Below are 143,042 nucleotides of genomic sequence, written 5' to 3'. Positions count from 1 at the left end.
TTCCGTCGAACATAAAAGGGCTGTCGTAAAAAACCTATTACACCGGTCCGAACGCATTTCTTCTAATCCTCAATTGCGCGCTTCTGAGAAAAAAGTCAAATTTGGGGGATTTACGTGCTAAACCAACGACGGGCATCTGGCACGCCCCAGCGGAGGACTGAGGATTAATTTGGACTACCTGGGGATCTTTTGACGTGCAACTGAAAGCTCGGTTACACGGCGCCTGCTCCGCAATAAGCCTCTGCCACATGGGGATCCGTAGGCCAGCGCTCTCGCCTCGGAGCCACCGAGGCGGCTTGCGCGCTTCTGAGGATGCTGTTATTGTTGACCTGCTGATGAAGCGGAATTATCCGAAACGTTTTATTGATAACACGCACAAACAGATGGGACAAAGAAGTCAGGATAATGGACAACTTAGGACAGGGCAGGCAACAATACCCTATTTGAGAGGTGCTTTTGAGTCCATTCGCAGGGCCCTCGCCCCTTTGAATATCCGCGCAGCTTTCAAACCCCACCATAAACTATGTGACTTCATTTCTAAACCTAAAGATTACACCCCCCCAGAGTCCCAGTGCGGTGTTGTGTATAAAGGGAACTGTCTAGACTGTGACACATCCTACATTGGGGAGACAGGCTGGAAGCGCTGCACTCGCCTAAACAAACACAGCGAAGACGGAACTCGTAGACCATTGTTGGAATACGGGTCACAGTTTCGACTTTGAGAATGCGTCCACTCTGGCGTGTGAACAAAGGTGGGGTCCACGAAGGTTGGTGGAATCATGGTTCATCTGAAGTGACTCATCAGCTTGCAACTCCAACCGCGGCCCCCTCCCCCGATGTTTATGCGGACTTGCTTAAATAAGATTGTTGAAGTTTTTTCGCTCATTCCTGCTTGAAGGTTTCACTGATGATGTTCCCCGCATGGGAGACGAAACGCTTGATTAAACTGTTAATCTTGTTGAGTAAAGTCGGCGCAGTTTTTTTATCATTAAATTTGCTACTAATATTTATACCTGCTCTTATTGAGGCACTTCCGACATTTAAACTGAGGAATTTTGACGTCTTTATCTCAATATGGCGATTGGATTAAAGATTATACCACTGAGCACGGGCTTGGGCTTACCCGAAAGCCCAGGCCTGGGATGGGCTCGGACTTTTGACTGTGGGCCCGGGCCGGGCTCGGGCCAGCACGTTGATTGGCCTGGTTCAGGCCAGCACGTTGATTGGCCTGGTTTGGGCCAGCTGTAATTGACCATGATGCTGACAGAGGCCATCGTAGAAATCGGCGTCTCGGTTATCTCAGCAACATCAACTCCAGAACCACTAGACAAGTACCCATGAACGTAGGCCCACCTTAAGACAGTGGACAGCAGCGTCGTTAATCATGAGGTGAGCTTCGGGTTAATCCCAGTGGCGTGATGTTTTTGCTTGTGGTGATAAATAGCGGCAAACCAAAAATAAACCGACATTGAAGCGCTCTGTCAGGAATTAAGAATGGGGGACTCAAAAGCATTAACGCTAAACAATCTCAACCTAATTGATCGTGAGAAACACTTATCTCTCTCGAATAATAGCTGGGAAGCGTTAACATAACGGCAATGATGTAGTGCGGAAGCTTACAGGCCTAGTAAACAATTATACACATACTGGGGAATGCCTGGCACATATTCAGGTATGAATACATGCTCAGATCTAAAAAATATTTTAGGAGAAGATACAAACTGCAAATTAGTAGTCTTTCTTAGAAAACACATTGACGTATCTTAATCACAGTGCTAAAACCCATAAAAACACTTGATTACAATTATTTTAATAAAAAAAAGTTCTGAATATGTACATGACACCAGCAGTCATAACTTTGATTTAGTTCATCGCAAGCTATATTTCTCTGGCAGCAAACGAAGACAATTCTTTCAACTGTGCAGTGAACCAGAATTAATACAATACGACAAAGTTTCCGTATACCACTTTAAAATAACCACAAACAACGCTTTTCAGATCAGTATGTTTTGCTATAAAAGGCTTATTATAAAGACATAGTCCTTACAGTATATTATAAAGCTTTTAGTCTTGCTGCATCCAGTTGTGGCTTTGCTTAGCCTTTGTGCGGTTTGAAGGTCTGCCGGTTACAATTCGCCAAGGAGGCCATCTGTGGCGGAGATAATTACCAAACCTTACCGGATGAACATTGATTCCCTCTTCTATTTGAGAACTTTCGTGTGTGAAGTCTTGTTGAGCCACATGCCATTGCCAATGCACACATAAAGACATAAACTTCAGTTCATCTTTGAAGCAGCACTATGTACAGGAAATTTGCCAGCGCAATATTCGTGACTCCAGCGAAATCGACGCCGCGTAGCGGCAGCGCCGAGAAGCTCAGGAGAGGAGGTTGTCCCGACTCTGTCGTCTGCTATCGCTGCTTGGTTCTCGTAGGCAGCATAGAAACAAACATTGTTTCCAGTAATTATTTTAATGATTCCACCGGGTCCTTCCTACGCACTGAGTAGACGAACGTTTCTAGGGTCGAAAAATCGCTTTGCATTCAAATGTAACACCGATTTTATGCTGCAGTGCAGGAATTTGTGATGGTCCGCATACTGAACAACGAAAACGACCTTCTTTCGTCCCAATTTTGCCTGAGCAGCGCGCCATCTATAGTTCGCTGGAGTCGCGAATAACCTGGACTGGGATTGAAAACAGGGGTCCTATTTGTCAATGGCATGCCTCAAAATTAATTTTGTTGATGAAAAAAAAATTGTAGCAATATTTACGCGGCAAAACGCAATTTGAGTTTGGCACAAAACCGAACCGGTGTAACTAGCAGGTATCCTTCTTACCTCATTACTGTCGGAGTTAACAATTTGAATGATTCGACGTGATCCCTCACCCTCCTCCTCTTCTTCATCTCCTCTCTCTACCCCAACGAACTAACAAACAAACAAACATGCACGCACGCATGCACACAGATACCTCTTCTCCAAATAGACACAGACTGCGCCACGCCTTGACAGATATAATTCATTCTAACCTTAAGCCTATCAGCACAGAAAAAATGTTAGAACACATTAACGAGAAAAGAGTCAAAGTACAGGCTAGCTGGTGGAAGTCAACCATTTCGTCGTTTACCCTGAGACTGGGGGGTTTTTGAAGAGCAGAAGTAACAGAAAAAACAGACAGGTCTTGAGACCTGTATGTTTTTTCTGTTACTTCTGCTCTTCAAAAACCCCCCAGTCTCAGAGTAAACGACGAAATGGTTAAAACACATAACCTTTACCTAGTTTCTGGGCATATGAAAACAAACACACGGCACCCCTATCAATGAAATTCCTTGTACTTGTGACGGCATAACTAAAGAAAATCTCAAATTTAAAATACGTCTTATTAATTGCTTCGCAAGCGCGAAAATGAAATTACAATTACCTGTCTCACACAAGCTTCCTCCAGCCCTCCCGGGCAGTCACTCATCTCGTCGGAGGTACTAGCACCCGCTTACTGTCACTGGGTTTCCGCGTCACTCTGCGATCCTGAAACAACCGGCGCCGAGAGTTACTCCCACATATTGTGCTTAAAGAAGGAGATGGTCACTAGACTGGGCACAACGCGTGTGGAGACTAGAACTTACCAAACAACTTTAGGATCCGCGCCTTGAAGAAGTCCGATTCCGTTTCGTCACAAGGCTTGACGGGCAGAAATTTGAGATGATATGTGGCTCATGGTCGTCCTCAAGACGTACGCTTGCATAATCGTTCGTAAAATTCCGGCCGCTCAACTGGTCTCGACTCTGCAACGTGCTTCAAGCGGTTAGACTTCCCGCGAACGTTGCTTCGACAGCTTCGGTTCTTCTTCCACGCTTCCTTGTCCTCCGGCCGGACCGTTCGGTTTATCACGTCGGGCCACTTCCTGACGCAGGGGATGTATCACGTGACTATAATACTTCGTATCTTAACTCTTGTTTTTGTTTGATGAAGTAAACAAATACTTATAAAATTTACTTATTGACCTTAATTTAGCAAAAAAATTGCATAAATTGCACTTTGAAAACTTATTTTGGTTTTATATGTCATGCGGGCTATGCATGCGGGTGACCCCACTGTTCACTCTATTGACTCCAGCTCACTTTATATTGTCACGTGGTGTAACCCGCAAGCCCGCAAGTGTGACTGATGCACTTAAGAAAATAATAAACGTTTCTAAAAATTATAGTATTACTTAATTGTCAAATGTAAATACTGAATATATATTAAACTTATAACGGAGTAATTTTTATTTGTCATTTTAATTAGAAAATTGCATTTGCTGCGGGACGACGTCGGTGCGAATTTTAAAATTTGGATTTGAGACACGTAGGGTGTCGCGCTGTGCGACCATGAACCCAAACAAAAAAATATACTTGGAGCCACTAAGTATACCCAGCTTGCCAAGGACAACAGTCCTGAGACGAAGTTGTGTCCTGAAAAATGCTACAACAGGCCAGGGACCAGAACCGACGTCGCCGACAGCAGTTTCTGTAAGCTAGGTTGTCTCGGAACACGGCGAGACAAAAACTCCCCGTGAACTAAGTAGTACCAATGAAACCAGAAGCGGTCACAGTACTGGGCCAGTTAGTGAAGACACAAGTGATAAAATTGTGAAAGTGACGGGAGATTTGAAGACCGATTTCCTGTCCAAGTTTCCGAAAAGGCTACTGCCAAAGACGAATGTAACGAGTCTGACGTACCCTGTTTCGGCTGGCCTTCATTTTAATTGGACGCAAAATGAAGGGCTTCTGAATCTCGAAAACTTCATTGCTGGAGTGTACACTCTTCCCGGCATCAAGGAAAACTACAACATTGGGAAGCCAGAAGCCAAACTAAAGGCCCAAACTGCCAACAAGCGCGTAAAATGCCTTTCAAAAAGGAACTTCCTTGCTCAACTACAAAGTGGAAAGCGCTGCCTGACACTTACTGTGCGTGAAACAAGGTGCAATCATCATTTCGGGAAGGTCATCCTTATTTCGTGTGTGTGTGTGTGTGCGCGCATTTTATGTGCTTTTTTTAATGACTTCTATGGTGTTAATAATTATTGGATGTTATTCGGCACTACCGGCTTTTCTTTTCTGTTAATAAAAAGCATGCCCACGATAGAATGTGCACGTGATCTGCCGCCCCAGAACGAGCGCGTAGCCTCTGCTAGGGCTCAAACAGGATACGTTCACATGGCAAAATGGAAGCCTGAAGTATCGCACTTTTTCGCCAACTCCGCCAAAGTTTTAAAGTCCCGACGTCGGAAGTCTGAGAGCTTTGGATCAATCGTGAAAGATGATAATAGGATTTTTGAGTCAGTGTTATTCTGTTTTTGACCCGGTTTTACTCTGATTTGCTCGGTTCTGGAGCGAAATTTATACAAAAACGAGAACGTTCCACTCCGAAACCAGGTAAAACTGAATAAAACGGAGCAAAGTCTAATGTGAATACATAATCCAGTTGGTGCAATCGTTTACGCTATTACTGTTACTGAAACATCCTGGAAAACAAAAGGACAGAATACAGCTAAAACTGCAGAGTTCCGATGATACCTGAATTTCGTGGCTTGCCCATATATAATTATTCATGAATCTTGTGCATACTATGTGCACACACAATGTTCCCGTTCCCCATAGTCTTTTCTTTATGTTTTACTGGCAGCCGCATGTTTTATAATACGAAGGAGGACAGTACGTAATCAGGAAATTCTAAAACACGTGACAAAAAAGAGTTTATATTCACTTTATTAACTGAATGTTTTATTTAATTAGTGTCTACATGGCCCAACCCAAGTTATATAGCTAAAAAAAATGTTTATTTGACAGAGAGGAACCCATCGGGCACGCACGTATCTGCACGGGGGGGGGGGGGGGGGGGGGGGCACCATGGGGCCCCCCCTCCCTCCTCCCAAACCTTTCATTTGGTGGGGCCTCCTTTCCCCCGTCCCCCTCATACAGTATTTTGTCATGGGCGAATCAAAATCCTGGCTGCGTGCCTGTCATCGGGTATATTTGCGGCAAAAATTATTTTCCTGTGCTCAAAACATAAAACTTTAGTATATAACAACTCTAATTTCTCCACTAAGCATACTGTTTAACCTGATAGATGCCCACTTAATAGATTTTATGTTCTGTATTCCCAGTCGACCATTAAAAGTTCTCGATCCGAAATGCATTCCATTTCACCAATGAAGCTTTCAGTTTAACCAGTACAACTTGTTATTGATCCTATTGAAAGACCAATAGGCACTTGTATTCCGGACCAGAAAACATTCGTGTTGTTCCCATAGAAGTTTCTACTTGTCCCATAGAAGTTCCTGCTTGTCCCACAGAAGTTCCTAATGGTACAAGAGAAGTCTGTATTGGTACGATATAACTTGTTATCGGCCCAGTAGAAATGCCCATCGGTACGATGAAATCCTATTGATCGCATAAAAATCTCTATCGGTCCCATAGAAAATTTTTGCAAGGGTGTGCTAATTTGGCGATTGAGCATTGTCACTGCCATACTGCACCGAGTTCACTTCTCTGCAGTGCATGGCTCTTGGCTATCTCCCGTACAATGTCTCTGCCACATAGCGCCACTGGCTGCAATGAGCGGTAATGAGCAAACTGAGTGTCGTGCACATTGACACAATTGGCATCATGGCGCTTGCCCCCTAAAGTTGACTTTCCCTCAACCGATTCGTTGGCCTTCCCCCGTGCTGCGGCTTCTCTGCAGAATTTCCAGTTGCACCAATGTGCAAAACATCGGATTTTTTCATCGGCGCCAATTGCACATTCATGCTCATAGGCTTTGGCTATGCATTTCAAATGGAACAGGCCTGCCATTTCCAGCAGGGCGATGATACCTGAATTTCGTGGTTTGCCTATATATAATTATTCATAAATCTTGTGCGTACTATATGCCCACACAATGTTCCCGTTCTCCATAATGCGGATTCTTGGGCGAGTTGGTACTGAAACTTGGAGAACATAATAGCGCTTCACGACAGGGACGAAGGGTAGGAACGAGACAACACAATAGCGCATTGTGTTGTCTCGTTCCTACCCTTCGTCCCTGTCGTGAAGCGCTATTATGTTCTCCACGTTCTCCATAGTCTTTTTTTTTATGCTCCACTGGCAGCCGCATGTTTTATAATACGAAAGAGGACTATACGTAAGTAATCAGGAAATTCTAAAACACATGACAAAAAGATGTTCATTTTCACTTTATTAACTGAATGTTTTAATTAGTGTCTATATGGCCCAACCCAAGTTATATAGCTAAAAAGAAAAGGTTTGTTTGGCAGATAGGAACCCATCGGGCAGGTACGTATCTGCAGGGGGAAGGGGGGGGGGGGGGGGGGACCCATGGGGCCTGCCCTTCCTCCCCCCCCCCCCCCCCAAACCTTCCATTTGGTGGGACCTCCTCTCCCCTCTCTCCCTCATACAGCATTTTGTCATGGGCAAATCAAAATCCTGGCTGCGTGCCTGCCACCGGCCATGTTTGCGGTAAAAGTATTTTCCTGTGCTCAAAACATTTCTCCACTAAACATACTGCTTAACCTGATAGATGCCCACTTAATCGATTTCATGTTCGGTGTGATCCTCACCTCAAATGGTCCAATAAAAATTCCCAGTAGACCATTAAAAGTTCTCCATCTGAAATTCATTTTATTTGACCAATAAAGCTTTCAGTTTAACCAGTACAACTTGTTATTGCTCCTATAGAAGGACCAGTAGGCACTTGTATTGAACCAGAAGACATTCGTGTTGTTCCCATAGAAGTTTCTACTTGTCCAATAGAAGTTGCTAATGGTACAATAGAAGTCTGTATTGGTACGATATAACTTTTTATCGGCCGAGTAGAAATGCCCATAGGTACGATAAAATCCTATTGATCCCTTAAAATCTCTATGGGTCCCATAAAAAAGTTTTACTAGGGTGTGTTAATTTGGCAATTGAGCACTGTCACTGCCATACTGCACCGAGTTCGCGTCTCTGCAGTGCATGGCTCATTGCTATCCCCCGCGCAATGGCTCTGCCACGTAGCGCTACTGGCTGCAATGAACGGCAATGAGCAAACTGAGTGTCGTGCACATTGAAACAATTGGCATCATGGCGCTTGCCCCCTAAAGTTGACTTTCCCTCAACCTATTCTTGTGCCTTCCCCCGTGCCGCGGCTTCTCTGCAGCATTTCCAATTGCACCAATGTGCAAAACATCGGATTTTCTCATTGGCGCCAATCGCACATTCATGCTCATAGGTTTTGGCTATGCATTTCAATTGGAAAAGGCCTGCCATTTCCAGCAGGGTTGGCCCACAGCTTGAGAAGGTGGAGATCGGGTGTTGGAGTATCTTCACCGATGTCCTTTTTGATGGTTGCAGTCCGCAGGGCGCTGTTGAGGCGCGATTCAAAGTCAGCGTCTTCAAGTTCCTCGCTGTTAAGGGCTTCCCTAAATTTGTCCCAGTGTACAATGTTCGCTGTGCGTTTTTTAACCTTGTCCTTTACCCGTCTCGTTGGCGAGAACTCGAAGAGGATGGGGAAGTGGTCGCTACCCCACGTATCCAGTAGGCATTTCCACTTGTGGTGTTGAATGTATGGGTTCGTGGTCCAAGTGAGGTCGGGTGTGTTATCCGACTGCCCGGAACCTCCTAGTCTTGTTTTGACTCCTTTCTTGTTGACCAGGTTTAAGCGGAAGGTATGCATCTCGCCCACTAAGTCTTTCGCCCCCGGAGATTCATGGTTGTATCCCCACATAGGGTGGTGGAGACTAAAGTCTCCTCCGTACAGCTTTTGTTCTTTGGGGTAAAGATCGTGAATATGAGAGATCCATAGGTTGGTTCTTTGCTGTGTCGCGGACTTGAGCGGTCTATAGTAAATGGATGCTAGGACAATGTGGTGCTGCTGGACCTGTATCCGCACCGCCACGATTTCCTGCCCATCGTTGGAGTACGGGGTGAGGTCGACTTGGTGCTGAGGCCAGTCGTCTTTCACGTAGACGAGGGCCTTCCCTGGAGGAGAAGTCGTTTCTCCAGGGCGTTTGGTGGTTATGGAGGGACTGGAGTATACCAGGTATCCATAAAGATTGACGGCTGTGGTGTTCGTTTCCTGAAGTAACAGTACGTCAGGGCGTTCGTCAGGCTTATCCAGAAGGCGTACTCGGAGCTCCGCTGCCCGTTTGCGGAGCCCCTGACAGTTCCACTGGAGAACTCTGACCATTTTTCGTTGAGGATTTGGGCTGCTAGCGCCTTTTGCCGGTTAGCGGTTTCCCTGTATTGCTTGATTTCCTCTTGCTGGGACTGGACTGTGGCTTTAAGCCTGTCGAGTTCAGCTTTGAGGTAGCTGCACATGTTGCGAAGCTCTTGTGTTTCTGACCCTCCAGTGGGGGCCGGTGGGGGTGCTTGGATGTTCTGCTTCACCTTGTCAGCCCATAAAGTGCCGCTCTGTGTTTTAGTAGTATTTCTTACTCTTTCTGTGTTCTCCGACGGCTGTTGGAGTCGGTGTTGTTTTTTCAATTTCTGGATGTCCTCCCGCATCCGTTTGTTCGTTGCCGACCACGTTGGACATTTGCGATCGGTACCCAGGTGGCCTTTCTTCTTGCACCCCTGGCAGTAGGGGGTAGAGTCCGGACATCCAGGTCCCTTGGCGGGGTCAGTGTCGGCTAGGTGAGAAGTTCCACAGGTCGGGCACACCGCCTGATTCGGGCAAATGTCAGGTTTGTGGCCCAGCCTGTGGCAGTTACGGCATGTAACAGCCTTTGGCTTGTGTGGAAATACCCTCATGTAGCGCTTGCCGTAGAAGATCGACCTCGGTAGTCTCTCTCCGTCGAATATGATGACAGCCGTATTCGACTTGCCTAGCCGACGGGCGGCCACGATGTCGACCTTCACCGATTCGAGTTCGTGGTTGAGGACTTCGTCGCGCGGGTCCTTCTCTTTAGGGTCATAGATGATACCTTTGGTGTATGACGTGCCAAACGTGCGGAAGACTTGTACGGAAGTGCTTCGCGCCCCTGCACTTTGATTTCTGTTATCTCACTCAGCATTTTTGCCAGCTCCTCCGTGTCCGTACGGACCGAAATGGTGTTGGCTTGCTCAATCAGGTGCATCGAGAACGAGGCTGTAGTGCGCAGCATGGTGCATTCCGTCTTGAGTGGTTGAAGGTAATGTTTTATCGAGACTTGAGAGTTCGTAGGGCGAACCTTGTACCCGAACAGGCGCTGTTGGGGCCATACCGTTCCGTGGGCTTGGAGTGAGGGGTCTACTCGTACCCGCTTTCTTCTCTTGTAGGTGACTGGTGTCCATTTTTCGTCGTCTGAGGGCAATGGACCTTGCCACTCGGTTGCGGCCGCGCCATCTTGCGCACAGCCAGCTGTAAATATCATCAGCGCAGTTGTATCGGCGTCTTGACGCCGACTTGCCGCTGTGATCGGCGTTTCTTGGGCTGGCGTTGTTGCTTCGGGCATAGCAACGCTTGCTGAGTTCGGCGATAAATTCGCCGTCGGCGGGTTTGTCTTGTCCGATTTTTTCTTCTTGCCTTTGCTGGGTTTGTTTGGACTGGTCTCTTCGAAAAACTTCTTAAAGATGTCAATGAGGCGTTCTCTCGGAATCACCGCAAATAGAGCCTTCAGCGCGATTTCCGCCGAATCTTCGTTATTGGTAGTTGTGGAAGATTCACCAAGAAAAGGTTTCTCCTCCGCGGTGCGTTTTGCGGGTGCGATCAGCGAAGTGGGAAGCTGGTCCGTCGCGGCGGCGGCAGGACTTGCTTGGCTTGCTGGGCGCGTGTCCATCTCCTCAAGGTTCCCGTCCACGGATAAGGCCGCGGCGGGTGAGAAGCTGGAAGTCGGTGGGGTGTTTGAGGTCATCGGTATTAGGTACTAGGCCTAATAGCGGGAGCTCAAGAAAACGCGTCCGAACTCGTCGGTAGCTTCCTCTTTCTCATTACGAACCAGCGCAAGTAGACAGTTATTCAAAATCCAAACACGCAAAAAAATACACTCACACAGCGCTGAACTATCAACTGAATTGTATTTCAAACTTCCTCTTCTTCGACCCCAAGGAATAGGTTGCCAAGGAAGAAAAGGGGAAAGACAAGGCAAATGGGGGAAGGCAAAAGAAAAAGAAAAGGAAAACAGATGAATAGAAGACAAAGGAAAGGGAAATAAAGGAGAATAATATTAATGCACCAAAGTCCAAGAGTTACAAAAATTACAAAAATAATTACAAAATTGATCACGAACAGGTATAAACCAGGTGATATGCTGGCCTACTGTCGACTACGATCTCGGCGTAAATAGTTTGAGTGATGCAAAAAGTCCAAGAGTTACAGAAATTAGTTGTTAAATAATATCAGATGTAAACAAAAATCAGTGGTTATACTGGCTTACTGTCTTAAACACCTTCTGTCTAAATAATGTAGTTCTTTCTCCGATAAAGCTAAGGACGGAGTGCTAACGCACTGGGCTTCTCGTCTTGCAATGTTCTCCGCTTCTATAATTTCTCGAGTGAGCTGGTTTTTACTCCTGCCTAACACAGCACAGTTGTCCAGTCGCGCAAAACAGCCACAATCCCTACAGTGAATACCTAGGTGACCGGAGTTGGCATTGGCAATGTTGTTGTTGTGCTCTCGCAGGCGGTCGTTTAAACACCGCTTCGTCTGTCCAATGTACTCTTTTCCACAGGAAAGGGGAAACGAATAGACTACCCCTTCAACACATGGGACAAAGTTGGATCTGTGTTTCTTTGCGCAGCTGACGGTGTTGATTGAGGAGGTGTTTACTTTTTTGCAGAGGCTGTGAAGTTTGTGTGGTGCTGAAAACACTACATTCACATTTACTCTGTTCGCTATTTTCTTTAGACCATGGGATAGATTATGCATATATGGCACGACTACCGGTCTGGTTGTCCTGTCTCTGGGTATTTTTGCGGCGCTACCGAGCTTGATTTCTCTGAGGAGAACCTCGGTTACCGACGTCATTATGGGTAGAGGATATCCAGCGGACCTCAGCCTTGATACTTGAGCGTCGAAGCTCCCCTGCATTGAATGTAAGCATGACTTGCTAATAGAGTTCTTAAGGCATGACCTTACTGTACCTCTTTTTACAAGCTTGGAATGTGCAGAGTTGTATGGTAGAAGAGCTTTCTTTCCCCTGGGCTCATATAGGACCAACAGATGTGATATGGTAGCACATACAGTCGAAGATCCAGGAATCGTAATGATCTTTCGACCGGCAGTTCGTAGGTGAGCTCCAGAGGATTCATACAGTTCTTGAAATTGTAGAGGACCTCTTCCACCATGGCTGTGAAGTTTGTATCATCTGTAGCAAGGAAGATTAAAAAATCATTTACATATCTACATACTTTCACTGCTTTTGATGCATCCAATATTCGTTGTAGACTCCTGTCTTGATGTGCAAGGAAGATGTCACTAAGGACTGGAGCAATGCTGGATCCTATGCATACTCCCGTCTTTTGTATGTAGGCATTTCCATCCCAAGCCGCGAAGGTGGACTTCAAATAGATCTTCAGTAAGTCCAGAAACTGACTTTGGGACAGACCCGCCGCGTTCATAAAGGGTATGACGCCAAAGGCGTCAATGCTTTCTTCCACACATTTTAGGAGACGTTCTTGGGGTAAGGAATAATATAGGTCCTTGATATCGATGGAAAATATCTTCAGCTCTCCCTGACGATGTTCTTCTAGAAAGCTGAAAACCTCGTAGGAGCTTCGAACCAGGTAGGGATCGTCAATCTTTAGCAGATTTAGCCTCTCCTGAAGGAATATTGCCACCGATTTTTGCCAAGTTCCTCTTTCTGAGACAATGACTCTAAGGGGACATCCTGGCTTGTGGGTTTTGGCGCTGAAGAATAATTCAAGGTTTTGATTTCTGCTGCGATCAATAGAAGAGCAGAGCTTTTTCAATTCGAGTGACTGACAAAATTGTCTTGCCTCTCTTTTTATCTTGTTCAATGCGACCTCTTTGTGGCAGTTGAAGACTGAGGCGATGGATTCTAATGCCCTAGCACCGTACGTTTCTTTGTTCATGACCACAAAACCACCTTCTTTATTGGCTGGCATAAGAAAGAGCGAGTTTTTCCTTAAGTAAGTCTCCATTTTCTTGATGGAAAGGGGTGAGAATGACGGTCCGTATCGAACAAGTAAGTCCACTCCTTCTGAAGTGCATCTATCGACCTCAAACTCCGGAGCGCGTCTCGACACTTGTCTGACGATGGAAAGCTTCTCCGATGCTGACAGCTTAGGCTCTACTGCAAACTTTGGTCCAAGATTGAGGACATCCCTCACATCTTCTGGCAGATGGATGTTGCTGCCGATCGTGTGGACTGGGTTGCTCGAAGCACACTCTTTCTTTGGTGTACTTGCTCTGAGGTTCCTTAAGGCCACGGTCCCACTGAATGTGGCAGTTTAGGTACTTTTTGGCAGGTCATTACTCATCTCCTTTTGAATACTGTTTTGTGGGATATGTCATTCGAAAGGCAATGTAATCCTCTTTCATTTGATATTGTGCATCTGTTGGTTTTTACTGTTCATGCGCATTTGTAGCGTTGCGAATATGATGGCGCGGACCCTCACTTGCTCCGCTAGTTCATGTTTTATGAACGATCCATTAAAGATAACACGGTTCCAATATAGCAGTTTTGTTAAGATGATGTCGGAGCAGAATGTAACGATACACTTTTTTGGTATTTGCATTACTTTGTTTTTTTTTTCATCCCTCCAAATATTGCCCTAAAATTGACATTTTTCAGCTCAGATATGTTTTTAATGACACACACTAGGGCAATGAAATTAGCTACAGATGTAGTGCTTATAATTGGTAATATTCAGAAAAAAAATTAAATGTTGTGTAAAATTTCTTTGTTTAGATATTTTATATCAAACGTAGCACTTTTTTATGCTTCAAGTCATGGTACTTCAAATGCCGCTGAGGAAATAATTAAACTATGATAAAATCTTTTATAACATTTAGAGCTACAATGGTTGCCCAAGAGGTGGACGATGGCTTTTATTTATTTTCCAAGTCATAACGCTCCAGGAGCGTTTCAAACTTACCTGTTTTGACGCATATCTTTTTTAGACATCAAACAGATTTATTTACATCTAATAATATTTATTGTTTGGAATAGATATACATTGCGATGTATTAAATTTTCACAATGATATTGCTTTGGTTTCTTAATAGGTGTAGAGCTTAGCTAATTTTAAAAACAATTAAAAACTGTTTGGGTGTTTTGTTGCGCTACCTGACGGATGGCAGACAAACTGCTGATTTCTAATGTTCAAAAAATTTCCGAGGGCGGCGTTGGCGTCTGTATCATCATCAATCTCCGTGTCCTTTTACCCTCACATTTAAAAAATATATTGGAAGTTTTACTATCGATAACTGAATGGCTTAAGTACTGGGTCAGGCTAATAAATCTAAGACAAATAATTAGACAAGCGTAGCGTGATATAATGTGTCCATTATTCGATATGATTGAAATCAATAAATAATGAAGACGAAGAGGAAAAGAATACACCCGAGTTCACTTCATGCCTAGAGTCACTAAATGAGCTTTAAAGTATCGGCACTCCGTTCCCCAAAATTGTTTTGGGCGCCGCCATTTTGGGTCTTGCTCAGAGCAAACGCAACTGCCGATCATCATGATCCAAAAGTACGACTTCCTCAGCATTAGATGCGGTGCTAGGAAGCTGATGCAATATTGCAATGCTCTATCGCGGGTTGTTTAAACATTTGTGAGGGACGGAAAAGCGTTTCCTGTGATTTTAGATAAAGCTTCATATAACTGGCAACCATGATTTTAAGCCACAATATGGCCAAGTGTCGTTACTCTGAACCGTAACTAATTTACTGGCACAAGCAGGAACAATGAAGACGCAGGTGTCAAAAGGTACGAGCTTGTGGAATCCACGAGGCTTACGTCATGGCCCCTTCAGGTATTACTAGGGTGCCTTCATGTGCGCTTTGCTTAGGGTGGAGCACGACATCTGGCCATTTTGTCCCACACTTTTATTTTTATTTTTTGTTCAGAATCGCGTGAAAGAGCGTGTCCCTGCACGCGCTCGTGGCGCTGATTGTGCTGTGGCGACATTTTGTTTTCGTCGATTTCTTTGTATTTTCCCCGTGAGAGCGTGCTGTCGGCATCGGGTACTCCAAAGGGTGGCATCACCCTAAACAGAAGGACATTGAGGCACCCTAGGTATTCCAAGCCTCTTGAACAAGTGCATGAATAGTGTCATTAAATAAGCTACGCTTCAGAGTAGCGACGCTTGGCCTTAGTGTGGCTTAAAATCATGGTTGCCAGTTATTTGAACCTTTATCTGAAATCACAAGAAACGCTTTTCCGTTTTCCACTTTAAACAGTTTGCGACAAAGCAAAGCAACATTACATGAGCTTCCTAACACCGAATCTAATGCTGAAGATGCCGCACTTTTGAATCATGACGATCGGCAGTTGCGCCTGCTCTGCACAAGCACCAAAATGGCGGCGTTCACAACACTGTCGGGGAAGAGAGTGCCGATACTCTAAGCGCAGCTCATTTATTGGCTTTAGTTCCCGCGAAACTCCTTTTCCCTGACTGAAACTGAAAGTAAATATGAATAATACACCATTATTATAGCTTATTTAATTATAACCAAATACACATAATGAGAGGAGGAAGCAGGCGGATAGGAGAAACGCGGGTTTTATACGCGACCGTTCTAACCGTCTCAAAAGAGAGAACGCACGAGCTTGCGCTGGTTTAAAAAAAAAAAAAAAAAGGCATCCACAGAAAAGAGGCGGCACGCTGTGTTCTTTGTTATTATGAGTCTAATTGCAAATTGTTGTATGTATGTTTATTCAGCCGGAAGTTAGTCTGCCTTAGTGGGCGTCTGGCGTCTCAGCTGTAGATGAGCAATTTAGCCAGTGCGGTACAACCGCAAACCTGGGGTCTTTAACGTGCACCACGCAGTAGTGATACACGACCGCACGCCGGTACGATGCTCTTCCAGATCGAAACGGGAAGGGGCGGGGTGGGTTCTGCAGCGCGAGCTTTCGCTCCAAGTGCTCCGAGCTGGTGTGCGCTAGACCATGCACTCCACCACCGACCCCCCCCCCCCCCCTCCCTTGTGCGTCTAATTTATATATAGGTATAAGTATTTGAAGATCGACGATGGACGTCGATCGACTTGAGGTAATGTAACGTAATAACATTATATAAATAATAAACTTGTTGAAGGACTGAACGACTAAATTTTTCAATTCTTGGATTGTAATATGGCGGTAGCCTATTGTACTTACTGTTGATGAAGAGCAATATGAGGTGACGAGGTAATGATTAAATGATGAGGCTCTACAAGGACGACGACATTATTGGGTGTCGAACCACAACGTACAGCGCCAGACTTGTTTCAAGTATCGTGTACCCAAAGACTTTCTTCACCCGCAACAGTATATGGTAGAATCAATGAGGATGCTGCTTTACAACTGTACGTGGAACAGGAAAACTGCACTGTGCAGAAGTGCGGCTTATTCGTTAATATGAGGGACGGATTTCTAGCAGCATTCCCTGATTGACTACTTGGAACGAATGGCCTCGTTGACGTAAAAATTCCCCGTTCCAAAAGATTCTTGAAGCATACTTAAACCGCAAAGGAGTATGAGGCGAAAAATAAGAAAAAGGAGCCTGGTGTGAAAGGTGCAAATCACCACCATAGCTTCTACTATCAAATACAAGCGCAGTTACACAATACACAAAGAAAGTTTTGTGATTTAGTTATATTTACATCTAAGGGCATTGATATCCAAGTATTCAGAGAGATGACACCTCCTGTTCAACCAACATAGAGCCTTTTCTACTCAAGTTTTACATGGAAGGCCAGACATCCGCTGATATTCTTCACGTAGACGAGTTGTCCGACCGAATAAACCCATTACTCCAGATCTGGGAATCTCTCGATCTTTGTTCGTAAGCCATAGTATCATGAGATCGAGAAGTGTGGCTCTTCGTCCGCCGAATATTGCTTCGGTGGGTTTTTTCCGTGTAAGATGAGACCGATGCGTGCTGCCGGAACAAGAACCTGGCGATTCTTCACTGAACTGCTTCTTCCGTAAGCTTCAAAAAGGGATTTTTTTTCGTTTCGCACACAATCTGTTCTGCTTGCCCGTTAGTTGCAGGATTGTATGGTGCACTAATGTGATGCCTGAAGCCGGTTTTTTTTTCTTCAAAAACTTGTTTATTTTATTTGAAGCAAGATTGGGCGCGTTATCAGAGAAAAGTATTTTCGGTAGGGCAAAAGTAGGTAAAAGAGACCATAGAACGTCAATGATGTGTTTGGACGTCGTGGCAGGCATCGTGTAAACTTCCAGCCACTTAGAGTACGCATCGCCCATGACTCCGCAGATGTGGATACGTTTCGCCACCCACCGACTGAATAGTGGATCGTTTTCAGTTAATGTTCATGATGGCGTTGGACTCAAGGAAGACTTCGAGTCTTTCCACAAAGTTAGCCCAGGTGCCAGGACTTTTGTCGAAAGCGGTAAGTGTTCGAAACTTCGACAAAGTCGGTAGCCACGTGTTGTGCTTGACACTGGACACTTACCATTCGCTAAGAAGAAACTTCCTTGTTCGTCTGCCATGAGTTGTCCGATATCAGGTCATCACCGCAACACCATCTCCCGACGAAACTGGTCTTCATTGTCCGCATATCCATAGTTAGCAATCACTTCAACTTATAAATTCCCGAACGCTCATAACTTGCCGTTGCTAAACGCCGTTCATTCATAGCGTCTTCATTGCAAATAAACGTCTTCCTATTTCTTCTGATGGTTTTCATCATATTCCTCCTAAGCTGTACTTACAACATTATGTGTGTCGGTACTTCCGAAAATATTGCAACGGCGTTTGTTTTCTGGGAACCCCCCCCCCCTCCCCCCCTTCCCCCCCCCTCCCCCCCCCCCCCCTATAATGTAACAACCTTTAAAACATCTTCCGGACCCCGTGAAACATAATATTTCGTGACCTTTTTTTTGTCGTCATTAAAATGGTGAGGTAAGTACCGTAAATCGTGAAGCAGTTTACTTGACGTCCGCTTCCACTGGTGTCTTGGAAGATTGAATCTACTGAGCGTGCATTCCTGCAGAGGAAATTTTCATTGATAGAATATTGACACGTCAATCAACATTTGATTCCTTCTTGGTAAGATTTATTGCGAAAGCCCGTTACAACCGCCGACCGCATCTCCCTATATCAGAGAACAATTTATACCCAGCCTGACATTCTCGCATACATCCGTTTGATGGGCCACGCTACTTGAGCTAGCTGAGCACAGCTGGCAGCGGCGCGAGCAAGGCCACGAGGGGAACGCGTGGTGCTCGAGCCATCCCACTGTGAACCAATGTTTCGGCCACCCCACTAAAGCCCCTCGATGTGTTTGTGTTTACACTTTACACCCCACGGGTGCGTGTCGCCATCTATTGGTTGAACTAACGCCTTGTTCAAGATGGCTGCCGTGGGACCGCAGCCTTAAAGGCCGACGACCAGACTCGAGATTCTGCAAGGCAGAAGATCCTCCTCACCATGGGAAAGGAGGAAACAGGCAACGGTGGACAGGGTAAAAGGAGGGAGAGGAGGAAGCGGGGGAGAAGTGGAGAGCGCGAGCTGGTTATCGGTCTTTAAGGTGAGCCTCTTTCTCCTTATTTCCGGAACAATTCTTGTTTCATATTTTTTTTTTTTTGTGGCAATGTTTTTTTTTCTTTTTTGCTCTGAAGGGAGCCCGTGAAAGAGCCCCCCGGCTATTTCACCTTTTTGTTGCTTTCAGCAATTGTTAGATTTTTTTAATTATTATTGCGTACTATTGGTAACAAACGGGCCCTAAAAGAAATAATGTACCCCCCCCCCCAAAAAAAAAAAAAAAGAAAAAAAAAGCAGCACTGAGGCACTTTGCATGAATCGTGGTGTGAGCTGAACCATCTAGGACATTCGCACCACAGGAAAGAAAAAAAAGTTGCAACGTTCCAAGGCTGCTGCGCATGTTCTAACAGCATCCTATGTCATCTTGGCATCTGCAAGACTTTCAACCACACACCCCCGCAATTTTTAAGTCAGTTCCTTTCAAGCGCAAGAGCCAGAACAACTGAGGCGACAAGTGCTACAAGTAAGCACCATCGGAGGGCAGATCTCTGCTTTAACGACGACACTCCACGACGTGTGCCATACCCACAGCGCATGGAAAGCATACTGCAGACAGGACAAACATTAGGCGAACATGTCCCAGTTCCAAACATTCATAATTTCCGCGGTCGCCGCACTCAAAATAGCGAACGAGACCCCCCTTTGTCCACGACCCGAATCTTGGCAATCTCGGCGTGCGCTTGCTGTCTGCTGTTCACGTTTCTGGCGTTTGCAGCCGCATTTCTTTTGCTTATTGTTCCCCTCCTTTCCTCAGAATACAGTGAAAAGGCAAATACCGAACATTCTTCCGAACAAAGCGTCACGGATCCGATGGACGATGGGGCAGCGAGCACAGTCACATCATTCATTACTTCGACTTTGAGCTTGACGCCATCTTTACCTTCCTCTTCGGCGACCGCAGTGAGTGTTACAACTGGCACTGTAAGCAGTTCCGGGAGTTCGGGAACACCGCAGTCATCAAGCGCGTCGCCGACTCCCTCGTCAACATCGACGTCATCAGTGACCATCACCACTACAAACCAGACCACGATGTCAAGTTCGACCTCTGACACAGTATCAACTGGAACTTCAGGATCAGAAAACAGTACGTCGTCAACTTCGATCTCCGATACAGTATCAACTGGAACTTCAGGATCCCAAAGCAGCACGTCGTCAACTTCGATCTCCGATACAGTATCAACTGGAACCTCAGGATCAGAAAGCAGTGTGTCGTCAACTTCTATGTCACCAAGCAGCGCGACACCGGCATTGTCAACCTCGGTATCACCAAGCAGCGCGACACCGGCATTGTCAACTTCGGTATCACCAAGCAACGCGACATCGACATTGTCAACTTCGGTATCACCAAGCAACGCGACATCGACATTGTCAACTTCGGTATCGCCAAGCAACGCGACATCGACATTGTCAACTTCGGTATCACCAAGCAGCGCGACACCGGCATTGTCAACTTCGGTATCGCCAAGCAGCGCGACACCGGCATTGTCAACTTCGGTATCGCCAAGCAGTGCGACACTCATATTGTCAACTTCAGAATCAACAGCCGATATCACTAGAACGCAGGCGTCAACGGGACCCAGCAATGGTAGTGCGGGAACGACCCTTCCGAGTGCAGCGATTACATCTGGGATGACCACAACATCGTAGTCACTCTCGGAGCATTTTCACTGCCAACTTCAGAATCACCAACAAACATCATCAACGATGCTGTCGTCATCCATTCATTGCAAGTTCTACATAGTATGGCACATCATAGTCACCGATCGAAGCGTCATTGTCATTAGCAACTTCGGGGACACCGACACGCACGGCACTATTGGTATCGTGGGATTTTAGATTTTCTGACATGATCGGGACGTCGGAATCACTAACGCCGTGACGTCGCCATAATTATCAAGGAGATTTCCGAAGGACAGTAACACTTCGCGCAAAAGGATAACGTTTTTTTTTTTTTTTTTTTTTTTTTTCCCCTTTTTGTTTTTGCATAGACACTACTTGCGATCAATAATATGTAAGGATCGGGCCATCCGGTTCGTATGGTGCAATATTCCGCAGAAGTGTACCCGACGTCTTAGAGGCGACATTTTCACTGAAAGGAGTATGATTATTATCCCTAAATGACGTCGTACAGTGAGTTTAAAAAAAAGACCGCGCGTTGTGAAGACTTTTTTATGCGCTGAACTGGTCACGACAGTGACAATTTCTTGCAGTATGTGTGACAATGAAAAAAAAAACAGGTAAAATTAGTGGCAGATTATGGCGAAAATTTACAATGAATTCGACGCCGGTTTTCATATAGCCGCAGGGGTGGGCAGAATAAATGACTTAATTTGGTACTCGGTAAAGATGACTTCACCGACGCCTTTTCTTTTCTCTCTCTTTTTTTTTAAGTGTGATTAGTTTTGGGAGGTTTATTGGTAATTTCAAAATATGTCTCGTCGACCTTGAAGGAAAAAACTTTATATCTTTAAGCGAATACTTTTATGCACCTCCGTTAACAATGTCGTGTGTAAAGTTTCACGTTGCGATAGTAGTAGATTAAAAAGTTTTCGACGGAGTATTGGATGTCATTGTATATAATACGTGATGACCGTGCCACTGTGTGCGGCGTTGGTTTGGGCGAAATGACTAGGGGTGTCGCGAACTTTTGTCGAACCAGATTTTTTGGTCGAACTTTCGGGGTTCGACTTGGTCGAACCGGTTCGACGAACCTTCGACCTTTTCACCAGATTCGACCGGTTCGACTTTGTGGACAGTGTGGCCAGACCTTGATACAAGCATGTCTAGGTTTGGAGATTTTTTTTTTTTATGCAAAGGGTTATTTTATTTTGTGAACAGCTGCAATTAAAAGAGACTAATTCTAATCACTGAAGAAGTTAATAACTTAAATTTGAGTACTTTATTGGCTGAAATAGCGAATCAGCACTGCACTTAATTCATCTCTTAGCCATCACAATCCAATCCGAAGCCAACTGGCTAGCCTGTCGCGCATGCGCACACGAGTCGAACCTCAATACAAGGTTCGTCGAACTTTCGACTAAAAGTTCGAAAAAGTCGAACCAGGTCGAACTCGAACCGCGGCCGGTTCGCGACACCCCTAGAAATGACCACTGATCTCCCCTAAATAGACCCTGGATGGATGGATGGATGAACACGGCTGAGCCCTTTGGATCGGGCGGTAGCTTACGCCACCTAGCCATTTTGCTTTACCATTTAAGCTTAGAATATTTAAATTTTAAAATTTAAAATGGAGCGCGCCCTTTTTAAAAGAGCGCGCGCCATCTAGTAGTAACATCTAGTCGGTGTTCGTTTTTTATAGGTGTTCGTCTTTTATACACGAACATTAGAAGCGTTCAGTCAAAAAGCATTCCGTTGTCTTCCCTCGTTGATTCCTGTACACCAACAATTGTCGCATTAACTGAAACGTGGCTAAGCGATGTCATTCCTGATAGCGGTATTTTTCTCACGTGGGCAGATTACAATTTTTTTCGTTGTGACAGGAAACATAGAAGGGGAGGTGGCGTACTTCTGGCGATAAAAAATGATGTGCTTGCGGTACCTGTGCTAGTTAACTCTTTTTTGGAATGTGTATGGGCTTCCCTGAAGTGTGGTGGTCGTGTCATACTTATAGGTGTTTTTTACCGCCCACCAGAGGCAAATACTGACTTTTCTAGTGAATTTACCCGTGTCCTGACGCTACTGTGTTCTCGTTTTCCTAATTCTCTCTTAAAGGACACATGCAAAGGAAAAAATTTTTTTTTTTTTAGACAGCTTAGATGGAAAAAGGATGTCATAAAACGATTTTACAACGAAGAAACAAAATTTTTAGAGCTATATTTACGGCGCTATACGAATTTGTAGTTGGCGCTCGCGGGAGCCGCCGCTGGTCACGTGGTAGGCCCGCGCGCCGCCGCGCTGCGTCGCCGCCGCACGCTGAGCGTTGTGCGAAAGCCGCTTCAACGCGTTTCTCCACGCCGCCGTCGCCGCTGCCGCACAAGTTCGTCTGCTTCGGGGCGCCGCCGCCGTCGTCTGACCGGCGCACAAGTCTATCACGTCTGCTTGCGCTTTTTCAGGAGTTTCCTCTGGGCTCTAAAAGTTACTTATTCGTCTTGGTTTTTTTGTTATACTTCAAACAAAGATGAATAAGTTACTTTTAGAGGCCATAGGAAGCTTCCGAAAGAGCGCAAGCACCACGTGATAAATAAAGACCAGTCACGTGATGAATACAGACCACTTTTCCGCGGTGCCCGCGGGCGCCAACTACAAATTCGTTTTGCGCCGTAAATATAGCTCTAAACATTTTTTTTCTTCGTTGTAAAATCGTTTTATGGCGTCCTTTTTCCATCTAAGCCGTTTAAAAAAAATGTTTTTTTCCTTTGCATGTGTCCTTTAATAATTTTTGGCGATTTTAATTTTCCGAGCATTTGCTGGTCAACTCTATCCGTCAGGGATGGCCATAGTGAATCACATAATTTCGCCCACTCTTCTCTCGACTTTTCCCTGGTTCAGCTAATTACTCATTCCACACGGCGGTCGGCCACATCAGCTAATATTCTAGACCTAGTATTTACCAACAACCCTGATATATTTTCTGAAATTACTCATCTTGACGGGCTTTCTGACCACGACGTCCTGACTGGAAGCGTCCGGATTTTCCCTAACAAGCGCAAAACTACCAACAAGCAAAATAAGGTGCTATAATAGAGGTGATTACGATAGCATTAACAATGAATTCGTGTCATTCTCAAATAAATTTTTGGAAGGGTATTTATCCCGGTCCGTGGAAGATAATTGGCTCATGTTTAGAAATGTACTTACCAATTTAATCAACAGGTTCATTCCTCTTATCACCATCAAAACTGTAAACACCGCTCCGTGGTATAACCAACAGCTTCGACGCCTCAATAACAGAAAGAAGAGACTTTACCGCCACGCCAATAAAACAGACCCCCTTTCAGTTTCCTGGTTATGCTATAAAACATGTGATAAGGAATATCAGTCACTGCTTACAACAACTAGACGTCATTTCTTCAAACATGATTTATCATCTATGCTACTAAATAACCCTCGGAAATTTTGGCGTGTCATTAATCCTGTTGAGCATCCTGATATCGTCCTTACCGCCAGTAATAACGACGTCATTCCCATGTCTCAGTGCGCACAGGTTTTTAACGACGCATTCATATCAGTATTCACATGTGAAGACATCTCGTCATGCCCGAAAGTTAACCTCATTCCTGATATCAGCATGCCAGAAATAATAATAACTGAAGCGGGTATATACTCCTTACTAAATAAACTCAAAATTTCTACTGCTTCTGATCATGTCGGCTTTAATAATAAGATACTAAAGAATATATCAGCTAGCATCTGTCCCATACTGTCAGCCCTTTTTTCACAAATGTTATTGTTAGGTTGCATCCCACATGACTGGCGAATCGCAAAAGTAATTCCCATCTTCAAGTCAGGTGAACGCTCATCGCCATTAAACTATCGTCCCATCTCGTTAACCAGTACCATTTGTAAACTTCTTGAACATATAATACACACACAAGTAATTAACTACCTGGAAGATCATAACATCATACATAAATATCAGCATGGTTTTCGCCGAGGATACTCATGTGACACGCAGCTCGCTGGCTTCATTCATGACATACATTCAGCTCTTGACGGTGGATCCCAGGTTGATGCTGTTTTCCTCGACTTTTCTAAAGCTTTTGACCGTGTCCCTCATCACCGGCTTCTAACCAAACTGTCCAGGCTTAAGATTCACCCTAACATTTTGGCATGGGTAAAAGATTTCCTTTCGTCTAGAAAACAGTTCACGTCCGCTAACAATTGTAACTCTTCCTTCAAACCAGTAACCTCGGGAGTCCCACAGGGTAGCGTACTCGGTCCACTACTGTTTCTAGTCTACATTAATCACTTGCCATCCTGTGTCTCATCCCGAATTAGAATTTTTGCTGACGATTGTGTAATTTACCGAATAATTTCCACTGTCAATGACCAGAAAGCTTTGCAAACTGATCTAAATGCTATTAATGCATGGTGCTCTTCCTGGCTAATGACCCTAAATTGCTCTAAAACAAAGTTTATGTCTTTTACTAATCACGTACCCCGGATTCCTACCTCCTATGTGTTAAATAATAATACTGTTGACCTTGTCTCCACTTATAAATATCTTGGAATTCATTTGCAACCTGATCTGTCATGGCACTACCATATAAAGCTCACCCTGGCGGCTGCTAACCGCTCTTTCGGATTTCTCAAGCGTAACCTTAAACAGGCTCCTCCTAACATACGCAAACTTGCCTTTTCCACACTAATACGTCCAAAATTAGAATATGCATCAGCCATTTGGGATCCCGAACATGCGTACATCATAAACGACATTGAATCACTGCAAAATCGTGCCGCTCGCTTCATATTTTCAGATTATTCACGTCATTCCAGCGTCACAGCACTAAAACGCCGAGCAGAGCTACCCGAACTACTCCATCGTCGCAAACTTTCACGCCTATCTCTTTTCCATAAACTTTACCACCACGCGTCACTTCACGGTGATTTCTTCGAGTCACCTGCCGTTATTTTTCCACGCCGCGATCACCCCTACAAAGTTAAACGCATAACCTGTAAGTCATCTGCCTTTTCCCGGTCATTCATTCCACGTACCACAATCGATTGGAATAATCTACCATCGCACATTGCCTCAGAAAAAGACACCACGAAGTTTCAAGAACAAATTCAAAATACTGATGCCATCTAACTTTTGCTGTTTTATATTGTTGTTTCATCTTTTCCGGAACGTGCAGAGCAAATGTGTACTATTTTGTTTTTACCTTGACTCACCTTTATTGCAGTGTGATGAGTGAGTGTATGTTTTTTTATTCGTTTTTGAGTGCATCCTTTATTTTCTTTTTATTATTAAGTGTATTGATTGTTTTCTAGTATTCTCATATGTTGTTCAATGTGCACTAGTTCCTATTGGAACGATTTATGTACCCCCCTATGTAATACCCTCTCACGAGGGCCTTTAGGGGTAATATGAATAAAAAAAAAAAAACTGCTGCGTCAATTATACCCGAGTCCGCCAATGTATTTTGTGCACGTCCTCAGATTGGACACGAGCGCTACGATAGAGTTCGGGGATGACTCGGATCCAATCACGAGCTTCGTGGCCCAGAAATGGCGACCGCCAATGGTTGATTACATGACTCCATGTAACGAAAAAAGGTGACGAATTGTGCCCGGCGGCGTTCCTTCTGCGGCGTGGCGTAAGGACCACCAGTGGCCATTGGCCATTGACCCCGTAAGTGACTACGTCACAACATGGTGTCTGGGTCCAAACAAACTGTTGCTAGGGGCGTTGCTATGGACTAATGCATGGAGACTCCATATGAGGCTAGACTTTTTGCTTACAAGTAAGTAAATAATTTTTGTAAACAACCTAACTTCTTCATATCTAATTACGAAAATGTTCTTGTCGTTTCAGTGTCGTATTGCAACAATGAAAGCCATTTCTGAAGCATTACGCTTTGCTTTGGTAGCAGACAACACGATAGATTTGCTGGCCTCTGTTGCAGCGGGCGTCTTCAATTAATTGCGTCCGTAAACGAGAAACAAAAACAAGTGCATCGCCATGGCCGTAGAGGCCTCCGCAATGTGCGTTTCTTTCTTTTTTTTTTTTTTTCTGTGAAGAACTTGCAGCTTAGTTCAGAGGGGGTGAAAATGCCGTAAAATCAAACCCCGTCATGCAGATCAGTTATGACGACGACCTGAAGTGCATTCCCGGCGTAGTGCAGGCCAGCATGAGAAACAAATCGTATGCCGTCGAGGTAAGTCGTTTGTTATTATTATTATTCAGGTTGTCAGGTTATTAAAGAATGGTATGTCTATAGCAATTACGCAGTATGAATTGATGGGGATCCCAGGTTGTGGAAAGAAAGTCCTGGCCGCCTCCTCTTCGATGTCTTAAAGAGATTTGTTTTGCAGAAGTGTTACAGTTGGAACTACGTCGAACACCCTGGAGTGCCTTTTAAATGTTCCAGAGCTTGGCCAGCCCCGTCGTGCTGTGGAAGGAGGCGCAATGTTCTGTTCGGCGTGTTCTCGCGAGTGTCTTGAAATGTTGCCTTATCAGCGCGGTCTTGTGCCGAAGGTCGATAAGCTCTTTGTACATTCGGCCGTTGATGAGATATTTTATGTGCATTTGCTCTCGCGTATCCCAGAGATTAAGAATATATTTATCCGGTGGTGGGATATCTTCGGGCAGTTCCAATCCGTGCAGCGAACCTTTCGTTTCCATTTTTTCTGACCGGTGCCGAGTGTGATCCTAATGGGACAGTGATCGTTGTTCCATAGGTCTCCCTTACAGGCGCATGCAGTAGCAAGCCCAAGTGAACTTCAAGTGAGGTATGATGTGGCTCACTGTTGTCGAGAGTGTAGGGCCTCCCGGGTGGGAATCGCAAATAGTGTAGGAGAGTCAAATTTGCTCTGAAAAACAGTTTTACTTGTTTACTTTTCTGCAGCGCAGGTGAACAAATCAATCACTGCGATGTACGGAGCGCTTCGAAAAAGCGATGGGCTTGGCTCGGAAGAGCTCTGATTATTGGTACGGACATTGAGCACGACGTTCTGTTTGCTCATTCTCTCCATGCAGATCACGTTTTCGAATCAAATCTCTTTTTTTTTTTACGATTATTGTTTGCTGGGCGCGCTTAGTAGATATAGTGTGCTACCATACCATGAAGGAGGTTTAAATTCACGCTATCTAAACATCTAGCGCTTTGCACAATAGACCCATCTCACTAAGCGTTCGGTGCATGCGTGACGCCGCCGTAACTTTAGTTCACGGGAGGCAGACGGCCATGCATGCGAGGGTTCGTGCCGTCTGCACAAGCGCCCTCGTCGAGGTGGAATTCCAAGCATAAAAGTGGACCTTTTCTTTCAGTCTCTCATTCGCAAAGCATGGTGAAGGAGCTGTGGGTACAATGTCAACAATGCTATCCCCAGGAGCGCATCATCAAGCTATGCGATCCCCATTGTGACAATATTGAAATTCTGCCCATACAGTGGTCACGAAGACAGCGAGGCATTCCATTTTGGCTCGTGACAGATGCCTCGACATGCTTTCGGGTAGTGGCTCGTGCCCTGTCGCTGGGATTACGGGAATGGCTGGACCTTAACAATGCGTGGAATTCAGCGCGCGGCCTCTGCTCTGCCAACCCCGACGCGTGGCTATGATAAAAAAAAAAACAAAAAAAAACATTAACGAAAACCGTTTTTTTTTTTTTTTTTTTTGGGGGGGGGGGGGGGTGGCTGCGAGTTGAGGGGGTAAACGGTGTTTGTTTCTCTCGAATTTTTTTTTCTTTGTGACAACCATTGCGTAGTAAAAGAAAAAAAAACATTCTAAGCTGTATTTATTGAAAGTCGAGACATTGCTTCATCGCCCTTTTAAATCAACACCAAAAATCCGCGACTTTCGTCTTTTTTTTTTTTTTTTCTCTTCTTCTAATTTCGGGTCATAATTTCTCTGGAACCAACATTGGCTGGAACAACCGCGTAACAAAAACACGGCAACCGAAACATGGCCGAAGAAATACCCATTTACTTACAGTCCGTGCATTTTTCTTTGAAACACTAGGTTTTAGACGCGTATAGATACTTACCGTGTGCGATTATGAATAACTTCATTTTGGTCAGTATCCCTCGCGCGACCATGATTGTGACTTCCACGAGAAGAAACAAAGAAGAAAAAAGGAACCCTGACGCAAGATTTGCGCTGGCGTTAAAACCGTGGCTAAAACATCAATAGCAGGATTGCGTTCCTTTCTGCTACCAGAGACCACGCAACACGCAAGTACACAGGGACTGTTTTAGAGGGACGTGCCTCCGTCGGAGACGTGAGCAGTAAGCGGACATGCAAGCTCAAGAGCGACACGACCAGGCGCAAAGACAGTACCCGGGGCTTGTTCCTCCGGGGCCAAGGAGACCCAGCTACCTCGCCAGAATATGCACCTTCGCGCTGCTGGTGTCATCTCTAGTTTTGGCCGCCGCATTTCTCTATTTCATTGTACCCGTTCTGATGAGAGATTCACAGATCGGACAGGTCTACCCTCGTTCTCACACTCAGAGCATTACCGAGGAAACAACCGAGAAACTCGTAACCACAACAAATACATCGACCAGTCAACTCCCAAAGAATACTGCACGGGACTCTAGTGTTAAACGATCGAGCACCTTGCTTAGTCGTGAAGAATGGCCAACATCAGCTTCATCACGAATCACTTCCGTCGAGACCGCAAGGGCTGATTTATCACGTTCCAGTAAGATGACATCAGAAGCACTGATCAGTGTGTCAACACCATTGTCGACATTGATGTCAACACCGGATAATACTACGGGAGCCACAAGCACTCAGTTTTCAAGTACGAAGTCTGATTCCAGAACAAATCAGCTATCGAAGTCAACAACCAATGTGACAAGATTATTGCCAACATCGACATCAATAATAGACAATACCACCGGACCCGCAAGCACAAATTCATCAAGTGCAGTGTCCGACTTCATAACGGATGGGACGTCGGAGTCACAAAACGATCTAACAATACTATTACCAACCGTTACATTGTCAGTGGACAATGCCACACACGGATCCACAAGCACCAATTCGTCAAGCACGATGCCCGATTATGGTACTAAGGAAACATCAGGGACAACGAGCAACGTGGCAACACCATTACCAACACTTGCGTCATTGGTGGAAAACGACACAGAGACCACGAACGCTGGTTTGACAAATTCAACGCCAGATTCTGGAACAAATGAGACGTCAGAGTCACCGAGCAATGTGACGCCATTACCAGCATCGACGTCACAACCGGACAGTATCACCGGGGTGGCAAGCACTGATTTATCAAGTACGATGTCCGACTCCAGAAAGGACGGGACGTCGGAATCATCCAGCAATGCGACAGCACTTTTTTCAACATCGACGTCTCCAGTAGACAATACCATCGATATACTAAGCGCTGATTTATTACCTACATTGTCCGATTCCGGAACGGACGGGACATCGGAGTCATTGAGCAGTGCTTTAACACTATCGCCAGTATTTACGCCACCAATTGACGATACCACCGGAAAGGAAAGCATTGAATCGTCAAGTGCAACATTCGATTCCCGCACAAATAGGGAATCGGAATCACCGAGCAATGCGACAACATCACTTTTAACATTACCGTCACCATTTGAAGATAACCCCGGAAACGAAGGAATTGAATCGGCAAGTGCAATGTTCGATCCCGGAACGGATAGGACATCAGAATCACCCAGCAATGGCACAACACCACTCCCAAAATTCGCGTCACCAGTTGACAACACCACCGGAAACGAAAGCAGTGAATCGCCGATTACAATGTTCGATTCCGGGACAAATGCGACTTCGGAATTCACGAACAATGCGACAACACCATTTCCAAAACTTGCTTCATCAAATAACAATGGCACAAGAGCCAGCAATGGTTCTTCAAGTACGGTGCCTGATTCTGGAACAAATAAGGCGTCAGAGTCACCGAGCAATGTGACAACACCATTGGACAATACCACCGAAATGGCGGGTGCTGATTCACTAAGTACGATGTCTGATTCCGGATTAAGTGAGACGTCAGAGTCACCCAGCAATGTGACAACACTATTGGACAGTACCACCGAAATGGCGGGTGCCGATTCATCAAGTACGATGTCTGATTCCGGATTAAATGAGACGTCAGAGTCACCGAGCAATGTGACAACACCATTGGACAATACCACTGAGATGGCGGGTGCTGATTCATCAAGTACGATGTCTAATTCCGGATTAAATGAGACGTCAGAGTCACCGAGCAATGTGACAACGACATTGGACAATACCACCGATATGACGGGTGCTGATTCATCAAGTACGATGCCTGGTTCTGGATCATACGAGACGTCAGAGTCACCAAGCAATGTGACAACACCATTGGACAATACCACCAAAATGGCGGGAGCTGATTCATCAAGTACGATGTCTGATTCCGGATTAAATGAGACGTCAGAGTCACCGAGCAATGTGACAACACCATTGGACAATACCACCGAAATGGCTGGTGCTGATTCATCAAGTACGATGCCTGGTTTCGGATCATATGAGACGTCAGAGTCACCCAGCAATGTGACAACACCATTTGGCAATACCACCGAAATGACGGGTGCTGATTCATCAACTACGGTGTCTGATTCCGGATTAAATGAGACGTCAGAGTCACCGAGCAATGTGATAACACCATTGGACAATATCACCGAAATGGCGGGTGCTGTTTCATCAAGTACGATGTCTGATTCCGGATTAAATGAGACGTCAGAGTCACCGAGCAATGTGACAACGACATTGGACAATACCACTGAGATGGCGGGTGCTGATTCATCAAGTACGATGTCTAATTCCGGATTAAATGAGACGTCAGAGTCACCGAGCAATGTGACAACGACATTGGACAATACCACTGAGATGGCGGGTGCTGATTCATCAAGTACGATGCCTGGTTCTGGATCATACGAGACGTCAGAGTCACCAAGCAATGTGACAACACCATTGGACAATACCACCAAAATGGCGGGAGCTGATTCATCAAGTACGATGTCTGATTCCGGATTAAATGAGACGTCAGAGTCACCGAGCAATGTGACAACACCATTGGACAATACCACCGAAATGGCTGGTGCTGATTCATCAAGTACGATGCCTGGTTTCGGATCATATGAGACGTCAGAGTCACCCAGCAATGTGTCAACACCATTTGGCAATACCACCGAAATGACGGGTGCTGATTCATCAACTACGGTGTCTGATTCCGGATTAAATGAGACGTCAGAGTCACCGAGCAATGTGATAACACCATTGGACAATATCACCGAAATGGCGGGTGCTGTTTCATCAAGTACGATGTCTGATTCCGGATTAAATGAGACGTCAGAGTCACCGAGCAATGTGACAACACCAACCAACAATACCACTGAAATGACAGTCACTGATTCGTCAAGTACGATGCCTGGTTCCGGTTCAAATGAGACGTCAGATTTACCGAGCAGTGTGACAACACCATTGGACAATGCCACTAATATGACAGATGCTGATTCATCAAGTGCGTTGTCTAATTCCGGATCAAATGAAACGTCAGAGTCATCTAGCAAATCGACGTCATCAACCAATACCACTGAAATGGCAGGCGCTAATTCATCGAGTATCGTGACTGATTCCGAATCAAACGAGTCGTCAGAGTCACCGAGCAATGTCACAATACCATTGGACAATAATACCATTGAAACGGCGGATGCTGATTCATCAAGTACGATGTCTGATTCCGGATCAGATGAGACGTTAGATTTACCGAGAAGTGGGACAACAACATTGGGCAATACCACTGAAATGACAGACGCTGATTCATCCACTCCGATGCCCGATTCCAGATTAAATGAGACGTCAGAGTCACCGAGCAATGTGTCAACACCAATGGACAATACCACGGAAACGACAGTCGCTGATTCGTTACCGAGAAGTGGGACAACAACATTGGACAATACCACTGAAATGACAGACGCTGATTCATTCACTCCGATGCCCGATTCAGTATTAAATGAGACGTCAGAGTCACCGGGCAATGTGTCAACACCAATGAACAATGCCACGGAAACGACAGTCGCTGATTCGTTAAGTACGACGTCTGATTCCGGATCAGATGAGACGTCAGAGTCACCGAGCAATGTGACAACACCAACCAACAATACCACTGATATGACAGTTGCTGATTCGTCAAGTACGATGCCTGGTTCCAGTTCAAATGAGACGTCAGATTTACCGAGCAGTGTGACAACACCATTGGACAATGCCACTAATATGACAGATGCTGATTCATCAAGTACGTTGTCTGATTCCGGATCAAATGAAACGTCAGAGTCATTTAGCAAATCGGCATCATCAGACAATACCACTGAAATGGCAGGCGCTGATTCATCAAGTATCGTGTCAGATTCCGAATCAAATGAGACGTCAGAGTCACCGAGCAATGTGACAATACCATTGGACAATACCACCGAAACGGCGGGTGCTGATTCATCAAGTACGATGTCTGATTCTGGATCAAATGAGACGTCAGATTTACCGAGAAGTGTGACAACAACATTGGACAATACCACTGAAATGGCAGACGCTGATTCATCCACTCCGATGTCCGATTCATCCACTCCGATGCCCGATTCCGGATTATATGAAACGTCAGAGTCACCGAGCAATGTGACAACACCAATGGACAGTATTACTGAAATGACAGTCGCTGATTCGTCAAGTACGATGTCTGATTCCGGATCAGATGAGACGTCAGAGTCACCGAGCAATGTGACAACACCATTGGACAATACCACCGAGATTGCGGGTGGTAATTTAGCAAGTACAATGTCTGATTCCGGATCAGATGAGACGTCAGAGTCACCGAGCAATGTGACAACACCAACCAACAATACCACTGAAATGACAGTCACTGATTCGTCAAGTACGATGCCTGGTTCCGGTTCAAACGAGACGTCAGATTTACCGAGCAGTGTGACAACGCCATTGGACAATGCTACTAATATGACAGATGCTGATTCATCAAGTACGTTATTTAATTCCGTATCAAATGAGACGTCAGAGTCATTCAGCAAATCGACATCATCAGACAATACCACTGAAATGGCAGGCGCTGGTTCATCAAATATCGTGCCTGATCCTGGATCAAACGAGACGTCAGAGTCACTGAACAATCTGACAACACCATTGGACAATACCACCGAAACGGCGGATGCTGATTCATCAAATACAATGTCTGATTCAAGATCAAATAAGACGTCAGAGTTACCGAGCAGTGTCACAACACCAGTGGACAATACCACCGAAATGGCAGACGTTGATTCATCAAGTACGATACCCGATCCCGGAACAAAGCGGACATTATAATCATCAATCACGGGCTCAACACCGGGGGCAACATTTTTGTCATGGGTCAACAGCACCGCTAGAATCGCGGGCAGCACCTATTCGAGTCAGTTATCGTATCCTTATAGCACTTCGATACCGAGATCGCCGGGGTCCTAGGTGATGCCGCTTTGAATATTGGAATTATTAGTGACTATAGAATGTTCCGTTAATACCAGTTCCTGTTTTATAGATTACAACTTCGCATAGCTCGTGTTAAGATGCCGAGCCATTCTTTGTGGCTCCCATGAGACTGATAGTTATCAAATTAATTTTGAAAACGGCGTGTGAAACATCACCGTAATAACATATTTATCATGGCGCATATAGTTTACTCGTATTGTAGCGTGCTGATTTAGTTCGCCAGTATGAAAGACAGCGTGTTCTTCAAATATTCGTTACGTGCGCGCCCTAGCTTCTGGGATATGGGCTTTCGGCTCAGCAATACGAAATTAACATTAATCATAGTATTTTTATGAACACCAACTGCGCCGTATTCAATTGCGTTTTTTTTTTTCGTATTTTTTGGAAGAATGTTGATTGTGTTTTTGCTTGATTCAGTTTTCATAAGTGATTTTAGGGACAGAATGTAAAAAGTACAATTTCGGTTCCGTTAAATTTGAATAAAAATGGAACCGGAACGTGTTAGGATTCCATTAGATACGAGCAGGAGCACGGTTTGAAAGAGCATCTGAAACGCACTTTCTGCTGCCTTTCTTTTTTCTTTTTTTTTGTGCGGAAAAGGTGTTTTTTTTTTTCTTTGTTTGCTATTTTGTGTACCGAAACAGGCCTATACCACTGGCCTATACTTCGTTTCGGCTTAAAGGGGGCCCTGCAATCATATTTAAGCGTCTACTTTTTTTGCGGTTTCCACGTCTCTTGGGGTTCGGGCAAGTCAGCGGGCCCGGAGAGAGTAACTAAATATCAGTGCGTCATATTTTAACCGGACGACACGGAAACCTCCTCCACCGACGAGGGCGACCCGCGGTACCGAAAGCGCGCAAAATGTGACGTCTTTGGTCCTGGGCTTACTACTGGTCAGAGCCGCTAAAAGCTCCTTTTTAGTCGAAATACAAAATATAAGTGGCGCGAACCGTTTCGATTATTTATAAGTGTCGTTTTTGTTCAGTATTTTAGATCAGAAAAAAAAAAGGTTTATAGAGTACGGATACAAGAAATGACCCGTCGACATACCCGCCACCAAGCGGTGGAAAAGGCGGCGCATTGCTAAAGTGTACAATGAATTGAAGGGAGCTTAGAACAGAGATTCGCAAACTAAGAACTGATGTGAGGGAAGTGAAAAAAGGGAATGGATTTCACAAACAAGGCATTCGAAGATATAAAGGAAGAGTTTGAGGTGCTCTCAAAAGAAAACGTAGAGCTTAAGCGGGTAAATGCGAGTCTGTAAAAATCCCATGAAACGCTGCTGCAGGTGATCAAAGAAACAAAAATGCGTCTCGTTCACTGTGAACAGTACTCGAGGAACGCAAACCTAGAGATAAAAGGAATTCCGAAACAAGAAAATGAAAATGTGACAGATACTGTACAGAAGATCGGCGACCTTATCGGGTCGCCGATAGCAGTGAATGAGATAGAAGTGTGTCACCAGGTGTCACCGCGTGCCGACACGAAATAAGGAAAGCAACATCATCTTTCAATTCCGAAGCCGTCGCGACGAGACGCTGTTCTGGAAGCTGCAAAAAGGAAACGCATAACAAACAAAGATCTGGGGTCCACTATAGTACCGCACTGATCTACATAAACGAACACCTATGCCCCGTCTTGAAACGACTGCTTAGGATGACTGTGGCAAAAAAACATGAACATAAATGGAAGTTTGTGTGGGTCCGGAATGGCGGGATCTTTGCCAGGAAAACGGACAACGCCCCTGTACTGGAAGTCACGCACGCAGACGAACTTGAGAAGATTTAATAAGTGTTGAATCGTGTCTCGTTATTGAGTTTGTGTTAAAATGACAGACGAAAATTACTTACTGCCAGAACATGTCAACACAACTAAACATGATATATATAGTGTATTTCATCTTAACCTACAATCTGCACGTAATAAAGAGGATGAACTTAGTATTTTACTAAACAACTTTGGGTTTAGTTTTGACATTCAAATGTTCACGGAAACATGGTATTATGAACAAGGTGACGTTATACACTTGGAGAACTACGAAACATTTTATTTAAATCGCTCTGCTAGACGTGGTGGCGGTGTGTGTATCCAAGCAAAAAACAGTATCGAGTGCGAACTCATAGACCAGTTTCCTGTGACTAATGAGGACTATGAGATATTGACTTTAAAAAATAACGACTTTTTGTTTTCAGTTCTTTACCGTTTACTACATTTATTTAGTCCCCATTTTGTTTCGTAGGAGACAACGGCCTAAGAATAATTTTGGGGGGAGATTTCAACATTAATATGTTAAGTGATTCAAAACAAAAAAGAGAGTTTAGTATGTTGATTGAGCGCTTTGAATTCGCTAATAAAGTTAATTTTGCTACTCGTGTGACTTCAAACTCTAGCATACTTATAGATCTCTTTCTTACAAACGTTGATGCCTCACTGTTACAAAGTGGTGTTGTGGGCTGTTCAATCAGTGATCATCTACCCATATAAATTTTTGTACATCGGAATTTGCCCAAGGTAAGCATAAATGATGCTCCTTCATTTACATTTTGAAGACATGTCATTTACCGCCTCGGAGAGATTTAAGTATCAAATTGAACATGCGAACTGGGATGCGGTATTCTCTGCGGACTCTGTTGATGAAGCATATGACTGCTTTATAATGATATTCACTACCATTTACAAGAACAATTTTAAATATAAGACACATCGATCCCTAAAAGGCTCTCGCAAACCCTAAGTGACGGCCGAAATTCAAAAAAAAAATAATAAACAAGAGAAATAGGCTTTTTAAGCAATTTGTTCGTACAAAAAAAATCCAGAAATACTACATCTTTTTAAGGAATGTCGTAATGAGCTAACAAACTCAATTAGACGAGCAAAATCTACCTATTACTTCAACATGTTTAGCAACTTAAGTACCAGTGCCAGTATATGGAAGAAACTCAACTCGATTTTAGGAAAAACGTCAGCCTTTTTTAGAACTAAAACATTAAAAATTAACGGACAAGAACTCGGAGGAGTTGAACTAGCCAACAAATTTAATGATTATTTTATTAACTTAGTCAGTAATGACCGCAGTAGAGTGAATGAAGCACTGCTATATGTATCAAGATTTATAAATGAAAGTATCTTCTTTTATCCTACGGATTTTCACGAGGTCAGCTCTGTGTTTTGTAACCTTAACAATAGTAAAAGTTGCGATAATGATGGCATCCAAATAAAACCCGTTAAATATGTGATTGCGCATATTGCACCTATTTTAACTCATTTGTTTAATCTATCGTTATCACAGGGTAGTTTTCCTAAAAAAAATGCAAATAGCAAAAGTGGCGGTACTTTATAAATCTGGAGATAAAAATGATCTATCAAATTATAAACCGGTTTCTGTACTTCCGATATTTTCAAAGGGTTTAGAAAAACTGATACATTTTCGATTAAACCAGTTTTGTGAAAATTTTCAGTTGTTACAAATTCTCAATTTGGATTCAGAAAAGGGCGATCGACTGAACTTGCGCTGTTGAACATGAAATAAATAATTCTGAAAACTTTTGAAAATAAAATTCTAACGGTAGGGATTTTTATCGAGTTTTCAAAAGCCTTTGATCGGTTAAATCATGAGACATTAATGAGTAAACTTTACAATTATGGCATTCGTGGAAATGCGGCGGCGTTAATAAGAAGTTATTTGAGCTTTCGTTTTCAGTTCATTCACATCAATGGCCACTTCTCTGATCTAAAACAACTACAGGCAGGTGTACCACAAGGAAGTGTTTTGGGACCTATTTTATTCAAGCTATACATTAACGACATCATAAATATTTCACACGAAAGAGTCTGCAAGAAATATTTATTTACGTACTGATACGGACTACGTTACAAACCCTGAAAAAGTAGCTAATTTATTCCAAACTTACTTTCGTGAATCCTATTCCAAGGAAGAATTCAAAAGCAAGTCTTCAATCTGCGCTACTGGTTGGAACGATAATTTCACATTTAGTGAGGTCGACATAAATGAAATTTTAGAGGCAATTCAAAAATTAAAACCGAAGAAGTCAGCGGGAGATGATACAATACCTAACTTTATTATTAAAGGATGCGCTGATTTGTTTGCCCCTTTACTTATGCACATATTTAACCTATCGCTGACAAATGGTTTTTTCCCCATGTCTTTAAAAAAGGTCAGTGATAGTGCCAATACACAAAGCCGGTGACGCGTCTAGGGTAGATAACTACCGCCCCGTGTCTTTGTTGTGTTCGTTTTCAAAGGTTTTTGAGATAGATTTACATGCCCGTCTTTCTTTTTACTTTTGTCGAAAACTAAGCACCGTTCAGCATGGATTTATAAAAGGGCGTTCAGTAGAAACGAACCTTTGTTCTCTCCTTGAGTATACTGTCCCATTTGTTCTTACACGTGGGCAAGTTGATATTGTGTATTTTGACTTATCAAAAGCGTTCGATAAGGTTAATCATGACTTACTCTTGTATAAGCTCTCTTTATACGGCGTTTCGTCGTCTCTTTTAAACCTATTCCGTAGTTATCTGTCGGATAGAAAGAGTAGAATAAGAATCTTGAATAATTTCTCAGATGTATTTACTCCAACTTCGGGAGTCCCTCAGGGATCGAATTTGGGGCCGCTACTTTTTCTTATATTCATCAGTGATATAGAATTGTGCAATCAAAATTCGAAACTGCTCTTATTCGCGGACGATATTAAGCTTTATCTTAGTATCCAGTCGGAAGATGATTGTGCTCTTTTGCAAGAAGATGTATCACGTATCTCAAACTGGTGCTCATGTAACTTTTTGCCGGTCAATCCAGATAAAACAAAAGTGCTATCTATGTGCAGAAAACGCGAAAGAATTTTACATCAATATTTTATCGGCAATTCCACTATTGAACGTGTGGAACAAGTTCGTGACCTTGGTGTTTATTTCGATAGTAATCTTACCTTTTCATATCATGTTACACAAATTGTTACTTCTGCCTTTAGAACAATGGGGATGATATCACGTTTGACGCATGATTTTTCAAATATAATGAGCGTAGTTCGATTGTTTTGTTCCCTTGTACGAGTTAAACTTGAGTTTTGTAGTTCAGTGTGGAATTCGCTAACAATGACCGACGCTGCACGGATAGAAAGAGTTCAGAAGCGATTTATACGCCTTGTTTACGACAGATATTTTGATAGAAAATGTTATTTTGATTATGAATACCTTCTTAGAGAACTTTCACTCCAGAACCTTTCAAAACGAAGGATTGCTCGTGACATTATATTTTTGTACAAAGTGGTTCACGGCCAAATTGATAGCAATCTTGTGTCGTCTTTAAACTTTCATGTACCGGCCCGAGTCGTTAGAAACTCAAGCGTGCTTTATAGATCTATCCAAACGAGACCGTCCCCTTTGGCTAGAATGCAAATTTGTTTAAATGAATTTCCGACTTATGCAGACATATTCTTAAATTTTGCTGCGTTCAAACGACTACTTGATATGCATATTTTTGGTTTATGATTGTGAAATGTTTTAATTTCGAGAGCATATGTCGGGGGGGGGGGGGGGGGGGTTGAGATTTTGTACTGTTTTAGGTTTTTTTTTTCTATTTTTAAACTTTTTATGTGCCACCACACTGTAACCAATAGGTTGTTCTGGGGCATTATACAAATAAAGGATTATTATTATTATTATTATTATAATGCCCAGATAATAATGTATGCGGACGATACGAGCATATTTTTTCAAGGAACGGACATAAATATTATTTCATCTGAAGTGAATAGTTTTCTCAATGGTGCTTAGTTTGTGGGCAATGGCAAATTCGTTAAAAATCAATAGCAATAAAACAAAGGCCGTTCTATTTCGCCCTAAAAGTTCTCTCTGTCAAATATATATACCACTTAAGCTAGATAGATCAACCATACAAGTTGTTCCAGCGGTAAAAATACTAGGGGTGTTCTTTAACCAATACATGAGTTGGAACGAACACGTAGAACATGTTATGTCTAAAGTATCAAAAATAACAGGTATTATTTATAAACATCGTTTTTGTTTACCAGAAAGGGTCAAGATTATATTACATAACACATTGTTTGCTTCACATTTAAAGTACTGCCAGCTTGTATGGGGCAATACGACAAAATTAAAATAAAACAGATTATATATCGCACAAAAAAGATCTTACGTTTAGTAGCCAATGTACCATATAGTAGTCATGCTGATATTTTATTCTCAAAATTTAAGGTAACAAGTATTTTTGACTTATATACACAGACATTAATAAAGAAATATAAAGATAGTATTTATTATAATAACAAATCATTCCTTTACTTAGCTTCGCTGGAAGAAAACTCTTCGTTTAATCATACGCGTAGTCCAGACCACTGGAGAGTGCCGTATCCCAGAACCAATTACGGATTTCAAATGCTCCAGTATACTGTACCATCTACCATTAATGAACTCATAAAAAACAATATTCACATAGAAAATATGTCAAATAACCAAATTAGACAATTGTATTTTAACAACAATTTTTAAAAAGTGCTGTGCTGTTCATCATATCAAAAGCTGTATAATGTTCTGTATGAATCTTTTTTTGCAGGTGCCGACTAATCTGCCTGTAAGTCTGTATGGGAAGCAGGGACCTGTCAAGCGACGCAATGTAGCTTTTTTCCCTGTCTCCTCCAAACTGGAGTCAATAAAGTTGAATTGAATTGAATTGAATTGAATACTAGAAAGGTGTAGTGGGATCAGGCACCGACGAGCGGCGAGCGTAGAAAGGTCCTGGATATACGCGGTGGCGCTGCGGTCGTATACGGGCTCGAGGATCCGACCGGTTCCGAGCGTTCCGAAGGCCTTCGGCGAGCAGGTTTGGCTTGCGGTTTGGAGGTTTGGCGGCATGGCAGCGCGAAGTGGCTCCCGTTCTGAACTGATCTTTACCCCGTGTTTGCTGTCGTTTGTGGCCAATGAAGTGTATTAGTGTTTAATCGCGCAGCAAATGCAATGCGAGCCGTCCTGGCTGCCCACTTCATACACCCTATCCAGAACATGCTTTGGTGGCGCCCTCTCGAGCCGTACGACACGGAGTGCGGCAGCTGTGAGCGCTCGCTGAGTTCACTGCCCCTCCTTTCGTTCACGGTCACTCAAGCGACCTATGACGTCATGAAGGAGGTTATTTCTTTATTGTTTTTGTAATTTTATTTTGCCTATAACATTTAAAGTAAAGCGAAATTCGAGAAAACTGTCATTAAGTTTCTGTGTTCAGTGCACTCAGGTTCGGTGCAAATTAAAAACTAGTAAAAAAAAAGTCCTTGTAGGGCCCCTTTAAAGGGGCACTGACACACCAAAGGTCGTATATTTTGTTGCCTAAAACGATGCAAGTTGTAGTCACAAACACAAACAAAAACCACAATGCAAAAAAAGATTTTTCCACGCCCGCGCGCCCTTTTATTTTTGACGCTCTACTTTCCCTCTTTTCCCATCTTCGTTTTTTTTTTTTTTTGTCTTTTTTCAATTTGTGACGTCAAAAATTACGAAATTTAGAAGCTTAGTAAACGACGTTTTTATACTCAATAACGGCATACGTAAAACATGTTTTTTACTACAGCCCTTCTTTTTGAAATACCGAAAATCGGAGTTCAGAGTGATGTCGCCTCCTAGCTTTTTATCCTCCCTCGGAAAACATGGCGGCGCTCGGTACATGTAGCACTAAGGAGGTTGGAAGTACTAGGAGGGTGCACGTCACAATAATGGTGAAGCCTGGTCATAAAAAGTTCAAACGATGTTGTGGCCAACGTGACCGTAGATCTCCCTGGCAATTGGTGCGCGTGACATGTCACGTGTGAGATGGATGGCTGATTGTAGAAGGACTCCTTGCAGGCTTGCGCGTGCTCCGTCCGGTAGTTTTTATCAGATCGAAGGGTACACTGGTGGTGTATTCTAGTACCCCACAGCTAGACGAAGGCTAGCTACGGTCACGTGATTTGGTCACGTTGGCCGGATAAGTGAGAAGAGTAAGGAGGAAAATGAGAAAGAGGCGAGGCGTCAAGGGAGCATGGCTTGTGGAGGCTACGCGGCTGACGTCATGCCCTCTCCTACCCTTCTATCCTCTTTGTGTAGCACTGAGGATGATCGGCGAGTCGGGGAATCAAATAAAATTATTTTTTTTTTAGGTGCCCGACGACTTCTAATTTTGAAAAGGAAATCAACAAACTGTCAAAACTACTGGGTTTGGTGTTGTGTACTGTAGTTTCGGTTGTACTCCGCCGGGGCAGCCTTTTACGAAGAACCGGCGCGACGTGGCCCCTCACGTCGCTCACAAAAGTCCACTGCGCCTTCTCTTCGACCTCACACCTTTTAAAAGAATTTGAGATTGCCGAAATGACCCTAAAAGAACTTCAAACACGAAAGTGAAGCGTTTTCTGCTCACAGCGATAGGCAGCAGGCACGGAGAAGTGCGTGATCGCGGGACGCGGGCGAACACGACATTTCGGGTATGGACGGTTGGGAGGCGTGAGAAAAACTCGAGTGGCAGGACGACTCAATCTTTGACGTCACTGCACTGACGCGGATCACGCGGGAGCTTCAAATTCTGCTTTATTTTATTATTATTTTTTTTATCATCACAAATATAGAGTTTTCAAGTTTCGAGTCGCGTGGGTAATGTCCAGCCATCGTTTTCAATCATCATGGTGGATAACGATATGCTGGTGATATGCTCACTGACACGAGCTGCGTTTGATTTACCTGCACCGGTGCCGAAAAGTGTAGGCCAGTGTACTTCCGCACACACAGCGAAAAAGTACACCCCTGGACGTGTAAACCGTTGTCCCAGGGCGGACTCCCCAAATGGTGTTCGTTTTACACGCGAGGCTCGGTGTATTTCGTTTGCACCCGAGGTCTCGTGTAAAATGAACATCTTTGAACGTGTACTTCGTTCTGCGATCACACGTCTAGGGGTGTTTTTTTTACAATGGCGGCCGTTTGACGCAAGACGGGTTCGACGAGCGAGGCCAGCGCTTTACACGGCTTTTCGCCGCAGCGGAAGCGTAGTTTGCGCGTGTTCGTTCGTAATCGTCCATACGTGCTGAACTACCGCAAGCATTCACCCCCAAGCGCCGACGCCGTATCCATTACGGCGATTACGCGACAGTGGGAGCGACCATCGACTGCATCCAGCTGCGTGCTTCCCCATCGAGCAGGTCTCGTTCGCGTGGCGGTTCAGCCGATCGCCGAGGCCTCAAGCCGGTTGCATTGTCACCGACGCCGGGTAATTTCCACAGCAGTTATCTTTTCGCGACCACAGACATGAACTTTATTGAAAAAGCCCGTTTGCCGCGAGCGACGACGAATAGCTCCGACACCGACCCGACCCGACCCTACCCGACCGGCGTTACCGACGTCCCGCTCACCTCTTTACCGCGAGCAAAGTTGTACGCGACGTTTCGACGTATCCACTCATATCTCGTGTGTACGCAAATTTTGCGGCTTTCCGGGTACGAATCGGCTACCGAAACGGCCAGCGAACGAAGACGAACTGAACGCCGGCGCTATGCGCCATTTAAACCATAGAGATTTAAACACGCGGTTACTTTTCTACTAGACTGTAGCTATGTGGTGTGGTTCCTTACACATAAATGGACTATGTACAAACAAAGCTAAAATAAAATTGGGCGGCTGCTTGCGCCACCTAGTGAGTATGCGGAAAACTACAAAAATGGAGGATATTTTGGCATTTGCGGAAGTGACACGCACGAACAGGGACGGCAGAATACCAACACATACATCACAGCACATACCAGAAGATCAACATACAAGCATCTACATACACAAACAACGAACAGAGGCACTAACAACCCGACACTCCTTTTTTTTTTTTTTTTTTTTTTCTTTATTGCCGTTTTTACAAGTCACTCACTGCGTACATGTCTGAGGTAGTAAAACAGCAGAAATGACAGTGTTACTTTCTACCAGCCGGCCTTTGGGCTAGTAGAATAAATTAAAATGATTTCAAATGCCTAACGGTTTCCGCACATTGAATCCAATCTGGCACGCAGCTCTGTGCCTTGTGTACTTCTACAATCAAGGCAAGACTCTCGCCGAAATATTCCCGAGCCTCACGCGCGTCGATATCGGCATGGCGCGTAGCCATCCGAGACCGCCAAATACTATGCAGGCCCAGTAACATAATCATATCAAAGGGCACGCCGTCCTCGTTTTCAACTGGAAGGTATCTAATTCCCTGCATGTCTAACGGAAAATCCTTCTTCAGGGTGCGTTGGAGGACATCCCAGAAGAAGACGCCATCCCAGCACTCCAGGAATACATGCTCGATTGTCTCGGGCTTTTTACACAAAAAACAGTGGTCGCCCCACGGGACGAATAGTCCCTTTTCTTTCATCCATGTCTTTACAGTTAAGGTGCCGGTGTGTAATTTGAAAAAGAATGACTTAACACCAGGCGGGACGAGCATTCTCTTAACGCGCTTTAAGACATCCTGTCCCGGGCCCGCACAATACAAGCTTCTATACAAAGGTACGGGAAAGAAAACGCCACATAGATCTCTATACAACTTTTTTCTGGATACTTGGCTCAAATACTCAAAAGAAAACCTGGCTGCCAAAAATTTACTTGAAAAGACAACTTCCTTGAGATATCCGTGGATGCCGCCTGGCACCCATGCCGAGGAAACGATAAACTCAGGCATATGTCTGCACAGTCTCACCTGGTAGACTGTTCGTAGAAACGGGTCACTGACATCCCGAAAGTAAATAAAACGATTCACGACTTGGCGCAAAAATAAATGTGACAATCCTAGTCCACCATCGCGGACGCGCCGAAAGAGGTTCATACGACTCGTCCGTTCAAATGACGAGCCCCAAATAAAAACAGCAAAGACGCGGTGAATTTTTTGACACTCCTACTCAAATGCAATAGAAACCCGCTCGGTATATATAGCAGACTTTTTGTTTCAGACGAAGGTCCGGTGACACCCCCAGTATTTTATATGAACGTAACGATATTACACAATTATTACTTATATAGTACGGCGACATAAATATAATTTGGGAAGGTACACATTTCTCTTAGTCTAGATTATAGCTAAAAGACACCCTATATTTAAAAAAAAATGTTTCGAGCTAGCCAAAATGTAGCAAAATCTGGTTTCGTTTTCGGAAGTTCGAGCGCTCAAGGCTGGAATGCGCTAGCGAAGTGTGTGCTTGCTTCTGTCAAACTATAATCCATTGTATGACGCTCTCAAAGCTGCTGGCTGCAGCCCCCGTCTTGGTTTAGGGTTTGATTTACACGCGCTCCCGTGGAAATGAAATTATGCGCGCTCGAGTCGATATTATTGACAGCGTGAAGTATAAACCGAATGTAAACGATTTTGCGAGCGACGAGAACAGCGACGGCGACCCGCTTCGCTGACGCTCGGTCACTCGCGCGACGACGCAAGCCGCATGAAAGCGGAACGATGTTTTCTAGAAATCCAAAAACCGAGTGACGCGACGAGCGATAGTAAGAAATCTTCGTAATACGTCGCTGACTCGTCGCTGTCGCCGTCGCTCGCTAAATCGCTTTATGCAGTTCAGCCTTTATACTCACGCTAGTGCCGACCTGCATTACCCGCTGAGCCCAAGCAAGCGATAAGGATATTCAAATATGTCACAACAGTGGCGTGCATTCGCTAAGAAAACATATATATCAAATTCCTGCAGTTTGACGTCGGGATCCGTTACTTGTTCTGCGGCGAAACGGTCACCAAAGAAAAACTAGTCAGTTTGTTTTATCAGAAATTATAAAAACCTTATCTAGCCACTGTTATGCACAAAAGCACTCTGGAATTTCATATAAATAGTTTAGAATAAACTGAACACAATCGGTAACTTAATTTTCCAAGCATAATAATAAAAAAAAAAATCTTAGAAAACAATGTATTTTTAAGGTGTTTCAAATAAAAAAACGGAAAAAGGAGCCTTATTTCAGCTGCACTATCACGTAAATACTTTGGGGAAAAAATATCTATTGAGAAGTAGGTTTTGCAATCTCTAATTTGCTTCTTTCAACTTTCCAGTTACTTTATGCGTACTTGCAGATTGTATCCTGACAAATCTAGACAAAGTTGTATAAAAAGTAACAGTCTATATAAAATTTATAGCTTAATTAAATTCACATTTGTTTGATAATGTTCAATCTTAAATATGAGTTTTAAATTTCACATCTATTATTACAAATGATTGAATTACATGCTGCTTGATGCATGCTGTGCCCCCCCCCCCCCCCCCCCTTTTAAATATATATATCCTGTATATTTGCTAGTCAGTTGTTGTAAACCTCTTAATGTCGTGTTATTTGTTTGTTGTTGTAGGTGTGTGAATGCATATGTTGTACCCCACTCCTACTTGGGCCTTCAATGGTCAGTAGTATCCTCTAAATAAAATTAAAAAAACAAGTGAGCAGTAAAAATCTGGAAGACAAAAGTAAACACAGAATTGTGCAAAAAGGCATTCATTATATGAAACAGAGGCAGATATGGGCCTCTGGCGGTCCATCGGTTCAGCCTCCACACCGCCTAAAGACGGCAGTGTTGCAATATTACGAAACAGCGCACAGGTAGACAGTTACCAAAAATCCAAACACAAAAAACTCACATCAGCACTGTGCGAGTGTATATTTTTGTGTATTTGGATTTTGAGTAACTGGTCTACCTGTGCACTGGTTCGTAATTATGCCGTACCAACTCGCCCAATCTGCCGTATTAATAGTGTTGCCAAATACTTAGATCAACTATAATGCTAATGACTGCAGTGTATAAAAGCTAGCTACTCGTCGGAACGAGCTTGACGGTACGAGAATAAAGAGAATGTTTTCACAGTTAAACTCAGAGTCTGTTGCACCGTCTCTTCCGTCCTCAAGATCGAAAGTGCTACAGATTGGTGACCTGGACATGATGATTGACTCCGAGCACCTGCTATCCAGGGGAATGTTCTTCGTGGCCAAGGGCACGGCAATGGCTCTGCCTTTTCGGACGAAAATGCAGTAGGCACATATTCAACCTTCTCAGCCTCCACGTCTGCAGCGCCTCCGCAACCACCTCTGCTCTGTCGCATCTAGCATCGGCATCTCCCAGCAATGGGCTGCGACCACCTTACTTGCCCCACCGGCTTGGCAAGTGAATATTCATCGACATCTTCACACTGTTCACAAGGCATGTTGCTAGCCGACCAGGGTCTCCTCATTGTTGCCATGTCAGGCATTCGCTCTCAGTTCGGTTCCTCATCTTAGGGGATGTTGCATCGGCCCCGCAGTCGGCCGGCATCCCCCTTTCAGTCCGAGGCTGTACACTCCAAACTGATCGAGTCGGACTGAAAGCACGACAGGGTCGATTTCCCCCGTCTGCTGCCTCATTTCCTGACCTCGGCGTCAACTACCATGCACGGCTTCCAAACGCTCTCTTTCCTGCTCTCTAGTATGTCATCCTGCTTGCGGTACATGTCAACAGCAACGACACCTCTCTGGAGCCGCAATCACTTCAACAAAATCGTGCCATTCCTCACAGTGCAAGAGCTGAGGGCGATAGCTCTGCGGCAGTCTATCGGTTCAGCCTTGGCATCGCCAAAGATGACAGTGCTACTCATACTCGTCACCACGAGCTCAACGACATGAGAATAAATTGCTCGGAGTCGGTCGCAGCATCTTTTCCGTCCACAACATCGTATACTCTATAGGTAGTAAGCAAGAGACACACTTCAGATGAAAAGAACAAATGCTCAGATCACACATGCCGCAGGTGTCCAAAATTATCCATCATGTTGAATATTGTTTTGGTTTTTTTAATTTTAACAGAAGACAAACATCATTATCACGCAATCAAAATGAATACTTACGAAACACCTAAGTCGCAGTGTAAGTGCTCATCGCTGAGCTGCGGCTGTGGCATATATGTATTTATTTAAAAGTGCACCGATGATAAAACCTTCAGGTTTGGCAACAATACCGAGATTACAACGGTTGTTGTCCATTATAAAATACAAAAGAAATAAAAAATACCGGAAACAATGCAAGGTACAAATCTGCACAACAGGCTTCCGAATTCAACTACTTCGTCGTACTGGAGTTTGTTACAGTAATAACAGCTTTGGATGGGCTGTGAGGACAGCATTCACACTGAACTGGGTGCCTTGGTGACTATCACCAGTGTTGAGGAGTTGTCACTCCAGAGTTGGAACGATTCCGCACTTCCACAACCCTGGAATCGAATGCAAATAAAATGGTGGCAGCACTGGAATGGAATGGGAATGAAATTAGTAGTTACATTTTGCCCAGAATAGAGTAGGAATGGAATAGGCTTTGTTCTAATGCGAGCTGCTTAGATGCCGTCAAAGGGGCTTTCGAAACGGCATTATTGCACTTAGGTAACTGACGGTTTGGTTATCTGACTGCTTATGTTCCTTCGAGGATGAAAGTGGCAACCCCAGTGAAGCAACCCAAACTGTAGAGTTGTAGGCTGACATGGGCAATTTACTCGATCTTAATCCAGGGTAAGGGTTTTGTACCTCAGCGTTCCAAAAACTACCCGTGCCCAGCACTTTTCAATCTGTGTTGTCACGTGACACGACCCACCGGAGTAACTCGGATCTATTTGGGTAAGATTTGGAACACAGCCAAAGTGTCGTTCCTGGTGCTGCGAGATGCAACCATAAGGCTGTTGGGACCATGTGTGATTACAGCACCAGTTGCAGGCCACCAGGCAGGGACAATGTCACACCGCCCGCACTTTGTTGATACACGCGACTCCTCACTTATTATGTATCTCGTAAAAGTGGAGGACATATACGGTTCTTTTGTGGAGAAGATGGGCGACTTAGTTTTCCTCTCTGTTACGAGGCTTTTACACCTGGTGGTGCGATCAATATCTGCAGTGCCCCCATACCAATTGCCACTAGTGCTATGTGCGACCAAAGCTCAACTTAGTAAAATTAATGATTGCGGGTAGGGTTTTGAATTTTGCAGTTGTCTACGCATTTCACAACGCCAGCTTTACGCCGACATTATTTTCCGGTAACTTAGTACTAGCTGTCAAGTGCCATTTTCACAATTGGGAGGGATTGAGAAGAATGGAATGCAGCAGTTCAGCCATTCCAGGAGTGGGAATGGGCCCAGTTTTTCCTTTCCAGGAGTTCAAAGGAATGGAATTAGTATTAGAAAATTCCAATTCTCTGCAATGGAGTTGGGTGGAATGGGGAATCTTTTGTTTGTTTGCACGCCTAGAATGTTTGAGATGACTCGAGAATCTTGTTTGTTCGAGCTCGGAACCTTCTAGATACCTACGGACTTACAAAAAGAGCTTCGCATGGCTGTTCGAGTCAGTCGTCCTTTTGTCGCTGTCAAAGTATGTGCGGTCTTTGTTACTTTATGTTTCTCGGCACAAGTTCGCTGCATTTAACATTGATCTGAAGTTTTATTAATCAAGTTTGTTTTTGTTCATGACATATTGGTGGATGTGCAGGGTAACGCAGTCTATGCCCATAAAGCGTACCATCTGTGAACACGATAACTCTGAAGACGACGATCGTGAAGGCGACGTCCTTGAAATCATCCGAGGACGACTCCAACTCTGACACCAACGACGACCTCAACTATGGCCTCGGAAGCGACCCGGACAATGAACTTCACAAAGCCCCTGGCTACCACACTTAGACGAAAACATCATGACGACTTCTACGCTGATGACGAAACGGACGACAACTCCAAAGACCAAACCCGGCTACAATGTCAACAACCAACCTGACAACGGCCTCGATGACAAACAGTCTTCAACCGTGGTGGTGAGACTGATGACGACACTGATGATGACCCAGGCGAAGACTCAAACAATTTCATGGAAGACGATCCCGACTACAGCTTTGACAGTTATCCAAGGACAATCCGGACGATGACTTTAAAGGGCAACTCCGGCCAAAACTCAAAATTAAAGAAATTACTGGTATCGCTGTAGTGACACAAAATACGACCCCAGCCAAAATATTACGTCCGTGGGATGCCGCATTCTCAACTAATGCCGATAATAAAAATGTGACCCGCCGCGAGCCGCTGCACCTTAGCGGTCGGCTAGCGGGTTGCCGATCACTAAAGCAACATTGGGCCGTGACGTCAGTATCGTTCTTTTTTTCCTCCAAGCGTTACGCGGAGTGCGCTTCTTTGAGCCGCTACCACCGCTACTTGGACTTGTGATTGTCATGTTTCGCCATTGCTTTTATCTGTAGCCCGTGTAGCTTCGGTATAGACTTTTGTTTATTTGCTTGTGAGGACTCAAAGACTGGTTTTAGCGAGCAACTCGTAGCGCCCAAGACTGCCCAGCTGTTCCTCGAAGGATGCCGAGTAGAACTTGTAGTGCTGTGGGCTGCTCAAACAACCCACTGCACAACCCGGAGGTGCTTTTTCACAAGTTTCCAACGTACCAGAAATTGAAGAAGGTGTGGGTAAAGGCTGTTCGACGAGTGGACTTTGGCTTTTACGCGCCCAAGGAAAAAAGAATGCAAAAACAGACATGTACAGCCCTAACGCAGCAGCTCGCGCCGGAAAGCCTCAAAGCTTCGTGTCTGTTACTGACCCGCAGCGCGAAAGCGAGAGGGCCCCCAGTACTGTACTTCACTGGCAGCGCGTCGTAGAGCAACGCCGCTCCATCCACGGAGCCCCGATGACAATTTAGGCCTAGCGACAGAGTACGGAAGACTGCACACACGGCGACAGCCGCTGAGTACGGTACTGAACGAGTTCACTCGTTTTCCAGTCGCTACATTTTGGGTATACTAGCGACAAGTACGGCATGGCACACGCACGGCGGCAGCGGCCGCTGAGTACGGTGTACGAGTTTACGGGTTTTCCAGTCACTAGCTTCTGGGTATACGCACTAACTCTTCCTACATGTGCTGGATAACTACCACATATACAGAATTAAAATAAAATCAGCTTACCTCCTACCTTCAGACGGCTAGCGCAACAGAAGTAGCTGCTGATCAACCTGCGTACTCGTTGAACGAGAACGATCCTGACGTCACGTTCACATAGCGGCTGATTTCTAGTGCTGCCAGGGCCTCGAGCGGCTAGTTTCGGTTTTGTTGGCCGTGCCCCAAACAAAACTTTGAGGCGTCCATATCTTTAAAACTACGCACAATAACGAGGAAAAAATTACACCTTGCAATTCAGGGACGCTGACTGCACTAAAAACAGTCATAATCTCAAAATTGAAACTATGGTCCAAAGTTGCCCTTTAACGACAACCACGACTACAAACTTGACGGCGACCTGGATGATGAACCCGATGACAATACCTACGGCAAGTGTGGTATCTGTCACGAAGACGAACAGGACGACGACGCCTGGTATGTCACTCAACGAACGGAGGAAGTTTGCCAGCTTGGTCGCATTTTGATGCAAGCCACAACTTCCCGACGATGACTGCTACAATCTTTGTCACCACGACGCCCAGTTTCAGCCTGGCTACCCACTGTGAATCTAAACACCAATTCATCGTCGCAGCAAGGAACTGTTAAAGTGGTGCTTCGACCTCAAGGTTATTCGCTGCATGAGACCCAAGTTGTAAGTCGTTGGGCAATGGCACATCAACATTGTCACGCTGCCCTCTGCGACCCGTAGGCGATTCACGTCTTCCGACTCAACTAAACTAGGTATGCTCGGTAGGACTGTGAAAATCTGCTATTTACGAGACTCTGTATTTTGACCTAGTCTTGTTTAAGCTGTTAATTTAATTTTGTGTTGCATAAAGACGATGAGTCTTTCACAAGAGGGGAGTAATGCTATGTGCAAATAGCCGAGTCAGCAGCGTGATCGACTCACATGCCACTGACCCCGCCAGCGCATGTCCTTCTTTCTTTTGTCGCGTAACTGGAATGATGAGACGACTCTAAATTTTTTTTGTTCGAGCTCAGAAACTTCTAGATACCCACGCGCTTACAAAAGTACCTTCGCTTGGCTGCTTGAGGCAGTTGTCCTTTCGACACCATCAAAAGTCTTTGTTAATTTATGTTTCTCAGCACAAGTTCGGCGCATTACACACTGATTTTAAGTTTAATAAAGAAGTATGTTTTTATTCGTGACAATATTTAGATGAATTTTGATAATTCAATCTTCTGATATTTCAAACTAAAGTGTGTGGCTTCCAGGGCCCGTTTGCTCAAGCGCTAACCGCGGCTAAAGTTAACCGCAGTACCTAGGAGAGGGATTTTGAAATCACGTGACTGGCTCGGCAGGAATGCAGGGAAACATGGCGGTGCCCCGGTGAGTGAGCGCCGCTCGCTTTTAAACTAATATGTCGTTGTAGCTGCAATATTGGGCACGTTAGTCAGCAATGAATGGTGCCAGAGGCTTTCGCTTTGCCTTACCTCATTTAAATCGCAAAGCATGAGCATATGACCTCACCGCATTTTTTAGATAGTCTTTCGATTCTGGCCATTCCTAAGCCTAAATGAATGCGATAAATGTTAGCATGGCAATGTCTTTGGAAAGTAGATTGCCTCGACTCAATCGGCCGGGTATTAATAGCACACAAAAGCAGACAGCGTCCCAATAGACCATATTAGACCTTTCTCTAAATTTCCCAAGCACCGAGGTGCATGCTACAAGTGTAGTTACACGCGTTGCATGTGCTGGCGTCTGAAGTAGTAACTGTTCTAAAGCAAAAAGTCTAAAACAAATTTTGTCTTGCACGTGCGTTGGTCAAATATTTATTATGATTACTTACTTCGAATCTTTTATAAGAAGAAGGCCAGTGCGCGCGGACCGCAGAATTATACTTCCAGCGTTCTTCTCGATGCTTGGGTAATTTAGAAAAAGGTCTATAGGGATGCTGTTTGCTTTTGTGTGCAATCAATACCCGACCGATAGAGTCAAGACAATCCGCTTTCCAAAGATGTTGCTAAGCCGACAATTACCACATTCATTTAGGCTTAGGAATGGCCAGAGTCGAAAGACTATCTAAAAAATGCGGCAAGAGCCTTGCTCATGCTTTGTGATGAAGTGAGGTAAAGCAAAGCGAAAGCCTCCTGCACCATTCGTTGTTGACTAACGCACCCGGTATTGCAGCTACAACGACATATTAGTTCCAAAGCGTGCGGCGCTCACTCACCGGGGCACCGCCACGCTTCCCCACATCCCTACCGAGCCAGTCACGTGATTTGAAAATCCCTCTCCTAGGTACTGCGGCTAACTTCAGCCGCGGTTAGCGCTTCGAGCAAACGGGCCCTGGAGTTTGAAATAATGAGAGACAACTGTAAAACACCATTTTTGCTACCCCAAGTAGCAATTTATTTTAGTGTAATTTCTGGAATCTTTTATTCAGACCGAACACTTCTTTTTCAATAAGCTTGTCGGCATAAAACTTAGACTATTTTTTATAGCCTAAACGTAGCAAGCGTTCAAAACAAATACAACCTAGTGCATCAGATACACAGAAAACACAATATTAGCAAATGCTACTTTTATTGAACACATCTGGAGTTTCTGTTGGATACATACAGCGCTGTGAAGAAGTACACCATTCTTATATGAAAATAAGCTTCCCACCAGTGAAATTTCTCAAGTTGGACAGCCTTGTTGTAAGTCAGGCACGTTAAAGAGAACCCTGCCCAAGTTTTCACAGACACTCTTACAAAGTTGTTTCATCCGTACAATAGCGACTTCAAGGTATATGTGTAGAAACTTCCCAAAGTGCAAACATTATGTGAAGAAACTGCATTTCAAAGTTGACGTCCTCGCAACCCCCCCTATCGGTAGCTGCTCTACCGGCAACAATGAAAAGAACTATAGAAAGACCGCTGAGGCCACATAACGTAAGACATGGTGTCCAAGATTCGCCATGGACAGCATTGTTGGTAGTTGGACTTGTTTGTGCTCACTCTTTTACCCAGTCTGTCGATTGACAGCTATTTAGAGTGCATGATAGGAACTATTTGTGCTGTAGACATAAAAACATGTACATGTTGCCCCCCCCTTTGAATCTGGCAGGCGAGACCACTCGAAAATGTTTGAGAGTAGCTGTGTAGAACTGACATGTTCTAACATTCTGATGACACAATTATTCATATTAAAAGGTATGCTTAACCGAAATTCAAAGCTTGCAAAACAACACTGGGGCAGTAGGTGGGACGCTGCAAAACCCCCAAAACATCACACATACAGCATTATTTCTAACGGATGGCCGTATTTTTGGAAACATGAGGGGATTCAACAAGGCCGACGAGACATGTGATGTCGCGATTCTCATTCCCTCTCCTCTAGGCTTCATCCCCTTAAGCAGGTGAACCGAAGCGGGAATGAGAGAAGCGAGGCCGCTTCCCCTCATTCTAAAGTGTACCAGGAGAAGTATGATGTCACATTTCTTGTTTGATTGTGCCCTTTCCTTCCCAAGAATACGGCCATCCGTTTGAGATATTAATGTATGACTGATGTTTCGGAGTTTGAAGAGCTCCCATTCAAAGCTTCCGCAGCCTTATTTTATGAAATCCAAATTTTGGTCCAGCATCCTTTTAAACAAGCTTTTTCAAATATTAGCATAATGAACATACAATTGGACAACTTGCTAACTCACAACAGCATCCTCCCGATGATGCCGTACAAAGGTTCTGTCACACGCACCAACCGAGGGGATTGCTGCAAGTCCATCCACCCTCAACTTTTAGTCACCTTTGAGACTGAAGAACTGCTGTATGAGGCCCGTCCAGCCACTGCGCACACAAAGAGAAACACGGGAAGTAACACTCAGTGACGAGCAAAGTCTCTGGGCGGAAAGCCCTCCATGACAAATGAGCACTGTTGGGTTACGGCAACGGCGTAATACACAGGTTCTGCTTCTTGGATGCCTTCACCGCTGCGGTGGGTGGTCGTAGCTAGTCGTAGCAGATAGTGTCACGTTTGTTGCTCGCACCAAAACACCAAAGCCGTGTAGTATTCTTGTTGCCGAAGTTCATAAGCCTACGTTCCCGGTCTACACACACTACACAAAGCCAGCCACGAGCAAAGCTAGCGAACCCCGTTTCTGCTTTGGCGACAAGCCGCCAGGGCGGTGACACCGCCGCTGAAACTTCTGCCTCGGCTCTTCAAACCAGGGCCCCTCAGTGCACAAGCATGACACTTGCTAGGCTGCTCTGCCTGTACCAAGTGACACGCGCCCGCATGTTCCCTCTCATAATTCTTCTGACTGTACGTGCCCCGTATTGTACACGGCCATACTGTGCACATGGCGAAAGTTCCCTTTTGAAAGTGCTCCACGGTCGGCTTACAATGCTGCGAACACATAGCACATGACCACTATAGGTGACGACACTTGGGACACTTGCCATCCGTCGTTGTGGCGCAAAGTCGCTTTCTCAGTCGTCCTCACAAGGGGCAAGGAAAGGCAGGCACTGCATAAAAAATCAATACATATTATAACACTGGCTGTGGCAAACTAGTCTCAAAGATGATACAGTCATGTCTTCTTAATATGGACACCTCCGTACTATAAAAAGATTTTTTTTCTATAATGTAAGGTGTTTATATGAGAAAATTAAATTTAAAACAAAAATTGGATAACAAGCATAACCAAACAAACAGTTTATTCAGCTAAAAGATAATGAGATGTGAGTTTGCTCTATCGCTTTAGAGCCGTTTAACATGTAGCACTACTGTCGTTTACAAGAACAGATACCCAGGCTGTAAAGTGATGATCTGCTGAATAGCAAAAGATGTTGCACTGTATGCACAAGCCGGATGTAATTGACACTTAGCTGCGGCAGTTAGGATCCTATAATCTTATGATCGCAGACGGGAATTACATCTGGTGCCTACGGCTGGAATAATGTCTCGCTTCGTAATAGAAAAAGCACAAAAAAAACACAGGATGGAGAAACCGGGTGTCACAAATTCAGGCTTCTCTTCATTTTTTTAAATACTTTTATGATCTTTTTTTTGGACCACTTTAAGTGTTGGTACGGTCAAAAAGGGGGAGTGTGGTGCCACTTTTAATCTCAGTTCGTCCCGTCGTAGTTCCTTTCTAAGTCCCCAATGAATTTGCTCGTTTGCGGAATGGGTTTTTGTTAACGGACGACGTAGATCATCCCAGGTCACAGTTTGTGGCTTTGACCTCGCGGACGGAGGGGTGCGTATGCTGGCTCGCGTATGGTGCCGATTTGACATGCAGGGGCGCCGCCGGGATACAAAGATGTTTACGCTAGCTAGCGCGCTTTTTGAAGGCGGCGGCTTTGCTCAGTCTGCCGCCTGTCGTGTTTATGTATCAGCGATAATTGATGTTTTTGGACTCGTACGGGGGAATGGATGGGCACATATGTTTGGTTGTCTGAAAAATGTAATAGGTTCTGCCATTTGGGTCGTTGCTGTGTAGCTTTGTTTTTCTTGAAAGTTGACTGACCCGAAAGGCGGGGAAACGGGAGGTTGGTCGGTAGACGAGCCTATAAAAGGGGGTTCGGGAACAAAGAAGGTAGTCCAACCCCAGAGCTGGCCGGGTCGCTACTCAACGTGGTTACTCCCTGCAGATGAGTCTTGGAACGTGTAATTTTTGGCTTCTGCCCTGCCTGTCGGACAAGTATTTGAGTTTGTTGTGCTGAACCGTGTGTGGCTGTGTGGTGCGCGGTGTCGACCTCATCAAGCCTCTAATTGGACCGCTGGACTTCGAGACGCCGTTCTTCGGCCGACAACTCCAGACTACGGACTGCTCTGGACTCGGCACCTACCGGAAAGCTAAGCCTGGTTTTCTAGGACTTGTCTACTGCATTCTCTGGCTCTGAAGTATGAATTGTTGAATGTTGGGAAGATTTTTACACAGTGCTACTTTCTGTCGCGACTGTTTTGGGGGATTATCCCATGTGTGTAGCGGTAACGTTCAAACTCCATCTCGGTTAGCTCTCGTTGTTAGTGTCGGGTTTTCGTCACTGTTTTGTTGGCTTATTCCGGTTTTATGAGCGTCGAGTCTTTTTAGTATTAGTTTCTGGCTCGCAGGGCTCCATAGCTTTGAGCTGGAGTGTGGTTTGTGTTGAGTGCTCTATTGCAGTGTACAGCTTAGTTTTTCACTTTATTAAATCTAATCTTTTGTTTGCTTATCCTCCCTGTGTCATCATCTTTCTCTACTGATTATACACCAGGCGTAGACCTAGCGCTAGTCAATGGTCGAACTTAGCTCTCTTGTTCTTTTCCCGTAATTTCTCGTTTATTCTCAGAGTGGATCATTGAATTATTTTTATTAATTTGAACCCCACTCCGTGACACCGAAACAGATGGGAAAGCACCACAACGTATTAAACTCGTCGAACATAAAATGTTTTTGAATTATACCTCACCCATGCTTGCTACGTGATGAAGCCCAAAGGTTAGTTCAATGCCAATCAATATTAAATGTCTTTAGATGGGCACCTGCTGCCCGATCATGGCCTTTATTGCAAAGCACTGTTCACACATTTGCGAGTCCTGCAGTGCCTTGTGGAATGGTGGGCGATACTTGCCGTTCCGCAAGGCACTGCAAGACAGATCAGGCTCAACTTTTGAATGTCGACGTGCTTACGGAATGCTGCAGCAAACCAATCATTCGCCGAGGGAAAAAGAAAGGAAGCTGCATGCCTCCGTGTGCTCATTGCCAGTGTTTTCTGCTCTGCTATGCACCCTGCTTGTGTGCTGTGATTTGCAAGCCAGCGCGGGATATATTTCCTTGATTTGTTTGTCTGTTCAGCTGTGCGAGGTTGTGATTGAAACAACCAAGAAGTATAGACCGCCATTCTTTTCATCAAGCTAAGGCTTCGCTCATTCAAACCGGGGACGATGACTGCTGTTGTTTACACGATTTTCGACAGCTATGTGGAGTGGCTTTGTGTTTAAAATTGCAATCCTAAGTGCAAAAAGAAGTTACCGCATACTATATTGTTAAAGGTTGATTTCAATTGGCAGGCTCTGGCTACAACCACCTTAATATTCATTCAACATTGTTTGAATTTCTACTTACCCGTGATCGCTTCATTTGCCAAACACGTTAGTGGCCGGTCACCTTACCAATGAAATTAATGTGCTGGTGTCTCCGGCGAAGAATTCCCTCAGGGCTACATGCAATGCACAACCCAGTTTGTAGCCCGTTGTGACTGAAAGCTTTCACACTGGGGAAACGTTGTTGTCACAAACGCAGTCAAAGAATGCGATAGGATTGAGGGAACAGGGGGATTGTCCAAGTTGACTGACTGCATGAGCATATGTTTCTATCGCCACTGTGTTTCCTCCACGCAGGCGACGGAGAAAACGATATAGAGACTCCTCGCGCTTGCCAATGCCAAGTTTCTCTAAAACGTCGAAATACGAGACACCCAGCAGCGAAGTGTCGATATTGCCGGAGAGAGCGGCGGGACAACGATCAGCGCAGGATCGCGGCTTCGCCACTCTTATGCGACGGTGTCTTCGGTTTCCGCTCTCTGCAGCTTCCACCGGGACGCTAGCCGTGCCTAATTGTGCTAGCTTTGAGCACCACAGTTCATAGGGTTCACAGCGCCCGAGCGAAAGCTTGCGCAAAAGAACCGGCGAGCAGTCGAGTCGTTTCCAATCGACGGGGTGGCTAAACGCCGGTTGTGTGAATCGGGCTTAACGCCTGAGCCGGCTTGCTCAAAGCAAATCTAACGTTCTTGAATGTCATGTAATAAAAATCTGAGACGTGCTACATTCTATACAAACTTGACAAAAAAAAAGCAAACACTCACCTTCGGCTGCTACGTCCGCCGTACCGCTTCAAGGCAGAAGCAACATGGCGCTCGACGTTTTGGGGTGTTGGGCTGGGGTGTTTTCAGTGTTGCTTACACGCCTAGTCGTGTAAACCGAAACCGAAACACCAATTTTTACTACCCCAAGTAATTTTTTGACGATTTATCACTAGCAGAGCGTGTAAAAATATGCTAACGAGTGAAAATGGGGTGTAAACGGGCGAAATATTACATTTTCGCTAACAGTGCGGTATGTGTATTCAGACACCACCGGAAGTACACCGCCATAGTTTTCTGCACAGGTCCAGGTAAATCGAACGCAGGTACGATTAGAGCAGATTAGAGCGGCAAGGGGGTCATTCTGCTGCTCCGCCTCCAGCGCGAGCTTTCCTCGATAACGCTTCGACGTTGCGCGAGCCTCGAACGACAAGGAAGAGACGCCCTCTATGCCCATAAAACAAAACTCCTAAAATTGTTTTTCTTTTTTTGAGCAGATGCAGTTTTTATATCGTGAGAGCGTTTGATTCTGCGTGGATCACAATTTGTCCATCTGAGAAGGGTCCTGCCACAAAATAGTAGCAGAACACCAGGGCCGGTTTGCTGGTGTTCCCCGGCTCTCTCCCGACGGTTAAAGTAGCCGCAAGTGAAATTCCGAGGTGCTTCGGATACGTAGGAAAAATATGCCTCCTGCATGGAACCTCCCTTCCCCCCCCCCCCCCTTCCTTTTTCTCCCCGCTTTTTCTCTCCCCTCCGTCTATGGCCGTGTTCCAAAATTGATTTGATCTTACTCCAAAGTAAGGACTTTGTACCTTGGCGTGTCAAAGCCTACCCGCGTCCAGCGCTTTTCAATCTGTGATGTCACATGACACGACCCGCCGGAGTAACTCAGATCCATTTGGGTAAGATTTGGAACACAGCCTGCGTGTATGCAGTGCACGCATGAGGGGCGAGCCGTTGCGCTTTATATGGAGAAACACCGAGCAAAATACGAAACTCGGTAAATGTTTCGAAACAACGCTTTCCCCTCCCTGCCCGATATCTGCAAACTCGTCTTCTGCGTGGAATCTTGAAGCAGGCTCATCAAGCCGCCGCAACGGTATTCCCTTGAAAGCGCCTCCCGCACGCACTACAGTGTAATTGGGAGGGCAAGTTCGTCTGCTTCTTGCGCAGGGGGTAGCGGTGACGTCAGAACGCCGAGCCCTGATTGGCTGATCGCGACCCCCCTATCTGAGCGTCGTCTGCTCCTTTGCAACGTCGTCTGCTCGCAACGTCGTCTGCGTCTGTCTTACCTTTCCTGCGACTTTCGGAAGTGCAGAGGCCAGATGCACGAAACGATCTTACGCCAAAAATGTGCGTAAGACATAACTTAAGAACAAATTCGTATTCACGAAACGAAATTTTCGTAAGTTTTGCGCAGGTTACGACGAAATCCTACGACAGCTCCGAAGCTGTCTTACCACTTACGATCAAATCAGCATGGCCGACAGCGTCTCACGCTTCCCGACTTCAAGCAGCAAGAAAAAAGTAAAAAATACTTGAAACAGACGACGACGAACAAGAACGCTGGATCCACAAATACCCGGGAAAAGCTCCGACGGCCACGATTTCACCGAACGCGACCAAGCGACCACGGCAGTTAGGCCTAGCAGGCACTCCGCGACTCGGCGACCGTCTGCCCACGAACGGCTAGTGTGCTGAATAGAATATGCCCCCGCGACCCTTGTGAACCCTTCCCGTATTATACTTTGGTCGCTGACCTCAGTTTTAGATTAAGAGGTCAATTTTTTTCCTCTTGTTATCTCCTTGTTTCCCGAGGCAACGGTGACTCTCGCCGGTGAAAAAGCGGTGAACCTCCGACAGACGCAGAAAAGGTAAAGCAGCCATCGCTTTGACTAGCAGACATAAAGCAGACAACGTTAACTGCGCCAACCCGCCGACGCCGTTGAAGAATGAGGGGTCTCGCCGCACACGAAAGGAGGGAAAAAGTATTTGGGAGGGAACTTGCGGACGCTCACTCTCTGTTCTTAGCAGACAAACCTCGGCGCCTCGGGACACCTTGCCAGTGAGTCCTTTGACTTCCCTCCTTGATGCGAAAAACAACGTACCGCTCGAGTTATTTCGTCTGCCCTCTCTGAAAGGCGAAGTCGAGCACGTTCGTAGAGAGCTGCACTTCCGAAAGTCGCAAGAAAGGTAATACAGACGCAGACGACGTTGCGAGCAGACGACGTTGCAAAGGAGCAGACGACGCTGAGATAGGGGGTCGCGATCAGCCAATCAGGGCTCGGCGTTCTGACGTCACCGCTACTTCCTTTCTCATGCGCAGAAGACGAAAATGAACCCACTTGCGCAAAGAAGCCTTCATCCCAACGGCGTCTGGCCGCTAGATAGTCAAGGCGTTTTTTAGGCTGAATAGACCGATCTCACCAAGCGTTCGACGCATGCGCGAGGCAGCCATAACTTTAGTTCACAGGAGGCAATCCGCAGTGCACGAGACTGTTCGTGGCCTGCACGCGCAGAGCTCCAGCGAGGTTGTCGCACGCGCAGAAAGACTAAAGTTCCCTCGATGCTTTGCGGCAGCGGTGGCGCAGTCGAACTACAGTGTACTTGGGTAGTGTTGGGACTGAAGGGGCTCGCCTGAAGCGCGTGGTATTGATCGCGACAGGTGTCGCGTCCGGCGCCTTATCCGGAAGGTGTGCGCATGCGCGGCTGCACGCGCAAAAATATGAATCTTTGGTGCCGCTTTGGTGGAGCGCCCGTAGGATTTCTGATACAGCTACGACCTGCCAGCGGTCGTACCGCGGCATCAATTACGCTGCGGCACGATCGTTAGCAACATGATGCTTCAATGTATTGGACGGTACAAGCTACATTACCCTTCCTTTACATAAAAACAATTGCGACTTTAAAGAAGCGGTTTCGGTTTGTCGGATGGTGAGCATTTTAAATGAAATGCCCATTTCCTTGGTCGCAAATGCCGAACATTAGATATTTGAAAGGGATATCTAAAACTAGGAAGCGGTTTTTTTTTTTTTTTTTTTTTTTCCTATTTTATTTTATAACGGAACGAAACGGCACATACTAAAGTTCGAGATTGTTTTAGTATGTTTTTAATACCCCAGGTTAACTTCTCTGTCTTCTTTTCTGCCCGTCTTCTTTTTCTTGACATTAATCAGCTCGCTTCACTTGTCACTCATTCTTGTGTCCATTTATGCGACGAACCACCCAAGCGACGGTCGCAAAGGGGTGAGAATCTTCTATTTCTTCGTGGCTGCCACGACCATCCGAGAATCACCCGACGTTCACTTGTAAGAAATGGCTTATAAGCCGTGACAATATTTATCACGCGTTTTAACATTTAACTTAAGTCCAAAGACTGAGACAATGTGGGCTGAACAAGTAATGCTTTATAAGATTCAAAGAAAACAAGAAACTATTTCACATCATTTTGAGCAGAAAACATGAGCACACGTAGATCAGGCAAGGAAAAAGTTGTAATAGTTTACAGCACGGCATTGAAATAATGGCTACAATGTGCAGCGCATACATGGTTACAATATGCAGCGCATTATCCTCTTGAGGGTAAACCATCTGAAACCTACACGCTCACAAAAATACATTTAACCGACAGCTGCTTTCTGACAATCAGGTAAGTCTCGCCTGAGCTGGGTATTCGAAGGAAAACACCCATGGTTCCACAGGGGGCGTATCTGGTTCACGCAGACATTCAGGGGTTTTTTGTTTTATTCTTTACAGAACTTTACATATCTTACAAAAAAAAAAAAAAAAGGATGTGGCAGATATGTGGATGCTGTCTTTCGTTATATCTGTAGGGTTCGGTGGACAATGAATGGGCGAATAACCGTTGCAATGTTTAATAATGAACCAAGATCTGTTAGTTAACTTGTTTATTAACGGTTTAATTGGCCATGCTGCAATTGCAGTTTTAAAAGGAGTCATTATTAAAGGCAAATACAATTTCGACAATTCGCGAAAAGGCAACGAGGTTCGCAAAATAAATCGTAAAAGTTTGCCTTTCTTCGCTTGATTCAGAAACCGCGTTATGAAAATAATACGTAGAATAGTGACTTAGTCGTCTTGATGTGTGGCACCGGCGAGTCCACCGAAGAAACGCTGTCGAGTTAGTGACGAGGGGACAGAAATCAATATCAGCCCAACCTCATTCGCGCTTTCAGCGCGCAGTTTATTTAATTAAGTGAAGAAAGGCAAAATTTTAGCGATGAATATCTCAGGACAGAACGAGCGGGTTGGTAGAGATAATTAAGCTTGAGGAAGAAACGAAAATGGACGGACAAACACAACAAAAACGAACGCCTTGTTACTTTCACTCAAAGCTCGTTGTTTGTTCGCGAACTTTTTAAATTAAGTTGGCCTTTAATGATGGCTCCCTTTAAAGCTGCAATTGCAACATGGCCCATCAAACATTTCATTAACCCTTTGCCTACCGCAAAAATTAAAAAAAAAAAAAAGAAAAATTGAAAATACCAATTTTTTTTACGTGCCCTGTACTCTGTTTCACCTTGTGTTGAACCGCAAGAAAGGCTACAAGCGCGAGCTCCTTGCTCTAGGGCACATCTCGGCGGCACGAGCTCCTGTGCACCAAGGGCAGCTGCCAACGCTATGAGCTCGCGCTCCTAGCTTTCGCTACATGCACCGCTGAAAGAGAAAAAATAAAAAAAAAGGCGGGCTGCGCGAGCCGGGTAACTCGACTACAGCGCCGCCACGAACTGTCATTACACGCGTCCTCACGAGCTCCCGTTGCCGAGCCGCTCCGGTCCCAACACTACCCAAGTATTCTAGTACACTGTAGTCAAACTGGCTGGTGAGATCGGTCTATTGATTTTTACTAATTTCAAATTGGCGACGTTATCGGTTGCCGCAGACGTTAAACTACAACTATGAAAAGGCTTGTTACATTGGTAGCGTAAGACTACGAATGTAACGTAGTAGGTATTTAAAAAAAAGAGATTATCTTTGTATCGTGCGCTAGGTACAAGAGTGCAACAATTGGATAAAAATGCAGGAGCACATTTCTGCAACATCCCGAGATGTCAATAATGACCACAAGAGCTTGAGCTTAATAGCAGAAAGCCAACCGTGCATAAATCGCGGAAATCAACTTAATAGATAAGCATTTTGTTGAAGTCTATGTTTTGATACAAGTCGCCGATTTGCCTTCCTAGCAACCCAAATTGTAAGTCACAATTTTTTTTTTTCACAAAATTTTTGGTTTTAAATTTGGTCCGAGACGTCCAGTGGCAGGAAAGGGGGGTGGGTAAGGGGGTCGAACTCCCCCCCGCCCCCCCCCCCCCCCCCCGGTGCTCGTCTTGCACGGGGCACGGTGCTATTGCCCCCCCCGCCTCCCCCTCCTCCTCCTCCCCCCCCCCCCCCCCCCCCCCCCGAATAAAATCCTGGCTGCACCACTGGTGACGTCAGATGTAATATGGAGCAATATGGGAGCATTACTTGTTTTTGGCAGCATACAATTAGTTTGGCGGCGTAAAATGAATGCTGAATTAACTCGGAACAAAAACAAAAATTAAAAATGTATGCACAAATGTTTTTCTTACTGTCCGCTTGACTTGGGAAGTTATACATGCGACGTCGCACCACTGGAGAGTGCAGGAAAATTTAAACTCCGGTTATAGCATCACTTTTTTCGTTTTTTCGCAAGTGTTCTAAAAGCCGAGAGAGAATTCATGGTTAAAGATGTTTACTCCGACCTAACACAACAGACATCAACAAAAATATAGACGCTTCTCCATCTATGCAGTCAGTCAGTCAGAGTCTTGAGAGCAAGAAAATCAAAGGAAGTGTTGCTGAGCCGGGAGCTCAATATGTCACCTTTTCCATCTATGCAGGCGACATCTTCAGTATGAACATCCGCCAGTCACTACTTATCGCAAATGTCCTTGTAAATATCCGTTTGGGGACCAAGGTTGGTGTTGCGCACCGATGAGTCACGCGTGACGATCCACGACTCCAGAGGCATAGCCAGAATCTTCCTTGGGGCCCCAGTGCCGCTCTCCTGCCACATTGGTGCTTTAAATCCGAGACTACTTGCCAATGTTTACGCAATATAAAAGCAAACATAGAGGTTTCTAATAATTTACCCTTTCTGCCAAGCTGTGCCAGCCTCTTTTAACGTATGTGCAATTTTGACTAGGGATTAAAATTTAGAATACTAAGTCGAACATGGTTGTACTCGAACGTCAGTGGGTTGGCAACATCTCCAATTATGACAATCGTAATCATAAGTGCTCCCCACCCCCCAGGTGTTTGAAGTATTAAAAAAAACTAATTTATTTTATTACGAAAACGTGAATTGGACTGGAATGAAACAATTGTTGTTGGGAAACTTAAACAAGTAGTTCAACACTGCACCCTAATAATTCTTTAAAATGGAAATGTGAGGTGGCGTCTACTACCTTACAAGTATGTTGTTAAACGCTCGCATTTCACTTCAATCTCGACAGAGCGGTAGCAAAAAAATATTGCATCTGCCTTTTAATCCAGCTATATGGGGGAAAAAGAACTTTATTACTGGCAAATAATCACCTTTTTACAGCAAATTAGTTTCAGGGTTGCTGCAAGGTTCACTTTCATGGCATACAAGACAAACCAAAATGTTCAAAATTTACAGCCAAGACTACAAACAACGAAGTATGTATGTCATTCAGTTGCACAAGCTTATACCCGTGCCACACAGGCAACTCGAATGCCATTTACAACAAATGGCATTTGTGTGAACGGCGAATCAGCTCGCAACCTGTCGCACGTTGAATGCGCCACGCCCGGAGTGTCGCGCGCTGATTGGCCGTCCGCTCAAATGTCATTCGTTGTAAATGGCATTAGAGTTGCCCGTGAGGCACGGGTATGAGATAGATACTACACATTTCATTTCGGCCACAATCCGCAAATTCCTTTCGTAGAAACATGCTAGCAAATTGCCAAATGGTAAGCTTTAAAAAGAACAAAACAGCAGAATAGGGAAATTGCATTCAAGGTGAGCAAAACAAATCAGTGAATTCATATCACACACTACCTCAGTGCCATTTCCATCAACAGCAGTAGCGTTGAAATTAGTTTGTTTACACCCAACCACACTTCATGGTATCAACCCCAGAGGGAACAAGACATGCCACTTGGAAAAAGCAACGTATCACAAATTTACCCCTTACATCCATCACACCTTGAATGTGATCAACTGAAAAAAGCAATTTCGAACTATGCATACATTTAAAACGTCGCATTTGCATGTTGTTATTTATGTACTAATTTCAGTAAACACCTTAAAAGCACATAGTCCATTCTCCTTCCTCAAAGAGTTAGCACTGCTCCCCAAGAGTCGTTCTCTCCAGTCATGCAGACACGCCCAGTGCATATTTCTGAACCAAATACAAAGGAATAAATATGGTTTATTACCTTTAATTAGTTTGATTTAACAAACAACTGGGGAACAAAAAGAAGATAAATTTTGCTGGCAGAACACTTGGAACTTGAAGCCTTGATTGATTTGTTACAAATAACACTGCCGGTACAGTCTGATACGTTGACACCATCCAATGCGCCCACAGCGATGACTTAAATCTGGAATCAAGAGAAAAAAATTAATCAAAAACCAATCCTAATAGCATCAGAAAGAGTATTACGCAAAAAAAAAAAGAATAGAGTAATAAGAAATAAGAGGATAATCACGTAAAAGAAGTAAGTATGAAGTGAAGTTCAAATGTACCCATGAGAACTGGCCACTTTAGTTAGTGGTAACAAGAGTCACTGAATGGTCCCAGAATACCGAAACTCCCATGCTTCGTTTCAGAACCAAGTGGCAGCGCTTAAACCCACCCCAAATACGGCGCTGCCCAGTGTGGTTAAAGCGAAGAGCGTACAGTGTAGAGTTCGTTCTCGTGCGAGCTCTTTAATCCACTTTTCTGGTCCATGGCAACACTTTTATTTTTTTTAATCAAAAATTTTTTTTGTTTTTTTTTTTTTGTTTTGAGTGGTGCATGACTTGCTCCTCGCTGCCTCGTCTCTCTCTCTCTTGCCTCGAAACTTACCGAAGTTGAGTGTTAGGCTTAGCGTCTGAGGCATAGAGTTTGAAACACAGCACCATCGCAACTGAAGCGAGCAAACGACCCGGCAATCTTCTTTGGGGAACCAGATTAGCGGCTACTTTATATAAAAAAAAACTAGAGAAAATCCAGCGCACCTTCCATTCGGTCCTAACTTATCGAAACTTAGCGTTCCCATCCGTGCATACTCGCCGTACGCTCAGTGACACAGAAACGTTTTATGTATGTTTTGGGTCTATCCCCAAAATGACCAACCGACAACTTCCGCCGCAGGCTAAACCACCCAATCAGAACTGGATTCTAAAGGATTGACTCCCGGTAAGCGGACTAGATGGAGTTTGGTACTCAGGAACATTTAGTGACTTTAGCAGTAACCACAATGGTCCCATGCAAGAGTGTGAACAGATCAACATAACGTCAGAAGTCTATCCGAGTCCTGAAAGCCTTGTTTAAAAAAAAAGTTACTAGAACTCAATCGCAAATGTAGGCAAGAAATTATACAAAATCGGCATTGTGCAGCTCCAGAGGATCCATATGCATAATGAATTCAATTAAAAGTGTAAATAGACACACAAGAAATTGCTCACACACTCGCTACCCAATTTTTCAGACACCGGTAATTTGGACCTGTTGGATATTTCGGACATGAAGGAGGAACTGTAACCTACCCGATAGGAATAGCGCATATTCACGACCAGCGTTTGACAGCTTGAAGTCCGAAAGATTGATTTCTCTAAAATCATCGCGAGCAATCACCAGGAAACACCACAAAGAAGGCGCGATTTTAGATTCTACGTAAGCTGCACATGGATTGGCTTGGCACCGCTACATCAGTACTGCGAAGTCCTACCGCTAGGTGATGATATGCTACAGCTTTTTCTTTTTTCTCTAGCCGAGCGTCATTATCACTTTTACCATTTCGCTTTGTTCATTTGCCATTCTGCAGTCGTGGACTTGTAGATCGCATCTTGTCTCGGTGAATCATGTTTTCCGACTACGCTGGCCTAGACGTCATGGCCCCATCTGTTCTCAGGGGTGGAACTCATGAAATGTACTTTGGAGCAGCCACGGGAGCAGCTGAAACAGCTGTTTTGGAGCAGGTTGGGAGCAGCTAAAACTACGTTCTGGAGCAGGCTAGGAGCAGCTCAGATCAGTTTTCATTGCACTTCAGCTTGCGTCTTAGACAAGCACGGGAGCAATTTCAATCGTACTTAGCAGAACAGATGAACATGAATGGTTAGGGACCTAGGTAGATGGGACAACAGTGTAACAGATGCGAAAACTTGAAACTTGGTGAGCCTTAATGAGAATCAAAAAGCCAGTACCCTGTTTCTCAAGATAGCATCCTTGATATTTTCCGAGTGGCTTTTAGCTGCTCAAAATGCAAACCAGCACTGCTTATCGCACAACCCACATGTGCTCGACATAGTAATTATATGTGCGAACCCCGTGACGTGCGCAAGCAATGGACGTGCAGTTGCACGGAGGAACAGGGCAACGAATTTCGCGTTTATCCTATTGTGCAACTCGATTACGAAGCAGCAGACTACGATTAACGAAGTTATCGTATTTGAAGCGATAAGCAGGAGCAAGGTTAAAGTACGCCGAGCAGATCTATCACTCGCAAAAGAGCTGCTAGCCGGCAAGGTTTCGGATCGGACCGCGTTTCAGTTCAATCAAATCACGATTTATCTTGCGATAATGCGGTTCCAACTTCTAACGATGAAGTACTAAAAGGGATATCTTGCTCATTTGTTTTCAACTGGCTGACGTCCGGATCCCGGGCCGCAGAGCCTCAGGCAATTTGACGCTTAACGACTCGACCTCACCTCAGCCGACTTGCTTAACCGCTTATGGTTGAAGAATAACAATCCAGTCGCAGGTGGTGTGGCGCTTAGAATCCGAGTTTTTTCGCGCGCTTCCGACTTGGGATACACAGGGAGAATAAACAGAACAAAGGATTGCAAGGCCGACCAGGCTGAACGCGCTCATTGTTGCGAATCGAGTCAATAAAACCGAAACCAAGACAAAATAAAAAGTTTCTTGGCGCACGTTTTGCGATCTGGCGCATAATGGCGCGAGGTATTGGCTGTGGCGCAGTTTCTGCAACATGGCGCAGGATGGCGCAGACATATGCGTCTGGCGCAAAATGGCGCAAATGGCGCAGCCGTTCCACCCCTGGTTCTACCGCCACCGTGAAGCGTTGCTAAGGGGCGCGGAAAGTACTAGACCATAACGCTAGAAAAGAAGTACGGAGGTGTAACCTGAAGGAAGGCACTATTGACGACTTTTTTAAGCCCGCAGACGTAATAAAGGCAAGTTTTTTAATCTACTATTATAATTGGACGTTTTTTCGGTCCCTGCAAAGTTTGAAAAATCGATCGGCCACTGTATGTCTACAAGCAATAGACCTTAATCATTATTAGCGTCATCTCTCGGCGGCCACGTGAAGTACCGAGCCACCGCCCTCTGAGGCTTTTCCACCGCCCCGCTCTTGCTGCATAACATTCTCCAACTAGATAATACAGTGTTGTCTTTCTGGGATGTGGTGGAGGCGTTAGGTACTTCAGAATGAATTACCTTAGCATGCCTGATTCAGAAAGTTGCATTGGTTTTGTTCACAATGACCTAAACAACACCAAGAATTTAGTCACCGGGAAAACTGTTTGCCGCACACAACGTGACAAGCAATGCAAGAAGTAGCCCCATCAAAGAACTGGCCACAGTTGCCCCGGTGTCTTTATTGTTACCGTCGTTTTGGTTGCTGTGAATGCAACCGGCACAAATCTGGGAAGCAGCCTTAACCAGCCATTAATGCAGCAATGGTGAGCTTCATATATCAAGATAATTTAACAAGGGCCGCAGTAGAAGCAGGCGGCACGGGCCCTGCCATTTTGCCACTCGGATAGTGTTAATTAAAACGCTTCAATTATTCTATGATTCACTGTAAAAACTTCAGTTGAAAAGAAAAACTAACATAATCCGTATATTTACTTTAGCTGGCTTCTTATTTCTTTGTTGATTGCGCAGTGAGACACAGCAGCAGTGTGGCATTGCATTCCCATAGCGGCGCTCTGTCAGTCACCTCAAACATAGGTCGCCATATTTAAGGCTACAGAAGAAAATTGGCACAACGTTCGACAGGTGGTGAGCATATCTGAATAAGGTCTATAGAGACCAAGTCTCCTACTCATAGAAAGAGTAGATTTTAGTTAAGGCAAGCATGTCAATGCCTATGAAGCTACGACAGACATTACATCAAACATTAATTATGTCAGTGGATGTTCTGAAAAAGAAAAATTCCAACATATTTTGCTGGGCCAGTTGTGCCTACTAGTATTTATATATAAAATTTTATCTGCCTTAATACTTATTGCGTGATATAATAATAGTAAGAAATCAGTTGTTGGAGGGTTGCGTGCATGTGTCCCTCTAACTTCATGGTGTAATACGCCAAAACAAGGACGGAAACGAAGGGAGAACTGGACAGGACGCGGCGTATTACCCCATGATGCAAAACCAACTAGCCCAACTAGCCATTTTTGTCCCTCTTACTGTTTTCTGTTCTCTCTTCCATAGACTTACAAGTTGTCAGGGATGGAGGGTTTCAACATTTAACTGGTGTCAGAACTATTTTGGTCATGTGGTCAGCCGCAACGCCACCAGCGTAAAACCTCAAAAGTGTACACACCCTCAAAAGATTGCTCAACTAGCATCTTTTCCCTTACTATTTTTTCACCGTGGGTGGGTGCTTGTTTAGAGATTTTATGGTAATATCTGCCTTACACAAATAACTAGGGAACGAGCAGAAACTGAAATGACTGTTTAACGATCGCCAACATACCCCTTCGATGTCTTCGTCCCCGCTGACTTCGTCGAACTCAATGTTGTCGTCCTCTTCTTCCTCGCCAAAGTTGACAGTGTCGTTGATTTTGGCTGAAGGAAAAGAAAACAGGAACACTGAAGCACGGTCCCAACCCCGGAACGACAATGCCGAACCAAATGCCACAAGGCCCCTACAAAAGCTTGTGACATCAGCATGAAAGCATTTGCACCATCTCCTTCGACAGGAGCATCAGTTGTTTGTAAATACCCATGCCCATTTCGTTGTGCAACAAGGATCGCAAGAGCCTTCCCTCGATCAAAAAAAAATTCGCCGTCCTTACCGTGCTCGGGAAGCTCGCCGTAGGACTTGAGGTTTCTTGCTTCGTCTGGGTTGTACTTGAGGATGACATCCGCCTTGGCATCTTGGTAGTCTCTCAAACCAACCAAGATGATGTCTCCCTGATTTATCCATACCTGCCAGACGAGCACCGCACATTACTCAGAACAAACTAATTAGACCGACAAAAGCCCGAGATAGAAAAAAAAACAAAAAAACAAGCACGAGGTATCATTCCACATTTTGTAGAAGCTCTTTCTCGCAGCACAAAACTCCGGGGTCTAGCACACCCTTACTGCTGATCGCATGCCGGCACCTAGCTTTCTCACCATTCGGCGCTGTACTGTGAAAGCTGCCTTTCCCAGCAACTGATTGATAAGTTGTAGTTTCACAAAATGGAAGACTGCTGTAAACACTATGTGCGGCAGCAGAACCAAGAGCGGGTGCACCGGGCTGACGCCGTCCAATAAAAGCCTCTGAAACCATTCATTTGCCTTCGTGGTATTGTGATCTGTGCTCGACAGGAACAACACATCTCATGGCGTCCGACGGACACCATACAACAAGGAGAGTCAGGGGGTTAGTTCAAGCACGTGATCAGCTCATAATGGGCCGAACCAACACCCACTTTTTTTCTCAGTTTTCCTCGGATGTGGCAGAGTCTTTTCATGCCGTCGAAGCACATGGCTTCTAACCTGCCGTTCCCAAGCATCTTGATCACCTGGGCATACTCTGTTTTCGAGAGGGGAAACCACATCAAAAGAGGTAAGAAAAAGTTCACCATGGAACTCAACAAAGTGCAAAAAAAGAATACTGGCCAGGTTCTTACCTTGACCATCCTCTTTGAAGACGAGCTCTCTCTTTTCGGTCTCATTCTCGTTCTTCCCTCTCCTCCTGTTTTTACCTCCCTTTCCTGCGGAAGGCGACGAAAACGTCAGGCGTATCAGACAGTGGCACCTCTCGATCGAAGCACGGAATGCGACGGTTTCCGTGTCAAAAACGTCCGACCGACCACACACAAACGAGTTCGCTTTATCGCGTGAAGGAGTTCTACTAGACTGCGGTATGTTCCACTGAACTGGGTTTTTCCCACAACAAGGAAGGTTAACGCTGTAAAGCATCGGTGACGCACAGTGACCGGGCACCAGCGTCGTCGGTAAGCGCCCAGATGACTATCTAAAAACAACAATAAAGAAACGAGTGTAGGATTCATGGTAAACAAAAGCTTAAAAATATCTAGGCTTGCAAAAAAAAAAAAAAAAAATCCTACACGGGTGACAAGGGGAAAGTTGGTTACACAAGTCAGGTTTCCAGTATTATACCATCTTGAACCCGTCAAGAACGTTAGTTACAGAGTAAACACCTTTCGTAATACGTCGTCGTACGCGTTCCAAAACCAAAATTACAATAAAAAGACGCAATCATTCTCCTTCCAAAAGGCCATTGCGCACTATTATAGAGCTCGGTTGAATAGCCGTCGCATACCTCTCGATTTGAGGGTGTTACAGCCGTAGAACCACCAAGTTCGTGCATAAATACTACTAGTGGTGTCAATAAGGAGTACTTACCCTTATTCTTCGGCATGATACGAGTACCTTTGTGACGAAATCAAGTGCTAATTTACTGATACTTCGCAGACGTACTAACCAGAATACAATATGGACGTCGTGCACGAGCCGAAAAGATGGCGCCACCATACAAACGTCATGGTTGCTTGCCGATGCATAAGAAACTACAACACGAACGTAACAGCACCAACAGAACTTTCAAACTTTAACCAAATTGTCCCATTGTAAGCCATGCATTTTTATATCTAAGTTTTTAAATATAAATATGAATGGTTATTTAAGTTTAGTATTTAATGGCATAATTTTATAGCGACACTAGCGCCATTGTTTTCGCAGCGTTAAGCACCAGTTGTGTGCGACGAGATAAACTTTTCTTATTCATTTAAAAGGCAGTGTACGGCCGGGAACAAGTGCGTAGTGTGCGTAGTGCGTTGGTATCTTCAGTGCATTGTATTTCGGCCTGAGGGTTTTGTAGCTTGTTGAGGAACTTATTTCAACGTTGTTTTTTTGTCTCAGTTTACAGTAACGATGTCGGTAAAGGCTGTTTGTGTTCTCAAGGGCTCGGAGAAGACCACCGGAACCGTTTATTTCACTCAAGCGGTGAGCTGGGCGGGGAGCTCGTCCCATCAGCTGACTTTCTGTACTGCTTGCTGTTAACCTGCGTATTAACACGTCGAATTGTTTTTGCAGGAAAGAACACATAAATGGGTAAAATGCGTCTCGACCTTGATGCTATTTCGACGCTCGATTTATCGCCGGGTGCATTATTTTGTTAAGTGTTTTCCCCCCACCCAGTCTGGGCTTTGCGCACGGCACGATTACCTTGGAGGAAGGCCGGCGCCCGCAACTGTTTTCCTGCATGAGTTACTTTTCTTTTACTTGGTTCGGTGAAATGATATGGTTAGATAAATAAAACGAACGGGCGTCGCAGCAAAATAGTGTGGTAGACGTGACACACCCACCCGAAAAGTGAGATTGCGAACCATACGGTCGCAGGGCCCGAACCAGCCAGTCGTTGTCACGGGGGAAATCACCGGCCTGGACCAAGGCCTTCACGGCTTCCACGTCCATGAGTTTGGGGACAACACGAACGGTATGTTTGGATCCCTCCCTATCTTGGCAAAATTTCAAATGTGATTAATTTTTTTGTTACATGTTTATGATTGATTTTATTTTTATACGGACGAGCTCTCGGTGACGCTTGTTGCAAATGAGGGCCAGCCAGTTCAAATCCATTTTAACGGATTTTTTTTTTTTTTTTTTTTTTACAATTTGTTTTAGGTTGCACGAGTGCGGGTCCCCATTTCAATCCGTTGGGCAAAGAACATGGTGCACCTACCGACACAAACAGGTTAGTGCACAAGCTCGTGTGCACATCTGTGAGAAAATGGGAGTCAATAGTCGCAGTTTAGAAACTTACAAACCAGATGGTACCAGTATTTTTTTTCCTCAGCTGATTGAAGAATTTTTTTAATTAGAACGGGAACTGCGGTTTGTACAAATAAGCAATTCAATATCTGCCTTTTCCAGTTATCCCGCAGCTGAGAGAATATCGTAACAAAAATTGGGTGCTGTCAAACGTGCCCATGTTGCCCCACCCAAATTGGGCAACATGGGTACCTTTGTCCCAATTTGGGTGGGACAAACCTGCCCGTTTGCCCGCCCAAATTCAATGTCCCACCTGTCATTCAAATTTAAAATGTTCGAGTGTAATGCCCAACAGGGCCCCCAGTGTCATGTTCGCTTCCACTGGAAAGGCCCTCTTGGTAGACATTAATTCAATTCTGTGGTTTGTAGCTATGTTTCATTAGGTCTGTTTGCTTACTATTTTACGAGTACGTGGAGGTCTAAATCGTCGACGTCGGTGATCATTGGATGCATCTATCCACTAGTGGCTTTCATTTATTTCAATGTATTCTTGGAGAGTGAACCACATCTAGGAGGTTCAAAGTTGTCTTTATGTCCTTTTCATCAGGCATGTCGGAGACCTGGGCAACGTGATTGCTGGTGACGACGGTGTAGCCAAGGTTGCCATCACTGATTCCCAGATCAGTCTTTCTGGACCGCACAGCATTATTGGACGGTCTGTCGTGGCAAGTATCCCTACTGCACATTGTTTGCACATGAATAGGGTGTCGTCACTTTGTGAACATTCTGCCTCGGCAGCTTTGCCGTTGTAGGTAGTGTGTAGTAGGGTGGTACTGTGGAAACATTGTAGCCAGCTCTCATATCTTCAGTCTTGTTCCCGAGTTGGTCGTCTTAATATTTGCTGTTTCAATGCTTGCAGTCAGTTATTTCATTCGGTAGAATTTTTTGTTCAAATAGTTGGAGCAAGAAACTCTTCATAAAAAAAATTTTTTTATAGATTCACGCTGACCCAGACGACCTTGGAAAGGGAGGACACGAGCTGAGCAAGACCACTGGCAACGCTGGTGCCCGCCTTGCCTGTGGCGTAGTTGGTGTCACCAAGTAGCCAAGCCTCCTGCCGCACATTCCACGACTTTCGTTGTTCTATTTACGATTCTACAATGCCCCCGGGAACAAATAAACGGGTTTTCTGTGTTTGTATTTCTCCCTTTACTTCAACATAGATCTGCAGCCTTGTCTTCCCAGCAACTTCTGGACAAGGTCAACGTGGCCTAAACAGGAATGGATTTTAATTAGGATTGGTGTTTTTGGATTTTTGTTCGATTCCAAGATCTCAGAAATTACGAGCTTAATTTGCAGCGTTTCCTATAAAAAATAAATAATATTTGGGTGTAAACGTAAGCTAGATACAAATAAAAATGAACTGCAGTTATATGAACATTTTTTCAGCTAGATTTGCCGTTGGTGCTATTGCCATTTACTACACAAATTTGTCCCACAGCAAAAGTAGCAAATGTGTGGCTTCGATAAACATCGATACCTAACAAATAAATTCCTGGAGGTAGTTGCTGGGAAGACTTGTTAATCCTAGAGTCACTAATTCATCCCATCCAAGGTGGAGTGGTAACTGATATAAGGAAGTTTCAACAGCCCCTCTTCCCAATTTTATGCAATCTCTATGCTCCATGGCTTTCACTCTTGCAAAAACACCTCCTCTGCTTCCTCTTAATACACAAGTGGTATGGCCCAAACTGGAAACCAATAAAGAGGCATTTGTCATCTCCCAAAAGTACAATGACATGTCATCCTGAACCTTGACAAGTGGCAAGATTCCTTTTGTCAATGGTTAGAGATTTTAATTGCGGTGCCATTTTCCCGGGACCATTGACCTTGTGCACTGATCAAACTTAATTGTAAAATACTGTCTTTATTTAGTTCTTTTCATTTTTTGGGGGGAGGAGGGGGGGGGGGGCATTGGCACATCAACATTCGGAGTTTATAGAATAAATCCGAACTGACTAAACTTTTACCGGCGAGTGTTTTTCGGATTTATCTGAAAATACGACACCCTACATCTAATGTATGAGCCACAAAGAAAAGGTGCAGTCTTGGAGCCACAAAGCAGCAGAGCTGAATCCTGCTTGCCACGCATATGTTCGGAAATAATGATGGGGGTTGGTGGCCGAGCGTGTTGAAGTAGGAGCAAAAGCTTTAGCTAGATTTAAAATGGGCTGTAGGTTTCGGCAAAGAGAACAATTGCGCAGGTACCCCACAGATTGTCGGGAAGCCGATGGCAGCCACAGATGTCTCCGGGGGTGGAACTTTCTTCACTCTTGTGTCCTAGTAAATGTTATCTCAAAGGAATGTTTTTTTAACAAGATCATGAAGAACGATCGATTTTTATCCCCAAATAAATTTAGCTTTTTTTCAAGTTTTATTTGATTCAATGGAAGAAAGACAGTTGAAGCTTGCAGATCCCAAAATGATTCATGCCATTTATAGTTGGTATTTTACACCCGAATTGGGAGGTATACGGGTGTTCAAGAAATGACAATGACAAATATTGCAGCTTCAACAACGTATCAAAGTTTATTATTTAGCACTTGTATCTTGCAGTTAAATCTGGAAGCAACCTATGAGAGTGGAGACATCGCGTTCCGGCAGACGGAGAATGTACTCGTTAAGTATCGCGTCCATTAATAGAATCACATTGGTCACACAATATAGTACTTACAGACAAATGGAGCAGCAATATTACGGACATACACTTACCTACGCTAGTTATTCATTTACTCTCGTCTTAGATTTGTACAACAGAGAAGAGGCATCATTGAAGAGAAACTGGTTCTCTGTATTCGTTGGCATCTGACCTCACTCAATTTGGAGTTTGAATAAAAGCAGTTTGCATACATCTGGCTGGATCACACCGTCCATTTGCAAAAGCTGAAAGAGTATACTATCGACTTGGAAAGCTACGACGCAAGAAAAGACTGTTTACGCTCACGAACACAACATCCGAAGTTCAGTACGAGAAAAGCCTCAATTACCCGGACGGCAATGAGCGGTACTACCCGACTACAGTGGAAAGCAAAGGATGCTACGTTTCTCTCTCGCTCCTGCATGATTGAGTGTGCAACATAGTGATTGTGTATATGTACAGCATGATTCGTGACTCACTTAGCACACTGGCTAGTCTGTGCAGTATGTTTTCACAACCCGGTTTGCACGCTGGTGCGCACAGCCCGTTAAGAAAAGTGCTAAGCGACATTGACTTATAATGGCGTCTTTTTGTAATATGTAGTCTTTTTGCTGGTTCGGCACGCTAGCAGCTAAGAGGAATGTCTCGCTAATTCAAATGGTCCAGGTCGCAGTTAAACCCGGGGCTAAAAGCAAGAACAAAATGAAGTAATACTTCCTGTACTCTGTGCAAAGACAATGCCCTCTTTTTGACATCTTCATGGCTGACTGGGTATGTCAAATATGCAACGCCATTCTCCCCCTACAGCCACACGGACTCCGTCGCATTTCCTGAGCTACCAAATACAAAGCAGGACACAGAAACAAAGTTTTAATTATCACGTACGACAGAGACCATCTTAAATAACTTCACCTTAGACATAGAATGAGCGGGCCTCAAAAGTGCGGAAACATTTCCACTTATGGTCCACGAAAAAGAAGAGTGAGGAAACAAGAGAAATGCTGCAACGTTCCCAAATTCACAGCATTTAAATCTATACTTAGATATAAAACTGTAATACTCTAAACCTTCGATATGTGTGCCTCTGTGTCTGTTACACAATTGTAACTGAAAAAAAGAATAATAATAATGTGTTTCACAAAAGGCAAATGGACAGAGCAGTCCTCCTATAGCAGGTTTTTGCAATGGCACGGAAGATTGAGGTACGAGGGGACTACTAATAATAATCATACTTATATATATTATGGACAAAAACTATATTCTGTCTCTAGCCTGCTGCACCATGTGCCCTAAAACGTGACAAAAAAAATGTTTAAAAATCAATTTGTCACACCTCTAATTTTATCCGTACACTCCCCGACGTGGCATAATGTTAGAGATTAGCTCTGGCATCTCCGCCCGCCCGCCACTAGAGTTTTCTAAGCGCTCCAAAAAACATTGAAAGCAATAATTGGTTAGCCAAACCGAGGGCACATTTCAAGCATACACAATTGCAACTCGGCCTCAACTGAGGACACACTTACAACGCATTCATACCTTGTCCTTATACCGTCGCTTAACATCGCCGGATGAACAAACACACCCGGTGCAGTAACAGGGGGCGCAGAAAGAAATGCATGCCCGTGGGCCTTCGGTTTCATACACATATACATTCAAGCATACAGCTAATGCTCTTTGTTCCGCGACACATGAGCAAACGGTAACACACCCCCACAACAGCTCACAGAACGCAAAACTGTGCCTCGCCATTACAGTATGAAATGCCTACACTGTCAATGTTTCTCCTACTGCCTCAAAAAGATGTACAACAGCCCGCCTCCTTGAGAGATCTGGCCTCACAAAATCAAGTGCTTCTAAAACGGTCGCACAAATATGCTTCTTCACGAACGATCGCCCTGCTGGTCAGGACAGAAAAGTGCAAGGCAATTTCGTTCTGCGAGGTCGAGGGTGTGTTACCGGATAGATGTCCTGGCAGACAACGTGAAACTCTCTCTCTCGGCCGTGACATGTGGTGGGGAGGAACGGCAAATAGTTTGCAGGGTTTGGAATCTACGACGGGACACGTGGATGGAGCGAGAATCGATGTCTGTAGGTTGTGTGGGCCGCCGCCGCCACGGCGGCCCTCCTTGGCTTCGTGTGGCTTGCGAGGTTGGGAGACGCTCAGACTTCCGTGGACGACTGGTGTCGTGCCCTGGCCCTTCTCCTGGCCAGCTCGGAGGCAACCACGGGCTCCAGGTTGGGGGGCTTTGGGTAGTTGTTGATGGCCCTGAACGTTGCGGCCACCGCGCCCTGGAGAGACGACGTACCGGGTTCGGCGAAACCTCCACCCTCGCACTTAGGCTACCAGGCGCACAATCTATGTGACGGTATACGCCATGTGCCGACTTTCGCCGCATCCCCCCAACAGCCTGTCGGTGATTTGCCTACCGTCAACTATGTGTGTTCTTGATCTTCAAGTGGGATGCGTCACCCATTTGGAGTGTAAATAGAGAGACCGTACGATAGAGCTTTGCATCATTAGCGCGAGCTCATGCCGTTACTTTGAAGCATGAAACGCGCCCGTTAGTGTCCAATCTATGAAAACTCTCCAATGTTTCAGGATAAAACAGTGCGAAAAACGAAACAAGACTTGCACTGTTTTACTTTGCAAGATGATGAACCTACACGCCAAACTTTCTGCCTTGCTGCCTAATGTTTCGGGATGGTTTTGCTTTCCAGAGTCGTCTCATGTTTCAGCATCTCCAAACCGCCTCGCCGAGTTGCGGTCTCTCAAGTAGCTAGTCGGGTATGCTGCCGTCTCTGGTGCAAAATTTTTCCCAAATAACAGTGAGAGACAGGGGATTAGCTTCTTTAAGAATCGTTCAGCAGCAACTCCCGGTCACTTTTTTCAATTTAATTGCTTTGAACGAGCGTCTCGTCTGCAGTGCTCCAGTTGTGATCATGTCAATGGTAGGAGTCAGTGCGTGGTAAAGGCAATACAAGTTACCCTTGCTAAAGCATGCGGAGGTGGTTGCAAGTCTTTTCGGTGCAGTGAAAAAAACCAAACACATCATGTGGCATCCCCATCTCCCATTAAAACAAATGTGCGACATAAACCTAGCAAGCCATTTACGTCCACACAGACAAAACAACTAGTCGCAAGGAATAAAATGGCACTTCAAATGAAGACTCGCACTGCTTGCTCCTGCCGGGCAGACTAGTCAGCGGGCGAAAGGAAATACGCCAGCTGCCGTCAACTACAGCACCTGCTGTCCCCCACATGTGTTGCGCGTCGGGTTAAAACCCTTACTTTCCCGCACCACGAAGTCGACACAGGTACTATACAATCCTGCGTAACTAGCACACCATTTTAAGAAAAAATGCTCGCGGAAGAAATTTTATTAACAAATTTCTATTAACAAGCAAAGATTGAGCAAAATGTAAATTAAATTCCGCGTTGTCGGTGTACACCGATAAACGCTGAAAAGTGACACCCAAGCCAGTTTTCTTGAAATTGGGGAAAAAAAAAAATAAATAAATAAAACCCCCGGTTTAAGCAGTTCTTCAAGCAAAAAACGCAAAGATTCGCAGAAATGTTTACCTACACTTACATGCGAGGCGGCTTCTTTCTTTGTGAGCCAAACTTCTCTCCTCGTTCCTCTGCCGTCGGTGAATAGTCACCGAAAAAACACCCCCCGAACTCTAGGAACTTTAAACCTCAAGAGCAAGAAACCCTAGCTATAAAACCCTCCCCTCCTTCCTTCGTCGCCCCTTGCTAGCATCATCGAGATAATAATTAGCTCTTTGAGTGCCACGTCCGAGTAGGCTCGGACGCACCCCAAGCAGGTTTTAGTTTCGACTTGTTCCCCTAAAACTCCCAACCGGGCTGTCGATTCTATTTTTACGTATAGAGCAATGTTTTGTCTCGTAATAACACCATTTGATGGCATGTGAATAGTTTTGTTTGGGGGATTTTTGTCTCGGTCTGCTCCTTCGTTGTTCCACAAAGACGGATCTTTCTCTCTCAACCACGCGCTTTATGGAGAACACCGAGATCGACAAATTACTACCGTATTTACTCGAGTAATAGCCGCACTATTTATAGACAAGGGCTTTGCGTCTGCTTTTCCACAGAACACATATACAGCCAATCACTGCGTTGCGCATAAATAACATAGCGAATAACCAGATCGAGAACACGATTCTCCATACAAATGCAATCTATACAGATGATATGACGCACGGAAATTTTATCTCTGTCCTGTAAACGGCTGAACTCATGCTGTAGATCGCGGTGATTGGCAATCTGCGCGCTCCGCGGAAAAGCGAGCACTCAGGTTTTCTTCATAAACAGTGCAGCTATTACTTGAGTAAATACGGCAATATAAACTAATTTAGATATAAACTAAGTGAGAAAGCCCCAGTTATGAAAAAAAATGTGTCGGTTAAGGCCGCCAGAAAAGAGTGACCCCAGGGTGCGAGCCGGCGTGTCACTATGCACAGCACCGTGTCCCAAAAAATATAATTTGAGAAAAATATCCTAGGTTGGAGGCATCCAGACATCACTAAATTTGAGCTCAGAGATCAGCAATGTTCGACAAATAAATACTAGTCATGTGCGAATAGTGGGTTTGGCCGAATACGTTCGAATTAGATATAGAATAGCTTCTCTATGCCTTTCACTACCGTTTGCACCGTGCATAAACAAAAACCCAGCTGAACTCATAAAGGTTGTTCCTAAGCTTCCACTTGTTTATTTCTAAGTTTAATCTAACTACCATAATATCCCAAGAGGTAGCCCACCTAAAATCGAAAGCAAGCAGAGTGCAATAAAAAACAAGTTGAAAAATGCTAGTTTCAGATTTTTTTGACCAACGAAACTTGTAGCTTTGTAGGTCACATACTGGAAAGGACAGTTGTCTTTGGTTGAAAAAATAGCAAACTGTGCCAAAAATAGGGGCGGGTTATCCTTTGGGTACATCCTCTCGCGATATTACACTATATTTATGGACCGTGTCCTCAGAAAGTTCAATGCATAAAATGTGATGGCAAGGAAACGACAGATCTGACATAAAATGAATCACGATGACGTCTTGATGAGTCTCAGGTGGTCTAAAAAATGGTAAACTTGCACCAGCTCGCCTGCGCCCTAACTGTTTTTTCATAAAATGAATCCTATAGAGATGCCCAGCTATACCTAATACAGGGGATTTACAAATCTTGCTATATGCAGATATCCTTTCATCAATTTCAAACTTAAAGCAAAAAATAAAATTTTTCAAATGATGAGCAAAGGTTGTTGGGGCATCTGTGCCAAACATACTCTCGCATAATAGAACAGTTTAATTTTTAAAATTTTACTGCAATGCAGGTATCAAAATTCACAAAATTTCCGTTTCATTTCTTTTTTTTTTTTTCACACACACCAGGCGCGGTGCATGCACCATCTCGCTGTGAAGGTGTGATTTTCTCCTACGCACGCGACTGCGACATTTGTACTTTTATAGATGTTGATTGCAACAAGTCAGCCCTGTTGAGCGTGCTACTTAGCAATCACCGGCGCACTGCGAAAAAGCAACACTCATGAAGCTCGCTTTAGCAGGTGTTGCTTCTCCGCAACGCACCCGTGCTCGGCAAGAAGCGCGCTCACTTGGAAAAATATGAATGTTCCAGTTCATTTTGAAACAAACATTGATTAGGTATTATTCGAGACTACTGTTCCAAAATTTGAACATTTGCACAACACTAATAAACATAATTTCTGAAGCACGCTACAGTTTTTATACACGAGACCGAAATTGTGTTCGATATGCAGCGAAAAAGAACACGGCACTCAAAAGGTTAGCAAGACATGCAAGGCACGCACCTTCACTAGGTGGGGCTCCTGGTGGACGAGCCGGCTGACTGGAAGATTGTTTTTGTTGACGATCCAGGCGTGGCCCAGCACATCTGCAGCCCTATACCTCTGCTTGGGATCCACATGGAGCATTTTCTGGACTAGATGCTGCAAAGTTGGAAACTTGACGCGTCAGGTGGGCTTCACAACGCTTGGCGGCAAAAAGCCGCTTCCCTTCTTTTCCTTCTTGCTAGAACATAAAGGGGCACACTTAAAGGCTTTTGGTGATCCTCGGTTTACGGTCATAACTCAATCTACGAGCTCTAAGCATCCTAAGAAACCCAAAATTACATTCATGCGCAGCTGACTTGCATATCAAAAAAGTTATAAAAATTCCGGACACTTACTGTTGGCGCAGAACGACAGATGGCACTACTAAACCTTGTTCAGTATGGTCGAACGACGGACGGCGCTTGCCAACCACTCACGAGTGAGGGGCTCCCTCGTTGATGAGCGGCCGACCAGACCCGCTTGTCCACGCAGGAACGCATTGCTCGCATGTGGCTGACAAGCAAAGTCAGTCGTTCGACCATATTCAGCAAAGTTTGGTAGCCTAATCTGTCATTCTGTGCCAACGATAAGTGTCCGGACCTTTGATCACTTTTTTAATACGCAAATCGGCCGAGCGTGAATGATGTTTCGAGTCTTTTAGGATGTTGAGAGCACATAGATTGAGTTATGACAATAAAACAATGATCTCAAAAACCTTTTAGTGCCTCTTTACGCTTGCACCAAGGACGACTAACAATCCCCGCCTACAAGACTCTCTGCGTACGAATGATCATAGCATTTACACAACGTCTGTACAGCTTACAGGCAGCTTCCATAGTAAAATGGCTAGTTAAGAACCCCAGATGTCTTAAGAGCATGACGCCTCTTCTGAATATTCTTTTATTGAATTACAGTCCTAGTGGCACTGTTATCCAGGCTGAAATAAAACCTGCCCCGTGTATTATTGAGTATGAATGAAATGCAAACAGCGGAGCGCATGGCCTACGATACATGCTGCGCTACCAAGAGGCAACTAGGAACAGATGAAATTAAGGGACAAAAGGTGGTGGCGAGGGTGCAAGTCAACTCCAATGTGCATACCCTCGTAGCCCCTCTATCCACCGTACAGTTTCAGCAGTTCCTTGTTGCCTCTTGGTTGCGCAGCACATATCAAAGGCCACACTATTCGCGTTTCATTCATACCCGATAGCACAAAGCACGATGCTGTTAGTGCGAACAAGTGATTTCTGGTTTACTTTGTTTTTCTCTTAGAATCAAGAGCCTGTCATGAAAACCACTAGCACGGTAGAAAGTGTCTGTTTGGGGCACTAGCCTAACAGGTAAAATTTTGTGCTGGAATATACTCCTCCGAAAGAAAATGCAAAGAAGCTCCAACGTTTTGTTTGCACAAGAGTGGCGTGCAGTGTACTTGTAGGCTCTCTCATAACCCACACTATCGAAGGAAGTGGAAACACCTCGTCCGGGCTAAGCTACGAAGAACTTTAGCCGCACAATAACCCACCTTTGCCGGACATGAAATGTTGGCCCAATTCCCGGACATGAGGTCAAATCGGCCCTCCCCGATCCTCGCCAAGATGTGGTTTGGAGTGTCGTTGGGCCCGTTGGCGAAGGGTGTGTGCCTGAAAAGGGGTGTTCGTACAGAAAGCTTGACACACAGTCTGGGAGTCTACCAAATTGCTCCTCTCAAATTTCCCCACTTTTCCAGGTTTTCCCCAACCGTTACAAAAAAACAAAATGCAGAGGATGGGTTTGCAGGAGCTTTTCGGGCTGTTCCTGTTTAATCCGACGGACCGGGCGGTGGCTCTTGCTGCATAGTAATACCTCAGGCAACTGTCCCTCAGCGCAAAGGACATCCATTCCACCGCACGCCACATCCTCTTGCTTTGTTGCGTGTCACTGTGCCGCCCACAACAAACATTTTCCCTCATTTAATCGATTTTCTGACAATTCCCCCGACAATTCTAGGTTTTCCAAGCTTTCCAGGTTGGTAGACATCTTGATAACATTGCTGACGGAGCAAAAATGTAGCATAGATTACCAGAAGCATCAAGGAGACAAGAAAACCTCCTGTCACCGGTACGTTCTTAATTGCTGGCCTTCTACGGCCAGATTTTTTCTCTCTCCTCGAACATAGGTCTAAAGTATCAAACTGCTGGATCAGTAAGTAGTACCCATAGTCTGTTCAGGGTTCACAAAAGCAGGACAGTCGCTCCTTCCACAAAGACCTCCACTCTTTCCATTTTAGAAGAGTGAATGCTAGAGAGGAGGGGAGTGGACAAGGAAAAACCACCAATCACGAAAAGCAGAGAATTTCGTGGGAGAGGCTTGTCCCGCCACTATTTTTAACCCGCAATGGACTAAAGGAGACCGGCTGAACGACGCTTGCTCGTTACAATTAGTGAACGTTGTGAGCGACGGCAAATTTGAGCTATTATCGAATACTTTACTAAGGGCACATATTTTACTCCACTCATTCCCCTTAGAAGGCGCACCTACGGCACCAAATCCTCCTGATCAGCGCGGACAGACCAAAACAGAGAAAACGCACGCACGTTGTGCTATCGTAACGCGATGAGAAAGAAGGCTGCCGCCGCGTCAAGAAACAGGATCTGTCGAGACGGCAGAGACAGCAGTCTTCACCGCCTTGAAGGTCGTCCACGACGATGGACGGCGGCAGCCACCCTTTCTAATTTAAAGGGGGAAAACTCCGAGGCTACGCACGTCTGGCCGTTCTCACTACGCAAAAATTTTCTGCCCCCAGGCCACTGAATTTGCACAAAGTGAAGATCGGTTCACACGCTCGGGGCCAATCACGGACGAGTGCCTTAGAATCTCTCGGGACCTCTTACGACAAGAGAATGTACCGGCGCCGTCTACCAGGTGGCCGTAAAACACTCGGATTTCCATACATTTTCCTTTTTTTTTTTTTTTTGTGCACCATTCTATTTTTCTTGGATCGAAAAACTTCCAACAGTGTTATAAATGCCAATTTCTCGTAGACAGTACATACATTTGACCTCGCAAATACCGAAAAACTTTTGCACCCAGTGAAACACAGTTCCAGCATTGCCTCGTCAATGGCGGTGCCAGCGCGTTTTCCAGTCTTAAGAGATAGCGAGACTCGGTCGCAAGCAAACGCAAATGTGTGAAAGAGGCCTTTAGACGCATTTTTCGGCAAAGTAATTGCCAATGTCGTGCAAATGTGCCAACGAGAATGAACGAGTCGTAAGGCTCACCCCGCGAGCATTGTGTACAGCAGTACGCCCATGCTCCAGATGTCGCAGGCCTCGTCGTAGCCCTGCTTCTTGAGCACTTCTGGCGCCACAAAGTTGGCCGTGTAGCAGGGCGTCATGAGCAGGCCGTTCTCGGCGCGCATCTGCTTGGCAAAGCCGAAGTCGCAGATGCGCAGGGACTCCGCACTGCCGCTCTCGTCCGCATACATGATGTTGGAGGGCTTCAGGTCGCGGTGCACCACCTGTACGGGGGGAGATGCCATCCGTCGCTGCACTGCTGTCTCCTTACTGAGGTCACGGTAAAGGGAACTACATCCCATAATCCACCGCATCGCTTTTGCCATTGAGCGAACTACGGGCCACAGCTTTTCTCTGTAAAAAAAACTAATTTTTGAGAAATATGACCCTTTCGTTGTTGGGTTGTTTTTTTTCTTTTCCTGAAGATGCTTTTTAGTGGTTGGGTTTTGATTCCAAAGGAATTGTACAAAGAAAGAGTCAATGCACAGGTTTTTATTAATTACCTGATGGGAGCAAGCACTTCGAGTTGAGAAGCGTCGAATAGAAATATATATATTGCTGACAAAATGTTGTCGACTTTCTTCCATTCGGTTTCATTTTGGCACTTCAGTTTCTGTGGCGGCGTTCGTGCAGTCTCCAATTCCCAGCCAAAGGTACTCTACTAAGCTTCTCCGTCGGATGATGAGCTTACATCCTCCGAGTTCAATTCTGAGAAGCGTTAAAAGTCTAAATTCAAAGGGCATGCGCTCCAGTTGCCACTACCACCAGGGCAGCCAACACGAAAAGCAACCCTCTCATATGTACGATACAACTCCGTGCACGTTCACGGAGCGTCAATTTTCGAGACTATAAATAGCCCCAGCAAAGCGAAACACAATGTGAATATAACAGTTATAGACCGCCAAAGTCATAACAAATGCCAGCACCTCCCACGGTGCACAGAATTTCCTGTTTACGCGGAAACTCTCATATGTGTATTTGCCACTGTAGACGTAGAGCAGTGACCGTCAAAGGGAGTATTAAATGACTCCTCAATCTATAGGCATGCAACATGTGGCTCACTGAAAGGTGGCAAAGATGGATGATGGAAAGAAAGGCAGGTTCCGAAATGAGAGTGAGGGGAATCTGTGTCCGGGTGTGTAAATGCACCGCAGCTCAGAGGACGTGGAGCAAAACCTCGCTCTGCAGAACCCAGAGGTCCCGGGTTCAATCCACGCCTCTGCCCGTTTCGATCTAGATGAACATCATACCGACGTGTGGTCTCCTATCGCTATTGCGAGACGCACCTTGAAGACCCCAGTGGCGAATCCAGATGCCCATTGGCATCTGGTGCATCCTGCTGCCTAAACATTCAGAAAACACACTAACTTCCTGCTGTCTAAACACACGCACAAAGCAACTACTCTTATGCAAGTGACTACAACAAGCGTCCAGTCTCCAAGATACTGCGCTACACAGTTGACATGAACATTAAATCAACGCCTTCTCACATTCTGGTGGGACAGTGTGTCACCTAATGCGAGCTTTTACTGCCCACGTTGATATCCCATACGGCAAAAACAATCGCGACACTTCTTGGACCTCCCCCGATCAAGCCGCTCGAAACAAAATAAATTAATCTTCTTCTTCAAATGCTCACCCCGTTGTCGTGGAGGAACTTCATGGTCTTGGCAACAACTTCCAAGACAGCACTCGCTTCCCTTTCGCTGAAATGCTTCTGGTTCAGGATCCTGTCCAGCAGCTCTCCACCCTTGAGCAGCTCCATGATTATGTACACCGAAGTCGCGTCTTGGTAGACCTGACACATGGCGGGACCGGGACAGAGAGCAAGCAAATGCTCAAAATTAGCGGAAGACGCCGCACATGCCTACAAGCTCGTGCACAAATGCGTGCACGGCAAAACAAAAATGTGGGAGTGGCGCAATAAATTTCTACTTACGTCGTAGACTGTGAGGATGTTTGGATGCTGTCCGTACCTCAGCAGGATCTCCACTTCCTCCTGACAGTCCCTCTTAAACTTGTCGATGACCTGCACACAGGAATCAGGCTCTAATGGTGTATTCGTACGACGGATCTTTATCTCTGCAGAAAACCGAGCACGTCATAAAGCTGCGAGGAGGAGGAGGTTTGGGAAACTCCGAGCAAGCATTCGCAAGACGGAGTTGCGTTTAGTTGAGTCGGCAGATTTCTTCTTTTTGCAAAGCTGATTGTAACCTCCACATACTCGTTGAAGAAAAGGAAGGAAAAGAAAAAAGGAGAGACACCCTGCACCTCAATGCCGCCGCCTGCTATCCTTTCTCAAAAGGAACAAGCTACTCCTTCTGACGGGACGCTGGACATTCTGCGAGCCAATCGCAGAGTGACTGCAGCTACCCGTAGACTCGGGCTATTAGCAAACGTCTGAGACACTGTGCACGCGACCTCAAAACTCTGCGGCGTTTAATTCCCTTTTCGGCAAAAAAAACTCAGTCATGCAATCGCACCGTAAGCGCTCGCTGCTCAGAAAACACCACGCGCAAGTTACGAGTAGCTACATATGCTCCGGTTGCAGAGTAAAGTATCGCAATTAATGGTCACAAACCCTTGGCACCGAGAACTGTGGGAAGCAAACGTTGCTCTTGCAGGAGACACGACGAGCACGACGGCGCGAGGCCGCGATTCACCACGCGTGCGCCAATGCTTGTGCGCGTTGGCAACCGGGGTCGCCGTGGTTGTCGTGTCTGCTTGCTCACGGCCGCTTTAAAACCGCTCCCTTTTTATAAAAACAATGTAATTAGAAGTATCTAAGTGGCACACATGATGCCCGAAGGTTCAAGAAGCTTCCTGCTTGTCATACGTCAGTGCAAGGTCCACATTTTGCAAACACAGGTCGAAAATAACATCGTGCCCCAAGCCCGGCGACCCTCAAGGAGGCTTTCCGCAAGTCCAAAAGTCAAATTTGGCACTTGTGACTTCTTTTCCGCAAATCAGGAATTGGCGGCGAAAGAAAAAGGAAGGCAATACTCACGCTCCGTCGTTTAATTACTCTAGCTCGAGTCAAATGACACTCACCTTGACCGCGTACTCTTTCCCGGTGGTTTTGTGGACCGCCCTCTTGCAGGTGGAGTAGGAGCCCAAGCCGAGCTCTTCCTTGAGCTCGTACTCCTTCCCGATGGCCTCCTTGAAGGCGAGGCCGTACTGCGGCCCGGGAAGAACATTCCGCGGGTCAACGTCGCGGACAGCCCGGGGGTCTGCCGAGAAACTGCGTGCGCCCTTACCCATTTCGAAGACTGGTTGTCCTTGTTCTTGACGTAGTCCTCTTCCGTGAGGCTGGGCGCCACGAAGCTGAACCCGCGGAAGAGTTCGTGCGCGTTGGCGCTCGGCGGCACGCCGGGCGAGTCTGAGAGTGCGTCGAAGGGAGCGAGAGAGGACGGAGAAAAAAAAATAAAGGTTACAGCTATGAAGAGCCAAGCTGCACACATAAAATTGTCATTACCTGTAAACTCTTTCGTGCAACGAGAGGTTCGTTGTAACGAGAAAGGAAACGAACAAAGAGAGTTTTACTTTTTCAGGTCGGGAAAGGTGTCACAGGATCATAAAATCACCAAACATGCAATGGACCCTTTTCAAAAGTGTGCGCCATCTAGTAGCCAATCATCCAAGTCTGAGTGTTCATTGGACACGAGGGTTCTGTCGGCGCTCGGCATGAACTCTCCTCGGCTTGTATCGAGAACGAGAACTGCGTCGGCAAGAAATCTGATCCAATCACACGTTTCGTGCCCAAGCAATGGCGATCGGTAATGTTGCTCGATGGAGTTTTGAAAAGGGTCTGTTCAAGCGCCATACTTTCTCCCGAGCAGTTACGTGGGGCAAAGGATCCAGGCCATGACCGGACCAACTCCTTCCAACTTAAATCAGGTAATTAAGTTGCAATCTATAGAAAGTTTAAACTTTGATGCTGCATGTCCAAGTCCTAAGCAAGCTTTAGTACAAGCAACAGCCACCAACTCCAACAAATAAAGCAATAGAATGTATTAAAAATTTTACCTAAGATAAAAATACAAGACGCAAAAGATATAGGAGAATCAGGTTTATGCATGCAAGTAGTTCAAGAGTTCTGGCCATGCAGCATACATCCTCTTTCACAACATTTTTTTTTTTGGTGCACTGCCTACTAGGACAAACTGCCCCCACAGTATACAATGATCATTCTCTTTAAGGTAACAAAGGCCATTTCTTTTTTCACAATCCTTACGTGCGAGGGGAGTTGAAAGAAAAAGCTAAGCTCGCACGAGGGTCAGCATCGAAAAAAGGTTCCATACACACGGCTCTGCACTCAAGGACCAAAGATGAACTGGCGGCGGACAAACCTTCGGGGGTCTTGGAGGTGAACTCCCGGTCGAAGTAGAGTGTGTTGTCCGGCCGAGAGACGGCGGGAATGAAAGGGGGCACCACCTCCCTCCTGTACAGCTTCATCCAATCAATTGTGGCAAAGAAAGACTGGGACTTGATGTCCCCTATCGCGTTGGGACCAGAGCCTGAAAGCCAATCGGAGCCGACACGATCACTTCCAATGCTCAACAAAACAGGCTTCAGAGGCTAATCACCTAGCTTCCACCAAACTGTCGGCTTAGGGGTCAATTGAGTATACTCCAAGGAAAACGGGAGGCCTAAGTTGCAAAGCTCAAGATAGCACTAACTTACTTGTACACCAACTCACGTTTCCAGTCCAAACCGGTGGCACTGGCTGCAGAAAAATGGGCCCCTACAGATGTGTAGTGCCCCTGACTACTAAGGGCAAACATACCTGTTTGTAAGCAATGCACAGATGTCTTAAACATCCGCTACGTGTACTACAAGTCACATAGAGTTTTAGTGAGGAATGGCTAAAAGGTAGGGTGTGCAAGTATCCTAAATTCAGATATGAATAGAATACGCTCAATATTCAATTCGAATTCAAATCAAGGATTGCTCATTTGACGCTTTCCGGATCACCTCGCCCGTGTGCCTGCACCAGTGTTGGGTAAAGTACAACGAAGACACTCGAGACTGGTAACGTGTAGGAATGTGAAACCATTCCTACATGCAGCACATTTCTCAAGCAGCATGCCACATCTTTCTTTTTCACACGGCGCTCCCGCGGTGACATCACGCTCCCCCACTATGCATGCACGGCGCCCCACCGGCTCCTTGGCTTCCGTGACGAGGCATCAGAGTTGCTGTGCTTTTGGCCAATGGGAATTCAGCTGCTACAGACAACGGCTACAAACAATGCCGGCTTGGCTCCATGGGACAGGTAATGCTTTCGCATTAGAAATACTTTAAGCAAAGTACAAATTAAATGAGAGGTGATGTACTTCAAGCAAAGTAGTAAGAACAATGGGTGCAATGTACATGAAGTAAAGTACAATAAATACAATCTACTTTCAAAGTAAAGTACAAGTATCTTTAACACAATCTTTCATGATGCCCTTTTATTCCCCTATACAGTGATTTTTTTTAACAGGTATGCACTACCCCAGGGGTAACCAGGGGTACATGACCTATTTTCGGAAACGGTGGTGAATATTGAACTAAGTCAAGTCGCCACAGGTTAGTAACTTCCAGAAATGGCGACAGAATCAGAAGTCCCTCCAACTTCTAAAGTCGGCGCCGCCTGCACGGGCTTGTTGCACCCAAGGGGGTTAAATGCACTAGGAAAGAGTAGAACGTCAGACCCATGGCTTCCACAAGCAATCCTCTTGCAGAGGGGTGTCCTCTCCTTAACGAAAAAAAACAGTGAAAGTGGAGGCAATCTGGTAATTAATAATCATAATGTGACACCTGAGATTGTTAAAAAATAAGGAACGTTCAAATCGAAGGAAAAGACAAAAGAGTATGTCTCAAAACATTGTGACATTCTCCTCCGTTTTCTTCTTCTACCTGAAAGTTTAATTTTTCTGCACAACAGTCTCAGGCACTACATTCTGATTAATTCTGCTCTCCTAACACTTTCTAACCTCTTCGTTTGTACTAACCGAGAGAGAAGTAGCGAGAGTTTAAAAGCTACGGAAAAGCCGCCCCCAGAACGAACGGAGCAATGCGACGTCTGCTGACGTTCCTGGTGAAAGTAGAATATCCCTCCCAGTATCTCTTCAGAGTTGACAAAGCATCATTTTGTGACACAAATAGAACAAAACCAAATTTCAGGAATGTAATTTGAAGTTGGGAGTTGCACGTTTCTCAAAAAGTACCAGAAAAAAAATGATACTTTAAGTAAAGTACAAGTACATACCCAGAGAATGTACTTTATAAAGTGTAGAAGTTTTATAAGCCTACTTTAAGTACATTGTACTTAAGTACTTCCCAACACTGGCCTGCAAAAGCTGAAAATTTAGAAACAGATTCATCACCTAGCTGGGAATCTGTGGAAGCCAAGACAGGCTCAATGAGGTAACACATTTGCGTGGCATGATCAATGGATGACAACAATGTAACGAACGACTTTACAAAAACATTGGACATTGTAAAGCAGGTCTCACGCTCACCCAATCGATTGGCCGGGTTCCGCTTGAACAGGGCCCGCAAAAGACTCTGTGCCTCGGGGCTTAGGAACTGCGGCATGCCCAGTTTGGCCCTGATAAAAAAGAAACGCAGAAGTATAGCCCACATTACATGGCACTACCACAAAACAGTGTGAGAGCTGGAAATGCAAGCCTAATTTGTTCTGCAGGCTTTTTTCTGCATTACCAGCACAAAATATCACCTCAAAATTAAAACAATGTTCCCTCCTCCTCAGGTTCCACTTGAGACTCTACACTGCTAAATATGGCAGGAAAATATGGATAGAAAAAAACCTTAGTTTTTGTGAACCCCAACTCTAACCTCAGAAGATCTGGGGGTCGTAAAGATATCCGATAAGTTGAATTCACAAAAAAAAAATTGGGACTGCGAAAACAAAATATTTTTTTTTACTAATTACAATTACTAATTACTCTGGTGGTGGCAACTGCCTGCAGCTACATCACATCCTGAATCTCAAGCTTTGTTTACCAAACTAAAGCAGGCTTGCAGTAATTCAAACTCTGATATTTCATACTTCTGGTTAATTCAAACAAATTTAAAAATTTTTGGGTGTCCCGCCATGTTTTTAACTAATTAAGCGGCTTTAATAAGCCAACTTATTCAAACAGCACTTTTGTGCGTTTCCTACTTTTTGTTCTCCCGGCCCCGTTGAGCGCAACTCTTTCCGAGCACCGGTGCACTGCAGAGAGGCAACACTCGCGACGCTTGCTTCCGCGGGTGTTGCTTCTCCGCAGTGCACCGGTGCTCGGTGAGAAGCGCACTCAATGGGGCTCAAGCAGGGCACCATGAGCTATGAAAAAGGGCACCACACGTAAATTTCCACAGTACCTTGTGCTATGCTGTGACATGGCGGCATGGCATAGGTCCATGTCACAACGTCCACGCAAGTCGCTCTGAAACAAGCCCCGCAGGGCCCATGTTCATCGTTCATGTGCCCCCTGCTAAATGGTTCACATTAGACAAGTCTTGGCCTGATGAACAAAATTTTGTTTTGAGTGATGTGTTCTTTAAACAGTCCAAAAAAAAAAAAAACATTTTAAAGCGAAAGCAATGGCTTTATGAAGCTCATTGTGAAGAAAACCCTGCATTGGTGGGATGGAAAAATCCTGATTGGCTCTTAAGTAATTCATCTTCCTCGAAGAAAAAATTCAAAACAGTTTGGGTGGAGACGGGATAGAACCCGCGACCCTTCGATTGCGAGCCAGACATGCTACCCACTAGGCCACGCAGACAGGCTGGGACAGCTTGGAAACAAGCAGGGATTTATATTTAGCTATCGCGTTCCACTCTTAAATGCAAAGCTTAGCCCTGCAATTTTTTTTAGGGATAAATAAACTTGTTATACATTTCACAAATGTTCCTTGTGTGGCATACCTGCTTATGACTAGTAAGTAGGCCTACGTAGAGGAAATCATCAAATATCTGCTTTGCATGTGTAGCCATTCATATGGCAAATCATAATTTTATCTTGCATCATATTTAGATGAATTTCAGATAGTTCAAACTTCCGATAATTAAAACAAAATTTGTGGCTTCCTGGAGTCTGAATTAATGAGTCTACTGTATCCTCAGTATCAACTCTAGCAGTTGCAACACCTGTAATGCTAGCTTCAAATAGCATCTCAAACTAGAGTAAAGTGAGCCTTTAATAAGTGCGCAAAAAAAAAAAAAAAAAAACCTGCACCGCTGCACTGACTTTACTTTAAAATACTACCATAATTCTTGAAGAGCCACATCTGAAATTCATTGTATTTTAATAGTAGTCTCAAACAGACCATTCCCAAAAGTTAAGCAAATCGTGGAGACCCCTGCATATCTTCCTTTTCATTCTCGAACCTTCTCACCAAACACAGGCAAAGCAACCGACAGGATACTAGGATGTAGAAAGTAACTCTGTGGAGCATCTGCATGCCTTGTTTCGATTTATGCGAGAAACCTACAGTACAAATTATGTAAAGAAATGTAAATGATAATCTAATCATCCGTGTTTCCCCACTGCTGGGTTTGCGCCTGTCGCATGAGCGATAACTTAGGTGTGCCCCCCTTCAAGTCAATCTAAAATGGACTGATTTAGTGTTTTTCAATGATGTTCAACAAGTCTCTAATTAAAACCATGTGTATTTTCATTATTTAAAAAGTTAATTAATAAATTTTAGTTAATTATCACTCTTATTGTGAAGATTAGGTACCTATATAATGTCCCTTTGGCCATATAACTCATCTGCACAAACTGCATTAGTGTACCTTTTAAGTATCTTTGTAATAAATCTGTATGAATTAAAATCAAACACCCTCTATATAAAACAAAATGTTAGTTCTAAATTTTTTGTAACAATCAAATCTCCACTTCAAATTTAATATGTCCCACCAATTAAAAAAAAAAGGGGGTGGGTTTATGGAATCAAAGTAGACTACATATTAGCAGTCCAGAACAAGATGCCATTCTCTTTCACAGGGGCAGTAGCATTAGCAAAATGAGCTTAAAGGGACACCGTCAGGGTATTTATGCTTGCCAAGGTTTTTATTTCTACATGACATATGAGAGCCCAACTACCCAGAACAAAATTTGTTTTCTTTCTGCCCAAAACAGCCAACCGAGTCACAATCGCTCTGTTCTTTGTGACCATGTGCCATTTTCTATGGTTTAGACAGAAAGACCAAAGATAATCAAAGTTGTGGGTCACCGAAGACACACACTCAATACTAGAAATGGCCACAAAATATGGTTCCCATTTTTGGTGGCTTTAAAAAAAAAAACTGCAAATATGTTGCTTAAAAAAAAAAAATGTTGCACAGTACGTGATTTTGGCAACTCTCTCTCCTCCTCAATATTTCTTCTTCCTCCCCAGCCCAGTTTCGGTTTCAAACAGTTGTTTTGTACTTTATTAAAAATATATGCGATGCTGTAGCAAAATATTCATTGAGTAGTCTTCTGACACCATAATAAATCGTCTGGCAAAAGATTGTAAAAAAATTAGGGGGGCGTCAGTGTTCCTACTTCATTATGTTCAGCCAAAAAGTCACGGTCACTAGTTCCAGCATTTCTCTGTGCAACATATTTTACCGAGCTTATCCCTGTCCCTTAGGGAGGAAGAACTGTCTTACTTGAGTATCTGGATCATGGTCTCCTTCCTGTTGGTTCCTTGGAACGGCAGGCCCCCGGTCAACATCTCGAACTAAAATGAAACAAGGAGAACGATGATGCCTTCTACACAAACGTAGCCTCGATGATACCATCTTCTCAATTGGTTTGATTTCACTAATTCACCATCCAGTCATAAAACTACATTTGTATACTGTGCAAGAGTTCAAGACGAGCTTACAAAAAGTAGAGAGCACAAGGTTTCTTGTCTAAAAAATCTCTAGCGTGTCGCTGGGACAGTCGGCTGCTCTGCAATGTGAAATGCCAATGCCGTTTGTTTGTTTATCTTTTTGTCCCAAAATAGCAACATATCCACCCGCCCCCCACCCCTTCTTAGGCCTCGCCCTTTCGGGAGTGGGCCATCTGTTCCCACACTCGAACAAGTTTGAGACCCCTGGTGTAAGGTAAATTCTGAGACTTTACCGAACCCTACCGAGCCACTTTTTTAGTAGATACTCCCATCAAAGGCGTGAATTCATCCGGTTCCCCGGTGTCACCAGGAAACCTTGTGGACATGTAGTGCGTATGAAGACAAAGATTGCCACGTTTTCCCATTTTATGCACACAGGACAGTAATGAAAACCAGATTATACTAGTCGGTGTCCTGAATGAGTGCAACCCAGAACAAGAGTAGTTTGGATGCTAGTCTTTCAGGTTCAAAAGCAAGAACAGAAAAGACGACCAATCGCTTGCATGTGGGAACCGTGTCAGACACACTACCAACAGAAAATCTCAGTAGATTACACTGAGCAGTCTCCTATAGACTATGCTAAGTAGTATACTATAGACTATTTTGAGTAGCCTACTGTAGACTACATTCAGTAGCTGTAGTCTACTGTAGACTACACTGTGTAGTCTACTGTAGACTTCACCGAGTACTGGACTATAGGCTACACTGAGCAGTCTACACTAAACTACACTGAGTAGTCTCCTATAGGCTATGCTGAACAGTCTACTGTAGACTACATTGAGTAGTCTACTGTAGACTGCACCTGGTAGTCTACTAGACCACTATACTGCAGACTACCATGAGTAATCTACTGGATTTGTCTACTGCAGACAACATCGAGTAGCCTACTGGAGTAGTCTCTGTAGGCTACGCTAAGTAGTCCACTGGACTAGCCTACTACAAACTGCAATGAGTAGACTGTCTAACTCGTCTACTGTGGACTACACGGAGTGGCCTACTGGAGTAGTCTAATGTAGACCACACTCAGCGAACACTTTCCTCACCATGAGCACCCCAAAAGACCACCAGTCAGCCGCCATGGTGTGCCCCTTCCGGTTGATGACTTCAGGAGCCATGTACTCGATGGTGCCACAGAAGGAGTACGCCTTCTGGTCGTTCAGCGCCTCCTTGCTCAGCCCGAAGTCCGTCAGGCTGATATGCCCGTCCGAATCCAGCAGGATGCTGCACGTTCGCCACGGCGTCCCGCTTACCCCCTCGACACGACTCCGAAATCCTGCCCCCGGAACTTCGACGGAAAAACTACGCCCACCGACGGGATGAGGAGGGCAGGGAGTAGTTTGAGATGTCCTGCCTCCAGGGCGAGCTCCCTATGTTCGACAACGCACCGGCGTCTCAGAGCCTCGAGTGTCCAAGCCACGGAGATAGGCAATGAGTGCAAGCCAGAATCCGAACATTCAGAAGAAACGCCCTGCCATTCCCACCTCGTCTGTGACCGCACAAGCAAATGCGGTCATAAAGTCCAAAGTTGGAAAGCTCACTGACATACAACGAGGCAAGTTACATTCCTGATGCAAGCCAAATTACCCCAATACAAAAGCGCGGCGAATTCTAGAAATATAAAAGAGGAGAGAATGGGTCCCGGACTCACTTTTCCGGCTTGAGATCCCTGTAGATAATCCCGAGCCCATGCAGGTGGTCTAGGGCCAGCGCTAGTTCGGCCAAGTAGAACTTGACGTCCTCCTCCGTGAACATGACCTGAAATTTACAAACATGTCTAGACTGTTCTCGAGACTCACGCACGAAAGGTATTTTTGTCATAAGATGGGATATACAGGATAGGGCAAAGTTACGTCAGCCCAACTAAAATATAAAAATAGAGAACCTGTTCAAGCAGGTTCTCCGTTTCTACACAGAACTCTACGAGCTCGGCTGGACACAAAGGAACATGTAAAAGCGACCCTGTACAGTGCACCAGCTAGTTTTGAGAGGGAAATAGGAACCATACACCCTGAACACTGGTACAGAGAAAAATATGGCCCCACAGCCAGCCTGCAGAAATGATGCGACGCAGTGTCCATAGACTTTTAGCTAATACTGAATGATAAACCATCTAATCCAGCGCAGTTCTTGCCCAGTGATTCACGGATGCAACACTGCTATGTTTAGCGCTAATTTTGACGTTTGGCCCCCACCCGGGTTTAAAGGTCAGGCCAGGAAGATTCTTGTAGTACACCACTCTGTCCCGAGTGACGATCACTGCAAAGCGTCGCTACGCAGTGCAACTCTGCCAACACAATGGTCGATGGTTTAGCCATTTAATGCAGAAACGGCTTCCTCATTTACACGCTACTGCACACGCGCAAACATGACAGTACCGAGTTCATTGCTGCCATCAGCTCTGGGCCTTTGACCCCACAGCTTGTCTCACACAGCGTCATAAATCAAAAACACAATTAAGCTTCCCATTTTCCAACACTTTCCTGACCCTTCCAAGGTTTGCGACAAATCCTATACTTACCGCATCGACATGGTGACGCAAATACGCACGAATCACAAAAGACAATGGGCCATTTGTGCCAGCCGACTTCCATTTTAAGAAGCTCGGATATCGCTGACACGTCAGAGAATTTGTCGAATGCAATGCCCACCTCCTTGCTCAACCTCGTAAACAGGTCTCCACCCTTGAGGAAGTCCAGAATCAGGTAAAGCTTTCCTTCCGTCTGAAACGCTGTAGGCGAAGTAATTTGGCGGCTCGGATCAAAAGAGAGGTAAACAACATGCCACTACTCCACTACAAGGAGCGCTTACTCTACTAGTGGCACAAACAGGAGGCTCACCGTAGTGCAACTTGACCACAAAAGGATGCCGAACGTCGGCCAGGATGTCTCGTTCCATCTTGGTTCGTAACCTGTCTCGAACTGCAAGGGACATCTCGGTTACATGCCAACTCGTTACATTCGCACGGTCAAAATTCGAAAGTACTGAGAAGCCATCTTCAGTTACTTTTTAACGCAGAATGTGCTTTCCGCCGCTTTTTTTACGAGGAAATTGTTATGAACAAGTGTCACTAATGAGTGACATGCTGGGAGCATGACGGATGTTTAGATTATGTATAAAGATTATACACAAAGTTTAAACCCCGGCAATGCTTGAACCTGTGTCGGTGCGGTAGCAGTCCAATGCTACGGCCACCGAGATACTAGCGCAGCTGGTATGGATGGGTCTATGTATTTATTTGAATGCAAAAGTGCCAGTAACAGTGGCACATTTGGGATGAACGTAATAAACAAAAGATAAAAATAAATAAATAGATAATTGAAATAGAAATAAAATAAATTAAAAAGATAAAATAAAAAATAAGACATCAAATTAATACATAAATTAAATAAAAAGTATAAATAAATTTTAAAAGATAAATGTAAAAAAATATTTGAAAACAGTAGACTGAAAATAGATCAAGATTGAAAAATCTTTTTGCAAACGACACGGAGTGTGGTCTGTGCGGGACACATTCTGTGCATTCTGGTCTTTGTCAGCATGATCCAAGCCTGATTTTTTTTACTCTTCTTGGTTACGACCCATTCCAAGAGCTATGATCTTTCTAGCAGAAAAGCAAAATTCTAACGAGAGGACAACACCGACACTAGGGTGAGTGACAGGGTCGCTTGCCGTAGACCTTCTTCTGCAAGGATTCGCCAGTTTTAATTAGAAATTGGCTAGCATTGTCTGGGACATTTTGCTATATGCTGCAACCGTGAAATTAGGCTTTGAAAATCGAGCGGTACCTCTTTACAGCCTTCTAAATAGTATTAAATATCTGCCACCAAATACTTTCCTGACCCTACCTTGTTTGCACAAAGCCCACAAAAAACAATGAGGTAGTGTAGCCTAAGAGACATGTTTTCACCTAATGCATTGTTTGGTATGGCACATGATCCACACTAGAATGATCAAGAAACAAATCTAGCAACAGCAACCACCCCAACCTCTTTCAAGCATTAAGCCAAGTCCCAATGTATATAAAGCATGCCTGCAAGATTCCTCACCTTTGAGAGTGGCCTTCTTCAAAACTTTCATGGCATAAAGGGTACCAGTGTCAGGCCCCAGTATCTTCTTCACAAGAAAGACCTGCAAAATAAATTGTAAGCATTGGAGAGAACCTCAGGCACCTCCCAGGCCACACTGCAAAGCCTTATTTTGAAAGGTCCACCCAGCCTGACTATCCTGACCTAATAAATCAATTTTTCTTTATTTCTTTGCCATTGGTTGGTTGGCAGGAGCAAAACGTGTGAATATCGATGCTTTCAATGTCGAAACATAATTGGGTACAAATTGGGATACCTCATCACTAGGAAGATCAAAGAGTGAACAAATAGAAGGATGTTTCCTCTCACTTGTGCCATCCGAAGCATCTGTTTGCATTACCTCACTTCACCGCAACCTTTGAAACTAACTGAAATGACTAATCCAGCTACGCCAGATGATCGCCATGTTTTGTAGCCAGTCAGATAAATCACTGTACTTGCTCTTAAGAAATTTTTAAAATACTATATGCAAGTACAAGGAAGGAGCAGCATATTAAAAGATACAAAATAAGTACAGAGCTTTTATTTTAGCACACCACGGCATCAAAGCCCAGGTTGAGAACAACCATAGTTGTTGTTATAATATCTTAGAGAAGCATCAAATTGGTCTTCAATTAAAAAGCCCATGAAACGAATTTTGGGCTGGAATAAATCAATTTATATTGGGATTTTACTAATAGCACATCGTTTAGTGGTCCAAAAGAAAAAAAGGTACAAAATCAAAAGCCCGACTTTTGGTACAAAAATTTGAACAGCGGACTATTTCGTGCCTCCTTCCCTTCGTATGCGCTCTGTCTTTTCACTGTGATACATCCGTGGTCCCCGCAGCGCATCACCGGGCCCAAACACAAATCACACAACACCGGATCTCACTTATTCCCTTCACCCCTAAGCTGACATTGTGGTGGAAGCTACGCACTTGCCGGACCAATCAGCCGCCTTCCTTTCATCACCTGACCTCTGACCTCATTCTCTGCGCGTGGGTATGCGCGAGAGAGCGCGATCACGTGGCAAAAGTGTGGCTGGCCCAAGGAGCACGTAGCTTCCACAGCACTGTCAGCTTCGGGGCGAACGGGAAGGGGAAAGCAACTTTTGCCTGAATTTTAAGCGACGGGCTAATCTAGGTGGAGAATGGCTGTATCCAAGTGCACAAACGAGAGTCGGAGCAAGATGGGACTCCCCCCTTTCCGTCTTCTTGAACTGTTTGGTAGAATGCGCAATTTATGAGTTGAGGAGGAAAGCTAAACAGAAAAAAGTTGGAAAAGCGTTTCCCGACTCCTTTAATGAGGGCACCGGCTCCAGCGACACTTTAGAACTAACAGACAGTAAACATGTCTCCTACACTTTTCCTTCTAATTCCTCAGTAAATAGTGACTCATCAACTGCAACATGACAGTGGTGAGAGGACCACTTTCATGGCCGAGACCACAACAAAAACTGCAATTCACCGTCACACGGTGGCAAGCATCCACCAATACATCAAGTCACACCGACCTTCTGCCGGCCGTGGGGCAACGACTAAAGCGGGGCGAGCACTCACCTTGCCAAAGGAGCCCTGTCCCAAAACCTTCAGGAGCTTGAATTGACTAGGGTCCCCTTTTGGATGGCCTTCCTTGGTGACACTGGTAAGCTCAATCTCGTGCGTCCCTTCTGCAATGTCACTGCCCTCCATCTCTATGTTCTGCAGAGACAAGAGGGGGACGACAATGCCAGTCAACAAAACAGCCTGTAACGAGGGTTTCACATGCTCTCGCTATTCGTCGAAAACACCGATAAATGTAGGCTGAATAACCGTTACTAAATGGCGTGAAGAGTAAACAGAGAAAATCTTATCAAGCATGCGGCACTGGTAATGATAATGCTACCTTCTTCAAATTATGCAATCAAAAAGACAAAAAGAAAAGACAATTATTGAATTCACACACACCCATCCACAACTGTCCATTCCTTTGCACAGCCACTTGCTTATTTACAAAATTTCTTCGTCGATTTTATGTACCGGACTTGTACTTGTGTAGAATAAAAACCAAAGGTCTGCTTTGGTGAATTGTGCAAGAAATAAATTCTGAAATCTGGAAACTCTGCTTAAAACCAAAGGCCAGTATTCTCCACATTTATCGAAAAATACCCAGCAGAACCTTTGGCCATAAACTTAATTTTCATCAAAAAACACCAACACGTCAAAGACCTCAACTAAGGAAAAAAAAAAGACATTGCTGTTGCCACTAAGCAGACCCTAAGAAGGTCCTGAGAGAGAAATCAAAATTGACTTGCCCCAAAGTAGATGGGGTCCATATTTTCCAACAAATAAAAAATACTTATTCATGTTAAGCGAAGTTCGAAGCGACAAAGAAACCAACCTGGCTGCCACTTTGCCCTACTGTAGAAGGCTCTCCAGCCAGGAGCTGTGTACAGAGTTATTCTCTTTGACTGCCAAGGGTGTGCAAGACAGTCTCAATGGTCCAGCGATCTCCTCGAGCGAGCGGCAAAGATGGGGAACTCAAGCGAAGCGGAGCAGGTCTGAAACCAAGCCGCTGTAGCCACCACCAGGAAGAAGGAACCGACAGCGCGCCTCCTCGCCCCAGCACAAGCGTGATGGAAAGACACGCTCAATCTATCTCAGCCCTACCGAGGGTCGCAAATATGTCAACTGCAAATCTTTTTAAGAGAAGTTATCCACCTGGCTGAAATGTTTCCACCGTCCTCAAGAAATTTAGTTACTAATAAGAAATAGCTGATGCTGGAGGAATGTTTTGTATTCATTTCTTATAATAAAAAGTCACAAATCTAGAAAAAAAAATATTGTGCAAAAACAAAAATTAGTTTTTTTTTATTAATAATCCATTTATTTTCATTAATCCAATTAATCAGCTAATTTCATCATCAACTATTAACCTACATTATAATCGTGGTTACTGGAGCCCCTAACTTTTAAAATGAACATTATCTTGACTAAAACATTAAAAGTGTAAGTAACCAGGATCTTTTACATTTTCAAAGTGTTCCAAAGGATTGGCTGCTTGGTTGGCACTCTTAAGGCCTGTTCACACATGCAGCCGAGCGCTACAAGCATAGCGCTGACCTCGCGCTAAGCACGTGCCGATGGGAGCATTCACCAGCTTTGTATCGCACCGTCAAAACTGTTGCTTATAGCAGACGATAAGTAGCTGACGGCACGTGAGCAGCGCTACATCAGCGCTTCGCTCATGTGAGAACCGGCCTTTATTTTCTTAATATCATTACCTCAAGGTGGTCAAGTTGCAAATGAAAGCCTGTAGGCTTACTTCCACCACCACACCTTATAAATGTGTATAAGGTGCTTCCACTGCACTAACACAACCACAGTGGTACCTTCCTGCAGAGCAAACTGCTTGCATATAAAGAATTTGCTTATGCTTATCGGACGTGTCTAGAAAGAATGGCTTCTGCAAAGTAAAATCTTCAAACCCAAACAAAAATTAGCAACAGTGAATCACTAACGACTTACCTGTACATCGTCATTTTCATCTACTGCCATTTCTTCCCCAGGTGGCCCCTATTCAAGAAAGTAAATTGTAAGCTTAGCTATAAAGACACAGCAGTCATTTCCAGGGTATGTAACATTTCATTATCGAAACCAAACAAATTCCACTGCAAGACTTGTCACAAGCAAGCATAAAATGGCTGGTAAAAATTACACACACAAGATTATCAGCAAAGCCTGTGGCTTACACAGAGCTCCTTGCCTTCCTGTAAACCAATTTTTACGCAAGGGGCAGTCCACAGTGGTCAGCGAAACGAAAAATTAATGCACCTTGAGAGCTGTTATGTTGACGTCATTGCGAGTAGAGCCCAAAACGCACAAGATGTCAGTGTCTCTCAGAATGGAATCGAATAAACTCGACGAGTTTTTTTTCTGAACTTTATTGTACTAAGGATGCTTTGCATAGGTTCACTAGAATGAAGGTCTTGACATTGTAATCTTGGAGGGTGGGGAAGGACAGCACAAGCATTAACACGAAACTGTAGACATATCTAATGTTTAATTTCATAAATCTGTCCTTAAACATATGCCCGGGACCAGAGCAAAGCACAGCTTATAGGTCAGAAATACGAGGGAAGCTCAAAAAATCACAGTTTTCTCATAAGTCAACAAAAAGAACCACACATTTACGCATTCAGACAAAAGGCACCTCAAACCCGAACCGTTAAAGAAGAGGCGTACAAAACCAGGGCAGCCAGTCAGAAAGGAGAATCGGCCAGAAAAATGAACAATAGGGCAAAATGAACAATGATGACAACCAACTCAGAGAACCATAGCCAGACCTAACAAGACGACAGACTAAAAAAAAAAAAAAAGGATGGAAAAAATATTGCAGAATTAGCACAGCAGTTCTCAAACTGTGAACGCTTTCAAGGGCCCCCTGGGGTCCTCCAGAGCGTTCATGGGTGTCCGTGCCAAATAAAGAAAAAACTGCTCTAAAAAAAAAAAGCCCTTTATGGCATCGCACAAGATTTCTGAGGCAGAATGTCTTAGGGGTCCCCGAACAGCCTTCGAGTGGGTCAGGGTGACTATAACGGCCAAAGGTTTCAGAATCGCTGCTTTAGCGGGGACCGGGAGAGCAACAGAGACTTTGCTAAAACAATTGTTATTACTAGAAATTGTCAATGATTCCTTCCCTAGACGTTTATAGCCATGTCTCTGGGGAAAGCTAAATTATTGTGTTTTCTAAGAAACCTCTCCACTTTATTTTCAACAATTATACTCTTCGTTTGGAACCTGCAATCTTGAAGATAATACAATTAATACAAAGGTGCAAGCGAGCTGGACAAGAATGACGAAAATAATTCCCAGAGAAGGGGAATAAGGGGTTTACAAAAGACAGATTATGTGAACATAAAAGAACTGTGTTGGAGATTTGTGTTTGTCCCCCTTGTTTCCCTTCTCCAGGGATTATTTTCGTCAATCTTGAAGACATCGATAAAAGTACAATTGCCTGTTTATCTTACTTTCATAATGTACTGCTTAACATGATGGCTATAGCAGGGAAGCTAGGTGCAACTGTGGTTTTAAGACCTAATTTTCAGCTGATCAGGCAGACTCCCTTCTTGTCAGAAAGAAGTGGATGTAGTAAGAATCACAGAGAAATATACCTGTCTTGCGATCTGGGTGTGGTGTATGAAACACCTGCGATGTGTGCATCCTACTATGTGAAACAGGCTGCTAGTTTTAAAAACAACAGATTGTGGGAACATAAAAGAGCAGTTTGTGCAAGTCGGCTAAACACCTTTCCCGATGTGTCAATTGCGGTGTTGTCTGGGAAAACACTAAAATACCTCGTGGGGAAAAAGATGGCTATGAACAGTAAAGGAGTAGATAATTACTTGTAGTAATGATTGTCTTAGTGACATGCTTCATCCTCTCACTAACCCTATAAGAGTGTGCCTACATGCTTAATTCTCGCAAAGTTCTCACCTTTGGCTTTTTTTAGCGATGGATTAGTCAGGTCTGGTTGCCTTCTTGTATTGGGTTGTTGTCAGTTTACACTTTGCCTTGTTATTAGCTTTCCTGGCTCATTCTCTATTCTGCCCAATCACCCTAGTTTTGTTCACCCTTTCTTCTGCATCGGTTTAAAGTGCCTTCATTGAGAAGTGTTGTTGCACGGTTCTATTCCTTTCGAGGTTTCTTTGTGCTTTTGAGCTGTGTTCCGAGCTGCTGGTTTGTGTTTATCCCGTCTCTTCACAATGCTCCAGGGTTACAACGTCTGCGCTTAACCAGCTCATCTTTATACTCTCTCTGACTTTAACAAAAGCCTCCACATTTAACGTAACACGAGGAAGGTTTGACCAACAAATTTCACCGACCCAACTTAAGGGCAGGTCAATCGAAAGGTTATAGTTGTGCAATGCTACTGGCATAAGCACTCTAAGCAGCAACCGGTCTCATACTAACAAAACGAAATGATAGCACAAGACCCCCATAAACGAAGGACATTTCGAGTGTTACGTCCAACTGCAAAGGTTAGAAGTTAAAAAGCACTCGCCTGTCACATTTGCGAAAACTTTACGGAACAAACACCCGACCAACGCGAGAACCTATGCCGACCTTACACGATCTTGGGTCGGCCTTGGCTAGCAGGCACGTTGGGAAAGCCCAGTCTCTTGATTTGCGTGCCGCCGCAGACACGGCAAAGAAAGAAGAGCCTCCTACAAGCGCGAACTCGAATGCTCCCGAGTGTGGTATCTTATCGACGCAACCTCAACTGCTGCTCGACATGTCGGGGAATCCCTCAATTCTTCCCTTTTATTTATCCATTTGTTTTGTTTTTTCTCTTATTTTTGACGCACTCGGGGAGCTTTGCGTTTTGTGAGAGTCACAACCGGGAGTCTAGCAGCGACGGCTAGCCAGCGGAGATGTGACGAAAGCCGCCCGAGACGATATGAGCTTATGAATAATGCCCGACATCACTATCTGCCTGGAGAGCGAGCGCAACACTATGGCAGTACGGGCACTGCAGCGGTTGTTCGCGTACTGCTCGCTGTTCCGTGGTCAGGTCACGGAAGAAAAGAGAGGCGAGCAACGCGCGTACGCCAGCGAACATCGCTGCTGGGATGACCAGCCTGTCGAAAACGAAGAATGCCGGTCAATGTTTGGGTGGCGGGGATCGCGGAGAGTGTGAAGATGGGAAAACGGCGAAAAGGACTCACCCCACAGTCTGGCTTTATCTGAACCCATGGGTCCGCCGCAAGCTGAGCTAACGGCATTATACTCGCCAGTGTAATTTTTGATGAGATGGAAGCCTTTCGCCCTTACACACATAAATTTATCATCTATTTCCTGGCGGCACTTCCGCCAAGATGGCTTGCTCGCTCGAAAGTACACTACAATCACTACAATGGTACTAGAGTACGGTTACTGTGTCTGTTGTGCTCAAGAAACTCCTTGGTCAACTCAGCTAATGACGTCATACCTAACGTCACCAACGACAACGCCAGAGCAGTGCACGAAAACAAAAGAAAGGTTCAGAAGGTTAGTGTAAAGGGTCTAGATAAATATAAATTTACATGCAAAAATTATTGAATAAGCTGATTTAACGGGAGATGCGATTTAGAACGAAATTACAACGGGGGAGTAAAAAGTTTTGCACTAGGTGACACAAGCTGTCAGCCAATCTATGGTCTATCCGCTTATCTAGTCTGTTCCTTTCGGTTCGTTTATCCATTCACTCATCCTCGCTCCTCTCGCTCCTCGTAGAACCGTGGTACTGTTTTCCACGTCGTTTATATCAGATATTGTTAATCACAGCGTCGAAAATCATGTTCTGTGTTTTATTATGATGACTGTAACTCTATTTGGGGGGCTGTCTATCAGGATTTAGATTTAAAAAAATGGCGCGCTAACGTCTGCGAGAAGCTGGCATCGGTTCTGCTTACCTCTGGGACAAGCAGACGAAGCGCCCACAGACATCGTTTTAACACGTTGGTTTTATCATCGTAACAGGCCGGTCTTGGCCCTGTCTCTAAATATGTCCGACGACGAAGGAGGAAGTCTGATGTTCAGAGCGTTCAGTGTGCCAGACACTGGCGAAGAGTACGACCTGGACATTCCCCCCACCTCTGGAAACGAATACCTCCGCAGAGTGCAGTGAGTACGCTTGCTGTACGCCCATGCTAGTCAAAACAAAACAAAACATCTATTTATTTATTTTAGGCAGGAGGCCTACAACTGTCCTGATGTTGTGGTTGCAAACCTGGACACCAGCAAGTTCACGAGCAGACAGACCGTACGGTTTAACGACGTAAGTTTGGCATGACAAGAAATATGTACGACGATCGCCCAAATACCCAATTTTCAAGTTCATTTGTCCAGTGTATGCAGGCACTTATATGTGTTTACAGCCCCAGTCACATTTAACCCGAGCGCTCCCTTGCGCGTTGTTTTTCTCCAAGCGGTGATAGACTGGTGGCGGCCAGTGAAACTATCAGCGACGTTGACTCGAGAGTAGTCATCTGCTTAACGGTCTGCTGAAGAAGAAATGAACAATGTGACACTTGCATGCGACCTCTTTTCCAGACTGCATGTCGCTAATCCTCTAACTGCAGTTACGCTTTTACCAAGATGCATAAGCGCACATGCGCCCCTAGCTTTGACTGCACAGCCACAGAAAATTGTCCAAAAGTGTACTGTGGTAACTGGTGCATGGTTAAGCGTAACTGCAGTTAAGCATGCCTGTGTAATTAAAGGGTATTAGTGAAAAATAAATAAAAATAAAACTAGCACCCGAAAGTGGGTATCCAGGAACATGATTTCTGCACGACGCTCATCATTAAAGGGCAACTCCGCTCAATTCCGAAGATTTCGGGATAATGATTGATTTCGAATTAAAAAGCCCTAGTAAAACACACTGCGTCGTTTGCTTCGCGAAAAATGGGATATATATTTTTAAATATAATTTTAAACACGAGCAGAAATCGAAACCGAAACTTCGGCTCCGCCCGGCAACATTGGCCTCGGGTCGCCAAGTACATGGCCATCACGTGGTACGAGATGTCACGTGATCCTCGGCCCAACGACGGGCGGGATTGAGGCGGGCGTGTGGCAGGCGCGAGTGTCGTCTGCACCGCACTCTTCGCCACGTTTTGGTGTCAACGGCATTTGACGACGTCTGCACAAGTCTGCGCACGTGGTGTTCGTAGTGTGGACGAAACTCCGAGAGACAATAATCACAATCGGTGAGACGACGACGGCGGTTAAGACGCGGAAGACGGCGGTAACGCCGGGATCACGGTGGGCAGCCGGACGGCTCCCAAGAAACGCGCCGCGCAGGCGCGTTACACCAATCACGTGGACACCGCTGAGTACCGAGAGGCAACATTGCTGACGTCATGGGCTACGCTCGCCCGGAGAAGTAAAAACAAGCAAAAGGGAGCCATGATAATGACGTTTAGCTCAATGTTGGCTCCGCCCATGCTGTGACTGTGCCTTGACTGCGCTGTTGGTTGCGCCTGAATTCGCCCGCTTAAGTCAGCCAATTTCGGCAACTTGGCGAGTTGCAAAGTTTGCCGGACCGTTTAAGAAACATTTAGACAGAACTGCGTCGTAACATTTCACGTGTGGTCTCCCTAGGCGATACTGAAGAGGACTGCATTGTTTTTTCAAAACCAAAAATGAAGCGGAGTTGCCTTTTAAATTAAGAGCATGCTATATCTGTCCTTTTGCAATTGCAGTGCTCAGACACGTCAGCCAATCCAGCTCACAAATAGCATGCGTGTACTGCATATCTGTCACACTATGCTCGGTAACAATCAGTCCGTTTGCGAATATTCGGGTTCAGATTCGTGACCAGTTAGTGCCGCAATGAGAAATGAAGAACCATGACAATATTCCTGTGTAGCATGTTGTCATAAGCAGTGCTAACCCAGGTGCATGCCTCTAACGAATACTGGCAGCATCAGCTGGCGAAAGATCATCCGACAGCTTGTTCTTTCCACAAGCCAGAAAAGCGGCCACACCAGCGCTTTTGGCGCTCGGGCACTGAAGAATTAAATCTAAGAATCTCAACACCTGTAGCGCATATTAATAGGACTGCCTATTGTTAAGCCAGGCATGAAAATACCAGGGAAACCTCGGATGATATTGGTGGTTCGAATCAGCTGTGAATTGACGCACCTGTTGTCTTCATTCCAAAGGGCACGTCTGTTTTATCAAACCAACCACTTTTCTTTCAGTCAAGCGAGTGTGCCCCACCTCCCGATGGTTTGGCTCCGACTTTAGAGTGGCAGAAAGAGCAAGTGGCCAATTTCTCGGCGACCAGGCAGGTAAGGTGCCGTACATCTAGCATCTCTTTGTGTTGTGTGTATGTTTATACAGCCTGAAGTTAGTCTGCCCCAATGGGCGACTGGTCTCTCAGCTGTAGATGAGCAATTTAGCTAGTGTAGTATGACTGCTAGCCTGGTGTCTTTAATGTGTATCACGTAGTAGTGATACACGACCGCACGCCGGTACGATGCTCATCCAGATGGAAACGGGCAGGCGTGGGGATTGAACCCAGGATCCCTGGGTTCCACATTGCGAAGCTTCTAGCTGGTGTGCGCTAGCCCACTCGGTCACCGATCCCCCTTTAGCATCTCAAATTCCCAGTAACAACAGTTTGTGGTCTCATCTCTTAGAAAGCGTAAACTGAGTGAGAACGGTCTGTGCAAAATAAGGTGGTCTGTCTTTTCTTACAACATACATAATGCCAGAATAAAGCATGCAAGTAGCAGGAACTGGAAGAAGAGGAACTCGGAAAAGAGTCTGTAGAGCCTTGGGGTGCAAGCTGACATTTTGTTATGTGACATGGCTTCCTCGGGAGTTAAGAAGCGTCTCTGTGTGAAGCATCAATGTCCACTTTGAATCTGCCCAGCATATTCTTTTACAGCGAGAGCCGTTATGGGCTTTTCTTACCGCTGGAAATGATGCCGGTTGTTGATGTTGTAGTTGTCGTAGCTATTGTCGTTGATGTTGTAGTTGGCATTGTGGGCGTCCGTCGTTGATATTGCCAAATCCTAAAAATAATCGCTTGCTGCCTGTGGGAATCGAACCTGGGTCCACTGCGTGCAAAGCAGAGATGTAACAACAGAGCTACGCCACAGCGTTAACCACCCTTTTTATATTTGAAGTTTTTGTAGTACCCGATGCCCACTGCACATTCTCTCTGGAAAGAAAAAAAAAAAATAGCCAATAGCAAAATGCTGTTGTAGCACTGTCCATGCCAAGAGCTCATGCCGGGAGATGCACTTTCACGCGCTGCCGGACAGAAAGAAACAAATAAGTCCGGAACAAAATGGTCAGATGTCCATTTTGTTCCAAACTCTTTTGTTCACTTGCCCCACAGTGCGTGAACGCGACGCCGACGCCCAACAGTTTTGCCATGACTTCTCGCAGCTGTTGCTGCAGCTGTCCTAGGGATTAATGCAGTACAGCTCAAATTTTTCTACTGTCTCAAACGGATAAATAATATGCGAGTACCAAGAATGTCAACAGTCACTTAGGCAGTCACTTTCTTTTCTAGCTACTCGCAAGGCACAAGGCCCTGATGAAAAAGAGCAAAGCAAAGTGTCCCGTTAGATTGGTGAGTATATCTGATCCTAAGGTATAGGGGACAACGTCTGAACCTTTGCTTCTGCCCGTGGCAACGCTTGCCACTCTTACACCACAGACTCCCCGATTTCAATTGCGCAGTATTGTGCACATCGAATGTGATAAAATCAGTCTTTTTTGGTTGTCTTTCTCTTGTCCCATAGCCAATGTTTTAAATTTTCCTTTTTCTATGGTCTAATGAAGAGTTGCTCAAACTTTTCAGGCCCGCGACACCTTAAATACTTTACCCTCGTCCGGCGACCCATCCCCCTTCCCTTCCTTTCCCCCGTTAGAGCAGCATCAAAGCTATCAGCAGCTCAGCTTTCTTAGGCCCCCCGCAAACCCCAGACGTTGCCTCACGACCCTCACTTTGCACACCTCTGGTCTAATGGAATAAAAGTCTCGCTCAACAGGCTGACAAGCCTGTTGAGCGAGTGATTCTTAGCACAGTTCTTAGAATGTCCAGAAGTGTAATGTTTTTTATATGCATGTGTATATATGTTGTGCATAATGTCATGTTTTGATTTATTAAAACTTCTTATACTTTTATGCTATATATAGTACATGGTGTTACGAATTTACAGACTCGCCGTGAAATGACCCGAACAAATCTGAGCCTGAATGTAGGAGCTCAATCTTTGACCAAAGGTGCGCTTTAGTGATGGATATTACTTTGTAAAATTTCAGGGCATAACTTTATTCCTGTGTAAAGTTATAACAGCTTTGATAAGTGCAGCAAGCACTTGGTAACCATCGTCTGCTTTCAACCAAGAGCGTTATCTGCTTGCTACCTTTTGGGGGGTGGTGGAAGAAGTAGAACCCTCGATTCACTCGGCCTTCTGTGTCGGCGTCCGCCAATGACCATGTTTAATTTTTCACAGGAAGGGAGCTATGCCTCAAAATTTTTCAATGTATAGAATCCACCATTGAAATAAACTTTTGAGGAAAATTCGAGACTACTCGCAGGGTCGAATTTTCATCACCGATTTTAGAGCGAAACTCCCGCTTTTTCTCGTTGGATTGGATCTCCAAATTAGATTGAAAAATTTTGATTAGTATACCAATGTTTGCACACTTCACCAACAACCGAGTTTGCTTCCAAAAAGTTGTATCTCATTTGGCCTACTCTTACGGGCGTACAGTAAGAGCACAGTGCAGTTGCTTTCCCCTGTTATCACCCAGAAAGAAAACTCCGAGTCACTGGGCTTTGGACGTGGCGTCGGCTGCTCCACTGAAGATAGCTACTGCACATTCTCATAATGTGTTCCACAGCCCAGGATTATATGGCAGTGCATAGAGAGTAATTATTAAAATATCCTATAACCAGCTCAAATTAGCCGTTTCGATGGCGGTTTGGTTACATGCACAGCACCAAAGTACAAACAAAGGCCACACGCTCATGCTAGATGCAGGACTACCAAAAAAAACCCTTTCTCTCCAAGAAAAAACACTTGGCTGCTGCTATTTCACTCTCACCATTAACTTTCAAGCTTGCACTGCTGAAGTGTGGTGTAGAAATGCTTGGCCTGGCCTGTTGTCTTTGTCTTCTTTTAATCATGACTCTATACCTCAGGTGCACTTCCGCTTAATTGTAGATGATCACAAAGAACACAAGTACAGCGTGTGGCACTGCAAAAAGGACAGTGAAGTTCGTTTTTTTTTTCACACAATATTAAAATGTTGCTGGAACTACGATTGCCGTGGGATGTGCACCACCAATTCGGATGGTGGATCTTGGTGCTCGACTCTAGACTATGGAGATTTCTGCAACAAAGCCCCATAGCCATGTGCAAGTAAACAGTGTATGAATTTTCCAAACTCATTTTGTTGGCCACGATGAATCGAATGTGTGCCGCAATGTTGTAGCCTCGAGCAGACGACAAGGAGAGATGGCGAAGTGTCTGCTATGGATCTGCCCCACCTGCCATAGCACCTCTGCTCAGCATTGTCTCGGCCATTCCACAGGTGAACGCTTGCATTTCACATATGTCTGCAACAGAGCAGTACAACCCATTTCTGCATTTCAGCACACAGTTGACAATCTGATAAACTACAACACCCAGTGGATTCAAGAAAAGGGATTTTGCATTGAAATGGTACGTTGGTTTACCTCTTCTCCAAAGCCAGCTCAACTTTTAATTTTGAACAGATTTTCGAAACTGTTAAGGTGACAGTTACAGGAACACTGTCTTTACTGCGTTCATGGTGCTCAGCAGACAATAGGCAGGGCGTTAACCGCCACAATAAATTTGAAAGTTAACTAAAATAGGCTAATTATAACTTTGTAAATTATGGTTTAACGGCTCATGTTGCAATTGCAGTTTTTAAAGGCAGTTATTATTAGAGGCTAATCCAATGTAAACATTTAGGTAACTGAGAGGCTAATTAATTGTAAACATTTAGGCAACTGATTGTTGCATATCTCATCAGATACGCATCAATCAGTTTTGCATTTTTGTCAAACGATTTCGAAATGGGACGCACAAAAGAGCGCCGGCACTCCCGTTCATAATGATGCCTGGAAGGGTGGCATACTCAATTCGGGCGCTTTGTCATTATCTCAGCAGCTCGAAGTCAACATCCGCCAGTCTTGTACACGTTACTAAAAAAAAGTAATCGATTACAATTACTATTACTCTTGGCTAAAAAGTATTCGATTAGATTACTTGATTACCCGACGGCAAAAGTAATTGGACATTACTTAAAGAAGTAATCGTTACTTTTTCGATTACTTTATTGTGTGAAGACACATCTTTAGCGCTCACAACGATGAACTACTTCCAACCTATATTTCACATTTGCACTAGTATTGAAAAAGAAAAACTGGCTCCCTCTTCGTGGTCGTTGCACCTTCACAATGCGGACACAAGCATAGAATTCGTTTGAAGACGTTTAATGATTTGGGCGTTCACCAGTGTGTGTGTGTGTGTGTGGGGGGGGGGGGGGGGGGGGGAGAAGTGGAGGAGGTTCTAGATCATGTTAACATGTTAAGCTTGAGCAAGGGTTGTCGCTCAAAGTTTGCGTGGCTCATTTTATTATTCACATGTGGATGAGCTCGCATGTTATACAAAAGAGCAGCAGCTCCAGGATTTGAAACGGATCATGTGTAGTATCCATTAGCGGAAGAGATCGCCCCGACCACTTCTCAACTCGAAACATTGCTCGTCACAAAGACCACGTAGGGGAAATTGGGAAATATTTCAACTAGGGATGTCGCGAACCACCCTAGGTTCGATTTCGAAAGGTTTCGATATTTGCGAAGCGAACTGAGGTTCGATTTCGAAAAATTTCGATATTTTCGTACCGACCGAGGTTCGATTTAGAAAAATTCTCAACTTTTGTCCACTGCGGAGTTTCGAATTCGAAAATTTCGAAGCTTTCACGGTTTCTAAAATTTCGAATTCGAATATTTCTAATATTTTTTTACTTCAGGTTCGATAAATTCGAAGATTTCGAAATCCTTTGTAAAAAAAATTCGAAAACTTCGAACGCTTCGAATTTTCATAGACATGAAGTTCGAATAATTCGAAAATTTCTAATTTCTTTTTGCATAAAGTTCGAAAAGTTCGAAAGTTTCGATTCTCTTTTAATGCTAAATTAAAAAAAAAAAAAAAAAAAAAAAAAAAAAACTTCGAAGATTTTGAATTTTTTTCTAATCCAAGTTTTCAAAGTTCGAAGCACGGTTTTCAAGTTCCTCCACAGTTTGTTTCAAATAACGTTTTCACGACTCACTGGTTTTCACAAAATCAAGTTTAGAAAAGTTAGGGTGTGATATCTAGATTCTGCGAAGTTGGTCAGGCAATTAAATGAGACGACGAGTGTCCCGGACGTGCTAGAATATTTGCCAGTGCAGAATTGTGACCGCCGGCCCCGGGGGAAGGGGGGGGGGGGGTGTCTTTATCACGCAGTAGTGATTGCACGAACACACTGTTTTACGAGACTCGTCCAGTTCGAAACGGCCAGGGGCGAGCAGGAGGTTGAGGCTCAGAAAAACCTTGAAGCGACCTGGCAAACTAGCTCGCCACTCCTTGCACGCTGGTAGTAATCCGATCCGGTGCTTATTTTAATCTGAAATTATTTATGCATATGTATAGCTACTGTCGCTCTTCACTGCATAAAAGGTTGCGTAGATGGTCATTGTTAGAAACTCGTTGTCAGAAGGCACTGCTCGTCACATGCTTAGTGGTTCGGAAGTTCAAAGCTGTCTTTTCGACCTAAACACCTGTGCCGATAGTAACAAAAGAAAAAAAAAAAAGAATAAATGCGGGAATAAAAAGCAGGAGAAAAAAAAAACTATCAAGAATTCTTGGAAGTGTTCTATTCTTGCATATTCAGAGGTTCAGAACTTCGAAACAAGTTTCTTTTACCAAAATGTGTACAGGCTAAAAGAAACACGTCCCAGGAACGTGAAGCGAAAAAAAAAAAAAAAAAAAGTTTTCTTTTAATGACGTGCTGAACTTGAACACTACTAGATATCTTCTCCCATGAGTTAATTTATTCCTTAACGTGAAAAAACAATAAATATATTATTTCGTATTCTGCAGATGGCAATGATATGTACTGTCTGTGGTGTTAATTTAAATGCGATACCTCAAACAACTTAGACGAAAATAAATATCAAGTTTAGGTCATAATTGCATGCAGATACATGTTTGGACATTTCTTCGAAACTCACGTTGAATAACAATAATCACATCTTAAGACGGCACTTACCTAGGCTATACATAGATCATTCATAAAAAAAAAGTATAACATATCTACCATAAATAGCTCCGGCTGCAGCGTGCTTCAAATCTGGCACAAACGATAATCGTCAAAAACCCGTCGTTCGTCCTCGCCCCTTCGGGGATTTATTTCTTTAAACCTAAGCATGCCAGAACATTGAAATAAATGACATTGTCTTTCGTAAGAAACGCAGCACCGCGCGTAAAAGTTCGAGAAAAAAAAATTACGAATGTACCCCACTACTTGAAACCAAATGAAACCGTCCGCCGGTCTTTCGAAGTTCGACAAACGTCGAACTTTAACCCTAAAAGTTCGAAGTTCGTCGAACTTTTTACTTTTCAGAATTCGAAAGTTCGAAACTTTTCGAATCCTCTTGATAAATAAGTTCGAAATTTCGAAATTCATCGAATTTTTTGGTCAGTCAAGTTCGAAAGTTCGACAAGCATCGAACCTTGCAGCGCAATAAGTTCGAAAGTTCGAAAAAGATCTAATTTTTTAGCATAATAAGTTCGACGGTTCGAAAAGCGTCGAACTTCTTAGCTTAACAAGTTCGAAAATTCGACCTCCGTCGAATTTTACGATATAAACAATTCGAAAAATCGAAATCTTTCGAACCTTTCGAACCGCTTGATTCGATCATCGAAACTTCGATTCGAAAAAAGTTCGCGGCATCCCTAATTTCAACTGCCTTTGTTATATTTGGCATCCGCTTTAGGCATTCTTCGGTTCTGGTTCTTCTACGGGCTGCGAGTAGGTATCCTAAGCAGGACTTTTTTTTTTCATTTTGGTGTGTGCATGTGCGTGTGCGTGAGGGGGCTAGTTTGAACGAAGGACTCACAAGGCTACATTCTGCTTCCTCAAACTTTGCCCTGAATGGCCTTTGTCACTCACTGTGGCTTCCCACTCCCAATCTCAGCTCGAAAGAAAAAAAGAATGGACATTTTACAGAAACTGTACATAGAAAGAGATTGACCTCGTTTCTACAGCTCCGCAAAAATCTTTCTTTTTTGCGTTAAAAAAAAAAAATTTTTTTCATTTCATAAAAAAAAAGGCGTGTGCCGGGGGAGAGGGGGGGGGGGTCCCGTGGACAAATTGTAACGGTTACAAGTAATTTTATTACTTAAAAAAGTAATCAGATTACTCTTGTGATTACTGCCTAATAAAAGTAATCAACTGATTACAAAATTTCTCCAAAAAGTAATCGATTACAAGTAATTTGATTACTTGTAATGCGTACGGTACAAGTCTGACATCCGCCAATGACACCCTGCCAAAATAGCGACGAGATGTACAAAACAACCGTGTCGCACTTCTCTGCATCATTGTGGATGGCAGTTCCAGCACTCTTCGTCCAGTTTCAGAATTGGGCAAAAGAACCGCCAAAACTGATTGACGAATATCTCGAAGCTTGTTGGCATTTCAAAAATTAGGATACACTTGCACCCCAAAATGCCTGGGAAAGGTATGAAGTGCCTCAAACCTGTTGACTCAATAGATTACGAAGTTTGAAGTTCACAGGATCAGCAGACTCTGCAGGGTCAGAAATTTTACCTTGAAACCGAAGGTTTGAAAAACATTTGTGACGCTGTTACGATGTGCAGAATTGGTTTGCTCTGTAGAATATACCACGATGATGCTAGTATGCTCGCTGCACGAAACAAACAAACTGGCAACAATCAATCGATGCACTCCTTTTGTTCCCAGCCAACACCATTGAAAGTGGTTCTCTGGGGAAGTTCAGTGGCTCTACTCATAGCAGAGCCACAATAGTTGACCGTGATGTGTCACTGTACACACCCTTATATCAAAGGACTATGTTTTGGTACCAGCTCTATGCAGTGTATATATATATATATATATATTTTTTTTTTTCCACTTTACAGGGGGTGTGGCTGTATGCACTGTTGGCCTGCTTGGAAAAGCCACTGCACCCAGAAGCTTGCTCCAATATCAGGGCTCTGGCACGGGCTTGCGCGTCGGCAAGAAGATCTCTGGTGAGACAGCTGGCATCTTTGGTACCCGTGTACAGTAGACTCTCATTAAGGGGGAACAATGGTCTTGGGGCTTTTTTCCTTATTCTTTTTGGCCAAGCCCTATGAAACAGCACAAGCTTGTTCAGACTTTTCGAGCTGCTTTCAAATATCTGTTATTTTTGTTTAATTAGTAGGTTACTTCTCAGGGTAATTATAATTAACCAGACTGTTTCCAGAAACAAGAGAAAAATCATATTTTTTAAAAAAAAAAGAATGTTTTAACACATAGTCAGATACTACAAATTTTGAAGAATGCAATGTCGGAAGCACTTTTTAGGTTGAACCATTATTAGTGACTTTAGAACACGTTGAAGTGAAGTGCTCAATGTGTGGTTACCAAGCAATAAAACATTATTTCAGTTAAAATATTTTTCTACACCTAGATTGAAAAGTCTGCATCCAACATTGCATACTTCGCACATTTAGCTACATGGTGCTAAAAATGTTATCTTTCTGTCTACCATAGATGCTGAGATATCCCTTCTGAAAATTTGTAAGGAGTCCAAAATTTGTTTTGAGAAAGTGCTGTTTTAGCATCAGCTTCAGTGCAGTCTATATAGATTTTATAAAGTTCTATTATGGCTCAAATATTAATCTTCAAAATAAGAAACTTGGCAGACCAAAAGAAAAATACAAAAGTTTAAAATCATCATTTAAGGAAAAAAAGTTTATGGATTTTCTTGGTTCCAAAGACCCATGTCTCCTCTTAGTTCAAACTCCAGGAAGCCATGAGTTTTGTACAAATTATCTTTAGTCTGAATTGTCAGGAATTGATCTAAATATGATGCAACATAAAATTATGATTTGCCATATGAATTGCTACCCATACAAAGCAGATATTTGATGATTTCCTCTGCATAGGCCTACCATCATAAGCTGGTATGCCACACATAAAACATTTGTGAAATGAATGACATACTCAAAAATGTTGTTTACCGTGGACTGTTTAGACGGCACATAACAACGAGCAATGAAAACGGACACCGCGTGGAAGTTTTCATAGCAACTTGCGCGGATGCTGTGACGTGGACCTATGCCGTGAGCCACGTCACAGTGTCCGCTCAAGTTGCTGTGGAAATTTCTGCATGTTGCCGGTTCTCATAGTTTGTGTGTGCCCTGCTTGAGCCCTGTTGAGTGCCCTTGTGACCGAGCGACGGTGCAGTGCGGAGAAGCAACACCCACGGACGCAAGCTCTCGTGGGTGTTGCTTCTTTGCAGGGCACCAGTGCTGGGAAAGAAGCCCACTCAACGGGATCGCAGAAACAAAAGTAAGAATTGCATGAGTTCAAATTAAGCGGCTTAAAGACCGACGACCAGATTCGGATCCTCCTCACCATGAGGGAGGAGGGAACAGGCAGCGGTGGACAGGGCAAAAGGGGAGAGAGGAGGAAGCGAGGGAAAAGTGGAAAGCATGAACTGGTCGTCGGCCTTTAAAAACATAGCGAGACAACGAAAATTTTACAATTTGTTTGAATAAACCAGAGGTACTAAATATCCGAGTTTGAATTATTGCGATCCTACCGTATTCCCTCTCGAGCACCCTGATTATCTTGGCAATTCCTACATTTAAGGAGAGCATTTCCCCAATTTAACCACTGTTTTGTCATGCGTAAGTCATGCATTGATTCACAACTACTATAAGCCAAATAGTCTTCTTGTACGTGCATTGTTGGTAAGTTTTTTCCATAGACATAGTTTGTCACGCTGAATGCCGAGCAGCTAAGTATGGGCTCACAATCGAGAAGACTCTCGGACAGCCTTGGAATGCCAAAACCGTCTGTTGCAGACGTCGAAGAGTGATGACCGCCTGCTGCCACTCAACCTCATCATCTGCCTCACCGCCCGCTACTTTGGTCAGCAAGATCTTGCCGACCCCTGAGAAGGCTGCAGGAGTTCTACCCCAATGCGTGCCACCTTTCCCAAAAGCGTATTTCATGCCCGTCAACGTCGTGACCGTCTTGGCAGTAAATAAAGTGCACCAGCCAGATTACCGAGAAATGGGTGTTTATGGGTCTGTAGCCGAATAAATACAGGTTAGTTTAAAAAAAAACGCCGGTAAAGAAACTATTTAGTAAAATATAATATACAACTGGAAAGACGTCTTTGCACAACAGTTGAGGCGCAGGTTGGTACCCGTCGCCAGAAACTTTTCCCAGCTCTCTTTCGAGCAAGTGGCTGTGTTCACTCTATCATGCTGACATCCGGGGACACGCAAATCTTTTTGCCGGGCTCGCCCAGAGGCGTGCTGGTGGAGACCTTCTGCTGAACCGCGTGTCGACCGACCGCAGCTGGTCTCTTGAACGTCTCCCTCGCAGTAGCTGCTGCGGCGGCACCGTCTTTAGGAGGGCTGCCGGACGGCGACGCGGTTCTTGGAGCAAGAGGGGTGGCCACAAAGTCCATCTCGATGGGGAACTTCCTCCTCGGAGACGGCAGCCTGCAGGAGCTCCGCACGCCGCCCGGTGTGACTGACCTGCTTCCCCTGGAGCGAGGCGGAGTGCGAATACTTTCGGAGGCAGCCGACGGTACGGTGCCACCGCTTTCCGGCCGGCCGCAGCTGTCCGTCGACGCCACAGGTTCCGCGGCAATCGTCTCTTGCGGCACACGTTTGGCTTCGTTTTTCTTTTTCTTGTTTTTCCTCTTTTTCTTTGGCGCTTCGTCGGCGGAACTTTCGCTCGGCGAGACTGGAGGCTCGTGACTCTCCGAACCGGCCGGACTGCCACAGGTGCCCTCCTCGACGCTCTGGAGGCGCTCCGAACCGTCAGGCGAAGTCTCAGCTTGTTCGAGCTCTTCCTCGGGTTGTTTTTCGGCACGCTTCCTTCTCTTTTTTGTTGACGAGGTCTGACCGGCGGATGCTCCACGCCGAGCGCTCGACGTCGTGCCTCTCGCGGCAGGGCCTTCGGAGGACCGTTGTTTCCCCGTCGGGCTCGCCGCATTCGCTTTCTTCTTCCGTCCTTTTGGCGTCTCACTGGGCGAGACTACCCTTGCGGCCGGACCTTCGGGCGGCTGTTCCGCCTCCTCTCCGAGCCGCTCCGCCGGAGCCGCTGCTCCGTCCACGTCGTCCGGCGCGCGTCCGGGCACCGCCACGATGGACTGGCGCTTGCTGGCCTCTTCCCTGAGCTTGCGGGCACTGTCCAGCACGGCCCTGAGGGCGGGGTTGGCCGTGCAGGCGGGGGTCCGGGGGGTCGCCCCTCCCACCCTTGCCCTCTGGGTCTCCTCCTCTTCCTCCTGCTCCAGGTGCTTGAGGTCGAAAGCCACCTCGCTGGCCGTCTTGCGGTCGTGCGCCAGGATGTCCTTGACCTCGTTCTTGTAGTCGCGCATGAGCTCGCGGAGGAAGAGTAGGAGGGCGCGCAGGAGCGGGGAGCGGGCGGCCTCCAGCTTGTGCTTGAGCGCCAGCACCACAGGCACCACGTTTTCCACCAGGCTGACCTTGACCAGGTTGCTCAGCAGGGTCTTGCGGGTCGTGATCAGAAGCGCCTGGGCGGGCTCTTCGTCCGCGGCCGCCTCCTCCGCGCCCACGATCGACTGCAGCTTGATTTCCTCGCAGCACAGCACCTGCGAGGAGGGAGTGCGGTTCTGCGGTGTAGTCACTGACAAAGACGACAGAGAGCTCTTTCTATCATTCTGCCTCCGGCGCGAGCCTTCTACCTTCGATGACACTTCAGCACCTCGCGAGCTTCGAGCATGCACACACTACCAAAGCATGGCAGAAGGTAACGAGCACATGCTGGAGGCCGGCCATCTGGAAGAGATGCCCTCATTTTGTCAGTGACTACCCATCCCAGAGTCATTGCCCACTCCACTTTTTGGGCGAATATTGATTTCTAAAAAAGGACCGGGTGATCGGCCACCCCTACAAATACTCCGCGAACATACATCCTATCCGAATGATGCGGTCGCAGACCTTAGAGTTGGAGGACGTCCATGACAAAGTAAAACAAAGGAGGGAAAAACATTTCTCCTCGTTTATGCATTTCCTCCCCGATGTCCGCCACCCCGTAGTCGTAGCACATGCATGCAAAAGGAAAATGTTTGCTTACAAAGAAGTTTGTTCGAACAAAAAAAAAAAACAGTTTGAAAAATAACAAGCACTAAACCATTCAGGGATAGCAAGGTCAGCGAACGCCCCATGTCCTGGGATGGAACCGCGGAGTGTAAGGTCGAAGCCCATCCCCACCGAAGTAAGATCACTGCGAATCCGCTCATTCTCCCAGAATGTTGCGCGTCGTGACTGTGGTGGGTAAGGTTGTGCAATGTTGAAGACAAAGCCAACGGGTAAATAAAGATTTGCTGGAAACAGCACAAAGACGTTTGTAGACGTCCCATTTCGAGCTCTGTGTATGCCACGCAGCAACGCCGCCTCAACTCGTGTTGATGTCATGCTGCGCACGGACATGCACATGTACCGTATTCTCACAAATGGAGGTCGACCCATTTTTAAATTTTTGAAAATCTGAAGTGGGGGGGGGGGGTAGATTTATAATCAAACCAAAGCATTCCACCGCCGACAAAAACAAAACAGTCTCGATATGAAGAACACCCCGGCTTGTTAGAAGTTCAGCCGGCAGTGCCTGTAGCATTGCGCTATTCTGTGCTCTCAATTTACTCTTTTTTTTTTATTTTTATTTTTTTCATTCCTGCGAACAAGCTTTCTTGTAAGCGATTTGCAAATTAACCCGAATATACAGCGGCGAACAGCGCACGGCGCATCCGAATTCCGGGGGTGGCGGCACTTCTTGTAAGAGCCGCTCCAGAGGCCGCTGGAACAGCCTCACCCACTGATCTCTATTGTAGTAGGCTGGATCGCGGATCTAAACTCGTCTTGCAGGGGTTCAGTGGCACCACCGGCAGCCATCACTTGACACCAGCCAGTGTATGGGAAAAACGAGAAAAAGTGCCGTTTCCCCCTTTTCTAAGCTGTTGTCGGCACCGAAACGTTTTGGCTGCTTTTCGGGAAGCCTGTCAAATAGCTTGTGAACAAACATTAAAACTGACAGCCCTCACAGTTCTTGCAAATAAATATTTTGTGGTCAGGAGTGACTCCGCTGGGCGAAAAATATAGTGCAACTCAATCAGACGAGAGTTACCTAAGGTTACCGTGGAGTTGGTGGCGGTTTCAATGAGTTGGGTTTAGCAGACGACAAGCTTGAAGGCTTTGCTGTGCGGAATTCGCTCACTCCCGGAAGGCCGCTCTCAATGTGGAACTTTTTCGACATTCGTCAGTTACAGTTTCTGGGCTTCCCCGAGGACGGGACGGTAAGTTTCTTTGTATACTTCACGACGAGAGCAAGCTTGCCAGCTCATCCGTGGGTGCTCCGGCAAGTCTGATTTTTTAATGGGCGTCCGAACGCTCGACAAATACTGATTCAATTTCCAAACACCCGATATAATGATCGCAGCACATCATAAGATACTTGCCTTTGGGCACCGCGTACAAGCTCCAATATTCCTACGTTTGCGTGGTTCTCCCATAGACACGCGTGTATTGCCTGGTGTCAAGCAATGGGCTTCCGATCCGTGATCCAGCCTACTACAATAGAGATCAGTGGCATCACCACAATGAAATCATACCCAGTGGTCCCACTCAAGGCCACTTCCGGTAATCGGGCATAGACAGCGCCCCTCAAGCCAGATGGCGACAACTTGATAGGAAAAAAAAAGAAAAATAAGGTGAAAAAAGAAAGACTACAAAATAAATTGATTCTGCTATTATTATATTTTGGAAATGCAATAAACCAGGTTATTTCTATAAATAGACGGTAAATCTTTTGAATCGTTTATCCAAGTCCGTTGACCTGGTGAACGACCAATAAGAGTAGGCGACACTTCGACACGCCGAAATCTTGGCGGAAACACAACAACACAACGTACAAATATGAATAATGGTTGTTTGAGGTATGCAATAATGCGATAATTGCAGATCTCATAATCAAGCAGCGGTGCAGTTTACGGAGAACCCGGTAAGAAATGTGTTTTACATACTGTTGCAGAAGTAAGAAAGCGCTCAAATGTTGTCACACTTCAAACGGCAGATAATAGGATGGTGAGCTCTTCGAATGGTTTAATCTCTATAGTAGATATCTGCGAGAAACCTTTGCCTCAAGACTTAGTGCCTTAGATTCAATTTAATAATGAAATGACCACATCGTCTTGCATATATATTATCCGAGATTGTGATCTTCATTGTTCCCCAGCCAGGATAATTTAATCATTGTGACTTAAATCAAGCCGCAGCAGAATGTTCTTGAAAATGTTTGAGACGATATAAAGGTGCAATACAATGAAGCGAAACAAAAATAAACAAAAGGACGTTGTTCCTTTTTTTTTTCCATGTTATCAATTGCTTAGTTAATTTCCACCGATCTCCGTTTGAGACTACAGTAGACACAAACTGGCGCTGTACAGCATGCAATGAAGTTGTCTTCCCTTCGGAGGTAGGAAAAGGGTGGCAACTGTTTACACAGAAAAACCCAAACAATGCGGCCTTGCACGCTCCACGTGAGGCGACGCCTTGGAGGCAGTAACACACTCGGCTAATATCTGTGACACACGGGAGAATATCGTCTGCTCTTGGAGGAAACAAGTTTCAGAAGTATGCTGCGGTGAATTATCCTGAAAGGGGATGAAAGACTCCGGTACGCAGGCCAAGGTTCTGGGAAACACGCGCTCATCCTCGACTAGTCTGGTACGTGAACACATACCGATGCCATAGAGTTGTACGTGCGACTATGTCTCAATCTTTTTCGAAGACAAGGAAAGGGTGGCAAATGTTTGCAAAGAGAAACCCAAACAATGCAGCCTTACACGATTCGCATGAGAGGACGCATCTGAGGCGGTCACACGCTCTGCTGATATTTGCGTCACGGAGATGGTATCGTCTGCATTTGGTATGCCGCTGTGGCTTATCCCGAAAAGGAAGTTTCCGGCACGCAGGCAAACATGGGAAACGCTCATCCTCGACTATTCTGGTACGTGGACACAGACTGGCGCCGTACAGTTGTACGTGCTAAAAAACCTAAACAATGCAGCCTTGCACGATGCGCGTGAGACGACGGGTTGGAGGCGGTCACACGCTCAGCTGATATTTGCGTCGTGCGAGAGCTTCAGTCATCACAGAAAGTCTGGATCAAGGACCTAAATAAAGGGGGGACAGTACTCAAGAAAGCCGATTTGCCGCGTTCATATTGGGTATCCACAAAGGATGGCACTGTCCGGCGAAACGCTAAGTTTCTGGTTATTGATCGAAGCGAAAACAAGGAGGACGATGAGATGTTGTACGATGATTTGCCAGGTACAAGCTTATACAACGGCCACCAGGACGATGAACCACTCAGTGTTGACGATGAACCACTCAGTGTTGACGATGAACCACTCAATGTTGACGTAGAGCCACAACGTGGGTAAACTACACGAGCAGGAGGATTGGTCAAGCCACCAAGTCGTTTTGGACAATAAGGAAAAGGGGAGATGTTGGATAGCCGGGGTTTGAAGACGACGAAGCGCATAGAGAGCGGGAGCTCTGCATCTTGTGCGGGTCTTCGGGTGGACTCAAAGATGTATCACTTCTTAGACGAGTTTTGCGCAGGAATTTATGCGTGCCACATTTATACGGTATCTGAATCTCGCAGTCTTGTTGGTGGTTTCATGAGACAACCGATACCTACTTGGGATGTGTCTCAAACCTTACTACACCTGAATTACTCCGGCTGGTGTTGCGTGACAATGCAGAGAGCATCGCTAGACGTGGGTAGGTTTTCTAATGCCAAGGTACAAAACCTTTACCATGGAGTGAGGTCGAGTAAATTTCGGAACATGGCCCTTTGGTCAAAAAACGATTGTGCAAGCGATTCTCGGTATAAGAAAATACCGACTTTACAAAAATTTAGGCTCTAAACGAACCCTGAATTTACGTACGATAAGCAACTTGTATTTTGCAGAGACTCAATTTTTGCAAACCTTGCAAATGAAAAACAATCCTAAAAACGTTATCACTCTAACATAGTATGTACCACTCGTTCCCTGCCGCAAAACCTCATCACCGCAAAATATTCTAAGAGGCAGCACCCTGGAAAAACTGCTAAATATCAAGCTCGCGAACATAACGCCTCTCACGGCATACGTTTTGAACCGATTTGCGAACCATTTTCTTCCACGAAGCAAAGTGAAAACAAACGCCGAGTGCAACGGTAAGGGAGCACCTCTCAACATCCGCTTCCGTGGACAACGCCCTTACGCACTACCTCCACCAATAAACCTCTGTTGGGCCCGCCCCCTCGTCGGACCCGCTCTCCACCAGTGTCCCACCTGCAGGGCGTCCTGTAGCATCCCTGGACAGAGGGTGTCCACGCCCTCCTGTCCCTCCTCCACACACGGGCCCAGCACGTTCTGGGTGATGGCCAGGTTGAGCTTGAAGCGGTCCTCGTCGGCCATGTTCTGCAGCAGGAAGCGGTAGATGCCCATGCGACGCTCCCGGTGGCGGGGCCCCTCCAGCGAGAACAGGTGCTGGTCCTGCTCCCGCGATTCGATCACGCTCTCCTGGGCTGACGAGGCCGCCTGCCCGGTCACGCCCCGGTACTGGTTGAAGTAGCACAGGCACTCCACGAAGCGCTGGTAGAAAACATGTGGAAAGCGCTTGCACACCCGGTCCACCAGGCCGAACTCGGCCAGCTCGCGCACCGCGGGGCTCTCGTCCGCCAGGCAGGCGAGCAAGCGGTAGAAGACGCGACCCTGCAGCTTGACAAAGTCCTGTTGAAGCAGACGCAGCAGGCAGACGAGCACCAGGTGCCGCACGCTCTCCTGGGGGTCCTTGAGGCAGCGCGTCACCGCTGGCAGGTACGGGTCCACGAGGACGGCGTAGCGCTTGCACAGGTCCGTCAGGGCCACCACCGCATTGGCGCGCACCAGGGGGTCGCTGCTGGTGCTTAGCGCTTGGCCTATAGCCGGCACCACCTTCTTGGCCAGGCCCTCGTTCTGCAGGCTCAGCATGCCAAGCACTACCACTGCCGTGGCACGCAGGCGGGGCGTCGTGCGGAACTCGTCCTCCATCGTCTTGCCCTTGGACCTGCGGTGGCCCCTGGCATTGGTCGCTGCTTCCTCTGCGGGCAGATTATTGGTTACCCTCCGTTATGCTGGTCGGGTTTCCCAGATTCTACGGAAAAAGATTTGTTACTTTATCAGGAACAGTGTCGTTGCAGTAAAATGTAGGGCTTGGATCCTCAGGTGGCAACGGTTGCACCAACCGGGACATGAGATGTGCGCCCCAAAACAAGAAATGTGGCTATGAAAATGGATGTTACAGACATGCACCGAAAATTTAGGATAGGTTTACATCTAGTCATTTACGAGTCGGGCTTCTTTTCCCACTTGAGAAGATGAAGCTGTTGTTTGCAGGCTTTAACCCTTTCATGCCCACTGTAGCTTGGTTGCTACAATATAATTCTCTCAATATTCTATCTACTCCTGATTACTATGAATACACATTTGACCCAGCTACGTCCGCAAGCTATCTCGAAACTTTAATGTGAACATAGTTGGGTCAAACTATTACCATAAATTTGCACTACAAATACCCTAAAATAATGTAAAGTGGTTCGCTGGAATAAAGATGTTACCACAGTCAGTCACAAAACATCACAAATGCCAAGAGCTCACCGTCTTCGCCTAAAAGAAAACAATTATGTGCAATGGAAAAGTACTTTTGTTGGATCATCTCTTGTACACAAGAGATGATCCAACACAAGTACTTTTCAATTGCACATCATTTCAACAACAAAAGTACTTTTCCAGTGCACACGTTTTTATTTAAGCGAACATAAGCTTTCTACTTCCATCAACATGGAAACTTTCACCGTACATGACAAAATAAAATAGTAGGCGTCGGAACAACCCTGCACTCGAACGAAGACAAGAGCCATACAGGAGCAAGAAGCCAAGCTTGCTCGTTCATGTAATCTACGTAAACGAAACACTAGATACGTTCACGCTGGGCGCATTGCCAAAAACTTGGACTCCTCCGAGCGAGGGTCAAAGCCGTTGGAGTAGACCGACATTCTCGCAGTTTTATCGGTTTCGGGGGCCTCGCCACCCCTTCCAAAGCAGACTGGCGCTGTGCGTACCTGGGCTCCCCTGGAGGGGGGCGGTCAAGCAGGTGAGCACCAGGTGGTGCGTCTGTGCAGTGAGCGCCCGGGGCACCAACTTGGACGCCTGCACCAGGAGCTCCAGGTGCCGCACCAGCTGCTCCTCAGGGTCTCCCTCCTCCTCCTTGCCCTTGCCGTCCACGATCACCAGCGACAGGTACGAGTGGCACTTCTGTAACGTCGGTGACCGCCCGGCGGGGCTCCATGCATGGCGACGAAGTGTTCCAAAACGCGCCTTTGGCGCGTCAAAACGAAAGGAGCGGCGCGCCAATTACATGTCAACGTAGAGAACTTTTGGGCAACACGCAGTGTCGGTTGAGGCGGGGGGGGGAAGACAAAAGCACATTGGCACATCTGGCAGGCAGACGAACTTGCACGCCGCGTGCAGGATACTTGGCCGAGCTTCGCTACGACACTCGCGGGAATAAACCTGTGCACCATGCGTCGCCATCGATGGCACACTGTACTTTCGAAGGAAAAGGTCTTGGTGATGCAAAACGGTCAAAAAATTGACTATCGACAGTACAGTCAAACCCACTTATAACGATCCCACATATAACGACCTATTGGTTATAACAACCAGCTTTCAGAAAATATATGAATCCAAGGCCCTACCCATTAAAATTGGTCCAGATAAAACAAACGTTTTTCAAAGCTTCATACTGTTACAACAAACACTCAAAGTCCGCAAAACAAATCCCCGCTTGCAAAAAAAAAGAAAGGAAAAAAAGATTAAAACAGCTTTATTCTGGGCGCGGCGCTCTGGGAGACGTTCAAGGTCATTTCCACGGCTGCGCGGAAAACAAAACTACAAAAGCAAAAACGCCCTTCCAAGGCGCGTAGTCCGCCGATGTGGTGCATGCACGGGAAGGAGAAGAGGAGGAGGAGGAAGTGAACTCTCACGCCGTGCTGTGTTCTGCTGCGTTCGTTCGCTCTGTAACTCGATGCTCGGTGTAAGGTGGCTAGCCCCATCACCATCGTGACTGTTTGTTTACTGAGGCAATTAGTAAGTTGAAATTTGAACAAAGGTTGAACCGAAATGGATGATATGCGGTGGGCACGAAAGGTATTCAAGCATTTATACATGAAAAGTTTAAACACAGAATGGACAAACCGAACCCAAAAGCTTACCATTTAAATACCTACACACTGGTGATGGGGCTAAACAGACTACTTCAGTGAAAAAGGGGGTGAAAGAGGCAGAGGGGAAAATGTGGAAGGGGAGAATGCAGGAGAAATCAGCTTTAACAGTGTACAGGTCACGAAAGCAGGACATAAGAAAGGAAAAACTGTTTGACGATTATACCAAGCCAACGGGGTTAGTTAACAATGCTTTTATTTTTTTACAATAAGTTTAGGAACAAACGTTAACTGGATGAAAAATACGAGATAAAAACGAAAGTTCCCCATGATCCAAGTAAAGATAATGTTGGTAATGGGGTATTAATTCAGTGAAAAAAAGGCTCGGGAATTCGAGAAGCAATATTGTTTCCTCTCTTGCTCAAAACCTGTTTGGCCGAAAAAAAATGCAACACTAATCTTTTCATCTGGTTAAAGTCATGACTATGATTTCACGGTGCAACATAGTTCACTTATCAGGTGAGACAAAGGTATTTTAATTTTCCTGATTGAACTCTTTTCATAAAAAAAACAAAGTGTGAAGTACCAAAAAGAAATCTGAAAACTGCACAAAAACTACAACCTAAAGAGAAAAATATCAGTATTTCACTACTGTCATTGAAAAAGTGCAAGCGGGAATGGAAAATAGTGATTGCTTTGCTCTAGCCGCGATTTCGTTATAACTGACTTCGTTATAAACGGTTGCAGCAGTATCAATATTTTTTATTCAAAGTTTTTCGACAGTAAAAAATTTCAAACAAAAAAAATTTCTCGATTGTTTATTTTCAATTGTTTCTAGAAAGGATTTCTATCGCTTTCTGGTAGTTTTCCAATAGGTTTTAAATTGTTCCTCAATAATTATCTGAAAGTTTGTATTGCAGTTTGGTTTTCTCCGAGCTTCACATTTTCTAGATGGACTCTTGAGGTTCTATCGCCTAATAAAATACTATTGGTAGCTTTATGATAGTCAGCTGTTGGAAGTTTCACAACAGCTGTCTATCAATAGCTTCACAATAGCTGACTATCGATAGTATGATTGCACCACCGACAGTCTTGCGATAGTCGACTATCGATAGTATACCATCGATAGTGCTATCGGTAGTTTTACAATAGTAGACTTGACTTGATTTCCACTATTGATAGTTTTGCACCCCTAGAAGGTCTGCCCCAGAGTTGCCAATACATACCATACTCATTCTTCTCCCGTGCAAACGGTGTACGAGTCTGGGACGTGGCGACGTCAAAAGTGGGTTATACTAATTATGTCAACTTTTTTAACCACCTCACGAATTGCCGATTAATTCTTGCTGACAATCTGTCGGCAGGAGAAGTGGATCGCAGACAAAAAGCATAGAGGCTCAGGTTCGTAATCTCGCACATAGGAGAAAAAATAATGATAGTCTTAAAACTGTGGAATATAAACCACTCAAAACACACAGAAATGAAAGTATTACTGGTTCTAACAATCTAAGCAAGTGTAACTCCTCTTTTTTATCACTGCAAGTAAAGGCGAGCTGAGCAGTCACTTTCCGCTAGTCGTTTATACACCTGAGACAAAGCCAGCCCTTGTCAGCAGAGTCACAAAAAAAACCAACCAAACTCCACAAGTCAGTGTTTGTGTCCCACTTTAGAAAGGATCAAAAGAGGGGTTCTATGTGCAGCCACAGAATCTGAGAAAGACCGCGGGTCATTTGCAGGAGCAAGGGGCTGCACCCACCTCAATCATCTGCTTGCACCAGTTCTGGACCGCCCTCTCTCCCAGCTCGGGACGCTCCTTGTGGACCGTTAGGCTGACGCTGTGCAGGCAGTCCACCGCCCGGGACATCACTGCCACGGGCAGGCTCAGCTGGCTCAGCCGCTGCTCAAGGTCCCCTGAAGAAGCGGCGGCAAGGCACAGGCATCAGACGAGAGCGGGATCTCTACCCGTACTTGCAACACCAGCAACGCCGCCCCCCCTCTCACGGACGAGCAGAGAACCAGAGGAGCCTGGGACGGCGGCGGACAGTCGGCCTTGGTGCTGCTGTTCTGGTCGATCTGTTTGCACATCATGCAGTTTTTAGGGAAAAACCGAGTGGCATTAAAATAGGAATTGCTGTGGTCTGCTTCGCAACAGCGTTGCACAAGGAGACCGGGATGTCTCCAGCGGTCGCCAGCGTAATCTGCGCTCGACGTGACGGTAAAACCTCCCGCTAGTAGTGCAAAGCTTTTGCGTACGATCTACAAAAAGTTTATTCTTTACAGAAAGTAGGAGAGAACTGCTTGTGCAAAGGTGTATAGAGCGATAGACATCAGAAATGGGTTCGCATTTTATGCGCCAAAAGGCCGTGACATGAAGTGTGACATTTTTCTCCAAGCACTTCCAGAAGACACTCTACGCATACCTGCTTCCAGTTAATTACAAAAACAAATAAAGAAATGCTCATAGCATTTTAGGCGCGTCTGCGTGCCGATCGTGAGGTGTGTTCAGAACGGGCAGTTTTGGCGAGGCGGGTCTTGGCGATGCAAACAACACGGTACACGGGCGTAGTATACTGTACATTTGAATATTTCTTTTGACAGAGTAATAAATAAAACTCTAAACATGCCAATGGCATCATTAATGCAGTTCTTGCATAGTGTTACCACAGGCTGCCGTGGCTACGGCAACGCTCCTGGCGTGCGTTGAAAATTATGCTTCAAAGGTGCAGCGCAAACTTCTGGTCGCAATGCTCCACCATGCTGAAATTGCCTACTACTAGTAATCGTGGCACAGGTTGATCACGTGTTGTAATACACTACAACCACAACAGTATGCAGTGAGCTGTGGGCATCTGACAGAGGCATTAATACTGTGAACGCTGTCCCACCGGAGCTCAGTCACCATGTGTGGCTCACGTTTTAAAGAACTGGTGGCCAGGCACAGCGCAAACGCCATGATAGCATCTTCACCACCCACAAAACTATCTTGCCACACACAACTATGTGACCGGCGCCCAAAACACGCTCGCCTTCCACAAAGCGTCTTTTGCAACTTCCAAGAAACAACATGCTGGTTTTCCTAACGTACGTCCACATTTCCATCACCTGCGATGCACATCTGTCTTGACCATTTCACATCTGTAGCTAAATAAACTAATTTAAGCACACTGACCAGCTTCAGCGAGCAGGCGCACAAGAATCTATCCCAGTCTCTTCCACCATCTTGGATGTACCGCCCCGCCATCTATAGGGTGTTGAGTTGCAAACAGTGATTGTGCGCTGAAACACCTTTTCCTTTTGAGTAATCCAAGTCCCGCCACGTCAATAAACAGCGTCCACCACTTTTGCCATTCATTACACGCAAACGCTTAGTTATTGGCAATGTTTATGACATTGGTGAAATGCTGAAGCATGCCGAGTGGCTCCGTCGACGACAAAGAGGTATGTACGATTGGGGATGCGTTTGGGTTGGATTTATCTCAGTTAATCCGGATTTGTATTTTATTTCCCGAAGTCGCCCGGGCGGCACCCACTGAAGCCTCTATGGTCGCCGACGGGTCGACTTTTTGATCGCCAGTTCGTTGTATGTCTGAATCAAGGCTGATATGCATAAAAAAACTGAGTACCAGATGATGTTCCTTTGTGTCGCCAACTACTTCGTCAGACATGGCTAACTACTTCGTCAACGCGGTCAAATATGACACAAGGAAACTTGACCAAGCCGGAAAACACTGCATCCGTGCGTGCAAAGAAAGACATACGGTGGAAGTTTAGTGATAGGGTAATATGTCACTTGAAACCTCCCTATACGTCAACTCAACTCTTACCGTCACGCCACGGTGAAGGCGTCTCGGGTGCATTTCCTGTCGGGGTTTGTGGGAAGAAGTCGCCGTGCATGACGGGCATTGCTGCATCGTTTTGAAAACAACCAGACTACCGCAATTTTACGAAAAGGCAGATTGTCTCACTCGCTCTTGGGTCCGGGCATAATCTGTTCCTCGTCATTTGCTTGTACATTGATCGTAACGGTTGATGTGTGTGTAGTAGTATACAGGGCGGTCAACTTGCGAGGACTTCTTCAGAAAAAGCTGGGTTATGCTTATGGTTCTGTGTTTTTGAATAAATCTGATAAAAATGTGAAAAACACTCGCCTCTAAAATTTGTGTTGATTCGAATTTATCCGACAAACTCTAAATTTCGACGTTATGAGGCAAAAGAAAAAAGAAATAAACAAGACGGTATATATTACAAGTTTGGTCACACCACAGAATCTACGGTCCTGAGAAAATGCGACTTGTTTCCTCTCAAATCCTGGATCATTGGCAAAAGGAATCTTATTGCTTATTTTGTCTAGGTTCATTCGAGGCAACAGGTTATTGTACTTCTGAGTCAAGACAAAAGCGCCACTGTTTGGGCTTCCAGTTTGGACCGCACCACTTGTGCTTCTTAGAAAGAGGGGTTGAGTTTTTGTAATGGGGAAAGCTATGAACCATCAAGAATGCATGGAAGGGGTAAGTGAGGGGCAGTTGAAGCTTTTACATTACTACACCCTTTACCACTTTACCCCACGGGATAAGGTGACGGAATAGCATGGGATGAAAATGAGCTTCCCAGCGACTATTTCCAGGAGCTTAGTGATTATAAGGTATTGATGTTTATCGAAGAAGTTCTGTTGTGAAACAGATTAGTATCTCTAATGGCAAGGGTGCCAATGCCAAATTCAGCTGAGGAAATATTTCATACAAGTGCATTCTTTTGAATCTAGCACCATTTACATCCAGATATTATATACATATATATATAAAATTTCTTTTTTTTTTTTTTTTTAATAAAAAGAACACTGTAGAATTGAACTCCGAATTCCGAAGAATTGGGAATCTAAAAATAACTCCAATAAACTCCCAATTTAAAAAAAAAAAAAAAAGAAAACTTAGAAAATTATTTATAAGACGGGAACCTCTCGTGCATTCTGATGCATTACTTTCACATGCCGAAACAAGCACAAGGCCCGTGCCTTGTGGAGTCCCTTTAGAAGAAAATCAATGCGTTGTCAACTAAAGTAGTATAAAGTAAAATGCACCGTTTCTTGCCCAAAACTCGAGTAGGCCATGTGTCCTCAGCTTTCTCCCCTTGGCAACTGCCGATATTTTAAGAAAGACATCAAGCGGCCTTACTTTCTGTCCACGGAGCACAAAATATTCCTTAAAAAGGGAGGGCTTCCATAGGGCACCACGGTAACGAAGTTTTTCCCAAAAACACAAGGAAGCGAATTCTCGCAAAGCCGTACTCCAGGAAACATTCGTCCGATAACGAAAAAAGGAAACGAAAGGCATCTCAATAAAAAGGACCGCGCATATCTCGTTGGGACGGCGTACACTCCGAGAAAGGAGGTGCGGCGCTCACCTATGAGCTTCCTGAGGGACATGGTAGGCAGGTGGTGGGCCACTTTCTGCAAGACCTGGAACATGTGCTTCATGGTGTCGGTGGAGGCCGCGGGCATGCCGGGGGGGTCGCCATGGCCGTCCAGCAGGCGCAGCTGCTGCTGCTCCCAGTAGTTGAGGACGAAGCCGGCTTCGCCCAGGTCGCAGCACAGGGTCAGCTTGGATAGTAGCAGCCACACCGAGGCGTTGTGGGGGCCCCCCACGTGCTGCTTCAGGGAGTGCAGCTCCGACACCCTGTGTCGCAGGCACGTGCTGCGGTCACCGACTGACGCATGCCGGACGTTCGACTACACGAGGGGCTACTGTAAGGTTACTAGCACATGCCTTCAGTCGTGCCCCCCTCCCATTTTATGGGAATTTCACGTTTTCCCATTCTACAAAGTGCACTCACGCTCCCAGACTCTATACTTTCTTCCAACTTACGATGGACCACAAAGGATGCCACGAGCCACCGGAGCCAATTTGCAGCTCAAGGGCGTCGCGTGTCCTTTCCTGTCCCACGAGCAAGCTACGAAGGACTGATTGGCTCGCGTAGCTCGTAGCATCCGTCACGGTAAATCATGAGTTGAACTAGAGTAGTCACCGGCAGGACGAGAACGAAAGCATGTGTTCCGGTCAAGGACCGAGACAGTTCACACCATGTCCTCAAACGACCTTGGGGAACTCCCATCTTTCCCGATGACTAGCCGAGAAACATCTCTGGGTCTCAATGTCAACGCAATAAAGCAGCAAACAAGCCTACAGATTGTGTAAACAATAATGTGCATGCTACGCTCCGTTCACCCCGAAGCTGACGGCGCAGTGGAAGCTACGTGCTCGAAGGACCAGTCGTACGTCTTTCTTCCACCGCGCCAATCAGGGCCCGTACCTACGCGCGGGGTCAAGTAACGAAAGGGAGGCAGACGATTGGTCCAGCAAGCGTATAGCTTCCACCGCACTGTCAGCTTAGGGCTGGTTGGATGGTGTCTCCCATCACCTCCGCCGATCCAGAAGGGGTCCCTGAAACATTGGTGGTTGAAAACCACTCGTCTGGACGTTTGACTGCACAAGGGACTACTGCAGGCATGCGCCCTGGCTCGTGTAAGCATGCTCCTCCCACTATAAGGGGATGACACGTGTCCGTACGTTACCAAGTGCACGCACCATCTAATTAGATAAAATTAATTTTTCAGAAATTTTGTGGCAACAGTATTTTCTAGTCGTGCCGTATATTTTAGGAAAAATTCAACAATGAGATGCAAATGATAATTGAACTTTGTTTTAGTCATTTTCACTGCGGCACTAGAGAAAGATTGCACAAACTCCAATAGACCGAGCTCACTAAGCGTTCCAGACATGCGTGACACCGCCACAACTGTAGTTCACAGGAGCCAGGCGACAATTCCCGAGACTGCTGGTGCCACCTCGTGTCTCTGCTTGCGCAGACTCTCAGCGGTGTTGTTGAACATGCAGAAAGACTACAGCTCCCACAATGCACGGCGACAGAGGTGGCATAATGAAACTGGTTGTGCGATCGGTCTGTTCAACTCAAATTGAGGTGCGTACAGGCGAGCAGACATGTCCTCAATCAAAGCATAAATTCCACAATGTACTACTATAGTTGTTCTTCAGTTTTTTTGTTTTTGTTTTGATGGTGAGAGTGGGACAATCAGTTCACACAAAATAAAAATATTATTAAGGCCTTTAAAAAAAATCGTTATTGAACTAAGAGTTTACCAACAGACTGACAGGACCAACCCATAATTAACGCTAGTGCAGTACTCGTATTCAATTCGTGCAGTGCATTTACATCTCGAATGCACAGGCGTTGCAACATACACCTGGAGGCACACCTTTGGCTCTTGTGTTCACGAGCCAACAGAAGGCCACCATTGGTGTGGCGATACTAATAATGGCAGCGGTATTCCTTCCGGCGATGGGGGCCCACCTGATCTTGCCCAAACGATGCAACTGCAGCACCGCCTGCTGCAGGTATTTGTGGTGGTCTTTGAACCTGGCTTGTCCCACCTGGCCCAAGAGGCTCCAGGCCAGCTGGCAGTCCCCCCTCTGGCACAGGGGCCCCACCACCAGCTCCTCCACCGTCTCCACCGCCTTCTCCAGCACCGTACTCTCTGGATCCAGCACCAGGGGCAGGGCCCCCGAGAGCCACAGCCGCTGCACGGACTCCTTCTCCGGGTGCGCCTGGACGCAGCGAGTCAGGCTCTGCAGGGCCTGCTTGCGCACCAGCACCGTTGGGTCCAGGCAACTCTCCGTCAGGATCTGGAGATAAGTCGCAATATCCTAAGTTCGGAAACCTAAAGGCCTTGGTGCAGCGGTGAGGAAGCACGGCAATTTTTTCGCCAAAGGTCGAAGCAAGTGAATGTCTTAATGGGTTGCACGGGAGATGAAAACGTGTTCAACAGGTGCAGGACAAATGCACGGCACGCAAAATAAGACTAAGGACAAGCAAAAAAGATTGAGCTCGTAACTAACACGTGTTGGAAAAACGGAGAAAATAATGTTTCGACGTAATGAACATATACAGATAGGTGCTGTCTAATAATCAACACATACAGATAGGTGCTGTCTCTTTCTTACCTAGATGTACCGATATATGTCTTGCAGGTGCATTTTTCTACTTTGTTAATAGTATATGCTTCCAACAGTTCCCTAGACGTTTGGTCTTAGCCTCCTCTAATGATTGCAGTCAGAGCAAACATGGGCTGACACTTAAATGTCGAACAATGTAGAGATGAATGCCCTCTTGACATAACTTGTAACAACTGGCATGATCATGCGCCCTTTCATTCACACAGTGACCTTTTCATCCGATGTACACCCTTCCACAGGTCTTCTTTTTCACTCGTTGCATGTCTTCTTTTGCATGCAGTGCATTTCTCCCTCAAGCATGAACCAACTTACCCGCATCGCTGCTTTAATTCACGTACAGTGACCAACTGAGAAACATGTCAATGAACAGGTTCAACTTGTTCTGGGCTGGCACAGTCGATCAATCTGCCAGAAAGCGCAGCTCCTATGCTTCAGCAACAAGAGGGCCGCTATCTTGAAGAGCAAAGGTTGCCCACCAACAAACGAATACCAATGGCAAGAGTAGAACAGGCAAATGGGAGCAATTTCATGAGCAACAACAAAACAGAGAAGAGAGTATCTCAACAAATTGGAGTGTGCTGGTAAGTTATAGGGATAAAATGAAAGTGACATCGAATGAAGACGGGAAAAACACATGTTTTGTCCAGTCTACATTCTGTATGTCACTTTCCTTTTATTCTATATTTTTATAGTGCTAAAAATAATGCTTCTTTTGCACTTCAAAACTTGTGCTTTAACAAGTTGTTAAAACTCCGCGCTGAAAACAAAAATCTGCACTTTTGTTTCAGTTGAGTACCAGAAATATGTTTTCATTAAAACAAACTATATCCTTGGCAATACCGGTTTCGTTTATTTAATGCGGTAAATTTGCTTATTTGTTGCAGTAAATAAACAAAAACTGGAATAGCCAATGATATGGTTTTGTCTAATGATAGCATATTGCACCCATGTTCTCTGTCCCTCTTTTCCTTGATGGCCCAAAGGATGAACCTGTTTGCTACGCTTTCAAAAATATGAGTTGTGCACAATGCCAAAGCACAGCAATGTCTTTCCAGCAAAGCATTCCTGTTCAAGTCAAAATGTTGCAAGATTGCACTTGAGGGACTATGAACACAAAGAAAATGGTTGCCCAATCTTTTATCTCGAAACCAACAACTTGCTTCTACACTCCCTCCCACAGAATAGCTGCGTTCAATTTACCTGCACCTTCTGCACCGGTGCAGAAAAGTGTAAGGCAGCCTACTTCCGGTATGTGTTTTGAGATACGACCGGAAGTACACTGCCCTACACTTTTCTACACTGGTGCAGGTAAATCAAACGCAGCTAATGTGTTCCAACACTCTACTCCGATACTCACGCAGAATGCTGCAGTCAGTGGTGTGCTCCCTTCCAACTATTGTTCCAAGCACATTTAGATTACCACCGACCCCACACTCACAAAGTTCACAACTTTGGGCACCAAAGAGACCCTTTTATATCGCCTCGGCTACTTCATCCGACGTTTTTGTGAGCCGCAACAGAACCCCCAAAACAGTTCCGCTAGCCGGACCTTTCCATTACCCCTGTGGAAACCACGAATGCGACGACACAAAAGTAGCTAGCCGAAGGTATGTTGCTCCACGCAAAAGTACCAGCGTGGTAGATCGACCCCACGACAACGGTGGCACGAGCACCCCATGACGGCACCCAGAGAACAAAAACGGCCTTCACCTCAAGGTACTCCTCCTTGGCGAAGTCCGCGCTGGCGCAGAGCACGTTCTGGAGCAGAGAGAGCGCGGCCTTACGCACATTCACCTTGGGGTCCTCCACCCGGTACTTCAGCACCTCCATGAGCTGCGATAGACGGTCATCCTCAACGGCCACCTGCTGCCCCTCGGCACCCTCTTCCTCGGGGTCCACCTCCCCGGAGACCTTGAGCAGCGGCACCCAGGACTCGGCACGCTCCGACGTCACGCTCGCCAGCACACTCAGCGCCTTGGCCTTGACCGTGGCCACCTTGTCGTTGCAGCGCTTCATGGCGGTCAGCAGGAGCTCAGACCGCTTGTCCACCACCCTCTGGTCCCAGATGAGCAGCAGGATCATCTCGAGCGCAAAAACACGCCGCGAGCTCATCGGCGACGTCGCCAGCTTGGTGAACCAGTGCACCGCACGCAGGAACATTTCGTCTTCGAGCTCCCCCATGACGGTCAGGACGGCCTGTCCAGTCTTGAGCCGGAAGTCGGTCCGGTCGACGGCACTGAACGCCAAGTTGTGGATCAGCACGAGCAGGGTCTCTTGAAAGTTTTCTCGTAGAGAGGCATCGCATTTGCTTGCAACGTGGGTAACGAAGGAAACAGCGTTGTCCCGGATACTGGTGAAGGGCTTGCCTACGGTCTGTGCATTGCCGGCAGAGAGCATCAGTATGTGGGGCATCAGGTTCTTGGCGGCGAAGCGAAAGTTGTCCCCCGGATCCCCGTGTTGGGGAAGACAGAGGAGCTTGAGCGCGCAGTAGGCAAAGGTCGTGAGGTAGCGGTAGTTCCAGTTTCGGTAGTCTTGGACCCGGTCAATGCTGAAAGAGACACTGGCACCCGGGATGTCGAACTGGGTGAGTTCGCAGAGTTGCTGAATCATGGACTCGGTCGCTTCGCCGTACTGGCGCAAGCTGAACTGCTGGAGCATGCAGACGAGGTCCTTGAGCGCGTCGGTTACGAAACCAAGGAACTCGAGGAGTGCCTCCTCGGAGAGGACTTCGTGAACGACGGAAGCGCCATCTGAACCGTCCATGTCCAGGTTTTCTTGCTGACTGACCGCCTTCTTTTTAGCCGCGTGTTTCGAGCCCCGCGATCCAGTCATTTGCGAAGCGTTCCTGCTGCCACCGCCGTCCAGGGAACCCACAGAGTTCTTGCTCGGAAGGCGCAAGGTCTGGATGGCTCTTTCAAAGAGGCTCTCCTGGAAAATCCTGTACGCGTTGCTGCCCGGAACGAGGACGAGATTGAAGTACAACTTGGCGAACCGCAGGGCGATCTTCTTGTGCACGACGCTAGCGGTTGAAGAACTCCCGTGACTGATGCCGGTGTACAGCAAGCCCAGCAAGGCCTTGTAGTGGACGCCGTTGTCCATGAGAGTCTTCCACAGCTTCTCGTCGGTGTTGGCGTCCTCGGTTTCGTCGAGGCCCGAAAAGCGGTACCACATCTGACAGACGTCGCAGGCGCTCGAGAGTTCGTCGAGGAGCGCGTACGCGTTGCCCTCGCACGAGTCAAGTAAGTTGACGTCGGCCGGCGCGACGTCGGTGTATTTGTTTTCCCATGCTGCGCTGATCCAGTCCGCATCTAGAAGGTCGAATGGAAGGTCGGCGAACACCGAAAGGGTGTTGCTGACCAAATTGTCGAGATCGCCCATTTGAATCTCGGTATAAGCCTAACGTTGACAGCTCTACGGACGGCGTCGTTGCGTAGAATTAAACGCGAAAACTCACTGCTTTTCTCGTGTCGAGGTCGGGTTGTCGAAGGCGCTGTTAACCGTCGTACTGCAGGAACCACGGTTGAAGATACAAGTTTTTAAAACTTAGCGCGGGAAAAGCCATCTGCGCTCGCTACAGATGAGTTGAGTTTGTTTTGAAAGAAAAACGTTGGATGCCTTGGCTGGATGGACGGATAGATGATGCAAAAGCTCTGTGCAAAAGATGCTGTGATGCTAATAGATGCTTGTACTCTATAACGGGCGGTAGCTTGCGCCATCTAGAGCACAACAAGACACGACAACAAGACAGAGAGACAGCGCTGTCGGACAATAAAGATAGAAAGAGACACAGCGCTATCTTCTTTGTCCGTGTATCGTTGCGTTATTTGAATATTATGAATCACCAACCAGCCCAACTCTTCACTCTTACATGTTTACCCTGCCTGCCTGGCTGCTGCCTGGTAATGGACTTCTTCCAAAACCGACGCGCCCCATCGCGGCGAAATACCACGCAGTGCACTCTGGGAACTAGTTGGCCACTCAGTTTCGGTTTCGACTGAGCAGCTTCATCTCATGCTATCACGCCGCGACCGAACGCGCTGCTTGCGTTTTCGATTATCTGACTTTTCACGAACGTACAATACACTCATCCTCGAGCGATACAAAACGAAGACCGGGGCACTTTCCTTGGGTCCCGAAACACCGAATATTGTGCGTGCGTATGCGAACGTAGTAAGTCGGCTTTGTCACCTCACCCCACGAGTGCATCTTTGAGCTCAATGTTAGTAATCCCGTCTAGTACCAGTGAACTACAACTGAAATTTGTTCGTCTGGAGCCTTACACGCATTTTGTTTGCCAAATGTCCGCTTCTCGTTACTTCATTGGGCGAAAAGCAAGCCGCATTCTCACAGGGTATCAAAGTTGAGGCCAGCGTTTACGCATGAACTTTTAAGGAAACGCAATAAATTCGACCTCACTACTGCACAAAAGTTACTATGATGTCTTCCTCGTGTCATATATATCTCCCACTAGAATTTTATGCTGATAGAAGATTAACTTTTCGCAAACGCTGAGATCGGCTAGCTACGACGGAGGCCCTAACAAGCGTCCTCTACTCCTCGCTAAGCCTTTTTGGACGAGCTTTTACTGACGCCCGAGATCTGTGCCGGGAACGGTATGTCTGAAATTATCTCGGCATACTCAGGCAGGAAGAAAGCAAACACATAACAAATATTATGGCCATTAGCAGCCGTCAAATGCGCTTTGAATTCGTTCGAGCACTTGTCTGAAGAATGTCGCACCGTGCGCCGGACGGGCATGACGCACTGCCGGCGAACGGTGCGACATTCTTCACACAAGTGCTCGACTTTTGCATTCTTAAAACGGCCTGTATGCGCGAATTTGCCTATATGATTGCAGGATAACTTTATGCGCATACGCGATGTTGAATATTAGTGGAATTAGTGGAATGCAAGTGGGTGGGGACTTCACTTCGTGCAGTGCTGCGGGTCAGTACAGATAAGAGATAAGTGTGTTAAAATTGAGCTTTTCAATGGCACCTCCGAGTTTTACCTCGCGTACTCAGGCACATTAAGAAAAACAGTAATTGCAAAAAGTAATATTTCGTCTATGGACGCACGAAACAAACTTCCTGATCAACAACACTAATGTAAAGGCGCGAGCTCGATGTATGTATACTTATTGGTTGCTACAGCTTGTTGATTCGTACACAAGCAAGATCCCCGAGCACCCGAGCTTCGCAGCGTCGAGACTCCCAGCACTGGCTCGTCCACATACCTCGATTGGAACGCTAACAGGAAGGCTCAAGTACAAAAATACGACAAGCATGTGTTAAGACAAGCTATACGTCTCGGGATTGTGCTAAAGCTTCGAGGTATGACAATTTAGGTCAGTTTAGAGACCACAAATGACGCTCTCGGGACCAGAAAACAATGTCTTGTCGACGTGTCGATCGAAACCGAAACCATGCCACCCTCCTCCCTGGCCAACTAGTTCCCAGAGTGCAACGCGCGCCGTGTTGCATGCAGGGCTTTATGGAAGTAGTCTATTCCGCGTTGTGTTGCTAGATTTTGACATAGTAACGCAAAGTAAAGCCAATAGAAAATGTATAACAATATCTCTAGTTTTATAATTAGCAGAAAATATCTGTTTAAGCCAATTATTAAATTATTTTAAAATTGCTACCTTTAAAACTTGCGCAGTAGTTAACGATGTAGACTAAAGGTGTCGCAACAACACGACCGTCAAGAGCGCGAACACTGATCTCTATGACAATTGCTGGATCGCGCTTCCCCGCTTGTTCGCTGCAGCGCAAGTGAAGCCACCGGGCTTCACTCGCTTGGGATACGATTTGCCGTTTTTGCTAGCCTTTGCTGCGGTTTTCCAGCGTGCTGACGACACGTTTTCTACTCGTTCGTCGTCATTCGCCGAAGAAGTTTTTTGAAGACTCTGTGTATTGTTGAGACTTGCCGTTGTGAACACGTGGAAAATTTTACGAAAGTGCAGTGTCGCAGGAAAAAGGCACAACGCGTCGAAAGGAAGGGCTGGCGGCGTGTTCAAAGCATCCTTGGCACGCCGAAGTGCCATGTCTCTGTGCCTTCGCACGCTTGGATACCGACCAAGAACCGACGCCGTGTGTATGTGTTCAGCGAGTGCAATGTGCGTGAAGCTGTTCGTGCCTCTGGATCAGCGTCTTTCCCTCTCGCAGTTTAGGGAACGAGCTTAATCCAGCGTCCACTAGCGACGGAAGATGGGGAGAAGGTACGTCTTTTTTTCGTCCTTAGACGATTTACACAATACCGTGCACAACAGCTCCTCATCACTGATCAGTGCTGGCTTATTATCAACCTACTTAATTGCACTTGACGTTTGAGCGCGGCTCGCCTAATTGTAATTGGTCAGCACATTGCACA

At 45.3% G+C, this 143,042-nt stretch overlaps 6 protein-coding genes and 1 long non-coding RNA gene across 14 annotated transcripts in view; 3 read left to right on the top strand and 4 right to left on the bottom strand.

Annotated features, from left to right (window-relative positions):
* The window catches only part of LOC120837508, a 5,720-nt gene extending 1,818 nt beyond the window's left edge, over window positions 1–3,902 (bottom strand). Inside the window, exons 1-4 of one of the 2 annotated variants that reach the window (XR_006077939.1) lie at window positions 3,623–3,902; window positions 3,421–3,524; window positions 2,048–2,149; window positions 1,124–1,242 (exon numbers count right to left, since the gene is read on the bottom strand). This is a non-coding gene — a long non-coding RNA (uncharacterized LOC120837508). Of the gene's footprint in view, window positions 1–1,123; window positions 1,243–2,047; window positions 2,229–3,420; window positions 3,525–3,622 lie in introns of both variants that reach the window. The other variant, XR_006077938.1, reaches the window with a different exon arrangement.
* Window positions 3,903–30,494: 26,592 nt separating this feature from the next.
* On the top strand, window positions 30,495–33,917 carry LOC121836334 (mucin-17-like). The gene is made up of 3 exons (XM_042291211.1): window positions 30,495–30,649; window positions 32,867–33,042; window positions 33,901–33,917. Exons 1-3 carry the CDS (start codon window positions 30,495–30,497, stop codon window positions 33,915–33,917), a joined length of 348 nt encoding a protein of 115 aa, XP_042147145.1.
* A 31,208-nt stretch (window positions 33,918–65,125) lies between these two features.
* Window positions 65,126–72,559, bottom strand: LOC8031488 (eukaryotic translation initiation factor 1A, X-chromosomal). The gene is made up of 6 exons (XM_002405862.4): window positions 72,409–72,559; window positions 71,670–71,753; window positions 71,469–71,572; window positions 70,845–70,977; window positions 70,523–70,614; window positions 65,126–66,196 (listed from the first exon to the last, which is right to left on the bottom strand). Exons 1-6 carry the CDS (start codon window positions 72,422–72,424, stop codon window positions 66,191–66,193), a joined length of 435 nt encoding a protein of 144 aa, XP_002405906.1. The 5' UTR covers window positions 72,425–72,559; the 3' UTR covers window positions 65,126–66,190.
* A 193-nt stretch (window positions 72,560–72,752) lies between these two features.
* Window positions 72,753–74,974, top strand: LOC8031487 (superoxide dismutase [Cu-Zn]). 4 transcript variants are annotated; one of them, XM_029995764.4, is made up of 6 exons: window positions 72,753–72,827; window positions 72,925–73,008; window positions 73,405–73,501; window positions 73,690–73,759; window positions 74,384–74,501; window positions 74,774–74,974. In XM_029995764.4, exons 2-6 carry the CDS (start codon window positions 72,937–72,939, stop codon window positions 74,879–74,881), a joined length of 465 nt encoding a protein of 154 aa, XP_029851624.1. In that variant the 5' UTR covers window positions 72,753–72,827; window positions 72,925–72,936; the 3' UTR covers window positions 74,882–74,974. The 4 variants fall into 4 exon arrangements, with proteins under 4 accessions (XP_029851624.1, XP_029851623.1, XP_029851625.1 ...); XM_029995763.4 differs by having other exon boundaries at window positions 72,777–72,858; XM_029995765.4 differs by having other exon boundaries at window positions 72,789–72,818.
* A 1,365-nt stretch (window positions 74,975–76,339) lies between these two features.
* Window positions 76,340–106,525, bottom strand: LOC115333153 (ribosomal protein S6 kinase alpha-2). Of its 4 annotated transcripts, none has more exons than XM_029995759.4 (20): window positions 106,260–106,525; window positions 103,060–103,107; window positions 101,113–101,253; window positions 99,534–99,615; window positions 98,325–98,405; window positions 98,136–98,215; window positions 97,136–97,242; window positions 96,531–96,708; window positions 95,261–95,331; window positions 92,119–92,207; window positions 89,962–90,129; window positions 89,088–89,096; window positions 88,870–88,991; window positions 88,664–88,789; window positions 87,552–87,641; window positions 87,252–87,410; window positions 85,598–85,836; window positions 83,863–83,980; window positions 82,320–82,457; window positions 76,340–78,763 (listed from the first exon to the last, which is right to left on the bottom strand). In XM_029995759.4, exons 1-20 carry the CDS (start codon window positions 106,314–106,316, stop codon window positions 78,635–78,637), a joined length of 2,232 nt encoding a protein of 743 aa, XP_029851619.1. In that variant the 5' UTR covers window positions 106,317–106,525; the 3' UTR covers window positions 76,340–78,634. The 4 variants fall into 4 exon arrangements, with proteins under 4 accessions (XP_029851619.1, XP_029851622.1, XP_029851621.1 ...); XM_029995762.3 differs by lacking the exon at window positions 106,260–106,525 and adding an exon at window positions 105,663–106,224; XM_029995761.4 differs by lacking the exon at window positions 106,260–106,525 and adding an exon at window positions 105,596–105,628.
* Window positions 106,526–106,643: 118 nt separating this feature from the next.
* Window positions 106,644–119,424, top strand: LOC8031491 (gem-associated protein 2). Its single transcript, XM_002405859.5, has 8 exons — window positions 106,644–107,196; window positions 107,263–107,350; window positions 109,281–109,370; window positions 110,606–110,665; window positions 112,540–112,638; window positions 112,701–112,769; window positions 117,282–117,392; window positions 119,217–119,424. Exons 1-8 carry the CDS (start codon window positions 107,078–107,080, stop codon window positions 119,307–119,309), a joined length of 729 nt encoding a protein of 242 aa, XP_002405903.2. The 5' UTR covers window positions 106,644–107,077; the 3' UTR covers window positions 119,310–119,424.
* Window positions 119,418–140,316, bottom strand: LOC8031492 (condensin-2 complex subunit D3). The gene is made up of 7 exons (XM_029995758.3): window positions 138,381–140,316; window positions 136,009–136,340; window positions 134,044–134,315; window positions 130,400–130,554; window positions 127,543–127,735; window positions 125,732–126,522; window positions 119,418–120,982 (listed from the first exon to the last, which is right to left on the bottom strand). Exons 1-7 carry the CDS (start codon window positions 140,046–140,048, stop codon window positions 119,612–119,614), a joined length of 4,782 nt encoding a protein of 1,593 aa, XP_029851618.2. The 5' UTR covers window positions 140,049–140,316; the 3' UTR covers window positions 119,418–119,611.
* Window positions 140,317–143,042: the final 2,726 nt, after the last annotated feature.

This window comes from Ixodes scapularis, unplaced genomic scaffold, assembly GCF_016920785.2.
Source record: "Ixodes scapularis isolate PalLabHiFi unplaced genomic scaffold, ASM1692078v2 PGA_scaffold2__306_contigs__length_199485367, whole genome shotgun sequence".
NCBI classification, from domain to species: Eukaryota; Metazoa; Arthropoda; class Arachnida; order Ixodida; family Ixodidae; genus Ixodes; species Ixodes scapularis.
Note: the sequence above shows the minus strand (reverse complement) of the source record. Positions and strands in the feature narration are given on the sequence as shown.

Bases quoted from the DNA above. Each gene is read 5' to 3' on its own strand.
- LOC121836334 (XM_042291211.1), top strand. From the start codon at position 30,495: ATGGCGGGTGCTGATTCATCAAGTACGATGTCTAATTCCGGATTAAAT. The intron at 30,650-32,866 runs GTCAGAGTCACC...TTTACCGAGAAG, and splicing joins GGTTCTGGATCATACGAGAC to TGTGACAACAACATTGGACA.
- LOC8031488 (XM_002405862.4), bottom strand. The intron at 71,573-71,669 runs GTAAGAACCTGG...TCTCGAAAACAG, and splicing joins CTTCAAAGAGGATGGTCAAG to AGTATGCCCAGGTGATCAAG. The intron at 70,615-70,844 runs GTAAGGACGGCG...CTTTTCCTTCAG, and splicing joins CGGCGAGCTTCCCGAGCACG to CCAAAATCAACGACACTGTC.
- LOC8031487 (XM_029995764.4), top strand. From the start codon at position 72,937: ATGTCGGTAAAGGCTGTTTGTGTTCTCAAGGGCTCGGAGAAGACCACC. The intron at 73,009-73,404 runs GTGAGCTGGGCG...ATACGGTCGCAG, and splicing joins CCGTTTATTTCACTCAAGCG to GGCCCGAACCAGCCAGTCGT. The intron at 73,760-74,383 runs GTTAGTGCACAA...CCTTTTCATCAG, and splicing joins GCACCTACCGACACAAACAG to GCATGTCGGAGACCTGGGCA.
- LOC115333153 (XM_029995759.4), bottom strand. From the start codon at position 106,316: ATGCCGTTAGCTCAGCTTGCGGCGGACCCATGGGTTCAGATAAAGCCA. The intron at 98,216-98,324 runs GTGAGCCTCCTG...CTTCGCCTACAG, and splicing joins TGTGGTCAAGTTGCACTACG to CGTTTCAGACGGAAGGAAAG. The intron at 85,837-87,251 runs GTGAGCATTTGA...CCCCCCGTACAG, and splicing joins AGTTCCTCCACGACAACGGG to GTGGTGCACCGCGACCTGAA.
- LOC8031491 (XM_002405859.5), top strand. From the start codon at position 107,078: ATGTCCGACGACGAAGGAGGAAGTCTGATGTTCAGAGCGTTCAGTGTG. The intron at 110,666-112,539 runs GTGAGTATATCT...GCAATGTTGTAG, and splicing joins CAAAGTGTCCCGTTAGATTG to CCTCGAGCAGACGACAAGGA. The intron at 112,770-117,281 runs GTACGTTGGTTT...TCCACTTTACAG, and splicing joins AGGGATTTTGCATTGAAATG to GGGGTGTGGCTGTATGCACT.
- LOC8031492 (XM_029995758.3), bottom strand. From the start codon at position 140,048: ATGGGCGATCTCGACAATTTGGTCAGCAACACCCTTTCGGTGTTCGCC. The intron at 127,736-130,399 runs GTGGGTGCAGCC...CCGACGTTACAG, and splicing joins GGTGCAAGCAGATGATTGAG to AAGTGCCACTCGTACCTGTC. The intron at 126,523-127,542 runs GTACGCACAGCG...ATCTGCCCGCAG, and splicing joins CCCCCTCCAGGGGAGCCCAG to AGGAAGCAGCGACCAATGCC.